At 45.7% G+C, this 135,219-nt stretch overlaps 16 protein-coding genes and 1 long non-coding RNA gene across 30 annotated transcripts in view; 7 read left to right on the top strand and 10 right to left on the bottom strand.

Moving 5' to 3' along the window:
* The first annotated feature begins 14,109 nt into the window (after positions 1–14,109).
* On the top strand, positions 14,110–32,089 carry LOC114865569 (adhesion G protein-coupled receptor B1-like). 2 transcript variants are annotated; one of them, XM_029166802.3, is made up of 32 exons: positions 14,110–14,612; positions 17,234–18,126; positions 18,870–19,019; positions 19,109–19,210; positions 19,285–19,446; positions 19,559–19,723; positions 20,283–20,447; positions 20,541–20,705; positions 20,802–20,903; positions 20,988–21,094; positions 21,179–21,373; positions 21,487–21,555; positions 22,292–22,400; positions 22,758–22,901; positions 22,985–23,054; positions 23,165–23,267; positions 23,583–23,626; positions 24,882–25,008; positions 27,567–27,670; positions 27,771–27,873; positions 27,973–28,123; positions 28,225–28,294; positions 28,384–28,450; positions 28,543–28,628; positions 28,713–28,884; positions 29,002–29,097; positions 29,213–29,252; positions 29,384–30,006; positions 30,093–30,128; positions 30,232–30,336; positions 30,545–30,595; positions 30,831–32,089. In XM_029166802.3, exons 2-32 carry the CDS (start codon positions 17,424–17,426, stop codon positions 31,026–31,028), a joined length of 4,584 nt encoding a protein of 1,527 aa, XP_029022635.1. In that variant the 5' UTR covers positions 14,110–14,612; positions 17,234–17,423; the 3' UTR covers positions 31,029–32,089. The 2 variants fall into 2 exon arrangements, with proteins under 2 accessions (XP_029022635.1, XP_029022636.1); XM_029166803.3 differs by lacking the exon at positions 30,545–30,595.
* On the bottom strand, positions 20,064–20,914 carry LOC129604836 (uncharacterized). Its single transcript, XR_008696119.1, has 2 exons — positions 20,774–20,914; positions 20,064–20,682 (listed from the first exon to the last, which is right to left on the bottom strand). It is a non-coding gene; the product is annotated as an uncharacterized LOC129604836 (long non-coding RNA).
* A 6,581-nt stretch (positions 32,090–38,670) lies between the features above and the next one.
* LOC114865344 (heterogeneous nuclear ribonucleoprotein R) lies at positions 38,671–46,073 on the top strand. Of its 5 annotated transcripts, none has more exons than XR_008696078.1 (15): positions 39,037–39,204; positions 39,846–40,006; positions 40,090–40,208; positions 40,319–40,426; positions 40,502–40,615; positions 40,719–40,895; positions 41,005–41,140; positions 41,489–41,694; positions 41,784–41,933; positions 42,009–42,130; positions 42,208–42,746; positions 44,351–44,411; positions 45,358–45,418; positions 45,638–45,732; positions 45,843–46,073. XR_008696078.1 is itself a non-coding variant. In XM_055512767.1 (12 exons), exons 2-12 carry the CDS (start codon positions 39,850–39,852, stop codon positions 44,383–44,385), a joined length of 1,863 nt encoding a protein of 620 aa, XP_055368742.1. In that variant the 5' UTR covers positions 39,036–39,204; positions 39,846–39,849; the 3' UTR covers positions 44,386–44,727. The 5 variants fall into 5 exon arrangements, 3 of the variants coding, with proteins under 3 accessions (XP_029022247.1, XP_055368742.1, XP_029022246.1); XR_008696077.1 differs by having other exon boundaries at positions 45,840–46,073; XM_055512767.1 differs by lacking the exons at positions 45,358–45,418; positions 45,638–45,732; positions 45,843–46,073 and having other exon boundaries at positions 39,036–39,204; positions 44,351–44,727.
* Positions 46,074–46,376: 303 nt separating this feature from the next.
* Positions 46,377–48,998, top strand: dnajc8 (DnaJ (Hsp40) homolog, subfamily C, member 8). Its single transcript, XM_029166420.3, has 9 exons — positions 46,377–46,531; positions 47,005–47,106; positions 47,326–47,382; positions 47,495–47,561; positions 47,647–47,741; positions 47,852–47,923; positions 48,212–48,303; positions 48,435–48,510; positions 48,603–48,998. Exons 1-9 carry the CDS (start codon positions 46,460–46,462, stop codon positions 48,720–48,722), a joined length of 753 nt encoding a protein of 250 aa, XP_029022253.1. The 5' UTR covers positions 46,377–46,459; the 3' UTR covers positions 48,723–48,998.
* A 95-nt stretch (positions 48,999–49,093) lies between these two features.
* Positions 49,094–51,259, bottom strand: si:ch211-81a5.8 (uncharacterized protein LOC560648 homolog). The gene is made up of 4 exons (XM_041072777.2): positions 50,633–51,259; positions 50,090–50,469; positions 49,723–49,810; positions 49,094–49,638 (listed from the first exon to the last, which is right to left on the bottom strand). The coding sequence occupies exons 2-4, from the start codon at positions 50,311–50,313 to the stop codon at positions 49,483–49,485; spliced, it is 468 nt and encodes a 155-aa protein (XP_040928711.1). The 5' UTR covers positions 50,314–50,469; positions 50,633–51,259; the 3' UTR covers positions 49,094–49,482.
* A 271-nt stretch (positions 51,260–51,530) lies between these two features.
* On the bottom strand, positions 51,531–58,317 carry clk2a (CDC-like kinase 2a). Of its 2 annotated transcripts, none has more exons than XM_029166418.3 (13): positions 58,141–58,317; positions 56,903–57,120; positions 56,531–56,816; positions 55,432–55,522; positions 54,591–54,657; positions 54,349–54,465; positions 53,979–54,145; positions 53,769–53,863; positions 53,526–53,655; positions 53,337–53,419; positions 53,152–53,231; positions 52,962–53,070; positions 51,531–52,847 (listed from the first exon to the last, which is right to left on the bottom strand). In XM_029166418.3, the coding sequence occupies exons 2-13, from the start codon at positions 57,118–57,120 to the stop codon at positions 52,659–52,661; spliced, it is 1,632 nt and encodes a 543-aa protein (XP_029022251.1). In that variant the 5' UTR covers positions 58,141–58,317; the 3' UTR covers positions 51,531–52,658. The 2 variants fall into 2 exon arrangements, with proteins under 2 accessions (XP_029022251.1, XP_029022252.1); XM_029166419.3 differs by having other exon boundaries at positions 52,962–53,052; positions 58,141–58,316.
* A 486-nt stretch (positions 58,318–58,803) lies between these two features.
* setdb1a (SET domain bifurcated histone lysine methyltransferase 1a) lies at positions 58,804–62,961 on the bottom strand. 2 transcript variants are annotated; one of them, XM_029166417.3, is made up of 9 exons: positions 62,801–62,961; positions 62,273–62,447; positions 62,085–62,188; positions 61,083–61,973; positions 60,651–60,815; positions 60,337–60,535; positions 60,159–60,232; positions 59,471–59,661; positions 58,804–59,365 (listed from the first exon to the last, which is right to left on the bottom strand). In XM_029166417.3, the coding sequence occupies exons 2-9, from the start codon at positions 62,440–62,442 to the stop codon at positions 59,267–59,269; spliced, it is 1,893 nt and encodes a 630-aa protein (XP_029022250.1). In that variant the 5' UTR covers positions 62,443–62,447; positions 62,801–62,961; the 3' UTR covers positions 58,804–59,266. The 2 variants fall into 2 exon arrangements, with proteins under 2 accessions (XP_029022250.1, XP_040928710.1); XM_041072776.2 differs by lacking the exon at positions 58,804–59,365 and having other exon boundaries at positions 59,597–59,661; positions 60,329–60,535.
* Positions 62,962–64,810: 1,849 nt separating this feature from the next.
* LOC114865982 (histone-lysine N-methyltransferase SETDB1-B-like) lies at positions 64,811–67,742 on the bottom strand. The gene is made up of 7 exons (XM_029167553.3): positions 67,436–67,742; positions 66,780–67,151; positions 66,524–66,691; positions 66,216–66,417; positions 66,052–66,125; positions 65,650–65,840; positions 64,811–65,550 (listed from the first exon to the last, which is right to left on the bottom strand). The coding sequence occupies exons 1-7, from the start codon at positions 67,446–67,448 to the stop codon at positions 65,419–65,421; spliced, it is 1,152 nt and encodes a 383-aa protein (XP_029023386.1). The 5' UTR covers positions 67,449–67,742; the 3' UTR covers positions 64,811–65,418.
* Positions 67,743–70,091: 2,349 nt separating this feature from the next.
* On the bottom strand, positions 70,092–76,954 carry cers2a (ceramide synthase 2a). The gene is made up of 11 exons (XM_029168078.3): positions 75,914–76,954; positions 73,774–73,947; positions 73,583–73,700; positions 73,376–73,494; positions 73,216–73,273; positions 72,949–72,999; positions 72,779–72,871; positions 72,402–72,530; positions 72,178–72,284; positions 71,656–71,809; positions 70,092–71,572 (listed from the first exon to the last, which is right to left on the bottom strand). Exons 2-11 carry the CDS (start codon positions 73,944–73,946, stop codon positions 71,432–71,434), a joined length of 1,143 nt encoding a protein of 380 aa, XP_029023911.1. The 5' UTR covers position 73,947; positions 75,914–76,954; the 3' UTR covers positions 70,092–71,431.
* Positions 76,955–77,555: 601 nt separating this feature from the next.
* Positions 77,556–98,594, bottom strand: celf3a (cugbp, Elav-like family member 3a). Of its 3 annotated transcripts, XR_003787668.3 has the most exons (15): positions 96,355–98,594; positions 95,492–95,644; positions 94,105–94,187; positions 85,420–85,468; positions 84,196–84,324; positions 83,625–83,704; positions 83,030–83,173; positions 81,862–82,006; positions 81,474–81,623; positions 81,222–81,281; positions 80,965–81,069; positions 80,626–80,769; positions 80,372–80,511; positions 79,831–79,927; positions 77,556–78,323 (listed from the first exon to the last, which is right to left on the bottom strand). XR_003787668.3 is itself a non-coding variant. In XM_029168076.3 (14 exons), exons 2-13 carry the CDS (start codon positions 95,634–95,636, stop codon positions 80,384–80,386), a joined length of 1,362 nt encoding a protein of 453 aa, XP_029023909.1. In that variant the 5' UTR covers positions 95,637–95,644; positions 96,355–98,594; the 3' UTR covers positions 77,556–78,323; positions 80,372–80,383. The 3 variants fall into 3 exon arrangements, 2 of the variants coding, with proteins under 2 accessions (XP_029023909.1, XP_029023910.1); XM_029168076.3 differs by lacking the exon at positions 79,831–79,927; XM_029168077.3 differs by lacking the exon at positions 79,831–79,927 and having other exon boundaries at positions 84,196–84,321.
* Positions 98,595–100,056: 1,462 nt separating this feature from the next.
* On the bottom strand, positions 100,057–108,694 carry rprd2a (regulation of nuclear pre-mRNA domain containing 2a). Its single transcript, XM_029168074.3, has 10 exons — positions 108,217–108,694; positions 105,509–105,638; positions 105,236–105,387; positions 104,984–105,036; positions 104,712–104,838; positions 104,441–104,616; positions 103,481–103,823; positions 103,134–103,331; positions 102,814–102,996; positions 100,057–102,708 (listed from the first exon to the last, which is right to left on the bottom strand). Exons 1-10 carry the CDS (start codon positions 108,389–108,391, stop codon positions 101,009–101,011), a joined length of 3,237 nt encoding a protein of 1,078 aa, XP_029023907.1. The 5' UTR covers positions 108,392–108,694; the 3' UTR covers positions 100,057–101,008.
* Positions 108,695–109,144: 450 nt separating this feature from the next.
* ciarta (circadian associated repressor of transcription a) lies at positions 109,145–113,533 on the bottom strand. 2 transcript variants are annotated; one of them, XM_029168080.2, is made up of 7 exons: positions 113,276–113,533; positions 112,472–112,822; positions 112,297–112,372; positions 112,101–112,179; positions 111,861–112,014; positions 111,543–111,729; positions 109,145–110,819 (listed from the first exon to the last, which is right to left on the bottom strand). In XM_029168080.2, exons 2-7 carry the CDS (start codon positions 112,820–112,822, stop codon positions 110,812–110,814), a joined length of 855 nt encoding a protein of 284 aa, XP_029023913.1. In that variant the 5' UTR covers positions 113,276–113,533; the 3' UTR covers positions 109,145–110,811. The 2 variants fall into 2 exon arrangements, with proteins under 2 accessions (XP_029023913.1, XP_029023912.1); XM_029168079.2 differs by having other exon boundaries at positions 109,145–111,729.
* A 723-nt stretch (positions 113,534–114,256) lies between these two features.
* On the bottom strand, positions 114,257–115,989 carry mrps21 (mitochondrial ribosomal protein S21). The gene is made up of 2 exons (XM_029167634.3): positions 115,831–115,989; positions 114,257–115,320 (listed from the first exon to the last, which is right to left on the bottom strand). Exons 1-2 carry the CDS (start codon positions 115,911–115,913, stop codon positions 115,140–115,142), a joined length of 264 nt encoding a protein of 87 aa, XP_029023467.1. The 5' UTR covers positions 115,914–115,989; the 3' UTR covers positions 114,257–115,139.
* A 1,171-nt stretch (positions 115,990–117,160) lies between these two features.
* Positions 117,161–119,523, top strand: crabp2b (cellular retinoic acid binding protein 2, b). The gene is made up of 4 exons (XM_029167063.3): positions 117,161–117,392; positions 118,431–118,609; positions 118,846–118,962; positions 119,189–119,523. Exons 1-4 carry the CDS (start codon positions 117,311–117,313, stop codon positions 119,237–119,239), a joined length of 429 nt encoding a protein of 142 aa, XP_029022896.1. The 5' UTR covers positions 117,161–117,310; the 3' UTR covers positions 119,240–119,523.
* Positions 119,524–121,729: 2,206 nt separating this feature from the next.
* Positions 121,730–126,031, top strand: scamp3 (secretory carrier membrane protein 3). The gene is made up of 9 exons (XM_029167062.3): positions 121,730–122,152; positions 122,378–122,458; positions 122,759–122,872; positions 123,005–123,125; positions 123,370–123,498; positions 124,309–124,468; positions 124,579–124,680; positions 124,826–124,943; positions 125,279–126,031. Exons 1-9 carry the CDS (start codon positions 122,099–122,101, stop codon positions 125,414–125,416), a joined length of 1,017 nt encoding a protein of 338 aa, XP_029022895.1. The 5' UTR covers positions 121,730–122,098; the 3' UTR covers positions 125,417–126,031.
* A 702-nt stretch (positions 126,032–126,733) lies between these two features.
* rnf115b (ring finger protein 115b) lies at positions 126,734–130,289 on the top strand. Of its 2 annotated transcripts, XM_029167972.3 has the most exons (9): positions 126,734–126,889; positions 127,682–127,740; positions 127,845–127,902; positions 127,984–128,186; positions 128,593–128,661; positions 128,775–128,853; positions 129,035–129,128; positions 129,499–129,614; positions 129,867–130,289. In XM_029167972.3, exons 1-9 carry the CDS (start codon positions 126,812–126,814, stop codon positions 129,987–129,989), a joined length of 879 nt encoding a protein of 292 aa, XP_029023805.1. In that variant the 5' UTR covers positions 126,734–126,811; the 3' UTR covers positions 129,990–130,289. The 2 variants fall into 2 exon arrangements, with proteins under 2 accessions (XP_029023805.1, XP_029023807.1); XM_029167974.3 differs by lacking the exon at positions 128,593–128,661.
* Positions 130,290–131,004: 715 nt separating this feature from the next.
* ash1l (ash1 (absent, small, or homeotic)-like (Drosophila)) overlaps positions 131,005–135,219 on the top strand; it is a 24,918-nt gene continuing 20,703 nt past the window's right edge. The window contains exons 1-3 of one of the 3 annotated variants that reach the window (XM_029166571.3): positions 131,005–131,306; positions 132,253–132,347; positions 135,163–135,219. The exon at positions 135,163–135,219 is cut by the window's right edge and continues 748 nt beyond it. The gene's annotated coding sequence lies outside the window, so the exon portion shown is untranslated. Of the gene's footprint in view, positions 131,402–132,252; positions 132,348–135,162 lie in introns of all 3 variants that reach the window. The other 2 variants (XM_029166570.3, XM_055512762.1) reach the window with 2 other exon arrangements.

Below are 135,219 nucleotides of genomic sequence, written 5' to 3'. Positions count from 1 at the left end.
CCGTTTCCAGACCTTCTGCCTGCACCTCATCATGGCCACAGCCAGCACACCCTCAGTTCTTCCTCTCCCGGATAATAGATCACAAACAGTAAAAGTCTTCCTAGCACATACATGCTAACCGCTGTAGGTTGCGCTTCCTGGGCTTTCATCGTGCCAGCTGACCCCGTTCACCGCCCTCCCTCCTCCACGCCTCCACCCACAAACTCACTTCAACCCCGAGAGCCTCCGCAGCCCTCACGCTGCATAGTAGGGCTCCTATGAAGGGAGCCCACGTGAATGAGGGTATAGTTAGCGCGCGCCTATGACAAATCGCACAACAAACCTGAAGACACCTCATGATAAATGCATGAATGGAGGAGGGTGAGAGGGAGAAAAATAGATGCATCACACTCGAATGGCTAAGAATCTGTGCAGGCCGGATATTCCTTTGTATGGGCCAGGCTCCTACACACATTCTGCTTTTTGAAAGCAGAATGACTCGCATGGGCCTGTGTGGGGAGGGATTCCTCTCCGGCCGCTTTAAGTATTTATACCACATAAATCATCATCTCCCTGACACCAGGTTTGGGGAGAAACTCGAGCTGGGGCCTGTTATGTGAACGACCTGCCGACCTGCGGCGAGCAGCCGGTTCCAGGGCGAAGCAGAGATTTATTTTTTAATTCAAATATTGCTTCTTCTCAAACACGTTCTGCTCATTTAAGTTCTATTTCACAACAATCCCTTTCATTGTGAGTCATTTGCAAATCACACAGGCATCAGACACTGATTTGATTGGCCCCAATGAGTTTCATCTCGTTAAAGGAATGACGCACGTGTTCTCACAGCGCCGCGGCCTGACAGATGGGAGACGTACCTGTCAGGCTGTACGGTGGGCACAGCTCGCCTCGAACCTAGAGAGCCTTTTCCAACACCCACATGTGTGAAAAGCTGGGGAGCGACGTTCCGGGGGAAGCCGTTGTGGAAGAAGGCTCCTGTCTGGAATCACTAGAATCAATGTTATAGAGGCAAAACTTCTCATTTTTAATAATTAAACTCAGACACGTGAATTTCTGTGGAGACAAATTTGTCCTTTTAGTAAAACAGAATGTCACTTTCTGCTGCTGTTGTTTTTTCTGAAGTTGGACTCATCCTCCGACGTCAGACAGCAGAAGCGTGACGCTGTTGTCGCCACATCACCACTGAGCTATTTCTTGCTTTGTGTTGCTCAACTTGGAAAAAAACTTGGATGCATCTGCTTCCCATGGAAAACCGGATCGTGATTCCCTGGTAAATAAACAAGTCCTTGATGAAACCTGTGGGCGGCCGTGACAAAAAGAGCCAAGTCACGAGTTTGTGCGAGTGGGCGCCAAGGTTCGGTCTCATTACGGGTTTAGGGATCAGAACCACGACCTGTAATTCAGGCGCACAAAGGCTAAATCATTACAGGTAATCTGAGGCAGTCGCCTTCGTAATGTACGAAAGAAAGGTAATTATTGGTAATTACTGAGAATCTGAGATCTAAATTCAGATTCAGTCAAGTAAACGAACACAGGTCCGTTCATATTGACTGAAGCAGAATTTCAGCTTTAGCTTTTCCCCATCTGCACTGACTCCGGCGAGCGCCATTGACTATTGTTTAGCGCTAAACTTTGAGAAATCAACTCCCATTGACTTTTGAATGATCTCTGCGAAGACAAAGCGGAGCAGCAGCAGCGCGAGAACAAGGGAGGAACGAGGGGCGACCGGCTGTGGACCGAGTCGAACAGCTTAAACACATCTCGCTGCTACGACGGGTCCAAACGGGTCTGTTCTCAGCAGAAACAGTTGAATGGAAATCTGAGCTCCTGCTTGAGTTTGTGTTGCTTTGTTGTGCGTGGTTGGACGCATCAGTGGGTGTAGGTGAGTGGTAGATGCTGGCGCTGGTCAGATGTAGGTGTGCAGGTGGGTGCGGATGCATCCAGTGGCACCTTCAAATACTGGATGTGGACTATTTTTGACTGATAGATGATTGCAATGGCCTGAACATGAAGTTTATTACAGTGTTTGAAGAAGTTTTGCATCTTACTAAAGGTCCCACAGGTCATAACCTGTTTGCTGCATCATCATCTGACTCGCTCACGCCGATTAGCATCACGCTAATCTGTGGGAAACCCAGTAGGCGGCTCCCGGTGACGTCGCGTCTCCTCAAACGGGCCCAGGCTGCAGCCGCTGTGGGTGGGAAGCCCCGCCGGCGTGAGCCAAACCCAGATCTGGGCACCGGGCCGACCCGTCCGTCAGCAGCCACGTGGACCAGTGACGGGCGCCGCGCTGTGTGTCATGCGAGTGGTTTTCTGGCGGACGGACAGAAGCGGCCGGGCCCGATCGCCGGGCGGCGTGGGAGGAGGTGTGAACGGACTCATCGCTAGCTCCCGCCGCGGCGTTTCATCACCACGCAGCCTCGCGGGGCAGCCGTCTTCGTCACTGGTCGTCGCAACAACACATCCCAGCATGGGCATGTGGCTATTTTGGGCGCCGATAGCGGGCATTCTATTTACATACTGCACAAACAAGAAGCGGCAAAACAAGCGCGAGAACGAGGACAGTGAATGAACCAAGCTGCTCTCACGGCCTGACGTTTTGTTGTTCTTATTCACACAATGTGCAGAAATGTGTTGATTACAAAACACGAAGTGTGTCATGACCCACTACAGCGAGTAAAGAAACAGAAAGAGCAGAAACGCCGGCCCCCCTGCTGAGCCGCGTGTAACTTTTCACAGCCAGCAGTGATTGGATGCATGAAACCCATTCATCCTCCAACGAGGGGAAACGTCCTCCACCTCCTGCAGGTAAAGAGGTGTTGGTGGTGATGCTGCATTAGACTGAGTTACTGAGTTACATCGCTTTCATGCATCTGCCCAGTGAACACACCTAAACAAGCAGCTCCGTGGTCAAAAGGCTCTAACCGGTTCAAAACATTTGCAATATGCAACAAAAGCTCATTCTGCCTTCAAACGACACAACTTACAACCGAGTCCATGAACACGTCCAATCAGTCATAACACAGTGGACTCAAAATACAAAACACCGATTTCTGTGAATCAGTGCCTCATTCATTGTCATTGGAGCTCGTTCATATTCATTGTGTTTGTCGTCTATGTCAAAGTCTATGTCAAACTTTTATGCAAAGAATGGGATCCAGATGCTTTGATTTATTCATTCATTTTTTCAAACTGACTGAAAACTAAATTGTTTATTGTTATTATAATAAATGTAAATATAATGTAAATATTACAGAAAATACACCAAAAAAAACAAAATACAGTGAAACCTATTGGAAAATGTAACAGACGGTTTCTGTTTGTTCACCAAAGCTAAAACAATGGAGTTTAGACTTTTTGAATGAGTGAAACCTAGTTTCTTTAAAACAGGCCACAGCCAATAAAAACTGTAATGTGCCCATGTCGGTTCGTCTGTTAGGCTCCGCTCATGTTCATGCTGATTCCTAATGGACATGAAGGTTTTGAATTCTCCGCGTTTGTTAAAAAAGCAGCACACAACACACAACACACAACACACAATACAAAACACACAACACACAACACGCCGGCCTGATTCTGGTCTCGCTGCCGTGAGTGTTGCCGTGAACTGGATCCCCTCAAAAGCCTCACGCAGGCTCTTTGTGTGTGTGTGTGTGTGTGTGTGTGTGTGTGTGTGTGTGTGTGTGTGTGTGTGTGTGTGTCTCACATCGATCCACGTCCGCTCTCTTGATCAATCCAGTGGCATTTTCATGTTTGAGCCGATGAAAACCTTCTCTTTAAGCCGTGGGTCAGACGCCCGTGACCTTTACAGACTTGCGTGTGTGAGCACCTGCAGCGTGTATCAGCATATGCCGCATGCCTTCGTGTGGAGCGGTGCACAGCGCTGAAGGCCGGAGGAGACGCTCAGCGTGCGACCCGCATCCCATCACAGCCGTGCAGCTGGAGGAGAGCCAGCGCTTCATTTTTAATGTGAACAAACCGCAGCAGCAGGTTTTCAGCCGTTGACGTTTCCCCCAGGTCTCAACAGCTTTTAATGTTTTATACTGTGTTTCCAACCATTTTGTCTCACGCCGTTGTCTTGTCAGTCCATCGTTGTATAAAACCAATGAACGTGAAGAAATGTGTGGAACCTTATTAATTCTTCGAGCAGCTGTTGACCCCTCAAGGCCATTTGAACTGTGGACATCCTCCTTTGTGGCAGTAATGCCTCGATTCCTGAGCATTACTTAAAAAGAGCACTCGTCTTTTCCTGCCTTCAGTCACAGGTAAGTAAATCTGCCCTTGAATGGAAAACGCCGGAGCCTGTGACGCACGTCTCCGACAGGGAGCCGACGGCCCCTTTTACCATCGCAGCGAGCAACATCTGGCTGCTGAGGCAAATGGAGGCGCTGCTGTCGTAACACTTCCGACGCCGTCCGCGGCCGAGGAGTCTTTAACGGCGCTTTCTGTGCGAGGGAATGCGCAGGGGAGCGGCCGGGTGACTCAGGGGAGGAAGTGAGAGACCGATGAGGGCGGCGGCGCTCGGGCGAACGTTAGCGGCCGGTTCATCACCAGAAAATGAGACTCTGCTGCTGTTGTTGAGGCGTCGGAGCGTAAATGAACCTGCTCATATAATCACATCCTCAGCAGGTGCTCCGTGACGGCGTATTTACTGGTAATATACACTTAGGTGACAGCTTGACTTGAAGCTCGCTGATTGAACCCTAATCCCTTTTCCAATTAGCATAATGATCATTCGCTACAGCGAAGCCTTCCTAGCATGAGGCCCAAATATTACACAAGCAACACGTAAATAAATGAACGCGCTGCAGCAAATCAGAGTCTGACGCCTCTGGATTAGACGTTCAGGGCCCAAAAGCAGATGTTTGCCCTGGATGTTGGGTTGCAAATATTTTTGCCCACTTGATCAGATTTCTGCACATGTTGCGCGACCGTGGCTCCTGTTTGAAATGTCCTCCCACTGCTTTTGCCTTTATTCCTTCTCACGGTCCCAATCCAGGCTGTGACTAAACCGAATGCACAAAGTGTCCTAATGCATCCGGACGCGACGCCGCGATGAAAAGCTGCATTGAAATTTACATAACACCGGTCTAATAAACGCAATTATGCTCCTTTTTAACGGATAGGACACACGGCACCCGTCCTTTCAAAGAAACCATGACTGATGTATTATTTTATTAGCCTGACATTTATGAGCGTTTCATTTCTCTGGTTTCCCTGCAGCTCAGCTGTTCTCTCTTGTCTGCCTGTTACACTAGTAATTCTAACGCAGTCAAACTGTGCACCGGAGTCGTTCCTCCTTTGTTGCACAGACAATACCCCGAGGAACAAACACAGATATTTGACAAAACTCCTCAGTTAAAATGCAAAACAGGCCATTTTACACACATCGGCGGCTGAGGCCTCGTTTTCCAACCCGGACCCCCTGCTGTTTGTGTTCCAGCGTGTTTCTCGTCTTGTTTTCCTGCGTCTTTAATGTCCTGACAGCCTTGTTGTTGTCGCCGCGTTGTTCGTCCCTGTTCTGCAAACTCAAATCTCTCGCCTCCACTACCTGTATTTTAAGAAAAATGCCTGGCTCTGAGAAATAAGTGTAGAGAATAATTGAATCGGCGCCGCCAGGGCGGGTGTTTGTGTTTGCGTCTGAAAATAGCCTGGTAAATGAACATTATGGAGGATTGTTGTGGTTCTGGGTGAGTCAAGTGCACTGTGACAACAGTGACCTTAAGTCATGTACTCAGGGGAGAAAACAAGCAAATGGCTCCAACTTGGAACAACATGAATAGTAAAAATGTTTAATAAATCTGCAGAACAGATGAGCAAAAGGTTTAAAAGCGGCCGAACGCAGCTCAGACCTTTATGTTTCATTTTAACGAGGAAGAACACGAGATACAGTGAGTATCCGTAGGTTTTGGTCGATGCTTCGCTTTCAGCTCCTCTCCTTGTTCTCCTTCGCCCACTTCACACCAGTATCTGCGAGTGGGTTTGGAACCTGACCCTGCCAACCAGTGATATTTTTAACCACACAGACGCAATATGATCAGATGACTGCATGTGATCGCTCACAATAAGGCAAGTGAGAAAAAAAAGACAAGTTCTGTGACCACGTTTCAACTTTTTCAATTATTTTTTCACTGCGATACAAGAGGTTTCATCTAACCAGGTGAAGGTTCACAGCTTCAATTTCTTTTATTTATACTATCATGAATTTTAATAAATCTTGCTATCGGTGCCAAGATCCACTCTGCACGTGTCCAAACAGGGCCATGCTAATCCAGAATCAGGCCTTGCCTTTAGGACCCAATCACCAGCTGCCTGGTGACCGGGTGAACGAGGCCCCGTCTAGAATGCACTGACACAAACAGGCACATTATTATCACATTAAGGCCAGATTAGACGCTTCATTTCACCACCAGCGTTTGCAGGAGCACCTGCAGAAAGTCAGAAGCAACACAGACACGAGCTGTGGAACACTCGGCAGAGAAGAAATAGTTCCGCCTCGGGCTGCTAGCGGAACGTAAAGCTACACAATTAGACTAAATCACAGGGATTTAGTGCAGAAACATTATACTGATGCTCAGATGAACACTGGAACTCACCGTACTGTGACCACAGCTCTGTAAACATCACTGCCCTTTAACAGACTGATGATTATAAAAGCTCACGTAGCATTTTTATCATGAACCTGCTATTGTGTCTGATTGTACTGGTATGGATTCCCACAAAGGTTCAACGTCCATTAGTGTCTCTGCCACAGTCAGAAGCAGCTGGTGTTCGATGTTGTTGTCGCAGCAGCAGCAGCAGCTTCTGTCTCGGGGCTGTTTATTATGGGGCTGTTTGAAGGCTCTGAGCTGATGATCTGCAGTCAGCGGGGCAAACCTGCTGAGGCACCATGAAGATGAAAGCATGAAATGAAAGTCTCATTCTGGCAAAATGTCCTTTAAACAAGCAACATAAATATCAGATGAATACTTCTATGTGCAGATACACAGCAGCAGGTGCATGTCTAGTTACTAACTGTGTTCTTCTTTAGGTAGAAGTAACAGAAATATGTTATATTTAATATTTTTCACATTTGCAAAAAACAATTTAAAACATTTAATTCTGGCTTTTCACTCATGCACGCATCATGTGAGCAACGCACTGAGGCACCAACATAAATATGGACAAATATGATGGGGAGTCAAATTAAAGGGCCTTGTTCTGAAAACTTGCACGGAGGAGAGTAAAAAGGAGCTCATCACGTTGTCTCTGCATCGCCTGCTCCTTCTCTACGCTACACAAGCGCAAGGGAAAAAAATAAAAAAATAGCAAGGATTTCCGGGCAGTCCAAATATGGTCAGGCTACATGAGGTGTGCAACAGATGAGTCATCCTCCAGACTCCCACACTGTGTGCAAGATAGAGGGAGAGAGCAAACAGAGTGCAGCGGCAGGAGAATAGAAAGAAGAAATAAAAGAAAAAACACCTGGGTAGAAGTAACCTGCAAACCAAGTAATGGCGCTTACATTGTGACATGCACACGTCTCCTCTGAGGGAATAATGAGGCTGGAGAGCAGCAGTAATGACTCTGCAAGCCTTGTCTGTCTGCACCCGGTGAAACAAGCCCCTCTCCTGTCTGCAGAGCCCCTAGAGCTGCACACACAGAGCAAACATGCATTGAGATGCGGTGCGTGTTGCTGCGCGGGCACATAACTAAATTGCACATGTTATATTAATTCGGTGGTGCACAGAGATGTTGATCTGTATCCCAGCTGCACAGTTTTATTCTACCAGTCAAGGTCTGTTTGCAAAACGCTCACATACTGTATGTGAGAAGTGCAAAAAAGTTATTAGGGCGCAATTATTTCCAGCAAAGTTGCTTTAATGCTGTAACATACGTCTCTTACTTGTAAATCTGCTATAAATGAATCACCTGCCTGATGTTAGCAGATTAGCAATCAAAGGCAAAATGATCCAAAGTCTGAATAATTATGAAACCGATTATGGCGCTTGTCTAAAGAAAGCACAGAGCCACAAACCCGGGATGAGCGGAGACGTTCAGTAATTGTTTTTGGACATCTCAGAACGGCATGATTTAATTCTGCGGCCGCCTCATTGAGCATAGCGTAATATAATCCCGTTTGAGCCAGAACAGCAGGTCTCTGGGCTGCTTGGGCGCCGCGAGACAGGATTTGATATTGTCACCGAAATGTAATCAGGCTGAGGCGTTTGGAACAATACACACATTCAATAACGGCTTGGTTCAAATGTACATGAATTCAATGCGTTCACACGCTTAATGCCGCTCGTTTTTTCACCTTTAGTCTGTCTCTAGAGACGGAAACACAGGCTGCCAGCTTTGAATTAGAGGTGGAGACAGATCACTGATCACACATTCATGTGTCTGCACTGTATTTGGAATCCAACCATTGTATATTTCACATGGTGCAACACTGTGAACGGAACTCTGCAGTTAAAGCATTAACAGGTTTCTTTCATTTCAGCTCCCTCTCTTACTTTGAACGACACCCTGAGCTGTGTCTCTCCGCTTCTATAAAACCTATGTTTCTCTGAGCTAATCGAGAAGTGAGTCAGCGCTTCAAGGCCGGCCGGGCTCCGCTTTGTTTCTGGCTCATGCTGGCGCCGGTGCTCGGGATTCACCGGGCCACTCATCCGCAGGTAGCACCATGTATGTCTTTCCTGTGCCCATTTGGGCTTCCTCTCCTGGAACCTGCTGTGGAGAGGCCTTCCTCTCGCTCAGAGTGGCAGAACTCCAGTGAGTCATGCTGCTCCGTGCCCACATCGCTGCCTCTGTGCTGTTTATTAAATTAACCACCTGCCCCATCGACTCCCAGCAAATCTTTGGACCTTTCGTAGACGTTACGATGAGTAGGAGCACGACAGTGTGTGAGGAACAGCCGGGAAGCCTCCGCTGGAATTAAACGGGCTTTGTGATCCAGGCTTAGCAAACGTGGTCCTAGTTGGAAGCAACACAAAACAGAAGCTAGTGTGAAACAGCAAAGTCTCGCCACACTCAGGGTTTCTCTGCAGAATCCAGTAATATGGGTGGTTGGGGTGGGGGGGGGGGGTGTCAGGAGGGTTCCTCAGGATGCTGCTGTGCAAAAATCCATTTCCCGTCTCGGCTCAAACGGCAGCGTTTCAGGCCCTCTTCCTTCTCTGTGTTCACATCGATCGGCGACCGTACGAGCCGGCGTTCGTTATCACCGGCTGATGAGGCCTGTGGGGCATCGACTGGAGGAGTGAGACCCGTCGCGGCAGGCGTCCCACTGAGCCCGAGCCTCTCAGGCCCCGGGTTTGAGCAGTGAAGCGGAACCTACACGTGTCGATGCAGAGCTGGAGGAATGATGGACAGATTGTTTCTGTGCCTCCAAACTCCTGCCTGCTTAGATTAAAACCATGTGTCCACTTCATTTAGCCTGATTCCATCTACATGTTAGTCACCAGATTAGCGTCCACGTCTTTCTCTCTCTACCAGCATCACAATAAGTCATAAATAGAACATGTTTACAGTGGCGACATATTAGCACAAATTCGCTAAATGCGCTAAGTGCTGAGCTAAACGAGCTGCTGCACGTCTGCCGTGACTCATGACCTGGAGTTACACAGCTGCCAGCGCATTCGGTGAACATCAAGCGAGCGGGATGAAACAGACTACAGCATAAACCCAGAGCAAAGCAGCAGGAAGCCACCGAGCTGCAAAACTAACAACCCGCCGTCGCCGTGAACGCGTCCGCCGACGAGCGGGATTGGACTCAAAGCTCTGTCAGGACACGAGCAACGAAGGAGGCTGTGACTGGCTGCACTGAGATAAGAAGGTGCACAAATTGTAATTTAACTCTGAGGTATTTTTACTTTCTTCCTAATTTCCAGCTTCACTTATTAGCAGGTTTTGATTGTTTTCCACTCAATCTTTTTCATTAACTTTCTAATAACAGTGAATTAAAAACGGACTTTAAGCCAGTTAAAAAAATGAAAGAAGAACCAAAACAAGACAGGACCCTGCATATTAAATGACGATGATAAACCCATTTTCTTCACTGGCCTCGCTAAATTAAAGTGAAAAACACTTTCAATCGTTTCAAAAGTAAGTGATGCTTCAAAAGTATCATTAAAGTAGTTTTAAAAGCAGCTGGGCGACCACTCACAGCTGCAAACACCCACCAGGACTGCTCTGGTCTTTGTTTCAGGCCCCGTGTTGGATGGTTGCTATGACATTTAGGCTACGAGTCAACATTTAACTGCACTTACGCACAAAAACACAGCAAACACAGTATTTCTGCACCTGCTAAAAGATAAAACAGAAACCTCGTCAAGTTCAGACGCTATTTACGAGTCAGAAGGATGAAGTTTAGTTGATGCGGATGAGATTAATGATTGTACGGTTGAATGAGCTCCGTTGTGCGTAAACTGGAGCAGACATCACGCAGGGGGAGACATAACTCCGACTCAGACTTCAGCTCTCGCATTTTCCAGGTGACTCAGGCAGATTGAGACCGAGACCTCATTTCCAGCTTGGAGACTCGTCCCTGCTGGTGGTCTGCAGGCTGGGGTCATGGCGACTGATTACTGCATCCACCGCGTCTGCCCTATTTTTGCCCTGAGGTCTCCATCAACAAACACAAAATACTGTGAAACGGCCACAGACGCCTCTCGTGGGGATGATTTAAATGATTATACGTTCATAACGTGTGTTTAGTTTCACCTGTTGCTTTGCTTTTTATATGCTTTCAGGCACACACACACTATTGTTATGCTTCATCCTGATAGGGATGCGTAGTTTAACCTGTAAATTATGTAAATGCTGCACAGCAGAGTGAACAGATGAGCCTCAGACTCTCTAAATAAGCAGGAGTCAGCAGGTTTATGGTCGCACAATGAGTCTGAACTCCCCGGCCTCCCATTCTCATGGATTTTTAACAATCTGAACATTCTGGCTCCAGTACAGCTGACTAATTACACAAGCAAGGGTGGGATACACTGGATCCTGGGGTGTAACACAAATTAGACAGCAACATGCACAAGGTGATAGTGTGACAGTGTGTGTTGAATGGAAAAGGCGGGGTGTTGCGTCACGTGATGTGTCAAGTCGGCGGCTTCAGCCTCTTCGGGCCTCTTTGTGTGCGTCCCCTTCACTCAGAGGAGCACGGACACACTGGAGGGCTCTTCAACACGTGCCGCCGCCCCGACATGTAACACGTCTGGCCCACATCACGTCACCGGCACGTCGCACCTCACCGCAGGCAGCACACCGGAGGGAAACGTGCCGCGCACACCTCAGTGATTCTGTGGCGTATTTGATTTAATTAGCGTTTATGTGCTGGATCAGTGCTGCTGGGGTAGAACCGCTCTCAGGCTCCACTTACTGCAGCCTCAGCACTTTGGATGTCTAGTGTCTAAAAACAGCACCATCTAGGGCTCGCACGGACTCACAGCCACGAGAAGCGGCCTGTGCTGGTGCAGCCGGGTCGGTATCTGGTTCTGAAATAACTTCTAAAACGGTCCGACGTGTTGCCTGATGCAGCTTTTAGTGGAACTACATCCTGTGATTCAGCTCCCAGCATCTCCCCGGTTCGTCTTTTCTGGGCCAGCGAGCGTTTCATGGTGCCTCCGAAATACCCGTGTAGCGAGAGGGCTGCCCTGGCGCCTGTGGAGAGCAGGGTGCGGGGGCGATACGTGTCCGAGTGCAGCGGTGGTTCCTCAGAAGTTCACTTTTGTTTATGTAATTGTGCCTGCAGCGGCCCACGCCGCCCGTTCACCGCCACCTCCCACCAGCTAGGATGCATTGGAGGTTTAAAATGAACACACCTGATTGTGCTTCATCACTCAGTCCACGTGTTTGTGGACTTTTGCTGAGTTGATGCAGATGGAACGACTCTCTGAGGGGTGAATCAACATGCTTATAGATTTTCTGCTTCACACCGTTTGTCCAAACCAACCAGCTCATTCTCATGATGAGGGTGTCATTATTGCTTCTAATCTGTGTCACACGATGTCACTATTTCTTAAGCAGAGTTTTGGGTCAAACTTGGCCTCGATTTCTCTCACACTGAGCGACTAATCGTTTGCTTGATTACTCAGTCTGCTTCAGGTAAACAAATATGCAACTTTGCTCGTGGCAGGAATCTAAATCAACACGACTATTCAGATTTCGGCCAATATCCAGTGAAGACGTCTACGACTTGGCGTGAGGGCGAATAAGTTATATAAATTATAAAAATTCTAAGTTAGAAAACAAGTTATTTGATTGTGATAGACTCACCAACACACAATCTGTACATTTATGACTAATGTTGAATAAAAGCAGGTTAATAGCTGGAATCAGCTGGAACAGATTGTAATTACTGTTCGAGGTGTATCTTCTGACGATCTACGAGCAGCCTGCATCTGAAATATGCGATAATGGGTTTTAATGGATATAATCCGCAGTGTGAGAGAATAGAAATGTGTGGGATCGTGTCCCGGTGTGTGACAAGCACTCTGCCGTATGTGTGACATGACTAATTGTGACACAATGCACAGGAAGTGGTTTTGTAACGTTGCACAGGGAGGATGTGCACACGTGTGGTGCAGTAACGTTTGTTGGCTCCACTGAGATTTGCCCTGTTGTCGTTTTACGTAATAACAAAATACAACAAACGCAACCGCATAAAACAATAATGTTGACCTCATGTGCACCTAATCAATATGTATAGTCTAGTTAGAGTAAAGACAGCTGTTAAAGTTAGTTTGTGGGAGTCCCGTTGTTGATTGTGACATTTGTCGCTCTCTATTCACAGCCTGATATTGTGGTCTTATAATGCGCTGAAAATAACGGAGGGTGTATTTTTAAAATCACATAGTGTACAGAGGTAATTCAGTCCTGCGGGTCACCTTAACCATTAAGGAGTCAAGTTAACCTCCTTCCTGAATACATCTGCATTAGATGCTACTTAGAACCAGATCAGGAGGGTTTCTTTAACCCTTGCTCTGTAAAGCGTGGATGCGATTTCCTCGACAAGATGTGGGATGACTGATCATTACTCGTTATCAGCTCCTCTGTTTTACACTTCCTGACTCACGTTGTTTGGACAGTTTATTTGTGTGTTCTTCTCTCTCTCTCTCTCTCTCTCTCTCTCTCGCTGATGTGGCCGGGCAAGCGGAGAAACCGAGCCAACATTACACCAACAGGCGGACACCCACGTCAGGTTATCCCTTTCGCACTTCGAGAACTACCCAGATCCGCCCACGTCCCGGGAGAGCGCGAGGGAGAGGGAGCGGGAGCGGCATGGATGCAGGGACGGAGCGGGGACGCCCATTCTCATTCTTCCTGCGCGCGCGCGCGCGCGCGTGTGTGCGTGCGTGTGCGTGTTTATTCTTCGGCGGAGGGACGCGCGGATGCGACAGGCGGGATGGCCCCTCCCGCACCACCGCTGTCCGCACCTCTCCCCTACTTTCAATTGGCTGCGGCGGCGCTGTCACGGTGACGGCCGCCGGAACAGACCGCGCGCGCGCCACGCGTTCTGCACAAGCGTGTATCCGAGTCTCCAGCACAGCCCGCGTGACCATTAAATCCCCTGATTGCGTTTTAATCAACTCTGAAAAGGAAATAGCCCCCCATGCCCCCGGCGAACAAGTGCCACGAATATAACTCACCTTCCATTTATTAATTAACCAATATGTAAGAGTTCATAATTAAAACACCAAACACCACTCGTCAGTACTAAATGTGTGTGAGCATTGTTCGCACACCGTGATCCTCGTGCTTTGTGATCGTTTTCAGCCAAAGACAAATGATTCTGTCATCACTTTCATGCATCCACGCCGATTCCGCTGATCCTCTTTCCGGTACCTTTGGCTCTGCGTTGATATCTGCGTAGTTTGGTGCTCATAATCGTTTGTCTCTGTCTCTCTGCACAAACCCCTCCCCTCCCTGCAGACTCCGGCTCCATCCCTCCGCCCTCCTCTGACACAGTCACTCTCACACTTACACACGCGCAAGCGCACACACGCACACAAACACTTCTCCCACGCACACTCTCCCCGTCTTGCTGCTGTCTCATTCACTTCAGTACGCCATCCACGCACTGACTCCAACTTGAGGCGCGGGGGGGCGGGGTTGCATATATAGCTCCCAGAGCAGGCCACACGCTACACTGAGATTGGACCCACTTGCAGTGCAAACCACAAGCAAGAAGACTCCGAAGCCGGGAGTAGAAGTACCAACATTTATCTTGGAGCTTAGAGAGAAAAGACGAGCGACAGTTTGGTTCTACGGATTGTCCGCTGGAGCTCCGACGCAAGCCAATTTGTCACTTCGCTATACGCCAGTTTCTCTGGATATAGCAGCTAAACAAAGTTGGTAGTAAACTCTTTGGAGTTTGGTTAGAGTCACTTTTTAAATTCTTTGCTTGTGAGAGTGGACTGCACTGAAACTTGGGATCGACCCGCCTCGGGTCGGGCTCGGACCTGGCGCATCCTTTCCGCGGCTTTGAAGTCTGCGAAAGTTTTGGCCAGAACGCAGATCTGAAGACAGCGAGTCGAGTCGAGTCAGACAGCAGCTGCTACCCGAGCCCTTCTCCGAGACACCCGGATAGAGACCGGATAGAGAGCCGCTGACGACGCTTATCGCTTATCGAGGTAAGGACGAGCGACACATCTTGTATTTCGTAGTTGTTTCATGGAGCCCGAGCGAACGAGGCGCAGATATTAAGTGATGCGGACGGAGCGCTGCACGTGTCTGCGAGTGTCTCTGTCCGTGGTGCTGAAACTCTCTGAAGCAGCGGGTTTGTCTGTTTCCTTCGACGTCTCCGTTCCACTCAAAGGCTCTGATGAACTGTCTGATGTAGTTTAGTTCTGTGTGAGACGACGTATCCGCTCGCCGGCAAAAAGTTCGACCCCGCAACAGGTTGCAGGGAAGAACTTTCAGGTGATGCCGCGTTGCTTGGATTGATGGTGGTTGCAAAGATGATACCTGCACGAATATAAAGTGCATGCAAATACGTAATGCTTAAGCTGCAATGATTTTCATGTTACTGTGTTACAGCTGCCTCAACGACAAAGCTGCACAGGGTTCATTTAACAGACTGATTGTTATTCACTTTGCTTGTTTTACCAAAAAACAAGTTTATGTGCAGGACTGAAACCCTTAATCCAAAGACGCAGGGAGCTCCTGTCAGCAGCCGGCGCTTGTTTGTTGCTTTGTTGTCACATGGATTTGCCACAAAGCCTTTCAGTTTCCGTGCACACGTGCTTGCTGCAGGTAAAGAAAAAGCCACAGGCAATTTGTGGCTGAAGGATGGCTTGTAATAGCTGCAAAAAATTGCTTCTCTAAGTTTGCTTCAGCAGCTGAACGGGGTCGGGGGAAACACTGATTGCCCTTGTTTGTGTTCTGCTGCAGTCACAGTCTCATCTTGAACATCACATATTATAGGATTAAACTCCAGCATCTCAGATGCAGCATCAGATGAATCATAAATACATCATCTTCAGTTTTTGCATTTTCACAGTTTACTGGTATATTCATGCTAATTACAACTGCAGCCTGTGAAAATGTCACAGCTAATCAAATGAGTGCACCTTTCTAATTGCTTTACAATATAGTCTCGGCTGCTGTGGTTGTGCACCCGCTATCATCATGCTTTCAGATTGTGATGATTCTGCGGTTCCAGCCTAAACTCAGAGCATGATGCTGCGGTAATTTTCCCAGCTCTTGTTATCACTTGTTTGCAGAAAATATTCCCCGTCACCATAACAACAAACTGCCTCCTCTTTCAGCCGCCTGCTTTGTAAAAAAAACAAAAGAAAAAAACATAATGACGACAGCACATGGACACGCAAGAGAAAGCTACAAAGGGGTCAGGGGAGAAAAGAGAGAGAGAGAGAGCGACAACTACGACAGCTGGACTTTCTTTTCACTGGCTGCTCCTTCAGATGCCGATTCATGGAGCTTCCGGTTGTTGGGAGGGGTGGGGGGGGCGAGAGAGAGAGAGAGAGAGACTCCCACCCTTTGCTGTGTCGCTCACAGAGAGGAGAGGGAGGGCTAGGAGGAGGGAGAGATGTGAAAAGAGATGTGAGCAACGTAATTATGAGATCTCTGCCTGAAAAGTGCAGGTGCTGCTCTGAGTGAATGTCGCTATAGGCATCAATTGTGCTGCTGTGCCGCTGAGCCGGCCGTCCCTTATGATTAACCCCAGGCGACGTACGGCAAATACATGAAATAACACCTTGAGCTTCCTTCCTGCAAACAGCAGCCGATTCCCAATTATACCTGATGGATTTGACTGAGGCGTCCTTGGTTCGTCCCGCTAAGAATCACGAAGGAGCCAATAAGGACGGAAATGCAAATGAGAAAAACACAATTTGTGGAAAAAACGTTGCCGGGCAACAGCGTATCTGGCTCCTGTGTGAGCGCCGCCGAACGAGCCCGGTCCAGTCGAGTACAGAGACTTTCATATGGACTCTGCTCTTTCTCCAACATTAGTCATTCAGTTGCCAAAGTCAGACTTTTTTCACAACAATGTGAATCCCCACATATAGAAAGGAACATAAATAAAAACACTTGTGTGCAGGCTTTATTTTAACACATTTAGCTCCTGTGCAGAGTAGCGTCAAACCCATGCAGTTGAAAACGTGCATGCATGTGTCCTAACACTGATGCACTCATACATGTGCAGGAGCTGCTTCTGTCGCCCTGACTGCACGTTTCATTTACTGCTCTGTTCTGGTATGTCACGCAGCACATTTTCCCTCATCACCGTGTGAGATGCCACAGCAGGGTACGTAATCGCATTTCGCTGTGTCTCTCCTGTTTACCGCGCAATACGAGTACATTGTACAAATAACGGAACTAATAAGCGTCTGCGGTTGCCAGTGGCGATGCTGCCACGGACGTCAGACTGACGCACATGATTCGCAGTTCAGTTCGGTGTGTGGGAGGAAAGAGCAAGAGCTTGGAGATACCAGCCTGCTGTGAAGGACTGTAATTGCAGTGCCGGAGCAATTATGTCCCAAAGAACTGGGCATTTTAGATCAGTGAAGCGGCCCTGAAACCCTGGTATTACAACGATACTGATCTGAGGCGAATCCCTAATGCATAACCAGCACTTCAACAATGGCCCCAATTAAAATGCATCTCATGAATATTGTGAAAAATGCTCATTCCAACTGGAGAACGCCCTGACCCTGTGTGTTGTTTTGGTTTTGTTGCGTTGATGTGGATGCACAGCTCACAGAGTTGTTCTCTCCCTGTTCCTCTGCAGCTCCCTCACTGACACAGACATCAAACATCGTCTGATGCGCGAAAACCTATTGATCCATCGAAGTCTCAGAGAGGTTGTGAAGATAAGTCCGAAGATCTGCAACAAGTGCAGTTAACTTGCAACAAAGAAGTCGAAGAACCCGGTGAAGGTAGAATTCACAGAGCATTCCCCGTCCTCCACGGCCGACCCGATGGCGCGGTCAGCTCTTAGCGGGCCCTGCGTGGCCCTCGCCCTGCTCTTCTTCGGTTTGACCTCCTGCACCCCCTCCGGCCCGGCCTCCGCCACCTGCGCCACCCTGGAGCAGAGCCGCTTCTTCGGCGTCTTCTCCTCCGCGACCACCCTGCCCTCCACGCCGTGCTCCTGGACGCTGCAGAACCCCGACCCCCGCCGCTACACTGTCTACATGAAGATCACCAAGCCCACCGACTCCTGCGTGCCCCGCCAGATCCGCACCTTCCAGTTCGACTCCTTCATCGAGACCTCCCGCACCTACCTGGGCATGGAGAGCTTCGACGAGGTGGTCCGGCTGTGCGACGCTTCCACCAACGTCACCTACCTGGAGTCCACCAAGCAGTTCCTGCAGATGCGCAGGGTGGCGCCCAGAAATGGCCTGGCCGTAGCGGGTGGCGAGAACGACGTCAACGAGTTCAAGGCCGAGTTTCTGGTCGTGGGGAAGAGGAACCCGAGCATGCCCGCCTGCCAGATGCTGTGCCAGTGGTTGGACAAGTGCCTGTCCAGTAGCACCCACGATTACCCCTGCGGCATCATGAACACCCCCTGCCAGTGCTGGGAGGCCCCGAAGAGGAAGCCGGGAAGCTGCTACAGGGGCGGGGTCTACGTCGAGAAGTGCCTTCCTGTGCCCAGGGACAGCGAACGTGACGCTGAGATCATCAGTAAGTTTACAACAGCCTTCGTGTGACTTACATCAAAGGAGGGGAAAAAGTAAAAGAAAAACAAAACAGCTTAGAAAAAGTAAGAAGCAACAGCGAGTTCCCCTGGGCCGTTTTGTAACAAGACCCACCAGGCTAGAGAGGGGCTAGGCTAGGGGGAGGGGGGGGGGGGGTGTCTGCTACCTCGCTAACACTCGATGTTTGTGTCTTTGGACCTGCTGAGGGTAATGATCCATGTCTGTAGAACAGGGGCGCAGGCGGAGGATGTGCACTGCTCGGCTACAGAGTAATGAGAGGTAAATCAGAGGTGTTAAGGACATTTGCTGGCGCATCTTCAGGCTTAAGTGGCAGGACCGCCTGAACCTCACACATCAGCGGCTCCTCATTTTGCCTCCGGCGCGTTAGGACGGACGGCTCTTATGGTGCGGGGCGAGATAGAGGCCATGTTTGTGCATCGGGCGGGCGAGGAGGGCGGAGCAGGAAGGGGCACAAAGACCTTAGTCAGCTGGCAGCGGAACTCGAAGCGCAGCACTTCAGGTCGTCATAGCAACGGCCCCGACGGCCGTAATTTGCACCAAGTGGGTAAAAGCGAACAATCGCCGTTTCGGACGGAACCTCAGCCTCGAGTGTTCGGCTCTGCTCACAAAACAAGCTCGCTTCCTGTTGTAATGCATTAATTCAGTGAAATTTCAGTGAAAGCGAAAATTCTAGTTTGCACATTTTAACATGCCCCCCTCCTCCTGCAGAGGGCTGGTCCGGGTGGGGACGCTGGTCCGTGTGCAGCCAGGAATGCGGCGGTGGAGTCCAGGTGCGCAGCCGGACCTGCCAGCCTGAGGGCAACGTGTGCAACGGCACCGTGGAAGAAGGCCGAGCCTGCAACCCCCAGCCCTGCATCGGTAAGACCGCCTCCCCGGGTGCCAGCCGTCAGCTGCAGGCGGCTCCGGTCCAATGCAGTAATCAATGGTGGCAATTTTCAAACTCGCAGGCAAAGGAGCAGCAGCCAGGAGTCAGGGCCTGCGCGCCATCATCGGCATGAGGCGAGACAGCATCGAAGAGTCCAACCACGGCGTTGTTGCGACCCAAACAGGTGAGGCGGCCTCTCCTCGGCGAGCACTCGCACACATGCAGCAGTGCTGTACTGACTCCTGCTGCGATCCACAGACGCTAGGAGCGACGAGTGGTCCTCCTGGAGCGCCTGCTCCGTCACCTGCGGCGAGGGCTGGCAGAGCCGCACCCGCGTCTGCGCCACCGCCTCCATCAGCACCCAGTGCACCGGACCCCTGCGAGAGAACCGGCCCTGCAACAACACGCTGGTCTGCCCCGGTGAGTTCCTGGCTGATAAAGAGTGTGATCCTTTAACACAGCAACAGCCATTATGCTGAAAGTGGGAAGCAACTTTTAAAATATCAGTCAAAACCCGTTAACCCGTTTGCAGTGGATGGCGCCTGGGACGAGTGGACCCCCTGGAGCCTGTGCTCATCCACCTGCGGCCGTGGCTACCGCGACCGCACCCGCACCTACAAGCAGCCTCAGAACGGAGGAAAGGAGTCTCACGGCCCCACGAGGCAAACCAAGTTCTGCAACATCGCCGTGTGCCCAGGTGAGGAGGTCCGCCGCCCCGCTCAAAACCCCATGACGGGTGACGGAGGCTGCGGTACTTGACCCCGGCTCACTGATTCATGTACGCGGGATAATTAAAGCACTTACTGGCCTCGTCACCACCGCAAACAGCGACCACGGTGGCAGATTGACACTAGATCTGACGCATCCGCAGCATAAAAGCCTCTGTGGGAATTAGTCAGTTGCTGTATAATAGCTGCTGGTGACTCATGCAGCGCTCATGGTCACTCAAAGCGATGGAAGCCTCATTCTGACAACTACTTATGTGGGGAAAAGAATTTGACTCATTTTGAAGTCACTTTATTATGAAGAACGATGCGTTTTATTTTTTTTTGTCTGCACTATATGTGACCCCTGGTTTTACTGGATTACTGTCAGTGTGGTCCTCGTGAGTTGATCACTGTCAGCATAAAAGCAGTTAGAGGTCGGCAGGTTCTTAAAGTCAGCTTAAGTAGGTCATGTGAAGCACTAGTGGCATCAGTGAGCGTTTGTCTCCAGAACCCCCCCCCCATGATGCATGTTCCTCTGCCTCCCTCTAGTGGACGGATCCTGGAACGAGTGGTCCGCCTGGAGCCCCTGCTCCACCACCTGCTCCAACGGCACCATGCAGAGAACGCGGGAGTGCAACGGCCCCTCCTACGGCGGCTCCGAGTGCCACGGCGGCTGGAAGGAGACGGCCAACTGCTTCCTGAAAGATTGTCCCGGTAGGAACCCAACACTGACCTTCAATCCGCGAGGTTCCGACCAATAGACACAGATCGCGCCTGGAAACTCAATGTGGTCTCCCCCCGACGTAGTTGACGGACGCTGGCATTCGTGGAGCGCCTGGGGCGGCTGCAGCAAGACGTGCGGTGGCGGCGTCCAGCAGAGGCAGAGGGCGTGCGAGGGGCCTTTCTTTGGCGGAGACCCCTGCCCCGGTGACAAGGGAGAGCAGAGGCGCTGCAATGAGAAAAGATGTCCTGGTCCGTTGCACTAACAATGAAGGAACAATTCATGGGTAGCATCCCGACAATGAAAAGCGTGTACTCACTCCATCCTTTGCCTTTGGAACCTATCAGAGCCCCATGAGATCTGCCCTGAGCAGAGCACCGGAGACGTGGTGTGGAAGAGGACCCCCGCCGGAGACATGGCCGCCATCGCCTGCCCCGCCGACGCCTCCGGTACGGTGGAGCCGGGCCTCCGTTGACCTGTTCGCTCCTTCCTGTCGAGCCCGACGTTGACGATGCCTTTTCCCTCCCCAACAGGCCTGATCCTGCGCCGCTGCACTCTGGACGCCGTGGGCCTCGCCTCCTGGGAGAGCCCCACGCACGTCAAGTGCGTCTCCAGGAGCTACGAGGCCATTCGCACGCTGGTCAGTGCTGAACACGAGTCCAACGCCTTGTTCTAGCGGCGAGAGCGCGCGAGTTTTAAACCCCCCCTCTCGTCTCGATTGCAGTCGAGGGACTACATCGCCAAGGCGCAGATGGGCCAGAGTGTGGACGGACTCGCCGAGGTGATTTCACGGCTGAGGTTCACGTCAGACGAGGGAGCCAGGTACAGCGGGGACCTTCTGGCCGCCATGGAAACGCTGAAGAACACCACCGAGCTGTTCAAGGGAACCAGGCTGAGACTGAGCAACGCCGACGTGGAGGTAGAACCATGATTTATTCGATTATTATTATGATTATGATTTATGGCACTGACCAGAACACGGTGTCGTTGCACTGGATCTGCTTCGTTCTTACACCTGTGACTCAATTGCAGAACTACGTCCAGACCGTGAGCAACTTACTGAAGGAGGAGCATCGTGACAAATGGGAAGAGGCACAGATGGTGAGTGCTAAGAGGTTGAGACAATCAGCAGGTGCATTTTCAGGGATTTTTCCATTCGCCTGACCGTTTATTGAAAGGCAGTAACAGAATGAACGCCACGTGGTGAGCAACGGCCGCACTTCATTAGCGCTCCGTCAGTTTCTGCTAAAACGAGCGAGGGAACATTTCGTGCGATGACACGCACAATTATAAACACTGTGTTCGCGCGTGTGCTGAAAGGCGCACAGTGAACTAGCGACGATGGCCGAACTTCGCATGGAGTCATTGAATCGGGGAGAATCACAACGCCTACTTGGGCAATCTGTGCGTCCCCGCGCCGTCCCACGCACCCGCGGCCGTTGTGAGGGGACGCGGACAGCGCGCCGCGCACGAGCGCGCACCTCGCGCCCACGTCGCTGCCGATCTGCGTCAGAGACACGCACGTCGCGCGGGGCCCTCCCCTCGGCCGAGCGGGAGGGAGAGGGCGCGAATCAACAGCATGCCCATTTATGGCCGGGAGGAAGTTCTCTGGTTGCATAGCAGCAAGAGGAGCGCTTTTCTGTTTTTTTCTATCCAATTCACCGCTCTTAAAAGTACAAGCTGGACTGATACAATAGGGAACGCGCGCAATCAATAAGCAGCGGCCTCGTCTGAGTGCACAATCAGAACCGTTGCATTAATTGCTCATAATGACGCTAGAAGCCCTTCTTTATCCTCAGGCCTGTGCTCAACCTCTTCCTCGTTTCCTTTCATGCAGATGGGCCCCAGCATCAAGGAGTTCCTTCACCTGGTTGAGGAGTTTGTGAACGTGATCGGGACCCAAATGAGCGGCTTCCAGGACATTTACGAGGTCACCGAGAACTTAGGTGAGCCCCGACTCCTCACTGGCGCTGAACGGGTCGGCCCTGATTTCATACAACATAACTGCAGCACATGCAAACTGGTCCATGTGTCGCACACTGTACGTGTCACTGTAAAGTTCACGTTGTGAGTCACTCGCTGAGGCTTGTGTGACTATTTTGGCTCATTGAAGGTGACACTTCTGACTACTCTCATCACACACACACACACACACACACACACACACACACACACACACATGACGCACGAGACCAACATGTCCGCACTTCGCTCCACTTTAATTCGGTCCCTCGGTGTCGAGAAAAAAAAACTCGTTTTTCTCACTGACAAACCACCTAAGTGTCAAAATGTGTCCTTCTCAGTGCTGAGCATCCACAAGCGCCCGACGACCACCAGCTCCAACTTCACCTTCCCCGTGAAGGGCTGGAGGGGCATGCTGGACTGGGTCCGTACGTCTGAGGAGAAGATCTCGGTGTCTCGCGATGCTCTGGCCCTGGAGCCGTCAGGTAAAGTCAAACCAGCTGACGGTTTCAGAGACTGACTGAGGTTCAGGGCGATGGATTCAAATCTAAACATGTCGTGTTTGCAGATGCCAACGACGCGTTTGTGACCGGCATCGTCCTCTACAGGAACCTTGGCTCCATTCTCTCCCTCCAGAGGTACCATTTCAACGCATGCAATACTCGTTTCAGCCACAAGATGGCGCCACAGCACCTCCGATAGTCTCTAATGTGCGCCTCCAATCACGCTGCTCCGTCTTTGTCCACAGCAACACGTCCCTGCTCAACTCCAAGGTGGTGACAGTGATCGTCAAGCCCACCCCAGCCCTCCTGTCATCGCCCGTTGAGATCGAGTTCCCCCACCTCCACAACGTAAGTCCCCTGATGGAGCCCTGTGAAAAGCACCAGCTCCCCTCTGGGCGTTTGCTCACCGCGGCGCGCAGAGCCTGACATTTGGGTGACATTTGCAGCGACGCGGTGGCTTTAACCACTGGACGCCCGGGCGCCGCTCGCGGCGTGAGCAAACGCTCGGCCGGAGCGGCGGCGGCGGCAGTAATTAAGCTCTGATGAGTAGCTGCTCGTAGTTGGGCGTCTGCACCGCGGGGGGCCGCGGGTCGTTAGCATCTCGCGCGCTCTGCAGCCCGCAGACGTTCCTCACTAACTTCTCCATCTGCCTCCTGCTTGCAGGGCACCATGAACGAGACCTGCCTCTCGTGGGACGAGAGCGAAACGTAAGTGTCCAACACCCATCACACCCATCACTTTGACCATCTCCACTAGTGGACTTTCCACCTAATGAAGGCATTCCTGGTGGTTCTGTGGGCCCCTGGGACACACAGGTGCACCATTAGCATTTAGATCCATTCATACATCTGTGGAGGGCAGATAAATGTAAATCCACCCGCACCTTGCGTGTTTTCACATGAAACAAAGCAACCAGAGTCAAAGCAGGAGCAGAAACACGAAATGTGATTAGCTCCAATCAGCCCTCCTCTGAAATTAGATCTATTTCTGACGGTGGACGTGATTAATGGCCGGACTGAGACAGTGGAGATGGGGGAGCAGGAGGCCGTGGCTGGTGACAGAAGCGGCGTATGTCTGGCTGCAGGAAGTGGTCCATTAGAAGCGAAGATGAGAAGCTACAGATGCTTCGCTGTGCAAGATTTCAGCCGTCGGCACAACGCCGGCGCACATTAAACTGTGCAGCCGAGCCTGCGTCGGTGCCAGAGCGGTTCACTGTCACGGCGATGCTCCCCCGCGACCGTCCACCCGTGACAGTGTGCAGCACCCAGACCTGCTGCGTTCAGTCCCAGCCCGAGGGCGCCTCATATCATCCACGCTCCATCATCATCTGCTGCTCACACACGAGCACAGCCCTCGAATCCGATCAGAAACGAAACACTGCGGACGTGCTCATGTGCCGCAGCTGATCTACCATCACGCAGTTGTTTAAGTGCATCATGGGAAAGTGATCGGACTTCAGGCGATATCAGACGAGATCGTTCTGGGAGCAACAGTCACTTTAATATAGAGCTGTGCAGTGTCGGCTGCCTTGTAGTGGTGAAATAATGAGCATTCAGATGCGTTTTTGAAAGAGGGAACACGCTGTCCTTCATCCCCAGTGTTCTATCAAGCGTGGCCAATAATCTCAAACCTATAGGGGGGAAAACAGATGATACAATATGCTAATGATGGCCTGTCATCATCAGTCCCCTCACATATGATTTATAATCACATGAATGTAACCGAAAAACATCAAAGCTTCCTAGAGATGATAGATAATAATCCTTGTGTTTCCCGTATGGACGCAGAAGTAATATTTCATTAGAACATGTCGCTTTTGCTTATTTAATAATCAGCCCTGATCAGTAGAATGTCCTAAATGTGAATGAGAAGGGAAATGCATTAGGAGCCATTAGCGCGAGGCATGTGCGCGCGCTCTCCTCTCTCCTAACCCGTCGTCCCTTCCTCTCCTTCCTCGTGCAGTTCCTCGCTGCTCGGCTCGTGGTCTGCTCGCAGCTGCAGAGCGGTGCCCGTTCATTCGCACAGGACCAAATGCGTGTGTGACAGCCTCTCCACCTTCGCCATCTTAGCGCGCATCAACTTCGACTCGGTAAGTGCCCTTTTTGGCGTCTTTGCGACCGTTTCGTCTTTGGCGCAGTGTGAACGCGGAGCGCTTGTTGTTTTCGAGCGGGTTTTTTTTTTTTTTTTTTTTGCCGTGGCTCCTCTTTGTGTCTGTGCAGGTGGAGCCGATCGCTCCTTCTTTCATTTAGAGAATAGAATGCGCAACATGCAAAATCTGCATGTGGAAACAGAACCGGACCTTCATGGTTCGGATGTCGGCTCGACGGTTTCGCACCGTTTCGTTTCGTTTATTTGCTGCATATCTGGCAACGAATTTTATCGCAGTGATAGAAAGTAGCTCCTCCTGTAAACTTATTACACATTATTAACGGCCAGAATTATGAAATCTTAATTTTTTTTCATACCGATTCGGTACGATTTTGAAATATGTGTCATAATGTGGCGTTACTCTATAGAGTTTTTGCGGGGGAACTTGTGCGCACCGACACCGTTGCACACGCTTGTTGTATTTTATGCGCAGAGACGATGTGTAAATTCCCCCTATGGACCTTGTTGCCTCTAAAGCTGCTTGCGCTCCAGTTGCCTTGGTAACGGCTTCTGCAGCGCAAACTCGGCCTGTGTGATTTTTCTGATAACTGAGATGATGAGGAGAAAACACACACACACACACACACACACACACACAGACCCCCTCCTCCTCCTCTCTAAAGCCCTTCAGGACAGAAGAAATGCTCTGTCCATCTCTAATGTGCATGTGATGGCTGCTGCACACAGCCATCAACAGATAACCGTTCATTTGAGGGAATGCATATCTTTGATGTGTATTTCGTTAACTTCTCTCCTCATCTGACGTCCAATCAGCGGCTGGATTTGGACTGCATTGTTTTTCTGCTTATGTTTAGTCTCTGTTTCCTCTCCCCGACCTGTTGTTTACATCCTATTGATTTGTCTCGGCGCTGCCCGTCTGAACAACACCTATTTGTTAGCCTGCGGGCGGCACATAAACTCTCCTTTCAACCCCCCCGCTACAATAAGCGAAGCAGCGGCACCAATCATTCCATGTGCCGATATCTCTGAGTTCTCGTTCACACCCCCCCTCGTCCTCGAGCTCTTCCTCCTTCCTCTTCAGCCACAGCAGCGAGCCTAAACATGCCAGAGAGGTGCACCAATGAGAAACAGACGTCTGGTCATGCATTGGCGCTTCCTCCTCTCTCCCGCTACCCGGCTCTCCATCCATCCTTTGATGTGCACCCTGGACATTTTCAATAACATCTTCGTACAAGCTTTATGAGGAACGGCACTGAGAGGCAGCGAGAGAGAGAGAGAGAGTGAAAAGCAGCCAGACACTGCAGTGTGTTAGCTCTCATTTGATATGGTCTGATTCCTGGACTCCTGTAGCATCATGTGCACTGCAAAGATGGGGGTCCAGAGGGAGCAGCCCACATAGTTAGTCGAGCAGATGCCCTTGACCACAGAGAGGGACAATTAATGAAACAGAATGAAATCTACTCTTTCGAGGCCTCCTCCTCCTCCCAGAGTCAGACTTGTTGAAAAAACGAGAACGCGTAATTCAGTCAAGGGCAGAATTTAGGTCAAGCATCAACCCAGTTACAGAGACTGGGATGAGAGCCGTATCGCTGGGGTGTTGTTTCCCCCGACTCCATGCAGGCTGGAGCAGAGAGGCGGCTCACCGCGCGTCTATCTACCATCTGTTTCCCGGCGCTTCTGATGTAGTTGGATAGATTTTGAAACAACTTTGCCACACTAAATTAGACCCTGGCTGCCTCAGGCCGGACTTTAGCAGCTGTGCTTTGATATCACAGCCTATGTGGAGCACATTTTTGAGAAGAGACACTATCAACAATGGCTAACACATTACAAGCCCTGCTTCACATATACAATATTTATGGCCCCGATAAATCAGACGAAGGCCGGAGCCGTGTCTCGTTCTGTCCCCTCTGTCGCTGCTAATTTGATACCCGCAGATTTATTGTGCTCCGGGACATTTTTCTTTCACCTTTCGGGGCCATTTTGTCAACGAGGGCTTCTCCATCCACACTCGCACGCTCTCAGAGGCGTTAGATTGAATTAAAAGCTCGGATTAGGTGTGAGACAGCCCCAGACTAGCCGGGCGGCCGGCGGGGGCCGGCGCTAAACTGCTGTCAGATCAGCTGACGGCAGATTAATGCGCAGGTGCTAATGACCCACCTGTTCGCTGCTGCGGGCGCAGACGAGGCGAAAGCGAGGCCGAAGCTGAGGGGTCGAGGTAGCCTGTCAATTAGCCGCTTGCTAACGACTGCATAGCGACCCCCGAGGGGCCCGTGGGATTCAAGCGACCCCCCCTCTTGTTTAGCGAAGACACATATATTCCTCCGCGCCTCATTGGCTGACTCAAACGCTGCCCATTGACTCGTTCACCTTGGGGTCACCTTGGCTTGTGCCATTCAGCCGCTCGCCCGCGGGGGGCTCTCTGCCTTTCCAGATAGCGCTCGGCCGGGGGCTTCGCCGGCTCGGGCGCCGGCTCCATCATCGTGTGCTCGCACAGCGGATCTAAGGCGCACGTTTGCTCCTGTCTCCTCTCTGCAGATCATGGACAAGGCCCTGCTCCCGTCCGTCACCCTCATCGTTGGCTGCGGGGTCTCCTCTCTCACCCTGCTGCTCCTCATCATCATCTACGTGTCGGTGTGGAAGTAAGTCGCCCCATTCCAGCCTCTGCAGGATGCACAGCCTCCACGCTCCCTTTTCCACCTTCTCATCTCTAAACTCCTATTTCCCATTTCAAATCTCCAGGTACATCCGCTCTGAGCGCTCCGTGATCCTCATCAACTTCTGCCTCTCCATCATCTGCTCCAATGCCCTCATTCTGGTCGGACAAACCCAGGCCCGTAACAAGGTACAGCCCCGACCCCCCCCCCCAAACCCTCCCTGAACCCGCCTGCCTCAGGAGGAAGCAGCGCCGCTCACAGATTTGCCCCCCCCCCTCCCCCCACAGGTGGTGTGCACGCTGGTGGCTGCTTTCCTGCACTTCTTCTTCCTCTCCTCCTTCTGCTGGGTGCTGACAGAAGCTTGGCAGTCCTACATGGCTGTCACTGGTCGTCTGCGCAACCGCATCATCCGCAAGCGTTTCCTGTGCCTGGGTTGGGGTGAGCGCCTTCTCCTTCCCCCCCCCCTTTTCCCCACCTTGCTCAGTTTACCTCCCCTGGAGTGTTTCCTCCTCTCACCTCCGTCGCCTGCTGGCTTTCAGGGCTCCCTGCGCTGGTGGTGGCTGTGTCTGTGGGCTTCACAAAGGCGAAGGGATACGGCACCGTCAACTAGTGAGTGTCTTCGCAGCCGCTCTCTCCTTTCTGCCTCTTGCATCTGTGTTAGAAACACGCACGTTAATGCTCCTGGCTGTGTTTTCCAGCTGCTGGCTCTCTCTTGAGGGTGGACTCCTCTACTCCTTCGTCGGCCCCGCTGCAGCCGTTGTGCTGGTTCGTACTCTTTCGTTGCCATTCTGATCTGCCGTAACGTGTGATTCCCATTGGGTCGTCGTCTCATCCACGTGTTTACTCTTTGCCAACAGGTGAATATGGTCATTGGGATTCTAGTGTTCAACAAGCTGGTATCCAAGGACGGCATCACCGACGTGAAGCTGAAGGAGCGAGCTGGGTAGGTCCCAGTGACTGAATGTGGCTCCTTTAGTGAAACCCTCCATGCGGCTGCCGGGTCTAACGCTGCCTTGCTCCCCCTCAGGGCGTCTCTGTGGAGCTCCTGCGTGGTCCTGCCTCTCCTGGCCCTCACCTGGATGTCTGCTGTCCTGGCCATCACAGACCGCCGCTCGGCCCTGTTCCAGATCCTCTTCGCCGTCTTCGACTCCCTGGAGGGCTTCATCATCGTCATGGTTCACTGCATCCTGCGTAGAGAGGTAACTTTTAGATAAATGAAGTAGGACTCAAATCTGTTCCTTTATTATTTTTTTCCTGTTGTTTTTCTTACATAAACTTGAGTTTAAATGCTTTTTTTTTTCTTCTCCATTCTTTAGGTTCAAGAAGCTGTAAAGTGCAGAGTAGTCGACCGCAAGGACGACGGCAATGGAGACTCTGGCAGTTCTCATCACAACGGCCACACCCAGCATATGGTGAATTTCTTGGCCTATTGCCTTTTTAATGTCTTGAGTGCCTCCTGCATTTTTCTCTTAAATGAATATGTGCATACATTAAGCACTGACAGAACTCGTGTTATTATTTTACCAGCAGTCTGATAATGAAAAGGACGGAGATTCAAGCAGACAAGGTAAACCATTTTACATCCTCCTAATCATTTTTCCATTTGCATTTCAATTTCTTTGAGCCTTGCACTTAAAACATCTGATCATACATAAAAAGACATCAAACTCAAACTCTCTCCTAACGCTTTTCCAAAAGGAATGAAGAGCTCGTCTGAAGAGAAGATGCCTCCTCCTCAGCTGCCGCTCCCCATGGGCTCCAACTTCCACACGCTGCCCTCCAACCCCAACAAAGGCCACATGCAGGCGGTCCCCGAGTATTCCAGCCACACCCTCACCCTGAAGCGAGAGAAGAGCCGCCTGGCCGGAGGAGTGGACCCCACCTGCGGGAAGCCGGTGTACGTGTGCGAGGGGGAGCTTTTCAAGCAGCTGGACGCCGACCTGGCGCGGGTCCAGGCGGAGGGCAGCATGTCTGACGGCAGCGGCTACGTCCTCATGCCCAACACCACCTCCACGCTGAGGTCCAAGCCCAAAGACGACCCCACCAAATACAACATCAGCGTGGAGCAGCTGCCGCAGGCCAGGCTCATGCACCTCGGCGGGCCCTTCGCCGAGCCGCAGGCCGCCTTCGGCATCAAGAGCCTCCCCCCCGACCAGGTCAGCGTCTCGTACTCGGAGAGGGACTCGCCCATCCAGAACATCCACAACATGTCGAGCGAGTCGCACATCACCCACAGCAGCCTGGAGAACACCTTCGAGTCCATGAACTCCATGATGTCCAAGAGCGAGACCATCTCCACGCTGTCCATGAGCTCACTGGAGGTAGGCGACGTGGAGCGGCTCTGCCTTCGCTCCATCACCTTCCATGTATCGGGAGCTAAACATGTTTGTGTCTTTATTCTTTGCAGAGGCAGAAATCCCGTTATGCTGAGTTGGATTTCGAGGTAAATATTGTGTTTGCCCTCGTGACAGTGCATCGCATGCAGAGTTTATGAAATGTTTAAAGCAAGTGCACATGTTGAGAGCCACTTCCTTCTCTCCTTGCAGAAAATAATGCACACCAAGAAACGCCACCAGAACATGTTCCAGGACCTGAACAGGAAGCTACATCACGCTGAGAAGGACCGAGAGTCTCCTGCGTCCGACAGCAAGGTAACGCGTCACCTTAACGCGCTCCGTCCGCTTCCACAGACACACAAACCAGAGAAAGAGCAAACAGAGACACATGACAGAGGCAGGGTCAAAGTAAACATCTAGCTCCCATGACCTTACAGTGCAACCACTGACCTGTGTGTTGTCTGTCATTACTTGGAGGTCATTTGAATGAGGGTTGATTTTCTTCCTTCCTTCCTTCTTACAGTCTGTGAGATGGAGTGTGTCTTCAGGAGGAAGTGACAAAACGAATCACAGCGTGAGTGTTTATCTACAACCTCACAGTCTCAAAATTTACTGCCTGTAGTTGACACACTATCAGATACATGACTTGCCTCACTGAGGGTTAATTTCCCCTGGTGACATGATGACTTATTATTATTATTATTAAATTGTGTCTGATGTGATGACCATTTCATTGTTCATACAATTATGACTTGCTCTGGGCTGATGGGTGGCACCAGGACTAAAGGGGCGCCTCTTTGTTCCAACAGGACAAGCAGCAGCCTCCTATGGAGAGGTCCTGGGAGGGAGTCCGGGGAATCCCGCAGTCGCCCCCTGCATGGGTGCGCAAGGACCTGGAGCCCCTAGCTGCCTCGCCTCTGGAGCTGCACTCTGTGGAATGGGAGAAGACCAGCACCACCATCCCACTGGTGGGACAGGACATTATCGACCTGCAGACAGAGGTCTGAGGGGGAGGAAGGAGGCTGGAGAAGCCACCTGATTTCACCTCGGTCACCGTTTTGGTTTGGGAATGGGATCCTTTACGGATAGAGTAGAGGAATCCAGGAAAGGGAGGAAGTAGGTCCCAGAATCAAAGTCTTCAAACCCTCAGTCAGATCAGGAAGGAGGAGAGGGAGGTGGGAGTGGGAGTGGGGGCGCTGGGATGTTTAATGTAGCTTCTCTGCCTGGACTTTGAGCATCTCGTGTCCGAGTGCTCTGACTGGCGAAGGGTGGGGGGGTGGAGCGCGTGGTTTCCATGGACCGGGACTGGCTGTGGTCCCATTAACGCTCCACCGGGTGTTCCCGAACCCTTCAGCCCGCGTTCAGAAGATGTGGTCGACATGTCCGTGCTTCTTTTTTCCTTCAACTCAGCTGGGGAGAAAAACGAACTGATATTTGAACTCCGCACGCTCCCTGCTTCCCGGGAGGCGCACACGAACTCTTGGCCGCTCCGCTTCGAGCCAAGTTACCTTCCACAAAGAGGCGCAATTTCATGCTTGGAGTCCAACACGCTGCGTTTTGGTAGATGGGCACACAATCATTTTTGTTTTAGTGCCGTGGGTGGTTTTATTTTACTTATCAGCTTGTGTGTTTATTTGTACCGCTTTATAGCCAGAACTGCTTCGACAGAGCTGAATATTAGACTCCTACTGGAGAGCAATCACGCTGATAATGCTTATCACTGCTGGTACATGATTATGATTGCTATTGTCGTTATTTAATTTATAGCCTATACTTTGATTTTTCATTCCCCTCATGAGAGTCAGGCACAAGAATTGTTCATTGTGCTTCGACAGAAAACAATGCAGTGCATCTTTAATGTGTTGTGAGCCCATATGGACTGCATTGGGACAAACACGTTGAGTGGTGATGGAGGTGTTGGTTAGTTGACCAACGTGCCCTGGTTTCTCCAGCTTTCCGCTTCGAAACCAAAACACCAGCGACAGGATGAACAAAGACTCTCACACTGGAAGAGCAGTGCACCCTGGGAAAAAAACAAAAAAAGCAAAGCTGGGTGGACGTAGGGGGACAAAAACAAAAAAAGCAAAGCTGGGTGGACGTAGGGGGACGCGTAGCATCGCACCCCGCCCCGGCCGGCACCAGATGCAGGCTCTTCCATGTCATGTGTGGAATCGGTGGAGACCTCTCATCATCGCCCGTCTGTTTCTCAGCCTTGCAGGACTCGCGGACCGAGCAGAGGCTCCCGGCGCCGGTGTGACTTCCAGTACGGCGTTCGGGTCCTCGAGACTTCAACACATTTGTGTTTTCAGCCATCAGTGTGAAATAGTGCAATATGATGGGCGCTTGATGCTCAAGCAAGACTGATATTATGATTTAGGCGAGTTTTTTCTTACCGATGTTCTAAAACTTTTATACCATCTTCCTCATATTTACAGAGCAAATAGATGCTTTATGAGAATACTGTATAACAGATCTGTATTAGTAATTCAAGGAATTTATATTAAGACTCCATATTTGGAGCTTTCTGTGACAGGTTGATAATTGTACTTCTATAAAGCAAACATTATATAGAATGAATGATAGCATATCAATATGTCTAAACTGTGCTTCAGGATATTTGTCATTACTCTCTGCTGTGTAGCAATGGGTAAATGAACCTCATGTCTTCTGTTACGGTGTGTTTTGATAACCTTGTCAGTAACTCAGACCTATGTACTACCAGCCAACTCTCCCGTCCTGGCCGACCCGTACCTCCAGTGGCTTGTACTGACTATCCATTTGTATCTTGTCACAACTTCGTTTTTTATGTTCTGTCCGACTTCCTGTAAATGTACAGTTTTCACAGCACAAAATGAATGTGACTTATTTCTAATAAAACACATCTATATTACAATAACTATCGTTCTTAGCCGGCGATTGGATTCTTTGTGCATCTCCTCATAACAGAAACAAAATTAAAGCAACTTAAAAGCTGTAAAACAGATGTATTTTCAACTGCTGCTACATTAAAGCCTCTGGCAAACCTCCCCCTCTAAATATAGATGTGATTTGCAGGTACAAAAAAAAACAGCAATCTCACGAAGATGATAAAAGTGCAATTCTCCTCTGTTCTATTTTCATGCCTTGCGGGGAGGCAAATCATTACAGAGAAAAAAGAGAGCTATGAAGTTGAGTAATGAGAAAACAAACAAAATTGACAGGGGCCAGAATATGATTCTGCTCTCCTTTAAAAATAGAAACCGTTGTCAGACGTTTAAATGTAATCAAGTCTGCTTTGTCTGCAGCGCTGCCGCTCTGCTTTCCCCTCGTCCTCGGCCCTTGTTCTTCATACATGTTCATTTTAAACCGACCCGAGTGCTGTAATTCCGCCGCGAGGCATTTGCAAAAGAAGATTTACATCATGCATTTGTTGTGCGCTGCTCATTTTGTGAGGTCAGCCGGAGAGCAGCCTTCTGTGCAGCGCTGCCTTCCTATAGGCAGCGCTTCCGCTGCAGTTCATATCTGTTACCACATCACATTATATCCATCACTGCTGTAGCCTCTGAATATTTTTACGCATGGCGCTAATATATTTTCACACCGCATGTCAACTTTGCAGGGCTGTGCTTTCTAAACACTTCAGTTCAAAGCAGCTGGGGCGTCTGGAAATGGGCACCATGAGTCACTGAGGCCACTTCTGATCCAGTTCTTTTATGTCATGACCTGAAAAATAGCCATCCAAAAAAGTAAATTTGAGAAACATCATTGTGAGATAGGGCTGTATCATAAAACACAACTTCATTAACACAGTTGCACTGCACACAGGAGGGGGTCTGTGTGTGTGTGTGTGTGTGTGTGTGTGTGTGTGTGTGTGTGTGTGTGTGTGTGTGTGTGTGTGTGTGTGTGTGTGTGTGTGTGTGCGTGCGTCCCAGTTCTCATCTCAACCCCCCACCCCTCTCTACGTGAAACCCAGTATCAATTAGCACCTTGCTGACACTAACAGCAAGGACCTGATGTCCCGTAATTGAAGGGAGTTGCCATGGAAACAGCCGATGCTAATCCACAAGAGAGGTGAAAGGGAGATTGAGAAAATGATGTGTGATCAGTCTGGGGAGAGTTTTCAAACTATTTGGCAACGTTCCACGGTGAGAAAAATCACACAGAAGGGGGAAAGATCTGGCAACCTACCAACACCAGCCACGGATAAACAAACAAACATATTAAAGTAGAGGCTATTCAGATCACTGTTTACCGGACGCTGGGATGTGCTGACAACCATCCTCCAGCAAAGCTACAGTACTTCCAACCTGACAATGTGCTTGTGGTGCAGGGTTAAGAACGGGCGGCGTCGTTGTCATGGCGCTCACTGATTGATATGCAAAACCCTGCATCTCACTCCTGAAACCGTCAGTGACTTCGGGACTGAAAAGAACATGTTTCAAGTCAAAGTTATCGGAGGAGCACGCGCCATCATTCTGTGTTCCAGGAGGAAAGCGACGCCTGAAGAAGGGAGGTGGAGGTAAAGAAAGCCTTCGGCTGTTCAGGCGTGAAATACTGAGCAATGTCACCACTGTTGGCATTCGTCAATAGTGTGACAAATAAGAGTAATAGTAATAAACTGTTAAAGGAGGCTGCATGGGAACTAAATCATGCGGCATCCCTGCAGCGAACCTACTTCATGACACCGTGAAAACAGAATGTCTCACCGTGACAAAATACCAACACACAACTCAGACATTAAGATGAGACTTAGTGTTACTGACGCTGAAGTGCACCATCTTCTCTGCATCTAGTTCTTTAGCTGTCAGTCTCATCGTGCTCAGAATCTGATCAGAGACTCCATGGAGGTTTTCATTGAGTATTAGATGTCCACATTTTTCAATGTTTGTAAAACTCAGCTTGTGACATATTTAACCCATAATTTTGCAGCATTTCTGTATTAAATTCGCTTTGAGTAATTCATCATTGGCTCTCAATATTCAAATCAATCATAGTAATAGTAATAAAAAAAGGACTGTGAAGGTTGATATGATGTGATCTCTCATCAATCTGAAATAAGCACCCGAGTTGTGTCTCTATTGGCTTTAGAGACACACCTTTCCTTTACTTTGTGGTGTTGCTGAAGGATTGCTCTGCCCCCCGGTGGCTTCCTCGCCTGACAAAAAGAGTGATGATGAATCACAGCAGTGTTTGCGCATCATAGCAAGATGCCAGCAGCCTCTCGAGAATGATTTCCTGGAGGTTATTTTGTCTCGCTTTCAAAGTGCGCGCTAACCTGGGGGGGTTGACTGGACGGGGGGAGGCTAATCACCTGCTTCACTGGAATCCACAGGGCTTGAATATTGACGATCTGCTGGATTCTGCAGAGTGAGAGAGTGCATCATAAAAGGTTAGATAAGCAGTGGCCATTAAAGTGAAGTAACTGGCATTATAGAGGGCAGCACTTTCTCATCAGTGTGGATGGGAACAACATAACAGCACAGATGTTCGTTGACCCCTGATGATTTTTAGGATTTAATGAGTTATAGATTTCTAACCACTGGATCAGATGCCTTGTTTGGGATGTGATAGGTTAAACCAGCAGGCTCACATTAGTTCATATCCCAGCTCTCTGCATACGCTGTAGAGCCTAAGGCTGCTGCTAGCATCTGGGGAATAAATGGTCCTATAAGGTATATGGCTGATTCTACAAAAGAGTTAATCACCTGTGCAGCAGTCAAAGCCCTACCATTAGAGTGAGATCAATACAAATATTGGCTAAGTTGGTTGCTTTCCCCTTTTCATGCACCTTGGCTGTTTATCAACCTGGAAAATTACACTTGCCAGTGCAAAAGACCAGGTAAGCGCAGAACAAAAAGAATCCGGACCTCTTTATCAGTGCTGATGGTCACCATGGCAACAGAGGCAACATCTAGGCAGCTCACAAGGGTTATTACTGTACCAACACCGACCATCAGTCTGAAGTCAGCGGCCGGTGACATTATGACGTGAACGTGCAAAGAAACTGCAGAAAATTTGATCTACAGTAAAAACAGTCACACAACAGGGACGGAAGGTTCCACATAACACAACGACAACCAGTTCAGCATTCTGATTTCTAGATACACAGGATGTTTTTCACCTCTTGTACTGCACAAAAAGCTTCTATTTTGTACAATGCCACATCATCTTTTGCACAGTTAAAGGCTTTTAGGCGCATCTTCGAGATGCTTCCGTCTGTCGTAGGGATAAAAAATAATGCAATACGGAGAATAAATAAATAAATAAATAGAAAAAAAGAAAGAACATCTGACGTGTTTTAACGTTCATATTAAATGTAAGAGCTTAAAACTTCGGAGTTGGATATTTAAACAAGCCAAGGAAGCAGAAGTCAGGAGGTCAGAATTAATCAGGCTTTATGCTTACACAATATCAGCTTAGACGTTTCTGCGTTGCAATGCTAATGTAACTGAATATGCATTTACTGCATGTTTAATGAGGTTTAATAAATGTGCATAGATTATGTTTTCGAGGAAAAGAACATATTGCAGCGCCTTCGACTAAAGTGACTCCGTGTCAACACTGTACTATCTCAGCAGGATGTGCGGAATCCCGAACAAAAGGTTTGTTAGAGACCCAGAGGTGTATTAACAGCGTGTCCCCCGGGATGTGAATGAATTACTGATGTGCAGTGGCGGAGGGACACATAGTGAAAGCATTATGCATTATATCCACACACGTGGATTCAAAAAAGACTGCGCCCAAAAAGCGGCTGAAAGCATCGGTGCACGTTCGTGGTAAATACTGTAGGCGCTAACAATGCAAAAAGGCTGAGAGAGAAATTATGACGAAGCTGTAATGAATGCCCTCGCGAGCCGAGCTTATAAACCGGAATGCTCATACAAGAGCAGCGTGCCACATCTTGTTGTCTGCGTGACCTTACTTTGTCTTTGCTCGGGTTAGCGCTGTTGCCAGGATACTATTTCCTATGGCAACACTTGAGCCGGCGAGGTGAGCAGCTTTGAAAGGATGCAGGTAACCAGTGCGCTGCGTCCTGTGGACCGGAAGTCCGTACATGGCCAGGAGGAAAGGCGCGCAGACGCGCACGGGCTGCTCGCGACGGAGTTCAGCCTGGGTTCGTTGCAGCGCCGACGTTTTCGACTTCTTTCAGTTATTATGGCTTCTTACCACCGTCACTGTAAAGTTTTTAACAAATAAATAGAAACCCCTGTTCAGTAATTGTTTCTAAGGCGCTAAATTAAATGTCCTGCATAAAAATCCATTCTCATTTAAAACTAAGTAAGAGCAGTGCTCGCTCATCTATTACACGAACAGAGAGATGGTTCATATGCTGTTATCAGAACGATAGCAGATTCTCAGTCCACATTTATTGCCACATATATCAGATGGTCTCCGTCTGTGTAAGATCATACTGCCACCATTTGTTCCAATGCGGTTACTGCCGCTTTATAATCTTAAAAGTCCTAAGGCAGCGTTCAAAACGCCTCTGTGAGTATTTAATTCTAAAGTAATCTCCTTTACTTCAAAGAGAACTGAACTGACTCTGTTCATACACAATCCTCGGTTGTGTATAATCCTCCTTACCTTCATCTTCTGTTTCTGGCTTATTTGTTTACAAGCTAAGAATCACGGTGGCGCAATACGTCTGCATGGATTTCTTTATACAGATACAGATTACTGAGCATCGCAATCACTGAACAGCTCGACGGGCAACAGTACGTCATTATACACACATCTAACAAAACCAAGATGCTGTTTACACACACACACACACACACACACACACACACACACACACACACACACACACACACACACACACACACACACACACACACACTCTGCTGAGATGACTATGGTCTGTCAGAGAGGACTCTTCATCATTGGGACTCCATTGTGACTCATCTGTTCTGAACACCCACCACCTCTCTTTACTGTGCAAACCGTCCCTTTGTGCTGCTGAGTGTGTCTCTTCAGCACTTCACAGATGAGCACGGTGTCTCATCCATTTAAGTAATAGGTCCACAGCACAGGGATTTTGGACTGATGTACAGTCTACAGACAATAAAATATAAATTAGGAGCATCTGAGTAATTAGTCAGCTCGGCTGCTGCAGCTCTTGGGGAGTCATTACTTAATACATTATAAAATGAGTAGGTGGGAAGAAGGCATAACCTTTAACTGTCCGAGTCCTGAGACCGGGCCAGAGTCAAAACATTTCATCCCCTTAAAGATAAACTCCAGTGATTTTAAAGAGGAATCACTGACTTTTAAAGGCAATAGAATTAGGAATTTTTAATCCTAAACGTCTATCTTTGCAATGTCTAAACTAAAGTAAATGCAACTTTACAACCATACCTAGACCTAGATGTGAGAGCTAAAATATAGGAATATATAATATATAGGATTAAACAAACGAACAAGCCATTATTATCTTATTTTTAATACTATAGCTAAAAATGAATATGTGTAAAAATATCGTTTCAGACAATTGATGCGGTGGTGCCACGGGTAGCACTGTCGCCTCACAGCGAGAAGGTCCCCGCATGGGACTAAGCGGTAGAAAATGGATGGATGGATGGATAATTGGTGCATTAGCCCGACCTGACCACGCGGTGGCAGTAACGTCCGCGTGCCAGAGGTTTGCATGATACTACTGAACAGTTATAAGGCAAAGAAGGAGGCGGCAAAGCCTCTGTAGGAGGAGCAGAGGATGCATTTGGAAACAGTGAACTGTGTCTCAGCTTCTGAGCTTCAATGGATATAGAAGAATAAAGCTAATTTTCCTTCAACCTTTGTGTAAGTTTTTGATTATTTATATATTATACACTTACAGTACTGACACAGAAAAATAGCATTATTGACATTAACACCTTGTTATTTTTTTTCCCTGATTTGTTTTTAATTCGAAGCTGCCTTCCTGACGTAGGTGTACAGCTTTTGTCGGGTGTTTGGGAATTGTTGTCCCGACTTGCCTAAACTAACACTCACTCCCGACAGCGAGCGCCGTCCTTCACATCTCGCGATGTTTGAAGCGTATGTGGCGTTGTTCGGGCGAGCCGACGACGAGACTGGAGCTGTCTGGAAATTTGTCTCGTGGGTTGAACTGAAACGCATTCCTCGTATCAGACATTCTTGTACGTCCGTAGAGTTGCTCGTTGCACATTTCAACACACGCCACTGTTAATTTTCGGAATTATACTGGTGAGTTTGGCTAACTGTTGTTTTGCACGTTGTACGGCGCGTGTGTTTGATTTGTGAATGGAGTCTTTCTGCACGGCGAGGCCTTCGTATATGCTCGTTAGCTAGCCAACAAGCTAAATATTATTGTTAGCTCAATACGAGAAATTAGGATAAGCGCGTTGTTTTGAAAGCTGTAAGGTGCATCTAAGTGAGTGGAGAAGTCGCCATCACGTAGTAAATCGTGTGCACATGAGTGGAAATAACAAAACGTGTCCACCTCGCTAGCTAGTAACCTGCATGCGAAGGGGGCGGGACGCTGTCTCTCGGTGGTTTCTCTAAGTGACCGAGCTGAGTTGTTGTTATTGTTGCTGTCCAAGACCTAAATGTGTTCATGTTAGTTTTGTTTATCAAATAACAGTTTTAACAAATGTAATGAATCTGACACTGTATTAGGATTTTTCCAGTTGCACCGTATCGTTGTATATATCTTATTTTATTATTACTTCTGAATTTACTAAATATTAGGCAATAATTATAATTCATTTTGTTTAATAGCTGATTTAATAATGACTTTGATGTCAAAAATACGTTTTCATCACGGTTCATGAAAAATGAATTGATTCATCATCAAGATTTATCAATAATTCGTTGTTAAATTGCAGGAGAATGGCTGCCGCTGAGGTGAACGGTAGTTCAGCCCCGGTAAAGGAGGAAGAAGAGCCCATGGATGTGACCGCAACACACTCAGAAAACTATCAGACACTCATCGATGCTGGACTGCCACAGAAGGTGGCAGAAAGTCTAGATAATATCTTTCAGACAGGTGGGTGATGTTTGCTTTGGCTGTGATGGTCATGACATAAAATAAAATCGTCCATTGAAGGGTATTTTGTCTTGTAATTGCAGGCTTGGTGGCATATGTTGACCTAGATGAAAGAGCTATTGATGCACTACGGGAGTTCAATGAGGAGGGAGCACTTACTGTACTACAGCAATTTAAAGAGAGCGATCTGTCACATGTACAGGTAACCACATGGATGAATTACAGTACTTTTTGCAATGCAGTTGAATTTATTTTGTACCCTGTTACAAATACAATAATTAAATCTCTTTAACCAATTTAATTTTAATGTAGAATAAAAGTGCTTTCCTTTGTGGAGTCATGAAGACGTACAGACAGAGAGAAAAACAAGGAAGCAAAGTACAAGAGTCCACTAAGGGCCCAGATGAGGCAAAAATTAAGGTAACCACAGTTACATGGCTTAACTGTATTTGTTTCTGTCGTCATGCAGCCTTATTGATGTGTGTGTGTTTTCAGGCTCTATTGGAGCGGACGGGATATACTTTGGATGTCACTACAGGGCAGCGAAAATATGGTGGCCCACCACCTGAGGATGTCTTCAAGGGATTGCAACCAGGGATTGGAACTGAGGTAGATACATGACTGATAAAACATAAATTGTTTTATTTTCACCTACCAACAGCTTTATGTGTTGTTTGGCACACTTATCCACTACTTTTTATTTTTTCCTTAGGTGTTTGTCGGAAAAATCCCCAGGGATTTGTATGAGGATGAACTTGTGCCACTTTTCGAGTCTGCTGGTCCAATCTGGGACCTCCGGTTAATGATGGACCCTCTATCTGGTCAGAACAGAGGTTATGCCTTCATCACATACTGCAATAAGGATGATGCACAAAAGGCTGTAAAGCTTGTAAGTACGTTTTTTTTTCAGGGAAAACCACATTAGTCAACATCAAAGTGATGCGCATTTAAAATTTCAGTTTTCATACAGATGTTTTTTTTTTCTGTTTTACTTTCAGTGTGATAACCATGAGATCCGCCCTGGGAAGTATTTGGGAGTTTGTATATCGGTTGCAAATAATCGCTTGTTTGTTGGTTCAATTCCAAAGAACAAGACAAGAGAAAGTATATTGGAAGACTTTGGCAAAGTAACAGGTTAGTGAAATGGCATGTCACTGCACTGACGGAGTGTTTGAAAGGGGTAGAGCAGTCCAATTTCAAAATTTTAGACATTTTAGACTCAAAGCTCTCGCGAGTTGAAAAGGTAGATGTTACTGATGGTAAATGTACTGTACTACTATTGTTCATGATACAAAAAAACATGAAAATAATAATGAATGAACATTGATTCTCAAAAGAAATTGTATAAGATTTTTCCATGACCTTTTCCTTCTCTTTGTGCTTGTTCTTTTTATGTTGATATTCTTTCTTTTTTACAATGGTGATCAGTGATCCACAGAAAAAAAAATAAAGTTTGTTGTGTGATAATTAATAATGTTACAGAGGGTCTCCAAGAGGTGATATTATACCATCAACCAGATGATAAGAAGAAGAACCGTGGCTTCTGTTTCCTGGAGTATGAAGACCACAAGTCTGCAGCTCAGGCTCGCCGGCGCCTAATGAGTGGAAAAATCAAGGTTTGGGGGAACCCAGTAACTGTTGAGTGGGCTGATCCTGTTGCAGAGCCAGATCCAGAGGTCATGGCCAAGGTCAGTAAGTCTCATTCATTTGCTTTAAAGAAGCTGGCAATCATGTTTTACCTCACTGAGTATCAGAATGTTGTTTTCGGCCTTTATAGGTGAAGGTGCTGTTTGTCAGGAAGCTGGCCACAGCTGTGACTGAAGAGCTTCTGGAAAAGACCTTTTCTCAGTTTGGAAAGCTGGAGCGAGTAAAAAAACTGAAGGACTATGCTTTTGTCCATTTTGAAGAAAGAGATGCTGCTGTGAAGGTAATTATTAAATATTTTTTGGTTTAAGCCTTTAAGAAATCATTTTGTGATTGTTTTTATGTATTCATTTTTAAGGCTATGGATGAGATGAATGGGAAGGAGCTTGGAGGAGAGGAAATTGAGATTGTTCTGGCAAAGCCACCAGACAAGAAAAGGAAAGAGCGTCAAGCAGCACGGCAGACCACCAGGAATGCAGGGTGAGTGAGAGACATGGCAGGTCATCGCCACCTCAAGTAAAGAATCAACAAATGTAACCATGACCTCTGCTTGGCAGGTATGACGATTACTACTATTACCCACCTCCGCGCATGCCACCACCTGGCCGCGGTAGGGGTCGTGGTGGTCGAGGGGGCTATGCATATCCACCAGATTACTATGGATATGAAGATTACTATGATGACTACTATGGCTACGACTATCATGACTACCGGGGTGGCTATGAAGACCCTTACTATGGTTACGATGATGTGTACAGCATGAGGGGCCGTGGTAGTCGTCCTAGCAGGGGAGGACCCCCTCCACCTAGGGCCAGGGGAGCCCCACCGGCACGAGGCCGGGGTGGATACGCCCAAAGAGGACCCCCCCTCGGTGGTCCAAGGGGTGGCCGAGGAGGGCGTGGAGCGCCTTTCCAGCCACAGAGGGGCCGTGGCCCTCGCGGAGCCAGGGGCAATCGTGGTGGCAACGTCGGCGGAAAGAGGAAGGCAGATGTGTTTAACCAGCCTGACTCCAAGCGCCGCCAGACCAACAACCAACAGAACTGGGGGTCCCAGCCCATCGCCCAGCAGCCCCTGCAGCAAGGGGCCGACTATTCCGGTAACTATGGTTACAGTAATGACACCATGGAGTTTTCACAGGATTCTTATGGGCAACAGTGGAAGTAGATGCACCAAAAGGTATTTGGTAAAGTGAAAAAAAGAGGAGAAAACAACAATAAAAGAAAAAAAACAGGAGATTGGCCACAATTTTTGATTGACTTTTTATTCTTCATCCTTCATGAAAATAAATCTGTATATGTCTCAAAGTGGACAGACCCCAGAATTGGCTCAAGATGATTGGCTGGAAAGCCTTTTGGCTGAAGAAGTGAACGTAACCGTTGTGGTGAATCATTTCTTACTCCTACGGTTACATTGGGACGTTTGTCTTAAAAAAAAAAAAAACACGCAAAAAACACTTTTACTGTTCTTTTTGTTTTAAAGCCATCAACGAACATTTACAAAAAAAGTGGACATTCATTCTCAAAAGTCTAAGAGGACATTAAATAATATTGCCTTGCAAAAAGTTTTTGTCAATGCCCCTTTCCTCCCCTCTCCCTCTTGTACTCCCTTTATTTGTGGTTTCTCATAGTTGCTTAGGGACGTGCTTGTAAATAAATGCATATTAGAGCTTCATACTTCATTTTTTTGCAATGGTGGAGAAAAGAATCCACAGGAAGGAAGAAAATCAAGTTTTGTAATGTTTAAAGTGTATGCATAGCATTTCTAGAGGTAGATTGTGTTTTTTTTTAAACTGATACCATAACTTCCTATGTTTTCTTTGAATTTGCCCAGTAGTAGTTTGGTTTGGCTTACCTTAAGAGCCATAGCAGTTTGTTCTCTGATGTTCTTTGTATTTATAACTTTTACGTTTTGTTCCGTTTCAATAAAACGCAGCTGAGCATCAGTCAATTGTCAGATACTCAAATTCAATGTTGTCATATAGTATTTGATTTGATTTTACCTCAATTCTCACATTTGGATGAAGATCTTTTTTCAAGTCAAAGGATCACAAATGACTGTAATTGTGTTATCAGACAACATGACAGGAACCTGAGCGTTGTCTAAACAGGATTTTAACAATTTTCAGTGCATGTAACGTTAGACAACAGGCATTTTCTGCCATTTGCATTTATTTATTAAATGTTCCGTCAATATAAAACAATTCTAGAATAACCAGCCTGTAATTTTGACTTCTTGCTATTACCCAACGTTGTGCCTGTCTCGTCCAAATTTGTGTGCACAGGTAAACTGTATGTTTTGGTAAACTTCAGCCTAATGCCATTGAATGTTCTCTGCCATGTGCAAATCTAGACGTAGACATGACTGGTGCAAACCTCCTGAGCTTCACAAATTCAGTGTTAGTTTTCAGACCTTCTGTTTACATAAGTCAATATATTAGGATCGGTTGACATTTGCTAAAACGTACCATGTTCACCTGTTGACACACTCCAGCCAGTCTGGATATTGGTGAGGTGTCAGTTGCCATCAAGGTCATGTAATAATCCAAAGGGTTAAAATTCCTAATATGTTCCTCTATCATAGGAACTGATAACAGGATTTGTCCCAATATGTTTATCCTAGACAAATGTTTGTAGCATCTGCCTTTTGGTACCATGGTGTATTTTGTTTCATGTTTTTGTCCTCTTATTCCAACCTGCCTAGGTGGAGAAGCATTGAGAGCGGCACCACTAGCATGAGGAACTCACCTGAACGGTACTCCAGGGTGAGCTAGCCTTGCACAGAGTACTGTCTCCTCTCCTCTGGCTAATTGTAATCACTGGTGAAACGCTAGCCATAATCATTCTCTGTCCTTTTTACTCTTTCTTTCTCTTTGTAATGTACTTAATTGTGAAACAACCTTGATTTGGTAGGGGTGTGGTGCTATTCTGGCTATAAAAGACTGCAAGTCACTATGGTTGACTGAAGAATCATTGGAAATATTAAAATAAATGAGAGTTATCTGCAGATTAGTGGGTTTTAGAGTGCACAAAAACTGCTTATTTTCTTGATACACAAGTAAAATTGGAAATTGAAGTATATTTTATGAGCCAAGTGGCTGTTTTCTTTAGACTCAATTTAATAGCCAGAAGGCAGTCAAGGATTTGGTAAGTGCTATACACCCCAAAACACCAGCTGAGTGTCTTGGCTTACTGCACCAAAATCATCTCAGCTGTCTGTACACACACACACACTGTTTGAATGGGTGGGGGAGGGACAGAGGGTGTTGAACATTTTCTGTCCAACGCCGCTAGAGGAAGCAGTTCTACACCAAAACAGTTAGAGGTCCGTTGTTCCTTCATTAGACGCTGCATTTATTGCGTATTTTCATGTCTGCAAATGGTTAATTATTAAGAAAATATTAGGGAGTAGCTGTCATTTAAATGTAGTCAGAAAGCAGTGGGGATTCTTTGTTTAATATTTGTAAAAAATGTCTGATTTAGGAACAATGCGTGTTTTTTATAACTAATGTATTTACCCTTAATACCACAAGATGGCAGTGAAAGCTATGTTTCTATATTACACAGGTAAGATTGGAATGAAGGGCTCTTATTAGCTAATTATCCCCGTTAACACACAGCTTAATTAGCACTTAAGTTCCTTCATGCTGGGGTGTTTTTCAACAGCTTCTCTCATCAGAACTGTCTTTATATGTCGCTTTTTGTCACCAGGCAGTAAAGGAGCTGCCACCATCCATGTGAATGAATTCACACAAATGGAGGGGACCGTTTGGTAAGGTTGTTCATTATCTCAACTAATGCTCAGTACCACAGTACCCCACATGTTTTAAAATTAAAAACAGTGTATATTGCGCTTGTGTAGAATAAAGATAATATATATTTTTTAAAGTTTTATCAGCTTGTTATATATGAACTGTAAAAGAACACGATGTGTCATTCTGATAATTCTGTTGGCTGTGATGCTTAGATATTTCTCTGGCTCTTTTTCTAGGACACTTCCAAGGAGGTGCTGGACCCATTGCACAGTTTACAGAGTGAAGACTAAATATGTGGTTCTGTACTCAGCTTCCACCTAACAGCAGAAAAGTTAGTACTTGCATTGCTCCAAACATAATTTCTACAAATGTGAACATTCAGTATATGTTTAAAATGTATATGAAGTTTTCTAAAGTTTGATTTCTAATTCACTCCAGTAGCATGAGGATCCAGCTAATGGACACTTATCCAGGCTCCATCCAGCAGACTGCTGCTTCCTTCCATCCTAAAGAACTCACTGTAAATTACCTGCTTCTCATGATAATTCAGTACATTTGTTTACCTGAACGTTTGTGTTTATATATTAACAGTTTATAGGAAGCTATGAATTTGTAATTTGAAATATGACAATTGAACTTCTACCAAATACAATTTGTTATTAACATCTTTTGTATTTAGATCTTGAATGTCCTTTATAAACATGTTAGGAAGGACTTTATAGATTACTTTAAATTGATTTATAACGTGGTGTTTATGATGCTGAGGAAATTTTTTTTTATAATAAACGTTTGCTTTCACAATTTCTCCAAAAAAAGCAGAGGTTTTCCTTTCAGATTAATTACTTTTTTTAAATAAACATTTTATTTGTCCACCATTTGCGTCTTTAGTACATAAAGCTATTTATTGTATTTTATTAGCTAACTTCATCATTTGATTTATTTTTCAAAATCTATTGTGTAATGTTCAAATTTATTCAGGCGATATTTATCGACGAACCACCTGCGTCGAGTTTCATGATCACGTGGTGTTTGTACGTCACACGTAAACCCGAAGGAAAATGGCGGCCGCCGGAGGAGAGCCTTCATGTCAGAGTGTCTCCGATGAATTATTTCAAAATTTCTACACCGAGGTACCGTGATATTTTGCGAGTGTTTGCGTTCTTAGTGCTTCGCTTAGCGCACATGTGTTGAAGTCTGTTACTAAACGCGTTTCTGGGTTATCACCTGCTCAGAGCGTCAGCTAACGGATGCTAACGTTTAGCCACTGGGTTGTTGTGTGATCGTTTTAGTACTTCATGTTTTTCTGGGTGCCTGTAGTTGTGCGTAGTTTGCTTTTTATCGCAATGAAACGCGTTAACTTCAAGACCACTATTGAATAATTACGATACACCTTGATATCTATAATATGCGTTGTCTACTTTCTGCCTAAGCACCATCAGCTGCTGCGTTCGCCTTGGTCGGAATCTGTTCAGCCACCCAGTTTAGCTGTGTATCAAATCAGTGAATTAATAATAAAGGCACCATGATCGATCACACAGTTACGTTGCATCTGCAGGTTGACCAGTCGTAATTAAAATGTGTCCTCGGTCTTTTGTTCTTTTAGGTGAAGCAGATCGAGAAGAGAGACTCTGTGTTAACATCAAAGCAACAGATAGACAGACTGTTAAGGCCTGGCGCGTCATACTTCAATCTCAACCCCTTTGAGGTAAATACACGTATTTTTGTGTCCAACAAGTGTAAAGACGTGAATTGGATAAGAGATGTTCTCTCTCAGTAAAAGAAAACCCCAGTAAACTAAGCCTTGGGTTCTTTAAATTGTATTTTTGTATTTACAACTCCATCTCACAAGGCTTTCGCCATTACTGACAAAAAATTATATTTACTTTGAAAATGATTACACTCTGGTGCTTCACCTTATATTCAGGTTCTTCAAATTGATCCAGAGGCAACAGATGATGAACTGAAGAAGAGATTTCGGGCAGTAAGGAAATAACTATTCAAAACAATAACTGCTTCAGTCTGTGGGCTTTGCTGTGGTTAATATTTATTTGTTTTTCAATATTGTCATCTTAATTTATAATCTTTTTTTGAAGCTGTCCATCTTAGTCCATCCAGACAAAAATCAGGATGATCCTGAAAGAGCACAGAAGGCTTTCGAAGGCAAGTTCCATACATCCCACATTACCTATAGTATAATGAATTTACAAAAGTACATAAATAACACTTATTATTTACTAATTTCTAGCCGTTGACAAGGCATACAAACTCCTTTTGGAGCCTGAACAGAAGAAGAGAGCAATGGATGTGATTCATGCAGGAAAGGAGTATGTGGAACATATGGTGTGTGTTAGCCATTTCATTTATTGTGAGGAACTGTAGGCAATATACCTGAACTTTATTCAGTTCTACTAATCTGGGTTTGTTATTTTCTTTCACTGTGTTGTCTACAGGTAAAGGAGAAAAAGAAACAGCTCAAGAAAGATGGGAAGCTAGTGGATGTGGAAGAGGATGACCCTGAAATGGTAAGTCAAGCCATACATAATGTCCCTACATTACAAGGATGTTGTAAACAAAAGATTCTATACTAAGGATAGTATATTTAGGTTAATTAAAAACACAAGCTGAGATATTTGTATGTATTGTCTTTTTTTGCTGCAACTGTTTTCCTGATGTAAGGTTTTAATAAAAAAAATTCTTTAGGTAAAACGGTTTTCAGTATGATGAACTTATTAGCCACACAACAATTATAATATTGCCACCTGTATTTATGGTCATGTGTGCTCTACCTGACCTAATGTGATATATTCCAGTTCAAGCAAGCAGTGTACAAACAGACCATGAAGCTGTTTGCTGAGCTGGAAATCAAGAGGAAGGAAAGGGAAGCAAAGGATATGCATGAAAGGTAGGTGACAAAATATTTATTATATGCTTTCACGCTAAACTGGTTTGACTATGTCGTGTTAAAACTGTGTCCTAATATCTAAAATGTCAATATTATGTCATGGATTTTTTCTTTTTCTCCAAATTTACCAGGAAAAGGGCAAGAGAGGAAGAAATAGAGGCAGCAGAAAAAGCAAAGCGAGATAGAGAATGGCAGAAAAACTTTGAGGTGTGTTTCCCATACCCGTGGTTGCTAATGCATTTCATTTAGTGTATTTATAGATATGTAGAATTGAAGAATTAAATGTTTTTGGATTTCAGGAAACCAGGGATGGGCGTGTTGACAGTTGGAGGAATTTCCAGGCTAAAGGCAAAAGCAAGGAGAAGAAGAACAGGTCATTCCTCAAGCCTCCGAAAGTCAAGATGGAACAGAGAGAATGATGCTAGAAACTGGACAGAATAAAACTCACTGTTGTAAAATCCTCATTTCTGTGTCTCCCCACCTTGTCGTCTACTGTGTAGCCATCCTCACAGCCATCGGGATACATGTACAACGCCCTCATCCTGACAAACAATTCTTCTATGTACATATTTTGATCTAGATCCACAGATCATACCTGCCTCATGTAAGAGAGAAATGATGCATACTCCATGTCTGTAGTGGATGAGAAAATGTGGTTTGTTTTTTTAACTAAATAAAGCTTGGTGTTAACAGGCGTTTCACACTGTACTTTGCTGTTGTCCACAAGCTGAGTCAGGAAGTATACTGTACTGCTTTTCAAATTCTAGCAAACCAAGACACAAAACCTGCACATCTTCATCAGAACTATGTTTATCTGGCCACAAGTTTGCAGATATATTTAACATTAGGTCTGCATGTTTAAAATTAATCGCTGAAATACAGTCAAAACACAAAATCTCATATGCAATAAAGACAGTTTTCATTTCTGGCTTGGGTTTTAAACACTTTCACAATGCAATGTGAAGCTCAGGACTAAACACAATGAATAAAGCTGTAACAAACTCTGTGCTTCAGTTCATAACCTTAATTTCATAAAAAAAATGGTCTTAAACTGATACACAGTACCATCTGGAAAACTGTTGAGAACCATCAAAATGTAAAGGTATGATCCTTTTCTTCCATGAGTCCTTTCAAGTTTCTGGAGCACCACTTAAACAGTCTGATTGAAATTAATCAATCTCACATGACTTTGCATGGATCTCCACCTGCAGCAGAAGGTGGAACAGCAGGAGTTCCATTAGTGCCTCCAACCAGTCCGTCCAGGCTGAGGCCCTGGAAGGCTCCGAAGAAGGAATCGTCCTTTACAGGGGCTGGTTTTCTAGCGGGGGTGGTGTGCTGTGGAAGAAAAGGGTGTAAGACTTTGGATTTGGATCTTGGTGAGATTAAAAAAAAATAACCTTGAGTTTAGTATTAACCTACCCTTGGGAGGCAGTGGTGGCTCCTGAAGTAGGTCGTTCTGACAGCCCTCTCGGCATTTTTCTTGGCCAGTATCGCTTGCTGTCGTTTCCTTTTGGCAGAGAGTGAGAGAAGAACATGAGGCAAGGCACATGTGCAAGCAGCTTATTCATGTGAGGAACAGCGTTATCCGCCTTAAGCCAAGTTTGTCTGGCCAAGGCTTTCAGCTGGATAAGATGGGAACTCCTGAATGAGTTCATCCCATTCACTCCACAAGTACAGCAACAGTTCTACAGTTCTGATCCGCAGAGAAACAAAAACCTTTGCACACTACATTTAAAAAATGATTGTAATTTATACCAAAGCACGAGAAAACCCAAATGAGCCGTACCGTTCTCTCTTCAGCTCATCCTGATACACCCGCAGCCAGGAGTCGGGGACCTTCTGGTTGTTGCAGGGGAGGCTTCTCCTCCTACCAACGCTCTTCCTGCGACTGAAGCTGCTCCTGCGGACAGACTGGCTCCTCTTGGCCCCTCGCTTATTGGAGGTGCTCTTCCCAGACACACAGCTGGTGAACTGCTTGAAGGAATCGCTCAGTGACGTGAAGGAATCCATTGTAAAGTGCTGATGGCTGCTGGTTTATTAGGTGGTATTTCCCAGGCTTTGTGGCTGTATCACCATATAGATTGTACTATAGATGTAGTAGGAAATTCCAGAACAAACACCAGCGCTGTTACTTCTCTTTTCATCTATGTCAGGCAAGTCTTTTATCTGCAGATGGAACAAATTTTTAATAGTTTTAAAAAGTATATTTCTCCAGAAACACAAATAACCTGACCTTTATTTGCTTCACTTTACATTGAATTAATATTAAATCTGATTCTGCTGCTTTTAGAAGTCACATTAAATACATTAAACAATAAGACATACTTACAAGTGCTATCTGCAGTAGAGGAGGATCGCCGATCTGAACAGTGTAGAGTCCGGTCCTTGAATAGCTTCCATGACTTCAGCTCGTGTCCCTTTCGTCAGCGTCTGCTTTTATTGGGATTTGACTGATGACCTCACGGCCCCTGAAACAAGATTAGCTCAAGACGCAAAAGTCGCTTATCGAATTAACAGCAGAGTCATTTGAAACAAACCTGGACAGGAAAAGAGCTGCTTGTTTAGTTTTGTCAAACGTAACATTGCATTTAAACAGGTTAACAGTTTAATTGTGAGTATTAGAAGAAACCGCTTTGTAGTTCATGGTGCATGGTTCACTTGGTGCTGGTGTCTTGAGCAACCAGGCAGATGGAGGCTGGACAGACAGCAGTGATGCCTTTATGACGCAGACCAAATGTCTTCCTTTCCCACAAAGAGTAACAGGCTTCATTGACTGGACATTAAGCTTCTCAGACAAAGCTGAATGGATCATTTCATTCACTTAGGAAGTCGTGTTGCTTAATCGGGTCATTGTTGCTTTTCTGCTTGTGTAATGGGGACAGTGCGTGGGGTAGACGGGTATGATACCAGCAGATGGGATGCTTAGATGACGAAGCATCAACACACCTGCTGCACCGGATCTTCCGTCTTCAACAAATTAAGGAAATGTAGCTGTTCTAAAAACAAAACCTGTGCATAAGGCTCTTTACTTTAATTCTGATTAACTCTAGTCTGTTTATATATAGCAGTATCCAGTGCTGGTGTAAAGAATAAATTCTGACACAATGCTGATATTTAAAGACAGATTGCCTCCTTTTAGCTACCACAGGCCGGAACCGATACTGAAAGCACTATAAGGCTTTGGTAAGGAGGATTTAACTTTAATTCTACACAATCGTACATATATATACACAACTTTATACGTTTTATTCTCATACAAAACAAACAAAAAAAAAACGAGAGTCATATACAGATGAGGAGTGGAGTCTATGACCTACCAATATTGAAAATAAATACAAGAGTTGTGTGTGGCTCACCAGTCCCCACCAGCAGCTGTGCTTGAGCTCAGAGACGTACAACCAAACCACACAGAAGGCCGTTCGTTTTGTCTGTTGATGGAAAAATGCAACGCTTTTCCAAGAATAATGCAGAACCATTAAGAAGTCACAGAGCAAAACATGAACATAAAAGCTCCCCATCCTCACATTTACACGTGCACACACACACATACACTCACACACACTCACAAGTAAAGCATTGCATAACAGAAACACATCTATCAATAAGACAGGCCACACAGACCTGTGTGGAGCATCAACCATCCCTGGCAAAAGTAACAGGCCTCATGACCTGAGAATAATGGCAAGGCTCCACATATCAAAAGAGAAATATGCAATGCAAGTGCACGCTTAACAGAAATGTAAACAAAATCTTGAAGATCCTAGCACTCTCAAAGAAAATGTGCAATTACATTTTCCTGACTTGATGTGTTTTCATATGTTGTTGTATTTTTGAAAGGGGATTTGCACTGCAGTTACAATTTTCTCTCATATCACCTTTTTCTTAGACTTGACCACATTTCTTTAATTTCTTCTAAGCGATTTTATGTAATGTAGTGCTTATATCATTAGAAGGTGAGTGACTTTCATCACATGCAGATGAAAATAAAACGAACAGATGTTTGATAGGAAGGTGATTTGAGATTCAAAAGGAAGACAGAGCTGCATAGAGGGCTACTTTAGTTACAGACACTTTTCTATTTAAGATTTTTGTCCTCTATTGGCGCCGTGATCACCAGAAAGAGACTTGGTTGAGCTTTGAGTCAGTTTTGAGTTATTTTGGTCTCTCTGCTGCGATAACCATGCCTTCTGTGGCTGCAGAGTCGAGGTCAGGGACAGGGTGAAGGAGCAGGAAGTTAAGGTTTCCATGCTTTGATGCAAAACGACGAAACACCTGAAGTCCGAGTGAATTCAACAGTTCACTTGCTCCACGTATAAAATTTATCCTCTGTTACTCAGTCTTTGCCGGTTTGTGGGTCACCGACTAATGTCACGGTTGCCTTCCCAGTTCTTGCTGCTTGCTGCCTCACCAATACCTCCGCTGTCGAAGTAAGGGTGTTTAAGGGAGTCGGCCAGCACCAGCCTCTTAGTGGGTTCGTACTCCAACATGCTTTCTATGAGGTCAAACAACTGGTGGTGCTCCTCCGCCTCCGACAGCAGGTACCGCTGTGCATGTAGAAGGCAAATAAAATTATTAGTAACTGAATATGAATAATTTAATAAAAATGATATTAATTTGTTTTATTTTTAAATAACGTGCTTTTCAGAAACTCTTCTTACCCGTAAAGGTTTGCAGTTTTCTCTGACATATTTCCCTGCAGAGGAGCTCTCATCCCAATCCAGACGGCCACGATAGAAATATTTCTGCTTCCTGGGAGGACACAGGCGACTTGCATTTCAGTATGTAAATATTGTTTTCAATTAAAAAAAAAAAAAGATGGATCACTTTGGCGTCTTTGCTCTCTCTCACCTCGTTTTTCGTATCATCCTAGAGGGTACTGGTCCCAGGATTCTCTCCATCATGGCCAAATGCTCCCTGTTGTCATGAGTCTATGAGCAGTTACAGAAGCATAAAACAAGGAAAAGATTGATTCAGATTCATTCTCTTCCACTGTAACAGTGTCAGTGTAAGAAAATAAGGACGTGCTGCTGTACCTGAAACAAGGTGAAGCCCAGGTAGTACTCAAAGAGGATACAGCCAATGCTCCACACGTCACATGGATGGCTCCATCCCAGCTCTAAACAAGACATATAATAATATATCTCCAAAACAGACTCGTAGGTTTTCTTTAATTAAAACAGCCTTAAAATGCCAATGAATAAACAAAACCCTAGAAGCCGCACCTAAGATGACCTCAGGGGCACGATAATGCCGCGTTGATACAATGGTGCTGTGGTGCTCATGGTCAAAAGTGGCACTGCCGAAGTCCACTACACGGATTGCTGTGCTTTTTACCATCCGCTCTTCTTGTTTCTGCAAAATAAAATTAAGATTTCTCAGAAGCTGAGCCTCGCTTGTAGAAATGAATACTTTGCAATTGTTCATGGGTCTGTTTTTCTTTTTATTTCTCTTCCACTGCCTCTTACCTTGTCCACATTGTAGGACATTGTAAAGTCTGAGTTGACAAACAAGATGTTCTCTGGCTTTAAATCTGTGTGTGTCAGTTTATTGTCATGGAGAACTAGAGAGAGAACAGACAATTACCAGATATTAGATATTAGAATTACGAAACTTTACAAATTAATAACTAACTAGTTAGTTAGTAAAAACAACATTTGAGAAAAAAAAAATCTTACATTTCACAGCAAGGCAGATTTGGTAGGCCATGTGTCTGACCTGACCAATTGAGTACGGGAGGTAACTATTTTCCTTGAGGAAGTCAAATGTGCTAAGAGATAGCAGCTCAAAGGACAGACACATGTGACCGTGGTAGTCGAACCAGTCGTACATCTGTACACAGAGGCTGCGAGGTAAAAAAGAAAGAAAGCATTTTAAAAACTACTGACGTAGCACAGTATGTGTTGTCATTTTGCAACATTCACATGCATCATTAGTGATGGTAAGTGCATGCAGGGAGATTTAATGACGTAAATCCTGTACTTCATGCAGTATTACTTATTTGTATGCTTTTGAACTGTAGTGCAGAGGAAATCAATCAAAACTTACAATTTGTTATCAGGGTCCTTCTCATTAATCTTCTCCAACACATTGATCTCAAGGCGAGCTGCTTCCTTGTACTTCTCCACATTCTTAATGATTTTTAGGGCAACGTGTGTTCCTCCCCTGTAAAGTGATAAAACATACATCTACATGTAAAGAGTACAGATATACGTTCCAGAATAGTACATATGTTGTATTGAATTTTAGAAAACAGAGTGACAAACTATTCAATTTCGACTGGCACCCACCTGCGATGGTCAATGCACTGCATCACCCTGCCGAAGGTGCCTTCCCCCAACGTGCTGACAATCTCATCTGCAACACAACACAAAGAAAAGAGAAGAGAGGAGGGAACCGGGAAAGAAACGGGAGCATTAGACACACAGGCTTAAGCAGGAACACAAAGAACAACTGTAGACGGGCGTATCGAGGCTAGCGGCCATCCCATTTTCAAATGGCTGCCTATTTGAACTGGCAGGTTAGAAACATTTTCAGGTAATCTATTGCACTATGATTAGGAAGCAAAAGTAAAGTGCACCCTTTCTTTAATGACCAATTTGAAGTCATCAAAACAAGGGCTGATCCTTATAAAACGTGTCTGTGTCAGCCCAAAAGGACACGAAATGTAGTGTAGAAGGAGAACAATGATTAACATGACATTTAAAACACTGGGTTTAAATATGGCCACATCTTGTACTAGATCACTAAATAATTGCATGTGCATGTTAGGATCCCAGAAAAAAACATCTGCGATCTTCACAGTGGAAAATTACTAGCTTAGGTTACAGATTTAGATCTGCAACGGTGTTAATCTAAAGCACAACAGACCCAAACAGCTTCAAACGGAATTCTACAGTTAGAAAAGTCAAGTAATCTGTGAAAATGTTCCACAGTTTAAAATCCTAGAACGAAAAAGGAAAAAGATATCTAAAGTTCCTCCTAAAACCTTCCAATCCACCCTGCTATTTGAGCTAGAGCGAAGAGCACTCTAGCAAGGCATCATCATCAGGCACTCCCATGTCATGTAAATGCTCTATGCTTTAATACTCATATGGAGAAGGGTTACGATAGAGTAGTGGCAGTGAGTACATCTCTCTTGCAGGACGTCCCCACTCCGACAGATCAGGTGCCCTTCCTCGTCGTCCCTCACACTCAGTGCCCGCGTCCGGCTGTCGCTCCGCTGTTTTCACACCCAAACCGCCATCAGCAGGTCACGACACGACCAAAAGGAACAGGGAGTTTTCAGGGGCGGCAGCAGCCATGGCGTCAGGCGGCACAGGTAGATGGGTAGGGAGGAGGAGGGTGGTGTTGGTTGTAGTTGATGTAGTTGTGGTTGTAGGTAGGTTTGGTGGTCATGGGGAGATTCACGCATAACACCACGTGAAGGAAATATATAACGATAGGGATATAGTGCAAGGGAACAAGTCAAAGATCACATGATGTCCATTGCTCTTCACCCCCCTCTACCTTTAAACCACAGCTGCTAACAAAAGGAAGCAACCGGTATTTCCCTATAGCACGCAAAAAAAAAAATCTATTGACAGTACCATACTAATTCAGAACTTATCTGTCTGCCTTTTTGAGAATAACAAGGTGAAGAATAAAATGAGAGGAATGTACACAATCAAGCAAGAAAACATAAAAAAACCCAGAAGCTATATTACATCAGATTCAATAATTGGCCACTTAAATTTGTAGAACTTAGACAGGTGTCCATTTAAATGCCTTTAAAAATCTAGCAAACGCCTACAAATACTTTAAAAATTCTGTTTCATGTTTGACAGAACATTTTCCCTTTAAGCTGTTCTGCACTTAAGTTCAAAAGAACCCCAGAGACAGACCATCAAAGGAAGTAGCCTTTCAAGAAAGATGATAAAAATGTGTTGCATGTACATCAGCAGCAGGAATTGGTGACTAATAATTAATAATTCACTAAAAAAGGGTTTGCATAAAAATGAAAATGCTCTGCCAAAAAGAAACGCCAAATTATTTCCAATTTAAATAAAAAAAAAAAAAAAAAAAAAAGCAAAAAGAAAATCATAAAGATTGTACTACTTACCAACTCCAGGGGCTGTGAAAGACAAATGGTTAGAGAAAGACAGAGACAGGAGCAGCGGAGTGAAAGAGACAGACTGAAAGAGAGAGGATGAGGAGAAGGAAACGCATTGTCCGCTCTTGCTGTACTCACCGAGGTGGATGGGCTATAGGACCTGGTTCTACGCCGCCTTCGTTTGTGCTTACGCCTGCTGCCTTTTTGCCTGTACGACTCGTCCCGTTCGCGCTCCCTGTCGCGGCCACGGCGGTAGTCGTACATGTTCGGGGTGAAGTCGCGTGGATAGTAACTTTCAGCCGCTCCATGTGGCTCCCTTTCTCTGTCGCGGTCTCGCTCCCGGCTCTGATCCAAGCGTCTGTAGCCTTCGCAGTATCTTCGTTCAAATGGCCGGTGTTCTGCTGAGCGATTGTCATAACTACGACTGAAATAGAGGACAGAGGGAAGCATTGAAGTCTACAGAGTGACCAGTCACACTGCTGTTCCTTAAACGTGGATACACACACATACCTCCGCGAACGTGCAAAGCTTCCCTCCTGTCTGTGTCCCCGTCCTCTTCTGTCCCGCTCGCTGCTGGAGGAGTAAGTGGGTGATCTTCTGTGCCGGTGTCTTCGCCCTCTGTCTCGATCTCTATCTCGGTCTCGATCTCTATCTCGGTCTCTGTAACGGTCTTGGAAGCTGTTCCGACTGTCTCTGTCCGAAGACGAGTACCGCCTGTTGTGAGGCATCTATTAACAGAATGACACAAGCCATTACCAATTACATATGGAATGCAACCATGGAGCAAAATACTAGTCAACGATCAGCTGTAGGAAACATTTGCACTCAATTCTAGGGAACCAAATTTCCCAGTTACTCCGGGTGAGGGTTACTTTTCACACTAGTGGAGCAGCTGTCCTCTGGCTCAGTCTTGGATGATCTGTGTGAGGCAGGTGAATGACACGTTCAGCTGCCTTCGCTGTGTCCACAAAGAGTCAGAAACGTTTTTTACAGCCTCGCAGCCCTTGAAGACAGATGCAGTTGCTCCGGACTGACAAGTTGGCCCAACTGGCCAGGAGGCCTGTCCAACATTTCAATAAAGCCAACTACACAAGCAGAACATAAACGTTGCACCTATTCAGGCACCAGATCAAGTAGATCTATCAGTATTGGCATCAAGGCAGCCCTCAACTGCGTCTTAATAACCCTGTTGCACGGTTAAGTTGAACAAGTAGCCTTCCTTTCTCTGATCGGGGTGAACACAGGAGTGTCCAGACAGCAGTGGACAAAAATAACGACTCAAACTGCAATAAATGCAACTACATCAAGTCACCTGCTAAGCTTGAAATAAACATGCTAAATTTGCACATAACGTTAACACCACATTGGCTACAGGTGCAGAAAACACCTTTAAAATCGCTGCTAATGTTTTGTTTTTTTCATACCGTGTAAAACGAAGTCCAAGCGCTAATGAATCTGTAGTTCATTTACAGCAGGAGCTCTGCCATTAAGCGTTACATGTCACATTGTGTCATTTTCAGTCATCAACGTATAACAAGCCAAGGTAAACTCTGAACAGCCAACGTAATAGCGGTTAGCATGCGCTGCTAGCACCATAAGCTAGCTAATGTAAATAATTTGACCGCCATCTTAGCTTAGCTACGTCCATCAGCTAGGAGGCTACCGCTACTTAGGCTAACCGCGCTGCTCAGCGTGAAGCCGTTGTGTTGTTTAATCGACACCAGGAGACGACTGTGTGTAATATTTACCGTTTTAGCGGCGAGGCCTGTACGTTTATCCCACAAGAAATCCGTGGTGGCGTTCCAAGTCTGTCTTTTACCCTCTAGCTAGCCCGATGTTCGAAGCTCGATGCTAACAAGCAGCCAGCTTATTTCCGTCCGCTCAGTAACGCTGCTAGTTCTGGTTCAGACTAGCGGCGCTAACGCGTCGCTGCAGCGAAAATAGCACCAGGGCTGTAACGTTACAAACGGCTGACAGCTCTCAGCTATAAATAACTTGGAGTGTTTAATACAAATTTAAAAGAAAATGCTGCCTGCCTATGTAAGCCTCGTATTAATCTGCATTTCTTTAAAACACAGGTTTTATAATTCCCATGCAGAACCCAACCGGTGCTCTGCAGCTAATTGATCTGATAAATCGACACATTATTTGGCAACATTCTGATTTACAAACTCGATTTTCTGGGCATAACCTGCTGTGATGTGACGATAGCACCGTGCTGCACGTTCTCTTTGTGTTAATTACTTGTCCAAGTTTATATTAGGGATAATAATAAAAGCCATATTGCATTACATTCAAGAGCTTTCAACTTTTTAAAACATCGTCCACCTCAAAGCTGAGAATCGAAGGATAAATATGTTTAATGCTTGTAATGTTGAATAGTTAGAGAAATACAATGAGATCCCAGTAAATGTTGCAGATGAATAAAAAAACAAAGCTTTATTACAGGCCACAAGTTACTTTAGAATCATGTTCCATATTCAGCAGCCTCCTCAAATATATTTTCCTCAAAAATACATGTTATTTTGTTGCCTTCTAGTAATTCAACTTCCAGGGAACAGAACAGGACTTTCAATTACAGTCAGTACGTTTTAATACCAGTGATTTCAGGTTTGTTTTCACTTTTGTCTTTTAGTCACAGGTATTTTGGTAAAATAAGCTTAAAGAAAATGTATTTTTATTGACAATTGACAAAATAATACTATGAACAAATTGTATTGGTAATTAGTGTTCTGCCATTCCAGCAAAATAGAGTGATACAATCACATTCTATGATCTAAGACCACACAACACTGTTTTGAGCCACAGTCAACATTGCAGATGATGTGATGCTGCCATCTGGGTCGACACAGACTCGAGCAACTTTCCTGTGCATTATTTTTTAGTAGATGTCAAGTTCAACGCCTTCTTCATATTAATCATGTGTTCCAGGCGCATGGAGCCTCGGTAGATCCATTCTTTGTCTTGCGTTTTCTGAACACAAAACAAAAACTACAGTAAGTGACACAATCGAATAACGTGAAAAACCTTAATGGACGCGTTAGATATACATTAGAATGAATGTCTGAAGGTACTAACCTGAAATATGACTTGTATTAAGCTGCTGTCAACCACCAGTACCTCACACTTGTGTAGGGTTCCATTTAATTCTGCATTGACCACCTGTCCAACCCTGTAGTGGGTCAGAGGTGGGTAAGGCCACCTCGCCAAATAGTCCTTAAGAAATTCCCTATGATCGTCATTTATAATATCATCCAAAGGGTCTGGCACTGTCACAAAAACAGAGGAAATTTGCTTATTAGCAGCGTGGATTTACAACTGCAGGCAAAGAAGTATACAGACAACTAAAACAAACCCCAAATGTCCTTAACAAATCAAATTTATATAATTGTATATGCTGGTTAGAAGATGTCATTGAGTGCTGTTAGGTGCCATTTTAAAGTCAATAAATACTTTAATTTACTTCAATGAGTGGTTTCAAAAGGTCAGAATCACATAAAGCCCTGAATTCCAACAAGTTACATTTACTGATGAAACCCATATACAATTTTAAAACTAAATAAGTACAATAAGTAGCACTTTGTCTAAATATGAAACTTTTTATGGTTTTGGTAAAACAATACCACAAAGTAGAAAAAATATTTGCAAAGCAACTCAAACCCAAGCAGTAGGTGTTTATGCTTAAATGTATTTATACTAGGGTCTATAGCATCTAACAAATAGTTTTATATTTTTAACTGCTGTTAGTCATACCACCCCAGCTTACATGGTTTGTACACCAGGTGTAGTGCACGTAAGCCGACATAGAATGGCTTCTGATCATCAGTAAAAACCAGGAACCTAAAACATAAAAGAACATTTCCTATTGTTTATTACTTTTTATACAGGGAGGTGATTTTAATTTGAATAAATTAAAAAAATAAAAAACACACATACACACACACCTCATGCGATTTTTTCTGCTGGGAACTTCTGCCAGGATGCCGGGGCAGCACTCTTGGTCATCCGGACGCTCAATCACAACACGAGCGCCCACAACCAAATTGTCCACTTTAGGCAAGCAGTCAAGGGCGATGTGGTGACCAGATACTAGGCTTTTGCCTTTGTTTTCAAAAAAAACTTTGTATTTCACCCTTCCATCTTCTGCAAAGGAAATTAAATATTTCAAGTATGTCCGATGTTGATTTAGCATGAACATGTGATGAAACTAGAGCTCCAGAACTCCACAGATACTCTCCATTGATATTCATTCTCTTACCCTTTATTTGTATTTCCTTAATTTGCCCTTTCTGCCAGGTCATTTCCCTCCTCCTGGCCACGACAAACATGTCCACGACAATTTCAGTTTGTGGAGTACTCGGTGGGGGTTTCGTGGCAGTGCCACCTGCTAGGCGCGGAGTCGTCGTACGCACTGCACATGCAGCTGAGAGAAAACATGTCAATGTACGTGTCATGTCAAATGATCATGGTCATGGTCATGCCACAAACAAAACTGTAACTATATACAGCCAGCTGATACTGGAATATAATGAGGTACATCCTGAACAGAACACCATGTATCGTAGATCCCAGCTGATACCAAATATGTTTACTCTAAAGACTGTGTTTTCTTTGTGTTAATTCTGACTGCCCATAGCACTACAAAGAGTCTGACAGCTGTTTCTGTTGATGTGTTGTGTTTGGTGCTTACCATTGGTGGTTTTACTTGTGGCGTTATCACTTGTTTTGGCTCCATGCGTTGATGTTTTGGATCCATTGTTGTCTATGTTGCTGTTCGTTTTGGCTGTGGGTGGTGATGTACCGTCTTTGGGATCACTGGTTGAGTTATCCTGGGATGTTCTGGTTTTTGCTGCATTGCTTTTAGTTTCAGCATTAGAGTTTGCTTTAGGCGTTGCACCACTCTTAGAGGTTTTATTATTCCCATCACCAAATTTTCTCTTATTTTTTGACACGGACCTGACTCTTGAGATGGAATAATCGGGATCGCTTGAGTTGTCTTCTCCACTGGAGTTTGTAGGTGTGGCATTAACATTTATTTTCAATCCACGCGTTAATGTTTTGGATCCATTGTTTACATTGCTGTCTGTTTTGGCCGTGGGTGGTGAAGCGTTTGTACTGTCATTGGCATCACTGGTTGAGTTATCCTGGGATGTTCTGGCTTTCGTTGCATCAATCTTAGTTTCCGTATTAAAGATTGCCTTAGGTGTTGCACCACCCTCAGAGGTTTTATTTTTCTCATCATGAAGATTTCTCTTATTATTGGAGTCTGTCTCAGAACTTGGGATGGAATGATCCGAATAACTTGAGTCTTCATCTGGTTTCCAGACCTCTTCAGAATCCAAACTGCTAGAGGACAGCTGGTCTTGACTGCATTGTTTCTTAGGTGTTGGTGGTTGTACAGCACTGATCTGAAACCTGGGCAGTCTGGTCAAGACCACTACTGGTTTTCTTTTTAATACAAGAGAACAGATTTTTTCATAATTGCTATTCAGATGCTCATTATGCTGCAGTTTATTAGCTGAAGAACGCTTGTCTTGAGTGTCAGCCTGAACAGAGCCACATGCAGATTGAGGTGAAGGTCCTAAAGGGTAAAAAGGCACAGGTTAATTTAGTCTCTAAACACAACAGTAAATAAAATAAGTCATTCTGCATTGTTAAAATGCCGACAGACACAAGAGTACATTCATGTTACCACAGTTGGGGATTTTGTCGTCATCCTCAGAATGTGTGTCTGTGTAGTCCCACCCAAGCAAAGAGTACTGTTTCTGTACAATTGCTTCACATGCTGACACAGACCTGCCAAAACAAGCAGATGTTGGCAGAAATTAAAACACAACACAAAACAGAATCGTTAGTGTTTTTCAAAAAACCAACACTCACTCGCAAAGCTTCAGGAGGTGCGCGGCCCGTTTCTCCCTCCTTTCCAAATAAGACTGCAGCACCTTGCATTTCTCCAACACATCTGGGGAAACAAGTTTACACTTGCGGACCTCTTCTTTAATCCACTCCTGAAGCTCCTCTTCGCTCATCTCAATTTCATCTCCCTCCATGATCACTGCAACACACAACGTTGCAAATAAGAAAAAGAAAGATCTGCGTCTGGGAGTCTTTCGCAGCATTGCGGCACAGCAAAGTCAACAGAAAGAATCAACCAATTAAAACATCTATTTGGAGAAGGGGCACTATAGAGTACCATACTGCACTAGTCGTAATATTTCTCAAAATTATTTTAAATTACAACAAAATTTGTTATTCGTTCCTTTGGTTCAACTGTTCAACAAAATCATCACAAGTTGAGCGTAAGTGCTAAATTAGCTAGCTAACGGTACCGTTTAACATAAGGAGCGCTGCACGGTTTATTAGAAGACACGATCAAACACTGCACGACTCATGTGTGAAACGCCTTACCTGATCCACGGCAAGAAACAGCCTCCAGCCACCGTAAGATTAAAAAGTACACGTTAACATTCGCGAAGTTCCCGCTACCTTCCGATAGTGTGTTTGGAGCGCGGCGTCTTCTTCGCGCGTCACGCTGCTGGAATGAGCTGGCGTCGGCTCACTACCGCCCCCCCAGGTAAGAGAAGGTATAACTTTATTAATCCCACGATTCTGTTTTCAGCAGCAATGAAACACTGAATAAAAACACAGGAGAGAATAAACAACAGTATTAACTGAGCAAGAAAAAAACAAAACTGTAACTTTAAAATTAGAAACATAATGTGCATATTTACAGCATTTTTGGGTGGCAGATGGATGGTTGATGGGGAATTGCACATCTTAAGGCGCACAAAGTGTAAAATGAAATCCGTCCTGCACTGTGGGTGTAACAGTCTGGTGCTGAAGGAGCTGCTCAGAGTCTCTACAGTGTGGTGCAGGGGGTGGGAAGGGTTACTGTGATGGAAAAATAGTTTCTTACCCTAAGTTGTTCACACAGTTCATTTGACCTTTCTTCAGACTTCTCTGTGGTTTATGGTTGTTTCTCTCCGGCTCCCCGGGAATTGTTCCCTATGTGACTCGCCAGATAAAGGTCAAGTTACCATCTCCATCTTCGTCCTTTGACTTTTATCTCCTTGGTTCCTCTCTGATAACGAGCCTCTAGCTGAACAGATGGTATTAGAATAACACCCAATATTATGATTTCTATTCTGGGTGAGAGTATGCGATTTGACTGGAGGAAAGGGACATTCCACCCTGTCAGAAAAAAAGGGAGAAAAAACACAGATTGTGTTATCTGTGCATTTTACCTTTGTGGTGTATGTTTTGATCTCCCCAGCTGGCTTCTGATTTGCTTTTCCCATTATCTTTTATTTTTCTCTGTATCACAAGGAATTGCACAAAACACAACTCTCTCATTAGCATCTTTATTAGAAAATTTCCACGACATATTCATAATGGACCTTCGTTTAGACAACATCCTTCTGTCTGCCACCTCCTTGATGGACCAGCGTGTGGGCTTTGTTACAGTCAGGGGAAGGGCTGAGTGAACTGCTGAGGTGTGAGCAGCTGCAGCTGTGAGGAGACGAGTGGACTGGAGAGGTGTGAAGAGGGGGCCCTGTGGTTGGAGACTGGGGGCCGGGCAGAGTCAAATCTATTGAAGAACAGCTTTAGGTTATTTTCCCGGCGTTAGGGAAATTGTGAATTCCCTTTTTACTTCTTGATTAAGAGAGACACAGTCAGTTGAGTCCTTCTTCAGGATTTTACTTGCCAGTACAGAGCAGTTTACAGCAAGGCAACTTCCTCTCACTGAAGAAAATAGTAGAGCCCGTAACATAGTTAGTTTCCACCCTAGGAGGTCCCTGTTTGCAGAGCTCACAAGAAAATACCTTCTGCACAGATCACACGCCATCACAAAGGAAAACGCTACATTCAGGTGCCTTGTTCTGAACAGAAGGGAGAGGGACGTTGTTCCACTCCAGCTTCCTGTAGCTGTCTGTCACCTCCTGATTTTTCATTCTAAGTCCCTCTGTACTCTGCAGCTCCTCCTTGTCCCCTGAGAAAGACCCTATTCTCCTCATGTAGAAGGACCTTCAGCTCAGGGGTCACTCAGGGCTTATTGTTAAAAAAACACCACACTCTCAGTTGACACCGTGTTTCCACTGCACCACGGTCTACGGTGTACATGTATATAGGTCATTGACATTGGCCTATAGGAACTCCAGAGTTTTATTATTGGGGAGGCTGGCATTCATTAACAGCATCATGCAGTGTGCAATTAAGATCAGCGTTTATAGCACATTTCTAAAGTCTAACAAATGCTACTGATTGTGCCCCCGAGAGCCACTGCACAGCCATGCTTAGGCTTTCCAGGGATGTGTGCTTTGGAAATTAATTATTAAATTATACTAATTCATGGTGAGGTATTAGTTTGCAGAAATGAGGCTGATGACATTTGCAAGTCACAAGATAATAATGTAAAACTCATTTTAAATGTTTATTGTTCACAATATAAAACAAAATGTTTAAACAAAAGTTTGAAAGGTGGATAAATTGGCAAAAATCAAGAAAAATGTCTGGCCCACTGTCAAATAAACAGCAAAACAGATAATGCAAAGGATGTTAAACAGCATAGAAACATTTACAGTGATGGTTGTGTCTGTGTGTCTAAATTGGGTATTTAGTGCCTTCTCTAACTTTACTAACTACTTTGGTTGTAATATTTTATTTGAAAGACAGAAAGAAAATATGTTAATGTACCCTTACCAGAATGCTTTAGGCCAAAAATTTAATCTGTAATGGGGGTTATATACTTGGTTTAATTTCCTTAGAAAAGCAAATAAAAGAAAACAAGCTAGAATTCTAAGGAACATGCAGCTTTATTTCAACAAAGTTCCAATATGGTCCTCAAAAATGTATTTTAATGACAAATTGTCCAGTATATTTTAAGATAGTGACCTTACATGACACACCAAAGTAGAAAAATGAAGCAATAATGCAAACTCACCCCCCTTAACACATCTTTTATACCGAGCAGAAGATGTATCTCTTGAAGAAGATAGTATTGAAATTTGACTCTTTTCCATTCAGAGCTATATCGTCACTTGTATCTGTGGTTGAGCTTTCTCTTTTTTCTTATTCCCAAGTTCTTTCAGTTCCAAAAACCTTGTCATGTGTTCCAGTCGAATAGAGCCTCGGTGTATCCACTCCTTTTGTTGATTAGCCTAAAAGGAGCATTAAAGGTTCATGTTAAAATAAGGCAAGCAAAAATGCTAAAAAATTATTATTATTATTATAAACATATTAAATTTGATGATACTGACCTGGAAAACAACCTGTATCAAGCTAGAGTCCACAACCTGCACCTCACACTTCTGCAGCACTCCGTTTAGTTCCGCATTAAACGTTTGTCCAGGTTTGTACTGGGTTAAATGTGGGTAAGGCCAGTCTTTCAAGTACTGTTTGAGAAAATCTCTGTGAGGACCATCAGGTACATCCTCCAAGTTGTCTTCCACTGTTGAAGAAAACAAAGTGTCTGACTGTCTGTCACTTATCTTACAATTTTTTTGAATAACTTTTTACTGTTTGCAATGTAGGGAAAATACAATTGGAACTTTGTCTTTATGTGGTTTGCCATTTTCGCTAGATGGTGGAACAAATGCTGTGAACTGAATTTAAAAAATTCACATTGACAGATGGCTTCAGGTGTGGATAAAGACACTTACATGGTCTGCACACAAGGTGAAGTGAAGGTAAACCAACATATACTGGCGTGTGGTCATCCACGAAGACCAGGAACCTGGAAAATTAAAATGTTTTACAAAGTAAGCTTCACTACACTACCTGGATTTCCCATTGATGGTTCATCAGCCACTACATTCAAACCCACCGTAATCGGTTCTTTCTGCTGGGGAGCTCGGCCAAGATCCCTGGAGAGAATTTGAATTTGTTTTCTTGACACCGGACGACCACACGAGCACCAACATACAGCTGCTCTAGCTTTGGTGTGTGGTCAAAGGCGATGTGGTGTCCAGAAACTAGGCTCCGGCCCTTTTCTTCAAAATTTACTTTGTATTTCAACCGTCCATCTTCTGCACATGAAAAGAACATGAATAGTGATTACTACTGTTACATACAACATATAAAAACACATTAGTCATTTATATACAAAACTATATTTATCAAGTATTTTATTACCCTTTGTAAGCAACTCAGTTATTTTTCCCCGTTGCCACTTCATGTGCTTCTTTCGTGCCAGCACCATCATGTCCACTTTGACCTCTTCCTCAGGCAAGTTGGGACGGACATTTGTGGTTTCACGGGAGGTATGAGCAAAAGCTGATGATATTATTACAGGGGTCGTTTCTGTCAAAGTTGAGAGGACCTCGAAATGTTAAAGAATATATAGTATAGCACAGTGTGAACAACTGTATGGTGTTGTTTGAAGCTTTACCGAGCCTGGGGACGGTGTTAGTTTTGCTTGTTGCTGGTGGAGGGGAAGGGGCAGTCACTGAACTTTCTGTGGCTGCCTTGGCAGCTTTCTGATTCATGGCCGAGGTGAAAAAGTCCGAATCGCTAGAATGACCTTGTGGCTCCCACTGCATATCGGAATCCGAGCTGCTCAGCGACTCGTCCTCGCTGTAGAACTGCTGAGGCGTCGGTGGTCGCAGGGCACTGATCTTATATTCAGGCAGTCTGGTCAAAACTACAACTGCGTATTTGGTTATACCGTGAGAGTAACAACACAATGTGTCCAGTGTGGGCTTTTTGTCAAGACTTTCATCCACCGAGTAAACCGACTCATAAGGCGCTTCGGCCATGTTTTCTACAAAGCAAAACAAAAATACACGAACATTAATAAAACAGTGACGCATAACAAAAAAATACACGAACATTAATAAAACAGTGACACAGAACACACCCCCATGTGGCGCGTGGGTTGTTTTTGATTGCTGACTTGCTACTGAAGTTCTCTTAAGATAGCGTGTTTGTAAGGTTTCTTAAAGCTAACTGGCTAGTGCTAACGTCTTTAGGCCAGTTGAACTCACTCCATCATGTGAATGTAGCAAAACGAGCTTGTTACTACAACAAACCGATAGTGCAGCTTACCTGTTTTGATCATCCTGACAAACGCCAGGTCACACCACACTAAAAGGAATTATTATTTTATACTGGGATTTAAGTTAGGAAGTAGCAAAAGCTAACCATCAAGCTAGCGCTACGGCCCTTAAGTTACGCTAATTAGCTTTAACTAACAAGATATAACTAACAAGCAAATTAAGGACAAAAATCATTAATATGCGCAGCGCGATATTATAAGGTCAATTAAATTATGCCGTGCTTTGCTTTACAAGAAAAGCATATCCGCCTCCATTTTAGACTTGTTTTTTCTTCGTCTGCTTCCTGACGTTTCACAGGCGAACTACCGCCACCTAGTGGACAGCGGCCTCCTAGTGGTTTGACTGTAAATGACCACAACGCATATCTCCGATAGGCTCCAACACAAGCTAAATGTTTGTTTTATAAAACAATACAACCGCTAGACTAGCAGCGTAGAATCTATCTGGTGTTGTGTCTGTATATTAAAAATAATGTATTCTTTACATTCAATTACACCTCATGGACAATATATAGTGTTAACACAAATTTCATTGGAATTGAAATCACACAGATTAATGTAACCTGATGCGTATTTTGTGAAGTCCAGCCAGGAGAATAGTCATCATTAAAATGAGTTCTTTATTGCATGTCACCCTCTTCACATCCAATTAAAACTGCAGTGAAACACATGGAGCACGCATGATGTAAAGTCCCCGGAGTGCTGCGGAATCCTCTCACCGGCCGACCCCCCAAACCCAGCTCTCAGGTGATCTGCTCCTCCTGGTAGGTGGAGGTGGAGATGGAGCCGTAGGGATCCACCACCGTCTGGGCGCATCGCACTATTGTCACCAGCAGAAAGAAACACAGCAGGAAGAGGAAGAAGAGTGCGAAGCCCAGGTCCACGTCCACTTCAAACTGCGCAGGTGGGTGAGACGCCGGGTCCATGTGGCCGTGCGGTAACGCTCAACCTGTCGCTCGGGTCGCTCTCCGCTCCAGCTCACTGCCGCCGGCAGACGCGAGGTCCTGAGATGAAGCTGTTGAGTTGGTGCTGGTGATATGAATCAGACAGACTGAGATCGTTTGAGTCGGGAATCTGAGTGGATGCAATGTGTCATTCTTCAGAAGAAGCAGGTTTTGCTAATAGCTCTGCATGTTTAAAGCGTCACTAGGATCGATGGCGGTCGCATCTCTAATGAGAAACCGCAAAGTCACTCACCATCCTACACGTTTTGCCATCAGTGACCCAGCTGTTGGTGCAGCTGAGTCCTTCCTGCGCCCGTCCGGCCGTCCATCTCGGTCCCCTTTGAGGTACTTGAGTTACCAGGCACCAAAAAAGATCCCTACTGTCCCTCTCCTCTCGAGATCATCACGGGAAAAATGAGCACCTCAAATGCCCCCCCCCCCCCCCCCCCCCCACACACACATATACATACTCATGAATACACATGCAAGACACACTTGCACCTTGCGACCTCCCCCTGGCGTGTAAAGCCTTTATTAATAGTTAAGCAGGAATTGAATAACAGCCTACACAGTTCACAAGTGAATCAAACACCCCACAGTATTGTGCGCCTGTCACGAAGATCTTCATCGCTGTCAGCAATTAGACTTCACAACACCACAACGCAGGCACCTCAGGCGCCACCGAGCTTATTCATTACACAGGGCTGAAAAGGCAGCGGGGGAATGAGGGCAAACACAATCTGAACAGGAAGGCATAGATTTAAGGAGACGGCGTGAGACGGCACTCGGGTGGAGGAGCGCGGAAAGGAGAGGCCGCGCGTCGGAGGAGGAGGAGGAGAAACAGGAGCCGCGCGGCAAATTACAGCGCGGAGCGAGACGCCAGCGCGGGATGGAAAACGACCCCGCTGCTTTAACATGGAGATTGCTACAGTGAGGCTGGCAGTGGCGAGCGCGGCGCCCGAGGCCGCGGCGGTAAAACGATCCCGCTCGGTTTGCAATTAGCGAGAAGGCCCTTGTAGGCTGCAGCGAGGAGGAGGAGGACGGGATGAGGAGGAAACGGAAAACTGCCTCCTGCGCTCGCATGCACCACGCATTCTCTTACAGGAAACGCCGCGGCAGTAACACAGGCGCTGGCAGCGCTGTGCAGCCGCTCTGTGTCCGCGCTGCACCGGGCCATCTGATATTGTAACAGTGCCACCGTGCCCTCGGCCTGCTCTGCACCAGCACAACCACTGACTGACGGCTTGAGCGCCTGCCAGACCTCATGTACAGCGTTTCCAGCTATGCTGCATGAATCTAATGGATTCTCACTGCACTGTGTGGTCGTGGACAGGTGGGTGGAATAAAGTGAAGCGGATGCAGACGTTCATGGGGCTCAGTTCGGAGGAGAACAAGGCCGAAATAATTGGGCAGCAACTTTTAGCAGTTAAACCTGTTTCTTCTGATGAAAGAGGCAAAAAGCTTTTAATTTTTCAGTGCAGCGTCGTCATAGATCCCAACTAAAGGTACAGACGTATAAGACGGTGACTGTTTCTAGTAATATTGATGTAATAAAATAATTATAAGCTTGTAATCATTCAGGATTTCCTAATTAAATTTTTTTCCTTCTGGTTTCATTCAGTCCTTCGCTGTCGATATATCTGAAACAACATTTTCATATTTAGGTCGGACTCAAACTAAAAGGAGAAACAGGAAAACATGCTCGTTATCCACAATCATCTTTATCTCCATCAATATCATTAGGCTTTTACATCTCAGCAGAATGAGAACGCTGTTATTGTGCTGAAGCAGAGCTGCAGGTGATTGGTCGTTGAGCTGAGGCACAGAGCAGAGTCACAGGCCCTGAGTGTTAGAGTCTTAAGGAATATCATTAATTATCAATATTTACAATTGAAATGCTAAAGGCACTTGTGAATGAAATGGTCAAACAAAATGTAAACTATACTTTGGTATTGAATTTCTTTAAATTGTTTTTGTTACACTAAACTAAACTAAACAGCATATCCTGGGTAGATCAGAATAAATAAAACACCCGACCTAAAGTCGAAACTAAGTGGATTCAATTTAAGTCTAGCAAAGCAGCCCGAGATCGTTTACTAGATACATTTGATCTAGAGTAGAAACCATAAAGTGCATTTTTAGATGGCTGGGAAAAAACAACACTGACAGGAAAACTACTTCTAGCCCATAATAACTCAAACAGTTACCGACTGCTTAATTTAAAAGGAAACATAAAAACACAGAAAAGTAAAATCAAACGACCACGACCATTAAAGAGTGACGTGCGTCCTGCTCCACGTGGAGCAAAGAGCACTTGGAGACAAGTTCTGGCAAATCTTACATTTTTTGTGGCAGCTTTCTGAAAAAAAAAGTGTCACTGATCCTCAATCGTTTTCTCAAACGACGTTGTGGGAAAAATAGAATAAAGCAAACACCAACTCAAAGTCATGGGCAAGATTCAAACTAACAACGGCAGCTGTGCAGATTATTAAGAAATGATGTCTCACAATGTCTTTGACCTCAGAGTCGTTTTAGGGCAGTAATACTCGTTAGAGCATTAATAGACGATGCCTGTCCTCAACACAGCACCAAAAAAACTAAGAGCAGGCAGCGTCTGCAACTTGGTCAACAGCACAAAGTCTTGGCAAAAAAAAGCAAAGGACGCTGCAGGAGGGAGAAAAGAGGAGGAGGTCACTCTGCTGCTCCGGTTCTAAGCAGATCATCAGAGTCTTCCGCTGTTTAGCATAATCCACAGGGGTGTGTGTGTGTGTGTGTGTGTATCTGTCTGTGTGTGTATCTGTCTGTGTGTGTGAGTGTGTGTGTGTGTGAGAGTGAGTGTCTGTATATCTGTCTGTGTATCTGTGTATCTGTGTGTGTGTGTATCCGTCTGTGTGTCTGTGTGTGTGTGTATCCGTCTGTGTGTCTGTGTGTGTGGGGGCCGCCTGCTGCCACTTTCAACACGCCGCGCTCCCGATCTTTGGTTGGACTTGCGGCCTCGCTCGAGGGCCCGTCCTCTTCACCGCGGCCCCGTCTCCGCCCGGCTCACTCGCTCTTCCGGTGCCTCCCGTTGAGGGATGCGTGGCCGTTCTGCACGTGGCCGTTCTTGGACTTCTCCCTCCGCTCCTCGTCCTCATCCTCCGACTCGGTCTCCTCTTTGTCGCTCCGCTCATCCTCAACGATGTCCTGTCAGGTTCAGAGGGCAGGAGTTTAAGGCGACGCCACAGGCCAACATTCAAACAGTGAAAGTGAGGGAGGAGAGTTTTTACATTTCCTGGGAGGAATTTGATGACCATGCGCAGAATAAGCGCAGCCCAGAAGATGTGCAGGACCTGCAGGACCAACAGCAGCCCGTTGAAGAAGTAGAAGCCGAAGAAGGCCGGGTACAGGGTCAGGGGGTACACCCATGTGGTATGTATGATCCTGGACAAGACAAAAGCAGAACAGAGAGTCCAGTCAGAGCCACCTACAGGCGCCATCAAAAGCCCATTGAGAGCAGCCAGGAGGCGAAACAATGCTTTAGTTGTGTTTGCAGCGAGATGCTGTAAAAGTTTTAACTGTACGACATTTCTCCAAACTAACAAAGCTGCAGATCCTGCTACTGTAACAGCAGGATGTGACTCCCAGTGTGCTACAATGACTCAAAGAGCATGTATGGGTTTCATGAAAATCAAAAAAAGATGGGGAACTCTTTATTCTCTTTGGTGAAATGCTAACTTTCCTACTGGAGCTAAAGCTCAAAATAAACCTTTTGTATTTCAAACGTGTGACAACTTGATCTCGTTTTTTACCAGAAGGGAAGGATGACGAGGCGGGTGACGATGAAGACTGCTGCAAACACGGTGAAGATGAAGTTGCAGGTTCTCCTCCAGCCGGCGTAGTTGAACATTTTAGCAGACTGAAAGAAAAGAGAGGGCGTAAACCTGGCTTCTGTTCCCCTCTAGAGGGCAGACAGCGGACGGTCAGCTGTGCTGTGGAGCAGCTCGGGTTTCCTGTGTCCTTCACGCAGCCGTACCTCCATCAGATAGTCGGAGGCATCGTGGACCAACATGATCAGCGTCCCTGCCCGGATGTAGTTGACCAGCCAGGAGAAGCCGATGAGCGCTATGGTGGCCACGTGGTGAACGATCTGCTCTTTGAAATCCTGGGGAGTTGAGACACGGAGACAGAAGCTGATGATGAGGAAACCACAGCCGTTTGGTCACTTATTGATGAAGCAGTAAAAATTGGTCACTGATGGAAAAGAAATCATGTGTCTGATTTGTACTGGGTTCACAAATGATTAACAATCTGCACAATCGGTCCGGCGCCGTCCACACTTTAACTCACGGAGCGGCCTCCAAAGTGGACCTGACGCCGGGCCGCAGATGGAGGCGGCACCGAGTCGCTCACCTTACGTTTGACGTCCGACGCGACGCTGAGGAGCAGCGAGACGTAGAAGCCCAACTCAGTCATGTAGTACCAGTACTGCGAAGGCAACAGTGGCTGGAAGAGAAGAGCTACTGGGTCAGTGGACCGCACAGGACAAACAGGGAGAGACCAGATGCTGCAGGGCCGAGTACCATTTTGGGGAAACCGTCCCACATCTGCTTCATATCATAGAACCACGGTTTCTGGAAAGAGATTCAGTCTAAGTCAGTAACGCTGTAACAAGTGCTTTCAGGCACAAACAAGAACCAGGAACACGGTGTTTGCACGGACATGTGCCGAACGAGCGGCTCGAGTCGAACAGAAGAAACAAAGGCTGTCGGTAAACAAACAACACGAGTGGAGTTTACGGTCACATGCTGCCAAACACCCAGACGCCCGGACCCCGGCAGAGTACTCACGTCGACGAGGACTGCAAGGCCAGCAAAGAAAGCAAGAAGGTAAAAGGTAAATCTCCAGCTGTAAGAGAACGTACAGGGTGTTGATCATGTGTCACACGGAGCACAAACTGCACCCCGATCGCACAGTAATAAGGAGGGGGGGGGGGGGGTGCTCCGCTACCTGGCTTCACTGAACTTCTTGAGCTTGCTGGGCCGGTCCTGGTTCCTGCGCCTCCGGAACCACCGCTGGACCTGTCGCACGGAACATCCCGTCTGCTTGCTCAGACTCTCCAGGGAGCCCTAGGCACAGATGGAGAACAGGTAGACGCGAGTCAGCGTCGTCTTTAGGGTTTAGACTCACACCGTGTTCTTGTTACAGGATTATTACCTGTGTGGGATGCTTTGATGTGCTGCAGAAAAAGGACTCGAGGGCGGGATTTGGAGCCGCACGCACGCGCCGCCCGTCGCTCACCCCTAGCAGAGAGGCCAGTGGACTGGCGACGGTCCTGGAAGCGGGAAACGGCACGGGATGAGCTGCAAGGAATGGGAACTAGCCAGGCAGAAAGGCGGCGGTCTTACCGTTCAAAGACCTGTCGGACCACCAGGAAGCAGAGAGCGATGGGGAGGACGGCCCACAGATCCTGGGTTTGAGGAAAGACTTTGCCATCGTGGGCGTTCAGATCGGACCAGCCGTGGCCTGGAGGGAACCAGATCCAGTCGGCCCATATCAGCTCACCCAGCTGGGACAACATGCTGGATTTGCAACAAAGCAAAAAAAAAAAAAGAAAACACGATTTAAGGGTTTCCTGTATCTGAAACAGAGATATTTGAGAGATACGCAGTGAAAAGATGGCTTTGTCTGTCGGGTGATCCTGACTCGTTCAACTGCGACGATCCCCTTCGAGGAAGGAGAGACGACAGAGAGGCCTAAGACGAGCATTGATCAATATCGCTGGACATCAGGCACTTCCTGTTCCACACGAAGGAGAAGAAGAAGAACGAAGGGAGGGTCTTGTTAAGGAAATAACGCAGGTGCAGTCCAGAGCGTTGCACAAAACTAGACTTTGGGAAATATTAACTATTTCTGCAGCTGAACGACACCTTTACTGACTCTGGGTTTAAACATTTGACCCTTTCAGGAAGCGAATTCAGTTACTGTAATAAAATCTTATAACATCTGAATTTGGAAAAGGAAATTACACAATTAACTCTGATAAGATCTTGAGCAAAGACGACTCGTGATGTTCGTTAGAAGCCACTGAGTGTTAGTCATTTCCCACTGTGATTGTTGGGAAACAGCAGTTCGCTCTGTCAGACCTGTGAAAAATGTGAAGAAGAACGGACTGAAACGCAACAAATGAGTCAACGCGCCAAACGGAGTCACCTCAGACGAACCCGCGGCTCCGCTTTAACAGCCGGTCTAATCACTCAAATGTGAGTCCAGTCACTATTACTGCTGCACCTTTGTACCTGGAGCCGAACCACAAATGGGAAAAGAACAACCAGGTGTGCGCTGCTGTGAAAACACAACCAGATCGTCCAACCACAAATCACGGAGTCAGTTTAAACAGACAAACTGGCCCAGTCTTGATCTCAGACTCGCAGTGAGTCGGGATTTAGGTGAAATCTGTTTTTTTCCTGCCCAACAAAAGGAAAGTGGAAACCAGCGTTGGGGGTTTAAAAGTCCCTGAGGTGCAGGATGACATCAGCACCGGCATTGTTGAGGAAAAAAGGGCTTTTACTGCTCCTGCTGGTGTTTGGTTTCTTGGGAGTTTACTGGAGGAGGAGATCAACAGACAGAGTTTCAAATAGAACACATTACTTCAAATAAAATGGGCCGATTTACCAAACACTAAAAACGTGTTGTTATATTGTGTGTTGACACCTGATGGTTTTTTGTTTTGCTTTTCAACTTTGCGCATCACAGCTCCTCCTGCATCCTGCACGTACGGAGAAACCTGAAGCCGAACCTGGGTTCGGGTCGAACCGGAGCGCGGAGTTCGAGCAGGTACCGCGTTCAGGAACGGCACGAACCTCGAGCCGGTGCCGGGTTCGTGCGGCGCGCTGAACGCCGGGCTTCCTGCAAACTTTCCGCACTCCTGCGTCCGTTGCGGGCGCCTACGCCGTTTGCGTAGAGCCGAGCAGGGAGTGGCGCGTGGCGCAAGCGGGGAGTCTCCCGGACGTAGCGGAGCAGAAGCAGCCTCGCAAGTCCCACCAACACGGAACCAAGTCTCCCTAAAAAGTCACTGAACGGGGCTGGAGATGCTGCGGGGTTCGAACCCCGCAAGGAAAAGTAACAGACACTTTCCGGCGACATCCCCAGCTTCGGTTACGTTCGAAAAGTTAATGGTGGATAAATTGCACCGTGAGCGCTGATAAATGTCGGTTTATCTCTGGGAAATGACTCGTGCGTCGCCCCCTGAGTTGCGGTTGCGTGTTTGCGCACAGCGTGACCTTTGCTTATCGCGGTGTTCCTAAACAAACATCCCTGATCGGGGCCTGCTCGCTAGGCTAAACCTGCGCGACGCCTCGGTGGGCGAGAGCGCCCCTCTTTATCCCCGCGGGGGGCTGGCGCTCCCACTCCGCCCAAAAATAGACGCCCGAGGCGCGTGCGTGTGCGTGTACGCGCCCCGGGGGGTCGACGCTGGGACCCGAGCCTTTTCCAACTCGCTGACCCCGGGACCGCGCATCGCGTAACGGTAACGGCGCGCTCCCTCACCTCTCTCCGCCGTGCGCAGCCAGGTGGTGTCTCGAAACGCGTGTCCGCTGCTCGTGCGCTCTTCCTGCGGTGCCGCCGGGGACCTCACGAGCCGCTCGCCATTAAAACGCACCGCCGCCTGTTGATCGCTGCTCCTCGCGCCTCGGGCTCAGGCACAGCTGTCTGGGGGAGGACGCCGCGTCGCGCTTTCTCCCCGCCGCCCTCCCATGTGGTCGCGAGCTCAGGTCGGGTTCGAGGCAGAACTATTATTTTCCACGGGCTCGATCAAAGGACGGGCCTCAGCTTGCAGCCGCTGTGCCGGGTGACTGCTTCATTTGGTGGATACAGAGGATCCCGGAGCGTGTCAGGAGCGGACCGGGGCGGGGAGCGGCTATTTAACGTGACGTAAGCCTCCGCTGGGTATGGGGGCTAGTTAGTGCCACGAGCGCCTCGGTTGAAGCACGCACGTGACATTTTATCCACGTCCATTATACACAGATGTCTCTGAAGCCATTATTGCTGTCCTCCAACGGGCTTTTTGGCACTGATGAGCTCTAGGTTCGGTCTTGCGGGCTGCAAACGCACGGGATCTGCTTTCAGCGCTTCGCTGAGAGTGGGTGGATGCAAAAGTGTGCCGTCGTCAGGTCCCGGAAGAGAAGTGCGTTGTTCCGCTTCTGCTAAATCACCGGCGGCAACAGAGGGAAGGAGGCAGAAGTGAGCAAACGGATTCACGCGTTGACTTCACCCTCAGTCGCACGTGTAGCGTGAAAGGGTTGAAATGGATCATACTCATCAGGAGGATGTGCAGGAGCTGAAGGATTGTGTGTCACCTACTAGAAATGTGTGGTTATGTCCAGTTTAGCAGTTCAAATACATCTGCAAGATGAGAGCACCAAAGAATCCTCAGACCGTCCACTGCCATGACTCACCAGCGTTTGACTCTGCATGCTTTGACTCTGGACGCACATTTCTTAACTGCATTGCACATTAAACTATGCTTTACTATAATTGCACCGGCTGAACTGATTCGCCTAAAGCTCCACGTTCAACTGGTGGTTTTCTTACGACCGTCGTGTGTCTGTGGCAGTGAACGCCCCTCGTACGTGGACGCATGCCAGAGGCGTGTGTGGACTCATCAGCCCGAACCCAAAACCCTGTGGGAGACGCTGCACGGCCCAGCTGTGGTTACACACCTCAGCCTCTTCCATCCTCCACATACTTGAAGCTGCATATTTCTGCACTCGCAGCCATTAGACCGCCTTGTTTTGGAAGCGTGAGCATCGCTGACCCCACATAGCAATTCCACACACGGCCTTGTAAATCAGACAGTGAACTAAGAGTATTTCATTCACTGTGTTTTATTAGTGGTTCATGGTGTAAAAAGCAGTGTCTACTTCCCTTAATTCTTCCTAGAGCCTATAGAGAGCAGCAAATCCCCTGGACATCCTCGGTTCTCAGGCCATTTCCTGTCTATTCTGTCATAAACAAAAGAAAAGAAATCAAACTGGTATTTTTTCTAAATTGTACTTTATTTTCTTTTAAAGACATATGTTTTAAAACAGCGATTGTAGAGAATAAATAAAGAAACATTATGTTTTTTTAAACTTCCATAGTTACATTTATGCAATTAAAAACTCTATAATAAGTGTGTTCATTGTCTTGAAGACTGCAGGAATCTTTTTTTTTTTTCATAAATAAAAAAAAAATCACATCTTCCCCCTAACCAAATTTATTACCAAATAAATTAAACGTAAAAAATCAAGATAGAAAAATTCCCAGCCCTTCCTTTCGCTTAGTTAATTTGAAAAGTAGTGGCAGCGGAGAATCTTAACTGGTGAAGCCTTTAAGTCCTTTTAACCCCGTTTCAACCAATGTATGTACAGTGACAGGAAACCCATTTCTCTTCCAGCTTCATCGCCCCGTGTTTTTTTTTAATTTACGCATCATAAATAATAAAACTAATTCTACAGAACAATGTTACCAATGATAATCATACAGAATATTATTTTCTTTTGCCTCCGACTGTTTAGACTGGCCTTCTCTTCACGCCACAAGTCACACTATACAGTAGAACCCTGTTCAGTAGAATAACATCAGTGATATGCTTTTTCTTAACATGTACATCTTGTTGCCATCAATAGAGTATGTACATAATATACTGTTAATGGATCCATCTGTGGAATGATACAGTAGGAAACCCGGAGCACTTCATGATGTCGCGGATGCAGATTCGGTAGATGTGTGTGTCGCTGATATTACTGCTGCTGCTGTCGTTTCTTTTTTGTTTTGTTTTTTTGTTGTTTTTTTGTAAGCGCATACATGTGATACTGCTTTGTGTGAAGTGTTGCTCCTGTGCTATACGGTTGGTCAAACAACCAGAAAAGGCTGGGACATCCCAAGTGGTTTTTCTTGATTGAACTCTTAGGTTTTCCTGCAGATACGAAAGGAGAGAAGGGAGAGAGAGAGAGCATAGGGTTTTAAAATGACACACACCAAGCACAGCTTCAACACAGTGGACGTGGAGGGGTGTGTGCAGCACACACTTCTTGCACTGACGCCTCAGGGGGAGTCTCAGTAATCAACTAGTGCCCATGCAACTCAAACAGTGACAGTCACACTGCTGTGTGCAAGTGTACGCACGCGCCTAGGAAACAGTTTCTCGTCTCTTTTGGCAGGCAAATTAATTCAGAACATGCACAGTAGGAATTCTGGTGGGGGATGAACGTGCCAGATTTAGGAAACAGTTGGCGTCGGAGATTATGTTGCATTTATTCTGATAATGTTCAGAACGACGCTGTTGGCCAAACTGGAGTTTCTGAGGAACGTCAGGGCTCAGATGGTCCTGATAATGATTGGAGGTGCAGGGTGCTACAGACAGAGCATCTGCAGGGACCGGGACTAGTTACCTGAGTTTTAGCTGCCTATTGAGTTTCGGAGCAGCATTAAACCCCTTAACATTACTCTCCAACCTTCAAACCCACCTTTTATGTTTTCTGGGTTTTAAACTCCTTATTCTTATTCTCGTTTCCTTTTTTAGGCACAATGATCCTGCAGATACCCTGTGCATAAGACACGTCATGCATTTGTGATTGCGTTTAATGTGAAGTGGACATTTATTATTTATGTTTTATTTGACTATTCCTTTCTTTTGCTGTCGGTGTCCCAGAATTCCTACAGAGGAATGCAGTTCCTCAGCCAGCAGCACGTGTCACAGGAACCAAAGAGCTTTATCCAAAACCTTCTAGAGGAACGTTAGTGTCTCATTTGCCACAACACACAGTCACTTACACGTGTTTTTGGTTTTTGTACATCTACGCGACACACAGCACTCGCATGGACAGACACGCACACGGCCTCTCGTTCTGCCTCGCACGCAGTCACTCAATCACGAAGACTACGTTGTCGACCATCGACTGTACGGTACAGGAGCACCCCCCAGTCTCACAGAGAAACTTAAAGTTCAGGCACAAAGTCACATGGAGTCGAGTTACAACCAAACAAAAACCCCACCGCAAACTACCAACCACACCAACCGACTAAACAGAGGGAATGTGTAAGAATGATAATCATGACAGACAAAAAAGGAAACCAAAAAAGTCTAAGGGACAATATCTAATATCCATGTTTGATGGACAACAGGCTCATTTAGCACTGATGCTTTTTGAGGGGACTTAAAAGAAAAAGCATGTCATGATAATCAGTTACTTACAGACGCTGAGGTAAAGTGACAGTTATCGATCAGTGTTTGCAAGGATTAAAACCAGGACAAAATAATAAGAGGAAACTCACAACGCACCAAACACAGTTCATGGTCGCCACAGTAACCCGCCATGCAGTCAGCATGGTGAATCAAGGCAACGGCCCAAAATAAAAATTTGCTAATGGCAACCATCACAGGCAATATCGCCACAGCAACCAACAAAGGCCAATTAACTTACAACGCAGAGAGAAGGAAGGGGGGAGGTTTTAGCGGTTGCTAGGCAACCGTAGCCATAGCGAAGCACGTCTCCACGATATATGTATGGACAGGACAGTCTTGAGAGTGGTGTGATGTTTTTTTCAGGAAAAATGGCATATGGCACAGCACAAAAACAATAAATGAAAAGTTAAACAAAAAAATTTATGACGGACAGCAGTTGGCATTCATCCCTGCGACAGAACACTGGTTAGACAGAACATCTGAGCCGAGTAACAGTCTGAATATAGCTGTCCCTCTGTACTGAGCTACTTTTACACACTGTAGGTATCTTCTGACCCTTGTAATGCATTTCAAATTGATGGTATTTTTAGAGTGCCGCCACCTCATTAAAGTTAATCTAGTGTAGAGTTATTGACTTCTTCAGTTCCAGATGAAAGACGGCCATTTAAGCACTGAGCTCCCAATTACATCCAATCTGTCTCTTTAACTCCCAGACACATTTCCAGCTGTCTATCCATCCCTAAGCGTCTCATGCTACACGTCGATGTACACTAACTCACCTCCTCACTCCCTCAGTAAGGCCTGTTAGCATCCTTGGGCCTCTTCAGCTGCACTTTCAGTCTCTTCATGCCGATCTGGAAGCCGTTCATGGCCTGGATGGCAGTCTGGGCGCTGGACGGGTTGTCAAAGCTCACAAAGCCTGAGGAGAATGCCATGGAAGGACGTATCTGATGCAGTTATTTCATGTAAACAAATACTTTCAACGCGGCATCAAAGCGTTTCCTGTATTGAGACATCTCCTCCTCTGACTCACCGAAGCATTTGCTCTGGTTGGTGGCGCGGTCCACGAAGACCTTTGCGGAGATCACGTTACCGAAGGGAAGGAACATCTGCAATATCTCGGAGTCGGTGAACTCCTGCGGCAGGTGGTAGATGAAGATGTTACAGCCCTCGGGACCTGAGCACGAGGACGGGAGACACATGGACAGGAGGTTTTTCCAGTCAACATTCACTCCCGGCTGCTCCGTAAAAGCATTAAGCAGAGCATCATTTGGACTGACTGAGTTTTTCTTGATTGCTAGATGCACAGAGCATTTTTTAAACGCGTATTTGGATGTGAGTGCTCCACGTGTGAGCGCAGCGCGGACCTCACCTTCCCGTTGCTGCAGCTGCTGCGGCTGCTGCGGCTGCTGAGCCACCAGCGTGGGCTGGTGGGGGAACGGCTGTCCCACCAGGCCGTAGGCAGCAGGGTAGGTGGCTGACAGACAGGAGGAACAGGTGAGCCAAGCGAAATGTCCCATTTACAGCCTTGTTAAAACTGCATTCAGCCTGAGATGCAGCCTGCTATATTATATACTACAGTTTACCCTGACGGAAAGGTTCAGTCCAGGAATTAAAACAAAGTCTCACCTGTGTAGTGCTGCATGCCTGTGTAAGCTTGCTGCAGGGGGTCCAGGACTGGGCTCTGAGCTGTGACACAGTGAACGCATCGTCACCAACTGCTTCGCGCACACACACACAAACCCTACCAGCTATTTGGAGCACGTCAGCGCGCTCCAAATAACCACCAGGTGCTTTTTCGGTTCACTTCCTCCTAATTAGACTCTGGCTGTTGCACACGGAAGCGGGAATGTGTGCACCGGTGCCCGGCCGCAGCTTTACCTTGATAGGTGTGGACCCCGTTGGTGTACAGGGTCTCGGTGGCCGACTGGCCGTTGGGCGGAGCGGCCACGGACGGGTAGCTGTTGACTGCGAGCGGTGGAGGCAGAGCGGGGACGGGCGTGGCTGCGATGGACGGTGGACTGCTGGTACCTGCACACGTTAGCATATGACACAATACTGGAATTAGCTTCATAATGCAGCTGTAGGGCACTGTGCACCCTAACTCCATTACCGGCTCAGTGTTTTATAGGAACAGCTAACAGGACAGAAACTAGATGTTTGTTGCTTTGTTCTCTCAGGTCAACTTCTCCTTGTGTATCCGTCCTCGGATTTCAAGCAGCAATCTAATAAAGTCGGGCCGGGGCCGGACGTCTCAGCCTCCCGTTACCTGAGGAGGGGGTGATGGATGCGATCGGCGTGGCAATGATGCTGCTGGGATTGAGGGCGGCGAGCTGCTGCATCTGAACCGCTGCCACCGTGGCAACAGGGGAGAGGTAGGCCGACTGCGCCACCAGGGCCTGCTGCTGCATCAGCTGGAGGAGGAGGGGACAGTGTTCAGAGTCTGGGCATCGCGAGCGTGGATGTGATGATCCAAATGTGTGTGTGAAGTAGGCGACAAAATGCTCAGCGTCGGTCCTTTAGTAGCCGCACGCGGCCCATTGTCAACTATCTCCCCTGTGTCGTGTAAATGCAGCGGCTCCGCTCGGAGCGCTTGAAGGCCACGTCTCAGCACGCTGCAACGCAGAGCAGCTCCATGGCAACCTGCTCGGCTCTGACCTGCAGACGCTCCGTGGTCTGTTTAATCCGTCATTAGAGCCGATCAAGGCCATAATCTGCCTTCAGGCCGTGCGGCGGGTTGCGCTTCTAACCCGCGAAGGCCGTCATTGACTGCAACACATTCAGCCACTGCCTTTGTGCAGTTCTCCCTCCATCGCTTCCTTTAACCTCATGCACTTGAGGTTTTGGAACAAGGTTTTAATGATGTGTACCACTTTGTGATCACATTCATCGCGGAATAAAAATGATGTCAGGCCTCCTTAAGCATCACAAATTGAACAGCTGTAAATGAGCCAAATCTGAAACCATTTGCACTAAACGGTCAATTAACAAAGAGGAGAACAGTAATGTGACTTCCCTCACTGTAAATTGTCATAATTCCTGTTAAAATAATCGCGTATAGCGTTAAATCTTCCCATTAGAACCACATGGAACACAACACATCGACTAGGGTTCGATTTTCCGAAGCGCTGTGTGTGGTTCCATTCTGCCACAGTAGCTTTTAGTTCCACGTATGGAGCCTTTTCTGGCGGGTTTCATGTTGACAGTTTGTTTGTGCACCCATTGTGTTATTGTTCTTTGCTCCAATGCATCGATCCCTGTGTTGCCCCCTATGGCTGAAGGGTCAAACGCGCTTGTGCCGAAGCATTAATCATACATGAGGTCAGGCATTTCATCTGATCGGTCTCTCACTATAGATTTTTACACAGACCCGTGCATTGTTACTGCATGTGGAGTTTCTTTCCAAAGTAACGTGTAAGTATACGCGTATTACTCACAGCCTGTGTGTAGGCATTGTACGCCCCGAGGTGCAGGGTCATTGGACTGATGACGCCCAGCTGAGAGGCCACCTGCTGCATCCGCCGGAGCCCTCGCTCCTTCTCCGTATCAGCGAACTTCACCACGAGGCTGGAGGAGGCGCCCTGAGGACAAAGACGCAGAGGCGACGGTGTGTCCGATGCGTTTCAGAGGGAAACAGTCGCTGCTCATTAGGTTTTAAACGGGCAGTTAATGCAGTAATGACTGCTAACATCCTGGTTACACACTAGAACCTGTGTGTCACCAGCGCTACTGCAAATAGTTACACACGCAGCTGTATTTTTATTCCTCTGAGGTAAAATGGAAATGTACAGATTCCAAAAAAAAATCCCCAAAACTGAGGTAAGTCGTGTATTATGGTGTGTGCGTGTGTGTACTTGAGTAGGAGGAGGACAGAAATGAGAAGTGGTGACTATTAGCTGAGTCACTATGTTGAGTGTCTAAATGACTGGATTTGGAGCATCTGAGTGTGTGTGTGTGTGTGTGTGTGTGTGTGTGTGTGTGTGTGTGTGTGTGTGTGTGTGTGTGTGTGCGCGTGCGTGCTGGGGGACTCACAGGTAAAGTACGACTCCCATGCAGAGCACTGATGGCGGCTTGAGCCTCTGCGTTGCTTTGGAACTTTACAAACGCGCAGCCTGCATGAAACGATAACGCCATTAAACACGGCCTCACACACACACACACACGCAACATAAAAAAAAAACTTCTCTTTAAAAACACATTAGCAGCCGTCTTACATCTAGTGTTTCATCAGTTACCAAGGCATCATTAAACATGGTCCACAAAACATTCATTGCTTCATCAATCACAGCCCGTAAACCACCAAATGCATCATTAGCCCTGACCCATAAAACCTATTCCACCATTAGTCACGCCTCATGCGGCACACGCAGAAAAATCTGGCATCTGTGTTTGAACTGTCGCTGGACTTTGATTCAAATGGCAAATATCATTAGCACAGTTGTTAGTGACAGTCGTAACTCAGATCCGCGTGTCGATAACGTTGGATAAAAGCGCCTGTGACCAGGTGTCCTGGAAGCTGCACGGCGGGTGACCTCAGAGGTCAGGGAGCTTCCAGGTTGCTGCTGCTTGGGCTTTTACGCCCCCCGGCGCCTCGTTCGTTTACCTTTGCTGGTGCCGTCGGGCCCGCGGAGCACGGTGCACTCCTCTATGCTGCCGAAGGGCTCGAACATCTTCCTCACATCGGCGTCTGTCTGCTGCTTTCCCAGCATGCCCACAAACAGCTTCCTGTCTTCTAAGGGGAAGGAGATCGCCAAGATGGGAGGAGGGGAGGGGGGGAGGACAAGAGGGTGTGTGGATAATGTGAGATTAAAGATGGAAAAAGCGGGGGTGGATGTTTTATGAGCGAGGTGAGACTCGCCGTGATGCGATCCCACCGTACATGCACGAATAACGGAGAGCTGCTGTGTGATAAACTGGGTGGAATCTGCCCGCGGTACCGCGCGGCGCCACCAGGGGGCGGAAACGTGCACATTCACAGGAACACAAACAGCATCTGGTGGTGACTCAAATGTTTGTCACCCTCTGTGTTGTCAGAGAAGCTGCTCCGTCTGTCCCCGTCTGCGAGGGATCAGACTGGCGTTTCTGCATGTTTTAGCCTCTTCACTACAAATCGCATCCGCGGCACAACGCCGCAGACTCTGCTCCAAAGCACGTGGCGCATTTTTCCATTTGTCACCTCTGTTTGTTCTATTTCCCAGGCCGCCGTTCGTCTTCGAGCCGCCTGAGATGCGGCGTCAGTGCGCGACTCTGTCATTGTCCTCATTGTTTTACTATGTTTATGTTGACGTGGTGCAATGAGAAACATCTGTCTGCGTCAGCGTGCGGTGGATTCGAATGGCTCACGTTTAAAGGTTTTCACGCGGAGAGAAGAGCCCAATCTGACATTTCCTGTCTGGGAGGCTGCGGCCTGGCAGTTAACGTGTCAGAGCGTCAGAGCTCCTCCAGCAGCACGACGCGCTGCCACGACTTGGGCAATCAGCCCGTGACAACACCGGCTCTCAGCTGCGTTTCGACAGAACGTAAAACCCACCTTCACGCTGAATGGGATCAATTAGAGCTCGAAATGCGTGGTTGATCGCAATCAGAGGCAAGATCTTGGTTCTAAAAATGCCGAATAAATGAAAGGACGGCCAAGCTGTAAAACGTAACTGCTTCAGTGGATGACTGATAACAGGCGCTTCTTCAGGGGGATCTGTAAAAAGGCCCCTCGTTGTGTGTTGAAGTGGACACAACTGGACCAGTGAACTGGTTTAGGGCCTGTTGCTTTGTGTGCACTGAGGCCGCTGTTTGAACAGGTGCGCTCTGGGAGGAGACAGGTGCTTCTTACCTCCTCTGCTCTCGCTGTCGGCCGGCTTCACTTGGATGGGACGGTTCATCTGCGAAGACAGAGGAAACACGACAAGGTCACGTTAAATATGATGGTTGATGATTCCTAACAAGCTGCTGCTGAACAAGCTGACATTTATAAGCACAGCCTTCATGTTGCTGAGTAATGCATGTGTTTCAGTCTCCTACATTTCCTGAATGATTCCTTTCCTGTTTGTTTCTTTCCCAACTCCACTCCAGGACACCATGGCCGACAGTGATACGTGTGATATGACATTCACAGTCTCTCTCTCTCTCTCTCTCTCTCTCTCTCTCTCTCTCTCTCTCTCCCGAGTCTCTCTCAGAATCTGCTCTAATGCCGCTGTCTATCGTTCCTTCTCCCCCTATCACACAAAACCAGGAAAAGCACACACCCACGCAGGATTGGGGAAGTGATAAGATTAAGAACGCTCGCCAGCTAATCTGGATTACGGGAGCACGCAGCGTCGGAACAGTGAGAGATCCTGAGCCTGATGGAGAGGCAGAGGCGGAGGCGGCCGGGGCGACGCAGGGTTACGGAGGAAATAATATTAAAATATTAAAAACAACAGCAACAAAGAAAAAGAAAGCACACACAGCAGAGGAGGATTAAGTGACCTTTTCATAATTCATCAAAAGACAAGCTGTGAAATTCCAATTGTTATTTCGCCAGTCTGCCCCCCCTCCCTTTAACAAAACCCCCATATGGAAATATGCACACATCAATGCTTCAGCGCCGTGTCTTTCAAACGTATAGAGCACAAAGCGGTGAAAGGATGTTTTGAATTGAATAAAGAATGGAGCGAAGATAGGGTGGCGAGGAGACGGGGAGGACTGGGAGGAAGGAAGGGAGCATATGGAGGAGAGGATGGAGGAGGGGAGGCTTGTGTGCGTGTGCGGGTGTGAGGAGGAGGAGGCGGAGGAGACGTCGGCTAAAAGACGAGGCGCGAGCAACAGTGTGACACTGTTAACTGTGGCTTAATGAAGGTCTTAATTATGGAGCTGGTGACATTTCAGCCTGCCACTGATCCCGTGCCACTGATTGATCCGGTGTGATCGGTCATCAGGAGACGCTATTGATCGCTGACTCGGTCGTGCTCCTCCACCGGCGTTCCCACGTGCTGCGAAAATACCACTGACACCTGCTGCTGGGAGCAGCCAATTATTTCCACCAATTAATAGCATGATCGAGTTGAGCCTCAGAACTAGATTCCAGTCAGTCAAGTGATGGAGGACTGGTCCTGCAGCCAGTGAAGAGGAAGTTTGCTTTGTAAACTTTTGTATTAAATTCAACATCACGTCACCCAGACTTGGATAAAACCAGTCAACCAGCATCATTCATGCTAATATCAAAGGCTTCGTCCAAGCTTCCTACACAATACTACCAGTACTAATAAGAGTACTGAAGTCACACTGAACACTGGTTTATGTTTAAGTTTATATTCATTGAATAATCCCATTAGACATGTTGGATGAAAGTACTTTGAAAAGCTTTGGAGTAAAAGTGTATAAACTAATAAAGTTTCAAAACCTGCTTATTGTTTCGCAGACACAGTTTTCATATTTTTGTGTATCCTTACGACAGCACCCGTCCATGCATGTTTCATATAGAGAACACAAGACGCGTTTAGTGAAGCTGCAGTGGGTGAGACTTTGAAAGGGAACGTCGAGGACGCGACCTTGGTCTACGGTCCGTGTTTTGTCTGAGCAGAATACAGAAAGAGCCAGACCGGAGTTTGTTGTTTTCAATCCAGAGCTAGAAGCTAATTCATGGTGAAATAACTAAGTGTTGGGTTAACTGTCACCTTCTGGTAGTAGCTTAAATTGGCAGGTGTGATTGATCACCTGTTTGAATGATCCCACGGCCATAAAAGCAGCGAAGGCCGCTGCGGCGGCGATAAGGAGCAGAGCGGCAGATGGTTCAGGAGATTGGAATTACAATATACAAGTAGGAAAACAGTGATAAGTGGCGGCCATCAAGGCTGCGCCCCTCCAGATCGGCACGGCAACCGGGCCCCGCCGCGCTGACGGAGAGCGCGCTCGCATGGCCGTCGCCATGACAACACCGCCGATGAGAGCCCCACCATCAGGTAAACAAGGTTGCCCTGAATGACGCGCGGGAGAGAGACGGGCGAAAACAAATGAGGAGGACAAAGGGTGCTTCTAGGTCGAGAGATAGCAGGATTAGATGCGTGCGGGAGGAGGGAGGGAGGGGGGGGGGGGGGGGGGGGGGGTGGGGGGCAAGAAAGGGGAAGGAAAAATGAAAGACATCGAACAAAAGGAAAAAAAATGGATGACTGGATGAGCGTTGGTGCCTGTTGAATGTTGGCGCTGCCTCGAGAGCAGATGCAGATGCAGCGAGAGGAATATCTTGCTCTAAGCTCTAAACCACTGACACACACTTTACAGTAATTTGCTCCCCCCCCTCCCCTCCTCCTCCTGTTGCTCCCCTCCCTGTTCTCTCTTTGGCTTGTTTACAAAAACAGTCCCGTACTGTGCACGGGCGACGCACGGGCAGAACCGGCCCGATCAACGCTCCATTTTAGCAGCGCGGCTCCGCTGACGGGTTCTTCTCCCCCTCAGCTCTGCAAACACGCAGCACACCCATTATATACAATCATCCTCCGATTAAACACACACACACACACACACACACACACGCTCTCTGCTCCCGCCGGTCACAGCAACATGAGCACACATCTCCACATACTTAATCTTTTCACTCTGCAATGCTGCGGGGGATTTCGTTTAGGATTATGAGATATTAAATCCATAGATTATCCAATCAAATCACAGCTCGACCCCTTCGCCACAACGCGTGACCCCCCCCCAACACGCCATCACAGGTCCCCACACGCAGAGGAGCTCCGTCCAGTAGACGCCTTTTTTACCCACAGTAAACGTAGTCTCTACAGAGGCTCGTTCACATGTGGAGGAAGTGAAGCGTATTCATGGCGACGTTTCCCTGTTGAGGATAATATCGGCGCTCTCAGCTCAAACAGCCTCCGTTGTTAAGTCTATTTAGCAGGCAGGTGCCGTGTGAAAGTGACACATTTCTGTCGTCGCCTGTTTTCTCTCCAATTTCCCTCCATTCTGCTTCTCTGTTCTGAAAAGCAGCCACTCTGAATGGTAAATATATCAGCAGAGACCATCTCCCTGCTCTTTCAGGAACATTTACAGCGGGGAGGCAGAGTTGGGGGTGGGGGAGGGGGGCGGTAGGGGGAGGTGGGGGCAGCGTAGGGTGGGGCGGTGGGGGGTTGGGGGGGCACAAAGACAATTTTCCATCTTCGCCTCCCCTCCGCTCCATCACACAGCGCTGGTCATTGCATCGTGCCGGTCGCCTAGCAACCTGGCATCCCTTGTCCCCGCCGTTTCCAGGCAACGAGACCTGCGACCGTAATCAACCTGCCACCTCCCGCCTCCCGCTCCCCTCCCCTCCCGCTCCTCCCCGTTCTGTTCTCCTCTCGTCTCTGCTGCCTTCGCTCCCCCTCGCCTCTCCATCCGCCGCGTCGCCGCAAATGCACTTACGCCCGGGACGCACTTGTGAATTCACCCGGGGGAACGGAGGAGCACAGGTGTAAATTGGTACATTCACAAGCAAATAGAAAAAGAAACACAGCAGCAACGCCAGTGGAGAAAGTCACGAAAAAAAAGGGGGGGTTAACAGACACAGATGATTGTGAACCAGCACAAAGAAACAGGGGAGGGAGGAAAAAAAGCAGAGATGCACGAGTACAGTCTGTTAATGTTTCCACACAGGAGCGCACACACAGATGCGCACACACACGGCCATGGATGGGCAGACGCACAAAGCCCAGAGAAACCCCGTCTATTCCTGGACTGAGCCAAGCACCAAGTCAATCAAACTCAGACCGACAGCACAACACGTGTACGGTGCAGGTATTAAAGCACTGATCCGGTGTCACAGCGTCAGAGCCACTTCCCAGGTTTGTCTCCGGCTCCTGAGGCTTCACTGATCTGTCCGGCATTGAGACGTCGCCGACACTCAGCCCCTCCTGTCAGACGGCCAACAGAAATCCTTCAAAGCGGGGAAGCCGAAGAACAAAGAGTAAATTTCTAACAACACTCCGGTTGACTCTCAATTGTTTTGTCTCCTCTGACTGTTAAATATTCATGTCAAGTGTTGTTTGACTCAACTCAGTGGAGCAGACGGGGAAAAGAACCGAATCAGGGACAGAGCGTGTGTGTGTGTGTGTGTGTGTGTGTGTGTGTGTGTGTGTGTGTGTGTGTGTGTGCGTGTGTGTGTGTGTGTGCAGTGAAGATCGGGTCCATGTCCTACTTTTCTTTTTTAATTCGGGCATCGTTTACACACTTTAACTCTGTCGTGTACAGTGTACATGCTCATTAGAAACCCGGCCTGACGCTGGAGTTCAAAGAGCCTAATGAGTTTTGTGACAAGAGCCCTTCTTCCACTTGTGTGTTCACCCTCCACACACACACACACACACACACACACACACACACACACACACACACACACACACACACACACACACACACACCCAACCCCCCAAAACAAACTACTTCTCAGTAACAGATGTCTGTATTTAAGCTGATAAACACACTGCCTCAATGCACCTCCAGCCCCCCTCCCCCACCTCTACTGCCACCCACTGTTCATTATGTCAAACTTTAATTCATTTCTTCCTCCCCTGTTCCCCTGCACACCCCTCCCCCCTCCTCCATTTATCCAATTTCTCTCAAATTCACACCCATTTACCACTTTTGTGCAAATCCAATCTGCATTTATCATTACAGTTGGCCCAGAGTGACATACACAACCCCCCTCCCCTCGTTTTTTGTTGTTGTTGTCAGTCTGCACTGCATCGTACCCTTTGCATTGATATGCATGTATATGTAAATGAACCGACGCATGAATGCACTCTTCCATCCAGATAGCTTCATCAAGTGAACGCATTTGCTCTGTTAATTATCGCCATCATCCCGTTAAACCGGTCCAAATCGCGCTATGGGCTACATATGGAGGCCCGGCGTTATCTGCTAATAGTCAGATACATAAAAAAACGAGCTGGCAGGTCACGCGCGCGTGTTCACAGATCAGACCAGCACGCGTTCAGGCACCAGTGAACCACATAAGCTCCATGTTTTTGTCATTTTTAGCACCTTGTTACACATTAACTATAGAAATGGGAGACGTAGCCGTTCACCTCGCAGCCCTGAAACCTCTTCAGCCAGAACGTTTGCTCAGACATTAAGGCATAAATTAAAACACTCTGGCACTACAACTTCCGTTCTCATATCCTGTGTAAAAAGCCTGGGTTATATTTAGCATATGCATTTATTTCAGACTATTGATAAAACCCCTCTGTCTGCTCCGTCTGAGTCCTTATGGCTGAGTAAATGTCAGGCTTAGTCAGATGTTCCACTCAAAGAGGGCTCTCTCCTCTCGTATGGGCAGCTTAAACACAGAAAGCGTCGCAGCAGCACAGATTTTACTCGCACACAAACTGCACAGCGAATGAAGGAACCTGCTAATAAACCCTCCAACTTCCAGTCCACATCTTCCAATGGGTGCTCTTCATGGACACCCGTGTGCACAAGAGCAAACAGACAGTTAGAAACACACACACACACACACACACACACACACACACACACACACACACACACACACACACACACACTTTATTAAACTGTGTTAGTGCGAACACCTGCCCTCCTGTCGCCTGCTCCACAAACACACACAGATTTCTCACTTGGGCACAGTCACACATGAAATAGTTATTGCATTTAAAATGAACTGTGAGGCATTGTTGCAAATATTAATTCTAGTAAGTGAGTGTTGACGAGGGCCATTATGTTGTGTGTCTACATGAGCAGATACACTTGGGCCCGGAACCAACGACTGCTCTCGTTATTGATTGAAGTTAAAGTTTGACACTTTGGGAAATTCGGTTATTTCCGTTCCAGCCAGGAGAAAGATGGGATGATGGAAGCTGCTGTCACAGTCGCTCCTTTGATGTGGAGCTACAGCGAGAGGCCGTTAGCTTAGCATTGTGTTAACTAGTGGACCTGCTGATGGTGAATTATCTTACCACTAAAGGTTAGTCGCTGTCTTTGTGCTAAGCTAAGCTAAGCTACGCTAACAGATACATGTCTCATAAGGAATATTTTCCTCCTGAGACATATTTTTATATTTTCCCATTTTTTTCAACAACACAATGACATGAAATGTTTGTTACATATTTATCTTACTTAAAAGTTTTGCAAATCTTTTTTGAAGAAGTAACTGAATACTTAATTGGTTTTGTGTTAATTCTGTCACATTAGCAGCTCTAATAAGCTCTAATAACCCATCACTCAGCTGATTCAACGCTTGATTAAAGCCGTTGAAATATGCACCGCATGTGAAATGCGCTTTTTTAAACGCGGCTCCAGCAGCTGAGGACGCCGGACGAACTGGGCCGAGACAGCGTGGAGATAAAGTGAAGCGGCCGCGCCGTCGTCTCGCTCCGGACGCTCTCCCTCTCCCCGTCGCTGAGAGACGGCCTCTTTCACCTGAAACTCAACACAGGGCCAGGTGCTGCTCCTGCTCAACCATCTGTCACCCCTGCCTGACTTCCTTCTCCTCCTTTCTTTTTTACCCTGTCCCATTGTTACCAGGAAGAAAAAAATATATTTAAATAGCAAAGGGAGGAAAAGACCGTCTCCTACTTTTCAGAGAGCGCTAAGTGTGAATGACATCTTTCAGCTCTCTCTACTTTCAGGTGAGCTTTCATTTGAGCCTCTTCTCAGTTCTATAATTGCTTTCATGTTATTTCTTTTGTATTGCACCAGCCATGAGATGCCAAAGTTAATTATTCTTTGGCAGTGCAGGTGCAATTAGATGACAATTACACCACAGCTGGTAGCAGGGGTGGGAAGCAGCTCTTGTTCGCGTGGGTGTGTATGAAGCTAATAAGATGGTTTTCGCCTTTTTTTTTTCTTTCTTTGGCAAGAGAGGAGGGGGCAGGGAGGGATTGAAAGAGCACAGGAGGGTTTAGCTTGTTCCACATGGCTTAGAGGTAAGAGGTTATGAGGAGAAGAGCCGCTGGGGTAGAAACGCAGGGGGAGAGAGCTTTAGCCATGCAGCAACGGGGCCCTGCTGATCCCCTACGAGAGGTCAGGAAGGTCACGCTACTGTCACGCTAACAATGGGATTTCTTTTGTCGCCACCCTAATACCAGCCTGCTCCTTTAAACAGTCCCTACATGCCCCACTAACCCCCCCGCCTGCCATTACAAGACTATTCCAGTTGGGAAATGATATGTTGATTATCAAGAAATAAAAAATGATTTGCTCCCCAAGTGTGAGAGGGATGCTGTTTGTTTTGAAAGCCGGCTAATGATTATCCCCTTTAATGATTAATCAATAAACAATTATTTTTGATTATTCAATCAATCTTCAAAATGTGCGAGAAGATCGACTCCCAGTACCCCCAGGGTTCCACCAACGGAACAGAATGATATTTAGCTATTCTGACAGATAAGACAAATAAAAGCAGGAAAGCCTCAGAGCTGGAAACAGACTGTTTTACATTGATTGCCTGAAAAATTGAAAATTGACTCAAGCTCTTATTAGACACTTTACATCCATTGACTATTAGTTGACACAACTAATCTTTATATTTTTTAAGCAAAAATGAAATATATATATATATATATATATATATATATATATATATATATATATAGAGAGAGAGAGAGAGAGAGAGAGAGAGAGAGAGAGAGAGAGAGAGAGAGAGAGAGAGAGAGAGAGAGAGAGAGAGAGAGAGAGAGCGAGAGAGAGAGAGAAAATATTGGATTCAGGACTGTTGCTCAGACCAAATAATTGTTAAACAAGTCAATGAATCAATTATTCAATAAAACAGATCTACACTTTAATGGACCCTGTAAGACAATAGGGATCTTGGCTGTGCTGTGTGTTCTCACTCATCTCACACAAACTATGGCCATGAGCTGCCATTCAGGAGAGGAAGAGAAAACGGAGTGAGTGATGTAGATTTCAACAAAAATAACAAAAAAGGGAACAGGAGTAAAGCCTTGTTAGTAAAAGAGGAAGCCGCGGTAAGTCTGGGAGCGCACTCTGTCTCAGTAATTCCTTGCCTTGTCGCCTTGTCTCTCATAGAGTCGGTTATTATAGAGACGTGGCTGTCATGTCATATTTAGCTCTGGAAATGTCATTTGGCAGCACACCTGCTGCCTGGCTATGCTAATAAAGCTAGGTTTAACTTTGATTAGAATTCAGAGGGAGAGATGGATGGAAAGAGGGGAGAGGGAGGGGAGGGGGGAGGGGAGGATGGGACACACACACACACACACGCACGCGCATACACACGCACAAAGGGAAACATCAGAGAGAATAAGAAGAGGCTAAGTCACACCAGCATAGCTGTCTGTTTTGACCTAAGACATGTAGCATGATGATTCATGCCTCAACTGGATGGATATGTCTGGATGCATCACATATGAAACATAAGAGGGAGAGCAGCCCCTGACCTTTATTGGAACATATCAGCTAAAAGGGGAAGTTGAGCCTCCGTGTCAAACCCGGTTAATTTCCGCGTGTCCCTGCGCGTGCGCGCGTGCGTGGCGCGTGCACGTGAGCCCACGTTATCCCGCTCCTTCCCATACGCTGTCACACTCACCCCTGGTAGCGTCTTCTGCTCGTGCAGTGCATTCTGGGCTTTGAGGGCTGACTCACGCGCACAATATGTCAGGAAGGCGCAACCTGGGGACGAAGACAAATGGCAGAAGATAAGCGAACCATGAGCCCATGTAATTTTAATGTCTGATTCATATGCACGGCAGCGGGATGTTACTGTAACTTAATCTTCAGTGGCCCTTTCATCTAATCGCTTATAGGCAGAAATTTTATTGTGCTTTGGTTTCATTTTACAGCAGCTGCAGGTCAGCATGCCTTTAGATTATCAAAAAATGCTCCCCTACTTTAATCAAGTCAAAGTTATTAATCTACATTTAAAGCTGCAGGAAATAAAAGCTCAAATAAACATAACAAACAACTGTGACTTTGTTAGATATTCTCCTGACAGCTGCAGAGATGTATAGGATTAATAAATTATATTACCTGGAGACTGCTCAGACACAAGCAGTGGATGAGTTTTAATATCACGCTGTTCAAGTAAAATGTATGCAGTCCCTCATAATAGACAAAGGCCTTCATTAACCTTTTAGGTCTCCCACAAATCATGAATATGTAAATGTATGCAGAAGAGGTGTTATAGATGTTAGAGGACTGATACCACCTGGCCTATACGTCTCCCAAATGACTGATGCTTGATGTGGATTCATAAAAAGTCTTTGTTTTCTTTGCTGAGATTTGCATTAGAAATGACTAGAATCCGTGTTTGGAGGAGATCACTTTTCTGGCTCACGTCCATCTGTCAGACAGATTTCCTTCCAAAACATCATCGTGCTCATCATGTCACACACACTTACAGGGATAGATGGCACTTGCTCTTTTAGCTGACTGAAATCACTATATAAAACTATGGACTGACAAAATGCCTGCTACTCAAATATGTTTATGATAATACTGAGTGACTCCATAATGATAACCTTATGATAAGGACAAGTATATTTTTACACTGTTTATATGTCATTGGGGTTTTCCTTTTTATTGTAGGGATGCTCCCAGCATGACTCAGGTGCTCCCCACATAGAGTTGGGCTCAGGAGTGTGCTGATGGTTAATTTAGGAAGAGGTGGAAGAAGCTGATTCGTCTCCTCGTAAACAATCAGGTCATTAAACTCGACCGTCGTTGATGAGCAGGCCACAGCTCTCATATTGTCTCGTCACATCCAGGGAGATAAATTGAACTATGTTGACTCAATTACTCACTGTCAGCTGTTACAGCTGATGGAATTGAGTCCGGACTATTTTTAGTGCAACCCTGCAACAGGCGACGTGACCATATTTGGAAACACAAACAACAAAAAGTGGACGTTATATTTTTTAAATAGTTGGTTTCAGAGCTACAGCTGAAGGAGGACTGGTCTATGAGTGTGTGTTTACCTTTGTGCATCCCTGTGTATTTGTCCTTTATCACCGTCAACTCATAGATCTTGCCAAACTGCTCAAAGATGGGCTTGAGGTCCTTCTCCTCCAGATTTCGGGGTATCTGCCCGATGAAGAGCTTGATTGCGTCAGGCTCCTTCATTGAGAAGTCTGGGGAGGAATAATAACACGCGCGCTGAGTGGAGGCAGTCAGGAGGAGCAGACAGGAGCCTGCAGGCTTAAATTCACACTGCACAGGAGGTGCGAACGCGAGGCCGGGCATGGAGGTGCAGATGGGAGCATTTGGGGAGGGTGCAATAATAGTTTCTTTATCCTCTGAGAGATGGAGGTGCTAATTCTCTATAGAAGCACCAAAGACACCACAGTTACACACAATGACGCTATAATTACTATAAAATAATGTATGGACATAATAACGGATGAAACGCTTAATAGTAACTACAAATTCTCTGTGGACCATCACACATGGACTGTAGGAGATAGACTTGTTTTTTTGTTTATGTACATTAACAATTACACATATTTCTTAATGCCTGATTTTCTAAAAGCAAAATGCAATCAAATTACTTACAAAAAATAAAATTACAATCGTCTAACTTTTATACTTTTAGCGTTACATAACGATTCCGCATGTACAAATCTAACGGGCAATTCAATAAAACAGTAATCAGTCTTTCCTCGCACTGATTTCGGTGCGAGCTGCTGAAATTCAAGCCCACACAGAAACATGACAGCGCGTCTGTCAACACAGTTGGGGACCTGTGCTCTTTGTCAAGACGTGGGTGACAACAATGACCTGATTTCACACGTTTGACCGAAAACACCGAACAACAAAGAGTTGGGTTTTTTTTAAATCCTACCTGTGGTGCTGGTCGTGGCGAAGAATCGGCGGAATCGGAGCAAGCCTTTTTCTCCCCGCTCGCTGGCGTTCGGTAATTAAATCTCAATTATTCAGTTCATGTGTCTCTGAAGCGCCTTTGAATCCTGTAACAAGTTAGGCCTGTTCCCCCCCTAAATCAACACAACTCACATCCAGCGACGGTCCTTTATTCTGCATGAGCGTGTTTTACCTAGATCTGCTTGTTGTTCTCCCTCCCGCTCTTTACTGACAGATACTCCCTTGTTTATTTTTTTTTTTTCTAAAATAAATCTGACATAAAAATAATCAAATCTCTCACTGGCTTGGTTAAACGGAGAGTGTTGGATCAGGTGAATGTTTAGCCTTCCTGCTGTAGAGATCCGCCAGTCTGCTTGCTTGTCCTCTCCTCTCCTTCTCTGTGTATATGTGTGTCTGTACTCCTTTGACGTCGTAAGCCGGTGTCTCCCTCCCCGTCCATCTCAGCTCCATCCCTCCTCTGGGCTGTACGAGCCGTGATGTCTACCGCCAGGGACCGTCAATAAACTACTACCGCTGTGACAAACGCAGACTAGTCGAAGGGCAGAGGGAAATGAAATTGCCTACACATAAAAGACAATTATTTTCTCTAATGAGAAATTTAACCAATAATAAAATATAAGCACACCAGATTGTGTGTTCTAATCTTTAGAGTAGGAAAAATAAAGATATGAGTAAGCCAAACATCTTCATCAGCGTCTGATTTGTGTAAATTTACTATTCAACTGCTGCTGGGGTTTAATTTACTCATCTAAGAAAACACTCACTCACATTTATTAAATCATAGTAAAAGACATGTTGGCTGGTTGGTGCTATATAGAGAATTGCAAACAATCAGATGTAACAGGAGCTTGTCTCATCTACAGCAGAGACGAGCTGTAATTGAAACTGGAGGGGCTCTGAGCCACGGTTCATCTTTTTCGTTTTTCATGTAGGCGAGTGAGACGCACACGCTCCCTGACATCAAGCCACGCAAATCCGCCTTTTGTTCTCGCCGTGGCGCTGGCCGTGGTTCTGAAATGGGTCCGCTCGGCTCGCCGCACCCCGTCACCGCTCCAGTTCGAGCTCTCTGTGCGGGAACGAAAACCCTTCCACGCGCGTGTTCGTTCACGCAGCGACGGTGTTTTCTTGTTTTTGTTTTTTTCACGGGAGAGACGCGCACACGCCCTCCGTGAAATCTCAACAGCATGTAAACAATAAGCCCACATGACACCAGGCTGCACACACCCGACATGCGCACACGGCCACACTTCAAAGGAGTCACGATCTGGACCCGTTTGGCTTAAAGCAACGACAGCAACATCATAGTGTTTATTCAAAAACGCACGCAGCAACTCTTTTTTTCCACGAACAAACACAGCTGCGCGTTGAGTGGGAAGGACACGATCACCTTCCCGTAACGTCGAGAGCGGATCCACAGGCAGCATATAAATACTATCCGCCTCCCGCGTTTCACCCATGACACGTAGCTGTAGATCACGCGCACTGTGGCAAAGCTTTGGCCGAGGGTGAATGAGCGGTGGGCTGCTCTCCGGAAACGTGATTCGTGTCATTTTCACAATGGATGGCAATTTTATTTTGGAGGGTAAACAACGACGACATCTGGCGACGAGACGGGGCGCCATTCGTGGCGTTGATCCTGTTGCTGTGCTTTGCATAGACAATAACGTTGAAAATATCCCACAACGACGCATGCATGACGTTGTCGCTACCACTGCGCTGCATGGGGTTATTTGTTGTGTGTAACTAGAGGAGAGACCCGTTCCTTTTGATTAAGGGTGAGTTGAAATACAGTACACAACGTTTAGAGTACATAAAAAACCAACACGTAAACAAACAGACGACACCGTTTTATTATATGAGCAGTGGAGGTTTATTTCTGAAAACGTGAATGGAACGTGTTAAACACTGTGAGGCAACTGTGCCCAACAGAGAGAAAATAGATTGTTTATAGAGTATTTAATAATCCTGTTGTACTTACTCACAGGGGCCTCTGTCCACTCAAACACGCGACTGAACAAACAAACGGAACTATTTCAACATTTCATTCTCTCCCAGCCTCTGTTGACTGTTTTGGTGCCGTGCTGCTGGTGTATTAAAGTGCAGGCTTACCCATCTGCTGCTGCCTTCATGTCAGACTTAAGAAGCCATCACTGGAAGCGACGCAGGATTCAAAGGGGGGAGCCAGCGCAGCCTCACCCCCCCCCCCCCCCCCCCCTCCTCCACTCCCACCAGTTAACATATTGAAAGGGTTGCCATCACATCACACACATCAAGGTGCGGCTCCGGGTCCCTGAGGATGAAAGCATGAGGAGGAGTGAAGGGATGAAACAAGAAACACGTTAGAATTCAAGAAAGTGAGAAAACAACATTTTTAACCAAGCCAACCTGAAACGAAAAATATCTTTTTTTGTCAATTCGACATATTTTACTTCATTGCCAACATCGACATGCGAATGTAAAGCAAACCGCGTGAAAGCAAACAAATCTTCAGTTTTTGCGGCCTGATAAAGAGAAAGTGCGCGCGGACGTCCGGCAGCCGCACGCTTTCACCCCTTAACGTTTGTCTGCGTGCGCCTAAAAATCTGGATTGTTCCGGTAAACGTCGTTTTCTTTCTGCTTTGGCCGCATTTCATAAGCACCGAACCTTAAACTGGTCCCCCAAAACGGAGGTTGAACCCATTTGAATTAGGACCTAATTTAATACGAAATTGAGGTTTAAAATGTGAATCTACAAAGCATCAGCCTTGACTAATACGATTCTGTGTTTATTGTTTCACTAGAAAATAAAAGTCTGGAGACACTTTGTCCATCGGCATCTGACAAGGAGTCTAATCAACTACATCTGCACAATAATTAAACAAGTAGTAACTTTTCTGGTAGTTAATAAATCTCACGTATTGGGTTCAAGTTTACAAAACACTATCTAAAAGCTAAAAACTATTAAAAGAGCGAGTAATATTTGTGGAGTCTCTCCTATTTTTAAACAAATAGTGATGAGGAGGAATTTTAGTCAAACTCAACAAGGTCCAAAGGTTAAATCGACTCAAGTAACTTGTTTACCGTGTTATCAGTCGATAACAAATTAAGAAATATTGGACTCAGACTTGTTCTCAGGTCAATTTGTAATCTAGAGGAGAAACATGGAAGTGGTAACGCTGCTGTACAAGACTCCTCGGTCGCATTAAACAAAACGAACCACTGATAAACGAATGTCCACACAGGCTGAAGCAGCCTCAGTCGAGACATTTCTGTTCTATCTCACCTGACTGTGTGTCATTCATTTGCAGTGCTCAGCTGTGCTTTTTAAGATTTAAAATCTGATTACTCCTAAAATATATTAAGAAAACCACAACAGTGAGTCTCTAAATGGCTGATGAAACATTAACTGGTTACTTGTACATTTAAGTTTTAGGCCTATTCGCTTTATTGTTTTACTTAAATTACAATATTTTAAAAAATAAGACTAATCCTAATCCTTTTTTAATAACTTCACAGTATTAAATAACTAAGAGCTAATTCTGAAACAAGAATTAAGACGCTGGAAAGCAGATTCATCCAGTAAACACCACAATTCTCACAAACGCAAATGTGATGTTTAGATGGAGACTTGTCCTTTATGGCCGTGGAGCAACAGGGTCATGAGTAAGAAAAGCAACAACACAGGTTTTCAAACTCAGATTTTTATTAGTCAGTACAATTAAAAGGAAACTGAGGACGAAAATCGCCATTCCCTCCAAAGATGCACTTCATCTGTGTCGGCGTTGGAGGCTGAAAAAACAATAACTGCCACCTCTCCCTTCCTGACTAGATTTGTGCAGGTCTCCCAAGGAACTTAACGAGACGAAAAAATTGTCGCCGAAGAGATCCTACGCATTTGTAGAGAATTCAATGCTCCAGGAATATATTATTCGAAGTTCAAATAAGAAAAAATAAATTCCCCAAATCTCCTAATTGTAAAGGGGGCAAAAATTCTTCAACACATTCTGTTCGGTTTCAGTCTCGCAGTTTAATAGATGTTATAGCAAAAGCTACTGGGATACTGCTCATATGGAAGAGAAGAAGTCATCACTGCTCACTAAAAAACTAATTAACAGCAGAAACATTGCACCAGCTACATTCTTGTCTTAGACGTTTCACAAATAACTATTTTTAGGTTGAACTTGTAAAAAAAACAGGAACGGCCTGGGACTAGTCGACTTCAACTTATCTGCATGCACACACTCATACCATGCACACGCTCTGGCCTATCACAAAGTGATATTATGTATTCAATGTTTCATACTGGGGCAAAATAACACAAAAAGTGAATTATATATATCCACCTCTTATCTCCTTTAGTCTTCTGTCTTCACTCTTCAGCTCAGCAGCCCTCTCAGAGCCTCCTTTTTCTTTCAGATATCTTGGACCTGTCTCTTGTTCTGCTATTCGGCGCCGTTTGCCCTTTTTCCTTGTAGATGCTGAATGAATTCTTCTTCAGTGTAACTGTTTGATGCCCATCTCAGTATCTGCTCGTGTTCCACCCATTATAGACTCCCACGTGCGTCTCCTGGCAGGTGATTATCTCCAATTAGTTATGTCTCTGCCATTATGGCATTCACAGTGATCTTCTTAGCCGGTCAGTACCGCGGGGGTAGAAAGGGTCTTTTTGGGGGAAACATTGGATAAACATTACCCCCTCCCCTCGGGGGACCGGGACGTTTGCCTCTTAACCTTGGGTCGGGGCCATACATACGTGGAAAGGGTGCACGCGGGGGTCCTCTGGGATGTGGAAGGTGGGATGGGTGGGGAGGTCGATGTGGAGGACGCAGGCCGGGCGGACGCATCTCCATATGAGGTGGTGGTGGTCTTCTTGGAGCATAGTGAGGATGAGGAGGGGGGCTGTACTGATTATGAGCGTGGGAGAAGTAAGGGTCCTCTGAGGGTGACAGTGGGGGAGTGAGACGTCCTCGACCTCTGGGGTAAAGGTGTGGAGGGCTGCCTGGCCTGTGATACAGCTCGTCTGGGTGATGGTAGGGGTTGTCTTGAAAGAATGGGGCCTCATGATGGTGGAGCTCATTGTGGTACTGCTCCCGCTCCTGTAGGTAGCTGAAGTCTTCTGGGTGAGGGTGTAGACTCTCAGGGTGACGAGGTCTCGTTCGCTCAAACTGAAACAGTTCATCGTCTTGATGGAAAACGGACTTGTGTTGATGGTCGTGCACCACCATCCCACTGATGACACTGTCGACTCTGGAGCCAGTCGCCTCCGCTGCGTTTGCACAAGGCATCGGCGGCTGCTCTGGGGGCATCATTGTACTGCTACTCACAGGTGGGGCTTCAAAGCCGCGAGGAGGGGGAGGTAAGTTTGGGACAGGAGGGAGGTTATTTCTGAAGAAAGCAGACGATGGGGCTGTGACCTGCTGGGAGCTTAACCCTTGAGATTCCTGAGTTTGTTCTGTTTGGTATGGATAAGGTCCTACTGCTGCATTTTTCCCAGCTCCCCCAGGTGCTGTCACAGCGTAGCCTGGAGGTTGCTGAGAGCTGCTTTCTGGGTAAATGTCACTATACCAACCCCTTTCACTCATGGCACCGCCTGGGGCCCTTTCTCCAGGCACTGGCCCACCCATTTGTGAAGATATCTGCCGGTAATGTGCAACAGGTGCAGTAATTCCGTGCTCTGGCATCTCCTGTATGCCATAAGGGTGCGACTGATAGACCTGCCCGTTCTGAGCCACACCTGGCTGCAGATGAGCCTGCTGTGGAGGATTGCTGGGGTTCTGCAGAGTACTGCTCTGTTGTGTAAAAGAAGCCGTTTGACCACTTTCTCCAAGTGATAGTTGCTTTGTGCTGGAAGTCAATGGGACAAGTGCAGGTTTGTCCATAATTTCATCTTGAGTTGGTGTGCCTCCCCCCTCATCTCGCACCGGTGTGCCATCCTGGTTGTCTGTTCCAGTAGCTGGACTAAAGTTATCCCCAACAAGCACTGGGTTTGAAGGGAAACCCAGATCAAATGTATTGAAAGCAGGGTTCCCATGAAGGAAGCTGTGGATTTTAGACTCTAAAGATATGGATGGTTCTGGCTCGGTTGTTAAATCCATGTCTCTGTGTAGAGCCTGGACCAAGGCAGAGGCTGGGTTGGATTTTTGAAGGGGAGCTTGTGCACTTGAGCCCTGCCTTAAAGCTGGGCTGTATGAAGAAGGCATAGGTGCAGAGGATCCAGAAGAGCTCTGAGAGGGTCCTGCTGAGACAGTTGTGGATGAGGAAGATGAAGGAATCTTGCCTGTTGTGGAGGAGTCTGATGAAACAACAGCAGTCGAGCTGTTTAGAAAAGAAGTGATGCCTAAGCGAGAAAAAGAAAAACATATAAACCATGATATAAAAAAAACCCAAAAGTTCAAGTGCGCATGCTTCTTAGGAGTTAGAACAAAACAGCCCTCATTCTCACCCTCAAAGCTGCTTTGGTTCTGGACCTTAGACAGAGCACCCAGTAGCTCTGCTGGACTCATGTCCACCGTGGAAAGGAGGTTTGCCAGTGAGCCAGTGTCCTGAGAGGCTACAGAGGCAGCTGGTTTCGTTTTCACTGAGGAGCCAGTAGGGGCTGCTGCAGGAGGACTCTCCACTTCTGCACCTGCAGGAGGGATGGGGATTCTCAAATTGCAATTTAAAGTGACTCTAATAAGACGGTAAATGTGCAAAAAGCAACAGAGGTGACATTAAAACAAACAATAAAATCATAACAGAGCAGTTGTCGCTATCAGGACTTACCTGCATTCTTCATGGCTGAACTTAAATTGTTGAGGATGGAACCAATTCTATTGAGGTCAACACTTGGCACAGCTGCTGCCGTAGCGGCTACAGGGGCCGTGACCTGTTTAAGGGACTGTGTCGCTGCTACTGACTCCTTAGCTGTAGGAACTTGAGCAGACTCCTCTTGGCGGGTGGCACTTTTATTCTGTGCCTCAACTAAGGAGAAGAATGAGGTATAATAAGTTATTTTCTCTTATTTTGCAACTTGGTTCCCATGAATTTCATCTTGAGGTATAGACCTAAATTTTATTTATTTAACCGTCCTTTTAATGCAACATTATAAAGATCTCACGGTCACTCCTCACCTATAATTCCGCAATTGTCAGCTTCTTCCTCGGAGAGCTCCATGTCTTCCACCTCACGATTGTCATTGTCACCCACAGTCTCTGCAGGTCTAGGGGATCCCCCCACTGAGGACAAAGGGCTTGGAGCTGGTGGCTCTGCCTCGTCATCTATTGCATAGCCGTCAAGGTCTAGATTGGGGTGGGTCAAATCCAGACCGCGAAAAGGGGATTCAGAGCCTGTAGGAGATGGAGCGTCTGCAGAGGGTGAGGGGATGGGTGACTCGTCCAGGTCTGGCAACGTGGCCTTCAGGCTGTCCAGCTTACGCTTCAGGTGTGACACCCGATTAGCAAAGGTTTGGTAGGCCTTGGGGGAAGATGTAGAGGGATATTAAAACACGATTCCTCAACAGGAAGCTGCTTGCAATTTAAGCCACGTGCTTAAAATGATCAAGTGCAGCTCAGCAGTTCACCAGCAGTACGTAAAAATTGGCATTTTGTCCAACAATGTGCTCACAATCAATAACAACAAACAACACAATCAATAACAGGAAGCCAAAGCAGCATTCAAGGAACTCTCCTTAGACAGTAAATTGACATGGCATGTTAACGGTATAAAATCATGTTCTAAGCAGTGCACTGGCCTAAAGAAAATTAAAAGAAAGAAGTGTAGAAAAAGCAGGACATTTCCTAGAATTTTCCTTCAGATCAAATGGATTATATGACAAGTTTTATGCAGCTGTCAGCTATTGATAACTCTTCCTTTAGGCTGAGGACTGTCTGTTCTTGGATATCCGGTGTTGGCATCATCATGCTGCAAGCAGCAGCTCATCAGTAGAGACAGTTCAAAATTGAAAGGGAGACAAAATAACACCTTGGAAAGTGACTTGAGATGAGATTGTAGCAATAGTTCATGTTGCAGCAAAGTAATAACACACATTGCATAAACAATACAGCAAATATCTAAATGCATTTCTCACTTACATTAGCAACAATCTTGACCTCCTTGTACTGCATTTCATAGAAGATATCTGCATTTGTGAGGGCCTGCAGGGCAGCAGGACCTACTTTGCTTTGCTTTTCAAGAAATTTCACAAACTCCTGCAGCTGTGCACTTCCTTCCTCAAAGTCCCTGGAAAACTTCTTCCCCCCAGCCTTATCTGTAAGAATCAATGGCAAAGAGACACATACATCAATATGCTGCCTGACTTACTGGTGTGTATTAGGTTTTACAGTCAATGACTCATTTAGGCACCTTTCAGTTTCTTGAGGGCCTCAGAACTGCAGATGTCAACCCTCATAGCTGTCAACTGTTTCTCTCTGAATTCCACCTCCTCCACAGATTTCATGTACTTGGACAGTTGGTCTATTAGTGCCTGAGGCTAACACAGAGGGAGCAGTCAGTCACAATGTCAGACCAACACAACATAAACAGAACAGAGTAAAACAGAAAAAGCACAACTATATTTTGATAACTTATTGCTAAAAATAAGATTTTAATAAAATACTTGAATCTGTTTTTCTTACCACAAACTCAGCAACAATCTTAGACCGTAGATCTGCTTTAGATTCAACTGGAGCTTTAAGAAAATTAGAAATAATACATTTAAAATGTTAACAACAAAGCACTAATAACCCTAGCTAATAATATGTAGTGAGAAAAACAAGTAGAGCATTTGTTATAAGGCATTTTATGGTAAAGTACGAAAAACATGTCTTCTCATTGGCACTAGAGGAAGAAACAGATCATAACATGAAAGTATACATATAGACACTTACTTTTTTGCTCCACGGGTGTCTCAGGCGGGGACTCCTCTTTAGCTAAGGTAGTCCTAAGATTAGAAATGAGCGTCCCTGAATACACCCCCCGTTCCTCCCAGATGGACAGGATCCTTTCCAAAGACGTAATCACCTTGCGGTCCCCATCATGGCTACAGAGAAAAAAATGAAAGGCATAAAAACAAAAGGCAATAAAGGCTTGACCTATAGAGTAGATCCATTACTCACATTCACTCATCAACCTAAGTGGACTTCTCTATACAAAAAACTTACTTGACCAGCAAGAATGCGTCTGGAAGCACTTCAGCGAATGCCGTACGATAGACGATGGCATTTTTCCTTTTGCAGTTCTGAATGACATCGTTGGCCAGGTAAAACAGGTTGAGTCTGTGTGAAGCATTGGCTGTTAGGGAACAGACAGAGAACAATGTTGAGATGCTCCGCTAAGTAAGGGGTTGAGGTCAAATAACCTGATAGGGGCTTGGTCCAACTTTAGATTAGATTTAAGACCAGTAACCATCCAACAGCAGCTTTTAGACTCAGTGTCTGTACACATCAGCAGAGAAGCTGGAGAAAAGAAAAGAAAATACATCTTCAACAAAATCTAAATCTTAAAAGGTTTTCATAAAAAATGATAATAACATTACTTAAAACTGACACACTCAGATTCAGTCAGTGGCAGATTAATGATGATTATAAGTATGGATGGTTTATTAAAACTTCCCATGTCAGATGCTTCATTGAGGACCCAAAGGGAGAAGGAAAGTCAAGAGATGATAATTCTATGCGATAGACACAACTAAATTTCACTTGAACTCTTCAATACTCAATGTCTTAATGGATATTAAATGACTACCTTCACTTTTCTGAGTTCACCATTCCTGGTAAAATCTTGTGTTTTCATGCAGAAGTAGCTAAATTCTCAACTGCATGATGCAAATATCTCATCATGGTGTAAGAGTGCAAATTAGACAATAATCTCTGTGCCAAATGTCACAGCTGGTTGCATCATTTGCTCAAGAACAAATAAGCAGACATAGAAATGCACAAATAATTTCATTAGTAGATCCACTTTAGTCAAATTAGCTCCGCAATTCATGATATTTAGGAAAAGGGTTTACAGGAAACTAAACTGTTTAAATCATTTGTTCATCGTGCAAACATTTTTAAATGTTATTACCTCAGAAACTGGACTTAAATCTCAGCCACACATTCAAACAAAAGCAAATGATGGCAAACAACGTTTCAATAGAATTATGTTAATAACTGAAGCAAGATGTTCAAAAACATCCTCATGAACAGGATTATATTAAAAAGGTAAAGTCAAATATCAAACACCAGTGTTTGACAATTTTAATCTACTAAAAGGAACAAAAATAATATTTAATCCATGAAGACATGCTTTTTCTATTTTCAGTCAAAAGGAAACCCCAGGTACAGCTCTACGACAAGCACAACCATTTAAACCAACGCCTACCAGCAAACTCTGGAATAAACAGAGGCTGTAAACAGTAAGGACTTCTAGTACAATACAAACATGACAAATGTACTTTAACTGTCACTGCACAGCTAGAGACAAAAATTAAATTCATTTAAGGCAAAAAGAGTCAGATCTTATGTAAAACTACTTAGCATTTTCATTTTTTAAATACATAATCAACACAGTGGAATGCAGTTTGCAATGGTTTTCATTTAATTTATAAAATACTTACTCCCCATATTTATTTTCATCAGTTGTTGCTTTCCTCCCTTGTCTTTTAAAAAACATTTGAGAGAATTCCCTAACTGTTTCTCCAGCACCCGGCTTTTTATACCTAGAGCAATGGTCCTGATCACACATATGACTAAATTATAAGACACTTATTAACAGACCTCACACTAATGGCTCATTCAGTAACTGTTGGCAACAACAACTACAAACGACAGCATTGTACAGAATGACCATCCTGCAAACCTGGCTTAAACAAACCGTTTAACAAAATAGGTCTCTGGCTCTCTACTCACACTCCATACAATCCATAAGAGCAAAGTCTACAAACAGACAGAAAACCACAAAACCAAGAGCAATAACTAGTAAGATGCTGTACAAGCATCAGTGTGATGACTGAACAGTGCTCGTTGTCAATACTGTTTATTTAGGAGCATGTACAAAACCATAGTTAAAAAAGCAGCTTTGACATGTGTAACAGCATACTGTAAACTGAAGTCGTAAGATTGTTTAGGGCAGGTCTAAATAATACATGCAACAATGCAGCAAAATATTCACATAATCAAAGCAATAAATAGCTGCCAACACACCTGGTTCTCTAAAGGTAGCGTCCATGGAACTTTACCCTGCTTTTAGTCCAGCTTTGAACTGCTACAGTAATAAAACAATGTGCCCATGGAAGCAAAATGCTGGATATATTTGTCTCTAAATAAACTAAACCTAATGTATGTTTATAAAAATACCATGAACTTTTCCATCTAGAGCAAAACCGTTTACAATGTTCCACAAGCCTCATATAAAGCTTTAGTTGTGTCTCCTAGACACATGGTCATTATTCTCAACAAAAGACGTTTGCATTGATTTGCATCTTCAACTTTGTATTGATTATTTTATTCATAAACTCGCAAACCTAAAACCATATTAAATGGAATAAAGTTCATAATCAAACTATAAAAAAATACTGAAGCTGTAATATTTGGATCAGGTTTAAGAAGCATTAAAGTGGCTGGATGAATAAGTAAATACAGAATGTAAACGTATTCCAGTATTTAGTTGAGTTCGTGGTTTTCAGACTCACTCGAAAGCAGCAGAGGTTTCGAACCAAGCTCAAGCTAATCACTCTTAAACCCACTTTGTAGCTGAAGCTAGTTGTCGCGGCTGCAGTGACAGTATTTTGCAGGAGCGTCAATGACATATCCCGGTTAGCAGGCCAAAAACAAAACATCCCATAGTTACTTGGACCGCTGGTATAGTTCATAGTAAACCTACTCACATTTCTTCAAACACTTCATCCAGTGTCGTACAATCAAGCTGTGGTACTTCTTGTTGTCGATGCACCACACAGATAGTCCCTGAATTGAATCCATCGTGTTTGTGACATTTTGAAACTTCCTTTCCAGGGTGGCCTCCAGAGAACCGCCAGACGCGGCGCGTGTCCCAGCTGCCATGTCCGGAGAGGCTCGCTCCTTCTCCGTTAGCCTGGACTAGCACTTAGCTTAGCATGCTAGTCTAACACCGCAGACATGCTAGCACATTTAGCAGCCACACCGCTGCCATTATGAAAGCTTTGAATGTGCGCTATGATGCTTCCAATCACGGTCTACGTCAATAAATTATCCACAACGCCCCTATCTACTGCGGCAAATAGTTTTGACATTTGCAATTTAAAGCTAGGATTTAGCGCCTTACGACATCCTGGACGTCTGTTTACTCGCCGCTGGTAAAGCGGTAAAGGTCACTTCCGCAAACATGGAGCCGTAACGGCGCCATCTAGCGTTGCGGAAGATAACGATTGTTAGCGCCACCTACTGGTAATAAACAGGCAGTGACGCAGGGGTTATTCACGTGAAGGCTGCTCTCCACTGAAAACCATACTGAATGTGTCACAATGCTGAAAATACTGGAAACTGCGTGAAACATATTTTTGCATTTAAAGCAGTGACTTCAGATTCATGGTCTTGCTTATTATAATATATAATACTATAAATGTATTTGCATATTTAGATTGTACTCAACTAACGAGCTTTGCACAATTATGCATCAGTCATTTAGAAGTAATTGAATTTTTCTGAACAGAAGTTTAAACTATGCTACAATCAGAAGGGTAGTGGACACATCTGCACTGCTGTTATGTGATGACTATAGACAAGAAATGTCAGCTTCCAAGAAAGCTTTAAATACAATTAGAACACAACTACATCTGACTGTCAGTGTATTTTATTCTACACATTAACAATCACACTGCATGTTTCTTCATGAACCACATAATTTAATATAGAAAAATATGTGCATTTATCAATTCATTATAGTAATGACAATAAAAAAAACAAACAAAAAACAAAGCTGTAACAAAAAAACATCTACTTTACTTTCAGTGTTGTTCTATTTCACAAATGTTTCACATAACTGTAACCTGGCACAGCAAAGCACATACTATGCCACCTTTAATCAACAAAACAACACTACACTGCTGCTCTCCTTTGTCCACACTCAGACTAATGAAATATAATAATAGTGAAGCCCAAGGAAAATCTGCACATTTGCTTTGCACTGACACAGGTGGTTAAATGATAGATTTACCTTCATGTTTAAGTATGTATGTCATATACAGTAAGTAAGGCTGACTGGTGACAAACTACCAGAGATGCAATGCCATTCAACATGAATGATATCCCATTTCCAAACATGCTAATGCAATGGGTTCAGCAATGGAAATAGTTTTATCACATCTTAATGACATTATTTCTTCTCACATGATCCTGAGTAAAGCACTTGGAGTGATACAAATGACACAACAGCATGTCAGTAAAACAAATCAGTTTTAAAATAGGACATAGGCAGCACAGTGGTTGTCTCCACGGGTCTGCAGGAAATAAAATACTAGCCATCTTAAAAGAAGCTCTCACATTAATTCTAATTTAAATAGGTTCAAAAATAATGTGTTTGACATATTACATTTTTAAGTTTTTCTAACCAAACGCCCGCTCAGTGGCTCCTAAAGCAAAAACAGAGTAGCCTCCAATCAAGCATCTACAATTTCTTGACCCAAGTGGAAAAAGCATTGTTGCTTTAGGTTGTGGTAATGTTTTACCACACATGCAACGTCATGTGTTCCTATTTACATAGAAGCAAAGGTGTTGTGTGTGTAATAGTGAGTTTAAAGCAGATAATTATACAGAAGAGTTTTGTATTTGGCACATTTTAACCACTTTTTGTGTTGTGCCTTTGCCATGCAATCAATAAAGCAGCTTCGAACAACTTTCTAGATGTTTTGTAAAGACTGGAGCTGCTTATTTTCACTACAAATTAAGATGCAGGTCATTTTCTTAATTCAGAATATAAATGTTTGATGCAGGTATATAAAATAGAAACTGTGCAAAATGTTCATAATAAGGTCGGAGCATGTGGTGACACCAACACACATTTTTATACGTTTAAATTAAAAGCAAAATAACATCAAATGCAGGAACCTGGAAGCAGCTAATGAAGTTGTTTTGTGTAAAATCTTGAAGACATATGACACGTACTTGTTTTAGTTGAAACTATGCTCGTACTGCGTTTCCTTTTTTCATGTAAGTGATATCTGTTTTTGGTTTGAAACCCAACACTGACAAACTGCATTCCATTTAAAAAATTCACAACAGACCTAAATTTGAACTTTGTCAAAGTGAATATATACAAACGTTACCAGTAATATAGTGCAATACCTGCGGTGTAATCAGGATCAGTTTTCTGGATGCTTCTCATTGGCAAATGATGTGAGGAATTAGGAACCAAGGAAACGTGCTTTTAGTGAAACCAGACATCCTCTCCTCCAAAGCACGAGGCTCGGCCGTCACGCTGCAGATCTTAGGAGCTTAGTAATCCTTCAAGTTTCTATTTGCAAAGATAACATTAAAAAAAACACAGTGGTGATGTGATGTTCAATACCAACGTGATAAAAACAAAGGGTCAAAGGGAATATATTTCCCTTTAAATAACCTAAACCTCAGCCGTTTGCTACAAACCTGTTTTGTATCTACTTGTCATTTTCATATCCATCAATGCAGTTTGTAAAGGTGCTCAGACACCAGTCAACTGTGTGGTTTTCTGTTCATGTGTTATGTTTTAGGGAAAATGAAAATCAGTTGTACATCTCATCGAATGACAATTATTAGATCAGCTCTAAGAGCTTAAGTGTTTAGTGATTCAGTCCGGTTCTTTTAAGACATTGACATGTGCTTCATAATGCTTGGCCATAAGAGGAGCAGTTGAATGAAGGTAACGCGACGGACGCTGGATCTCTCCTCCTCCGGCTCTACGTGCCTCGCAGCCATCACGCACTGTAACTGCACCTAACTTTGTGCTTATGTAATGAAGCACGCCCTCTGTCTTTGGCTGGCATGCTGCAGCACCTCCGTGTGGTGGCAAGGTCGTCTAAGGCCAGCTATGGTGAGTCATCGGTAGTAGCGGAGTCACTTGAGGACACGGCGCTGTCCTGCGTAGCCTGGCTGCCAGAAGGGGAGGTCCGAGGAATCTGGGAGTGGTTTTCGCTCTCGCGCTTTCTCTTGCCGTGAAAGCATGGTCTGCTCGCAGCCCCGGGGCTGTCTGTAAACTCACGTCTGGCTGTACAGCTGTTCCCAGACGCTTGGGTTTCTTCCTCGGGAGATCTCCGTCTCTTGGCCGACCCAGGTGAACATGTGCAAACGGCGTGGAGTGACGCCGCCGCCTGACAGCTGCCGTGTTTGTCGTGTTGATGGTGCCTGTGCTTGGCTGGCGCGGGGTCAGACCAGCTCAGCTTTCTCTTCTGGAAAGGAAAAAAAAAAAAGTATAAATAACAAGCACAACAACACGAGTACTTGAAGGGAGATCTTCAGTTCATTGAAGTTTGAGCTGAGCTATGAACTAAAACGCATGTTTTCTTGTAAACATGATCACCTTAACGGGCATGTGGAGCTGATTTTGGTGCCAGTGTTGGAGAAGCATGGGGGTGGTGGTTTGCTTTGGTGTGTCTGTGCACTGAAAAGCCACATGTGGGAACCATACTTTCAGCATCATCTCGATCTGCAGCAGATTTTGGAGATACCTCTCCCTGTGAAACAAACAAGTCAAAGAACAAGCATTAATGATGATAATTTTTTACTACTATTATAATATCAGGTTTGGGGCTTGTCTTACCCCATATTAGGTTTCTGTAGAATCCCAAGAATCCTCTGTAACCTGTCTATGGCAACACTCTGTTGGAAACTGCTTAAACCTGCCAAAAAGTAATTTTACAATTAAGCCAATGCAAATAATCAGTTTCATTACAGGGTGGAAAGGACTAAAACACTGAAACTCACAAAATGTGCGTTAATATAGTTCAGCCACAAACCTTTGTCAAATCGCCCTGTCTTCAGGCCGTGTAGAAGCTCAAGCAAAGGGCGGACGAACCTGTGCAGATCTGCACACTGAGAAAACAGTGAGAAGCAGAAGCAGTTGTTAACACGACAGCTCACAGAAACACAAGAAGCACAGCTACAGCTACACGGCAGGTTAAAGGCGCTCACCTTCTGAGCAAAGGCCAGGTCTCCAGGTGAGGCAGCGGATGCCCCCAAGGTGGCGGCTCCAGGAAACGGGGCTGAATTAGGAGGATTTGTTTCACCTGCGCAGCGTTTCAACGGGTCACACTTGGACCTGGAGTGCGTGTCGCGCGTCTGACCTGGGAAATCAAGATAGTTTCCAGGGATTGCGATTCCTTTATCAACAGAGAGGGAACTGGCTCCTCCGCTGTAGCCCTCTCCCTCCGAGAAGACATCCGCCTCATCCTCAGTCTGGTCGCTCTCGCTGAGGAGGACGCTGGAGGCGGAGGGTAAGGAGTCGTAAGATGACCATTTGGACGAGCTGCCCAAAGAATTCATCTATGAAGGAGGAAGAGGGGAAACAGTGAAACAAACTCAGCTGAAAATTCTGTAGAAAAGCAAACAGAACCGTGGCGAATTCAACTCCAGGGGTTGATGATTAAATTAAAAGGAGATGCATATAAAATCATTTATTACAGTGTTCAAATTCCATCACCAATGTGAAATTCTTTCATCAAGTTTTATGCCACATTGGCTCAATAAAAATGTGTTTATCTAAATACCTGTCTAAATGGTTGTCGATCTTATCAGTATTGTTGTATATAAACTGTGATGCCACTATTTTTAAAGTGAGCCTCATCTTTTAGGACTTTATTATAATGATGACGACTTGTTCTCACACTCACACGAATCTACCAACATAGTGAACACATAGAGTTAAACGAGAACGCAGCTGTTTCGAATCTTATGAATACACATTAAAGCAGAAGTGCCAGAGAACAGGACTCTTACCTTTCAGATGGAGCAGAACCGAATCCGAAAAAAAACACTAAAATCAGCGAAGAGGCTTTGGGAGGCACGTTACGGCTTTTTAAGTAAGTGGAGCAATTCGGAGTCTTGCGGCGAAGCAATCGGTGGTGTTTGTAAGCGCTGATGTGCTGATTAATCCTGCTGCTGTCCCGCCTCACAGTCACTCCCTGTCTTCTCTCACTGCTCGTGTTTCGTTTACTTTGTCAGACCTCCAACCTGCACACAACGTACTCAACGGGCGCAACGGACCCTACACGTGCGGGATAGGTGCCTGCCCGCGATTGGCTGCGCCGACGCTCGGTCGCTTCCCATTGGCTCAGGGGTTGGACCAATCGGCAGCGCCCTCGGAGCTGATTGGCCGCTAAAAGCGTGGCTCCCACAGTGCATTCAGCAGCCGCACGTGTGGGTGGTGTGGCTGGATAACGGGGAGGAAGAGCACGCGGCCGCCAGCATCTGTTTAAAATGTTCGTGCGAAAATTAGGTAACGTTTGGCCTGGTTAAACAGAGCTGCTGCAGCAACACATGTGAGACAAACAACGACGTAACTTAATACCCAGGTGCACGCCTTTGTTTCTCACCTTAGGATTTTTGTTTTTAGTTTTATTTAATCGCCTCGTGTTTCTTTACTAAGACTAATGCAGCCTGAATGATTAAGCCCCATAACATATACAACAGGAAGACGCTCATAGCGGTGTGTAATGGCTGAATCGTTTGGTTGAATTAGTGTTTGGACAAGCAAGAAACACAGCAGAGGCAAGCAGCCAATGCAGTGCAAAACACGAGTGCACTGAACGTGTTGCCCTTATATTTACACACTGGATCTACATTACCGTCGTTACTTCAATGGTCCCCACCGAAAACCTGCTGAGGAATTCAAAGCTGACACACCCACTGGCATAAAAGCGTGTTAGAATTCTAATAGTCACAGTCAGCCATTCAAAGACTAAGGACAGGAGCAACATGTACAGTATAATCCAGTTTTAATAATGTAGATGTAACATACCATGACTATTACTGATGATCGGTTGCACAGGCAAGTATGTTGTTTCACTTCTTGAATAATGATTTGTTAAGTGGCCTTGTTGCTGGGACAAATTGTTCTCAATGCAGGATCATTGTGTCCACAGCATGATTTGCTGATTAATTGTTTACTCAATTGGCAGAAAAGTAATGAGCAACAAGTTAGATAATAGATCTTTAAAAAAATCTTGAATTTATAAGTGAATGTGGTCACTAATGATGAAATATAATATAAAAGAACAGTCAGTCAGTTGCACTTTTCCATCGTCCATGAATTAGACATTTGTGTATGTGCTCTTGCTTCAGTGTTAATATTCATGCTAACGTGAATATGATGAATGAATTCAGGCAGAGATTGTGACATTTAGAATCATAGTCTATGGCACTGTTAGTGCTATAGAGACACGAAACCAAGAAGGCAGTTTTACATAGTTACATAATAAGATGCAAGCTGCAGGACTTAACCTTGAATGAGTTCATTTATAACAAGCTTTTAGCATTTTTTGAAAATTCCAACTTTACAGTGAACCTCATACATTTATTATGATTTTCATTGCTTGGGAAGATATAGAAATAATGATCTCAAAATATTCATTGACCTGCTTGTTGCAACAAGGTTTTACTTTCAAATTATGAACAGGTAAGTCAACATTTCTGGACAGATGGAGAGACAATGCTCAGTGTCTTTCACACTTACACAATGTGACAACATTAAAGTCACTATTTTCAGGTTCTCGGGATATGACAGTAACACTGAGCTGATCTTTGTCGTCTATGTCCTCAAGCAGTTCATTGATAATGTCCTGTTTCATCTTGCTGAGTCTTCCTAGCAGCCGAGCCAAGGATCCTCTCTATTGGTCCTGGAGATGAAGGCAATTTTTCTGGCCATTTCTGTGTTGTAGATCCACCTACACTTCTCAAAGTTCTTCCGCTGTCGCTCTCTGCAGGGCTTCTCATAGTAGCGCTTGCGCTTTACATCTTCAATAATGCCATCGTGACTGAGGACCCTGGAGTGTGTGGAGAAAAGGGGTGAATCAAAACTAACGGCTTAACCGGACATAATATTACCCTACTGAACCATTTTCAAGTATTTCCAATAACATTCCAATTGAAAAAAATCAGCATGATTTAAAACATACTTCAAATCATCAATAACAACATGCGTTGCATCATGTGCACGTTACAGTTTTACGTAAGCATAGAAAAGCTCTTCCTGCTGATGTTAGTGCTCTGTACGTTTGGGACACGTTAACATAGCTTTGATTAAGCCACATTACCATAGTTCATATATTCAAATGTAATATGCGTATTCGTATTTACCCAAACATCTATATTTAACAAAAAGCCCCAAACGGCCCATCTGACTATTTCGCCGTAACATGCAACAGCACTGCGCAGGCGCAGCTCTGTGACATTGAACGGAAGACTAACGTTAGCTTAGTTAGCTTTAGCTAGTGACTTGCTGAATAAGAACAGTTTTATCATAGACCTATCCTTTCTTAAAATATGAGTTTTACCTGTTTAAATTCCTGTATGCCTCGTCAACGTTGCCCCCCTCAACCATCACTGTCCGGGCAATGAAGCGAATGTGCCTCGCCATGATTAACCCAGTGTTCACTTAATTACTGACTGTCTAGAAACCGCCAAACACTAAAGGTTCCGGGTAAAAAATCCCGTGTCTGAATTCACTAACGCTGGGTGTCGCTTTATCCAACCTTTTTATTTAATGACCGCTGTCAGATGTGTTGCCTTTTGAAAAGCCTTTTTCAAACTTCATGCTAGTACAAGAAGACTCACCATATGTAAATTAGTATGGCGAGACACAAATTATTACTTTATTGCCAACTGCAATAATTCTCTATACCTATCACATTTGTGCACATTTTTTCAGGTACTTGGGAAGTAGGTTCTGCCAATCAACTTGAAGAATTTGTTTAATTTATTCAGGTGCCTCTTTCTGTTCCTAGAATCCCAGTTGAGCTAATGGTAAGATATACTGGCTGTGGGGGCCATATAAATAAATGTAGAGTGGGGGACTCTACATTTTCTGGTTGTCAGCTGTCTCTCAAACGATTTTGAATGTTATATTACAATCAAAAGAGATATTGCTTTGAATGTATTTTGTATGAATTTGTACTCTGTATGAATTTGTATGTTCTTTGTCAGCATAAAACATTATTCCCATGTTGTTGTGGGCTACTAAATCTGCATGGTGGCGCAGGAAGGAATTCTGAGATAACCCACCCAGATGACACCATGAATGCTTTTGTTGGATGAATGCGTTGCATCATGTTTCCAGGGACATGGCATCTAATCCAGACCTGCTGAAATATTCTTGGCAGTGTGTGAGTGCGAGAGTATGAACAGAGTTTTACCTAGAGATAATCAGTCACACAGAGAAACGTTTGAATCTAGTTGTAAATACATGTCATACTATTAAATATCAGACAGCTCCATCTTTTTATGCCTTCCTTGATTGCTTTTAAATAAATATTAAGAATGCAGCCTGGGTGCTTCTTTAAATTAAAACTGATGGTAAAATGCTTAAACTGTACAGTTCTTTACTTCTGTCTATTTAAAACCTCTTTGCTGGCCTATTATTATATTCTATACACTTTGTCGAGCATGGCACCAACCTAGAAAAGCAATTAACACGTTCCCTTATATTCGTAGTGACTGCTCGTAAACATGAAAGGTCTTAGTGAAAGTGCGTTTTCCAGCTCGTATCCAAATCTTTCACCACACTGCCAGAGGTGGAGGGTTCGTCTGGAAACGGGCCTTGAGGAGGGGGAGCCTCCTCCCCGCCACCAGCGTCTGCATTGGACCAGCTACGCGTCCAGGGGACCTGTGAGCCAATGAATGGAGGCGCAGACGCAGGCAGCGCACACGGCTTTGCGCACCGGTCACCGGAGGGGCGCACAGACGCTGCGCAAAGTCTAAGGTCACATTACAATCCAAATTTGCAGAAAATACGTTTGTGCACCCGGCCGCATCGAGATGGAGAATAAAGTGACAGATTTCTCGGGCAGATGGAAAATGAAGTCTTCGGAAAATTTCGAGGAACTTTTAAGAGCGCTGGGTGAGTAGTTGTTTTTGCAGCATTTGGCGTGATGCTTTCTGAAAAACAAGAAACTTTTCTTCTGTGCTAAAACATATAACACAGGATATGTCGAGATTTTCCTAATTAACTCTCCCACATTGAAATGCCTTTGCAGAGATATACAGAGGAGTGCATATTGTGTCTTGGCTTAGCTCTTTAAAATGTAACAACCAAGATGTAATAACGTTAATGCACCTTCCCTCCAAAGACCTAGCAATTATTTAGTGTCATTATTTCTTAGAAATCCCCCAAAGTGATGGATGTTGGAGGTTTGAATAGTTTCCTTCTGCCCTGTTATGACTTATAGATTCAGGAAGTGTTGGACTGTAGGTTCCCCTTTGGTGAGAACAGAGAGAAAGGTCAGGTGAGGGCACATCATAGGCATCCATTTAAAATCTTAGGACAAATAGCCTGGGGAGGAATGTTAGATCAGGCTCATCTGAAGCAGGGTCCTCCTCATGCGGTTGTAATTAGAGTCAATGTAAACGGAACTAAGCCTTGACATGGGCCCCAGCAGCCGGCCGGCTGGGAGACTTTCCTTCTCTGCCCCGGGCCTCTTTGATCCCGTGTAGAGCTAAGTGTGTGAGTGTGTTGTCTCCATTAGCGCCAGTCCACGAGCTAAATGAGTCCAGTTTTCTAGGCATGTTTCTGGACTAGACCAGTCCAGTCGTGTGGCACAGAGACACTGTCAGCAGGTTTTAAAAAGGTTGAGACATAAATAAAGTGAAAAACCTGAGCGAGATGCAAACCGACTTTTCTCCTTTAACTGTGGTTTAAATGATGCCACAGATTTTGCATTGTTTCAAACAATTAGGAACAATTAACATATGGTTCAGGTTACTGGCAACCATTGACAGAAGTACAAAAATAGGACCTCTCAGAGATCAGATTCCATTTTATAATTAAACACAAATGACACACAAACACCACAAAGAAATGGAAAACATTCAAAAACAACAAATTGAAACTCTTCCGTAAATACATTGAACTTCACATGTCTAATCTTTGTGTGGTCAGGAGTGAATGTGTTCCTCAGGAAGATTGCTGTGACTGCAGCATCCAGCCCTGCAGTGGAAATAGCCCAACAGGGGGAGAGTCTGTCCATCAAGACGTCCACCAGCGTCCGCACCACACACGTGTCGTTCACCGTGGGTCAGTCCTTCAGTGAGGCCACGGTGGACGGACGCCCCTGCACGGTAACGCAATCAAACTATCCTGAATCAATGTCAGTGAATGCACACCAGTGTCTGACCAGAGACAGCACAACTAGTTCACCAGAGACACACATGGAAATCATTGTAGTGCAGCTCCAGAGCCCTGGTGATAATACGCTACATGGACCTGTTCTTCATTTTAAGACCGGCATAGATCACACTTCAAAGTGTGTAAGCGAGGTCACTAAATAAAACGCATCTCGAATGAATCTCTGCAGAGTTTTCCAAAGTGGGAGACGGATCGAAAGATCAGCTGTGAACAGACCTTACAGAAAGGCGAGGGGCCGAAGACGGCGTGGACCCGAGAGCTGACCAACGACGGAGAGCTGATTCTGGTCATTTGCTTTTTACAGCTTTCATTTTCCTTTTTAAAATAGTGCAGCTCTTGCTGCAGTACAGTAGCATCAGTGATGAGCATATAAAAATGTAAAATAAAGACTTACAAATTTTTAGTGAGTGCGTCATTTTATGATATAAGTTCAATGTACAGTACAAGCTTTACATCATATGCATCAGCAGTGTCAGAATGTTAACTTGTGCTTTCTTCTTGTTGTCTTTCAGACAATGACGGCCGGAGATGTTGTCTGCACCAGGGTTTATGAAAGGGAATGAGGAATTAATTTCATGACTGTCACACAATCCCTCTGTGTTGTGCCTCATGTATGGTTTACATTTACTGGCCCTGTTTTCTTCTTTGTCCTTTCCTCCCAGTCGGTCAGATGTTGGTCAGATCTTACTCAAACACTTGTATAGTTGGCCTTTAAAAAAGCAAAGTCTCTCTATGTATCATATATAAATGTAAACATTTTGCAACATTTTTCAATGCTTTATTGCAAAAACGCTTTTAAACGTGTCCAAAAACATTTTTATATAAACTCATTGTTTGATGTTCCTTATTCTGCCTCCTCCCTCTAGCTCCCACTCCCTTGTACATCTGCATATCACTTTACATCACTGTCTGCCATTCATACTCTCCTCATCATTCCTCCACCCATCACGTCTTCATCCTTCCATGTGCAATCCAATACTTTGTCCTCTGTGTGCTCTCTGTCATCGCAGCTCACAACAATATGAAGTTAATTAGTTCAAACAAAAAATCCTAAAGACAATTCATGTTTTATAACCTCGGCTTTGAGAGAGAATTGGCCCAGGGAAGGGGGGAAGGGAGTGGAGAGGAAAACGAGTGAAGGCAGCCATGAGAAATTAGTTCATAGCATCAAGAGAAGGTTGAACTTCCCACACTCCTCTTTCCAGATGTACCTACTTACAGAATGAGCTCAGTAAAAATCCCCCACCCTTATTCTCTGGCCTTGCACCCAGGTATAGAGAGTAAAGGCTTTGGATTTTCACTTCCACAAAAAATAATTTTGACATGATCTATGTAAACTAAAATAAACGGACCAAAACTCCACACGATGCTTCCGTCTGAGACAGACTTCGCATTGAGGTAAACGGACCTTCAGGGTTTTCAGGCACTTCCTGAGGCGAGCGCCGCTACGGTTCACAAGCTGTGATGGTTATTCCAGGTTTACATGCGGCGTGCAGACAAGCACACCTCTGAAGTGCTTCCCAGTTTATGCACGGAGTGCTGAGCAAGCAGCAGGGGGGACTGGGCCCCCTTCAGAATGGTCTCAATAACCTCGGCGGGTACATCTGCGGTGGAGGAAATATGCAGATCCTTTCCGGGAGTGAAATGTTGTCTCCATGAAAGGAGGAGAGCGAAAAGGTCGTGTGTGGCCAAGTATGCGTGACTTACACAACTTCACACATTTAGTACATGCTTTTGTGTACCACCGACTAAAAGTATGGTTTCAGTGGCTTCAGTGATTGTGTAAGCGCTTGTCATAACCGCAGCTCTTTAACTGTCCTCTGGGGTGCTTGCAAAGTTTGTCGCTCTTCGCACAATAATAAGAAAATCGGCATTGCGCACTCGAGTCAAAGCGACCCCCTCGACTAATGGTTCCTGAGCAGCCCGACCCGCCCAGTCCCTCCTTGTTAGCCGGGTCACTTTCCACACACGGTTGTGCCAGATCATTCCATAGACAGTGATGTCATGGAGCGCTGCGATGCTCGATTGGTCGAGGAATGCTGCGGTTTTAGGAAGTCCAGCATTTGAATCATGGCCATCGGGGCCCAACAAGGCAGGGCCCATTAGAGGAAAAAATGAGTCACACTCATCAGCTGACAAACACAGATGCTGCTAAGACATATGTAAATATACCAGCATGCATACAGTACATGCAAATCCTCTACATACAGTATGTGTACATCAACAGGTCTGTGTATTTTGTACATGTGTGAGAGACAGTTCATTGTTTATAATGAAATCATATGACTGCTGTCACACATGTGACCCCATGTGACTTGTAGGAGACTGGAATAAAAAGGACCAGACTGGTTGTACAGGGTCATTAGGCCATAAGTGTGCAGGTGTAATCCTGTCTGCTGATGTTTGACCGGTGACTGTGAGGTCACATGTGAGAAGTACAAAGGCCAAGCTTCAGAGTGCTACTCAGGGTTCCCAGCATGTGTTTATATGTATGAACTAACTAGCTGTCATGTGTAAAACAATAAAGTTACAAATACAAATACAATTTATGGAGGGCATTTTTGAACACATAACATAAGTTCAATATGTCAGAAACTACTCATCTTTGTTTTATTCTTTTTTGCATTACCTGATTTTCTCATCTGAACAATTGCCTGACGTTTCAAGAGAATATAAGAAAAAGGATTTCTTAAAGGGACGAGAGAGACATCTACTGGACAAAGAGAAAACTGTTTTAAATCCAGCATATAATAAAACAAAATAAAATGGCAGATAGCTACAGTTTAAGTTTGTAGAAAAAATATTGGTAATAATACTTATAATGAAATATTAAATAGTTAATAAAATAACAGTAGATAGTTAATAATGTGTGCCCTCTACTGTTTAATGATTTATTAAATAAAATATTTTTTATTGCTATTAAGTGCAAGTGCTAACATTAATTTATATTAATCTAAGTTCTACAATGACAATTACCTAAAAAAATATTTAATTTTATTTCACAATCAAAATAAAATAAAACGTAGTCGAAGCCACGCAAACGTTGTTGCTCACGTGCTCCTCACATGACCGTGTCGACTTGTCCTTACTTCCTGTAGCACCATTGATTTTCCTGCGGAGAAAAACAACCGTTCTGCTTTGCTGCTCCTCTTGCGCCGTTAAAACAGCTCCAGACCGGATCCCGACCGTCCGGACCGAGGCAGAAGAAGCGCCAGCCCGTTGTAATGTGAAGTAGGCGTTTAAATGCAGCCGAACCTGCGGAGACATGACAACGGGAGAAGGGGCGGGTAGTCGAGAGGCTCAGTGACAGAATAAAGCCAAACCCAGGCTGCACCTTTCGTTTCTCACGAGACGCCAACGCCGCATTTCCTCTAGCATTAGCAGCGGGCGCGGGTCACGTGACGCCGCCGTCCACTGTCAAAATGTCAAAATACACGAGCTTCCCGGAGCCCATGGACGACAGCAACCCGTTCCAGGTGGGTGTTCGGCGCCGCCGCGGCCTGTCAGGGTGTGTTTGATGGAGTCGCACTCGGGAGCGTTGTTCCTCGTGATAGTTGCTGCGTGATCTTTGCCGACTTGTAGCTCCTGTTAACAAAGAGGACATTAAGGGAAGTCCCTAAGGACAGACGCTGCGGAAAATCAAGGCAAACAACCCACTGAGCAGATTGAATAACCCCATTATTGGTTTGTTTTTAATGTAGGACCCGGCTGTGACTCAACACAGCAGCAGCGCTGGATACGCCACACTGGACCTGTACAACCCATTTGATAACACATCTAAGGTGAGCATTGTTTCTTCTACTGTATGTATTATTAATGGAAGCAATATAACAATGGCTGCAATTACAAAAATGCGGGAAACTTCCTCATAGTCCAAGTAGATGTATTGGTCACTTTATTCGAGAAACAGGAAGGAACTAGGGGCCATGAACAAAAGGCCCCCCTCGATTTGGAAAGGCTGTTATGAAGTTGGTGACGTATGATGAAACACAACATTAGTGCAGTGTGAGCTAAAACTGACATGATAAAAGTGAAACCACAAGGTGATGTGTGATTAATTTTTTGTTTTTTTAACGTTTCAGCCTCCTCCGCCGTATGAAGCCACCTCTCCTTCTGCTCCAGCTTTACCTGCACAGACGCCACCCAGCAGGACGACTCCCACTGAGCCTCGCAACTATGGCTCCTACAACACACAGGTACTTGTAAATGTAAACTTTGAAGCACATAATTTTTTTTATTGCTTTTCGTTATTTTTAAAAGGAATACATCACTCTTCAACACGTGACATGCGTGTTTGAGGTTTCATTTTCGCTGTCTTACCGCGTCAGGCGGCAGTGAACGCCACCACAGCGGAGCTGCAGAAGAAGCAGCAGGAGCTGGAGAAGAAAGCCGAGGAGCTGGAGAGGAGAGAGAGGGAGCTGGAGTCGCACAGCCTGGGAAGTGGCGCCTGTAAGAGCGGCTGAATTCAGGCTTTTCATATTTTTCCACCAGGATCTGATGGATAAATATTCTCGCACATTACTACATTACTTTTGCACTGAATTAGAAGAGTTTTTTACACTCGCATGGTTACGGTCACGTCAACCAAGCAAACACAAGATGTGGTAATTACTGTAAGTGTACTGTGCTTTGAACTTCTGTAATTCCAGTGTTTTCACTTCCTTTGCTTTTATTTCCCTGTTCTTCGCTTCAGCCCGTCAGAATAACTGGCCTCCACTGCCTTCGTTCTGCCCGGTGGGCCCCTGTTTCTACCAGGACATCAACGTGGAGATCAGCCAGCGTTTCCAGCGCACCGTCACCACCATGTACTACTTCTGGATGTGTGGGTTCTTATTGTTACTATTACTTATTATCACTCATTTGGGGTGCGACTGAAATCAAACTACACTGACTCTTTAGCAGTGAACTAATTTGGACTCGTCAGTGAAAAGCAGCACAAGCAAAGGAAATATTTTAGGACACCAAGCCAACCGCTGACTCACGCGTTTTCTGTGTGACCTTTTCTGTGGCGTTTGGAGAAAGCCCTTGACTGTTTGCACAGAGATTCTTCAAACTTCACTGCTAGATGGAGGCTGGAGCCAGCCGAAATCAGCGTCCGACAAAGGTGCAGCTGTCTTCGTCTGGGGCCCAAAGAGGGGCTGGAAATTAATCTGTTCTGGTTGTGCGTGTATGTTCACGTGCAAGTTTTGGCTTTGATGTGAATTAATTAGAAAAAAAAATATTCGAAGGGCTTCATTTTTTTTTTTTTTTTTTTTACATTTGTAGGCATAAGGGTGGAACTTTGGCGTCTGTCACATCAGCAGTGTCAGGAATTAAATATCAAAGGCTCGACATCACAGTTACAGCAGAAAGGAAAGACATTTGAAACTAGTGGGATTATGTGATTATCTGGTACCCGCAGTGTCAGCTCTTTTAGTATTGGTTTAACAAAAATGTTTCTATGCAGTGAGGTTGGAGATCATATCTATATATATATGAATATCAAACTTTTAGTGGTAATAAACAAAGATCCCAGACAGAGACCAGTGAGATGCAGCTGACACATAAAAACACGTAGGATGGAAGAGCTGCTCCTGAAACTCACTTTTGTTGACTGACCCATTTTCCTCTTCTTCCTTCTGTCTGTGTCTAGTTGGTGCTTGCACGCTGCTCTATAATCTGGTCTCCTCCGTGGCCATGTTCTGCGTGGACACCACTGGTGGTGTCGGCCTGGGCCTTGCCATCCTCTGGGCCCTGCTCTTCACCCCCTGCTCCTTTGTCTGCTGGTACCGTCCTATGTATAAAGCATTCAGGTGTGTACTATGGGGAAAAACATTCCCATCCTTCATCCTTCATCTGTTACAAAGATGATAACAATCCTAAACTGTGTCTAGTTTGGATTTCTTCTGCTTCTGCCCTTTAGGAGTGACAGCTCCTTCAACTTCTTCGTGTTCTTCTTCATATTCTTTGCCCAAGTGGTCGTCTACATCATCATGACCATTGGTATTCCTGGATGGGGTTTCAGGTAAAAAAAAAACACCCCAATGTGGACAAAAAGTTTGAAAGTGGGTAAATTACAAAGAGAAGATGGTCAAAACGAAGTGGAGATATTTGAATTTGCTGACTCCCCTCACTGTCTAATTCTCTCTCTCTCTCTGTCGGTCCCTTAGTGGATGGATCGTGAGCCTTGCTGCTTTTAAAGCCCATAAAGCTGTTGGTGTGATCATGATGATAAATGCCGTCCTCTTTACTTCCCAAGCTGCCATGGGAGTTATCATGCTGAAGAAAGTGAGTAGATTTGGTATTTAGTTTGGATTTAGAAACTGGATGTGAAATATATACTTGAAAGTCTTATAACACTAGTATATACAGTGCTACATATCAATAAGAGACAATAGGCAACTGTGTAATATAAGTGGAAGCTAGACGGTCCGGCTTTAGTTTAGCTTTCCACCTGCTTTGTCCACATAATCTCAACAGGTGGTCTACCTAGCGTGAAGCAGTCAGTAGAACAGCCGCCGTATCCGGTTACTGTATCGTTTTCACCCTCACCGTTTACACGATGTGATGGCGAGCTGCTGCTCGTTTCAGGTGTCAGCCTTTTCTGCTCCTTCCTGTTCCAGATTCACAGCTTGTACAGGCAGACGGATGCCAGCTTCCAGAAGGCCCAGGCGGAGTTCGCCACCGGTGTCATGTCCAATCAGAGCGTTCGCCAGGCTGCAGCCAATGCCGCCCAGGGGGCCTTTAATGCACCACGATAGACGACAACGACGGGGCCTGGGAGTGTGGGTAGTGGATGAAAAGGAGGGCTAAGAGGATCTTTGGTATTTATCCCCACCGAATCTGATGGATGGCAGCAGAGCAGTTCATAAAATTAACCCTGGTTAAGCTAAAATTCAGGGCATTGTGCATAAAACAAGAGGTGGGGTCGTCTTAAACTTAAAATGAATACAGGAAAAGTCAGCTAAATTGCCAAACTAGAAGTCATGCATATACTTTGTGTTGCTTCGTGAAACTGAAGGATGCTGCCAGATGTACATACTATAAGATTCTAAAGCTGCCAGTAAACACAGGGAGAATGTTTTTGAAAAAGAAAAAGCAGATTTGAAGATTTAGCATTTTTGATGAAGTCGTATGTGCATTGTCTTTTGAAGGTGCCACACTGAGGCAATGTTGCCATTCTAACTGCTGTTTCTTAACTAACACTAACAAGTTGTTTAGGTCGTAATACAAATGAGAATGTCTCTATAAAACCTCTTGCACTGTAGATTGTGTTGTTTTGGTTTTATGTGCCACTGTTATGTTAGTGCAGCTTGTGGTTGTCAGAATTATTGCAGGTCAATGTCTTGATTTTATTAAAATACTGGATGCTCACACATTCGACTGCCGTTTCAGATTTTTCCAACTATTATCGTCTGCAAGTAGTTGTATTACCATGGTTTCACAAAACCATTCATGAAGCAGGAGGTCATGACCTAACTGCCATGGAAACCGAAAGAAATTTCTATAAGGAAATAGTTCGAAATTAGCTGTTAACTGAGTCATTTTTTTTCTCTGTAATTAACTCTGAGTATATTCAGCCGTAGACCAGTAATACGTTGTTAGGAACGGCTCTGGTGTAAAACTAAACTTCACTGTCTCCTACAGACCCTTATTATGTTTCATTTAATCTAAATTGTAAAACACTATGGTCAGTTTTTAAGGGCTATTATAAATAAAGCTGACTTTTACTTTTACTTTGACCCTTCGCTGCAGTGTTTAATGTTATTTCTAAAGACCGACGTCGTCCTTGAACATTTTTATGATCTGGCGACACCCAACACACTTCAAGGAAACTACATCCACTGTGTCATTTTGACAAATTGTATCTGTTTTTAACTTTGGAGTTTATTTTTACAACTTGGACGAAACAAATTTGATACCCGAACCACAAACGAGTCCTTAATCACGAGGCATCTTTTTAACATACAATGTTTATCTAAGTAAAGTTAAAAATAACGGTATTTTGTGCCTGGTTTTTAACTAGCAACATCCGTGGGACACTTTTCGGAACTTCCTGGACACAAGGCACCAGCACCAGCACCGCGACCCGTCGGACGCGCAGAGACTTTTATGGGCTGCCACGGTGACGTCACGCCGCAGACTTCACCGCGAAGATGGCGGAGGCCGCGGACGCGCCACAACACCGGTTTTTCTGTCACTGCTGTAAATGTGAAACGAGCCCTAAACTCCCGGTGAGTCACTTCGGAGCGTGCTCCGTTCCACGTGTACTGGTCTGGGGACCCACATGCACGGAGGGAGTAGAGCGCACAGCTTTCCTTTTTTTTTGAAACGTGCAAAGATTAATTTGAACTCTTCGGGCCAATTTTGATTTTCCTTTACCAGCCAAGTCGACCGCACGGTCACCGGTAAATGACTGTTTACGTGCGTCAGTGCGTGCTGCTAGATTTCACATTCAGCAGACGCAGTGAAATCCGGCGAGTCACGTTGCCATATTTAGAAGCACCGTCGCTGACGAGCTCGTGCACAGTTGTCCGCTGTCATCTGCGTGTACGCGAAGTGAAGGGGAGTGTCCCCACATGGTCACACAGACGCAAATACGGGTTGTGCTTGTTGTTTAATCCGCTCTTTTAATTCGTTTAAAGCACGCGGCCGTTATCTTCCAGGGGACGTGCGCACTTTGCTGCTGCTGGAGCGCGTGCCCTGCGTCATTGACGTTTTCCTTGGCACCGTTACGCACCGTTATTGTTATATTCCAATAGCGATTGTGTGTAAGTGAGACAGGCTTGGTTACACGGTTTCACGTGTCCAAAAGTGAGCGCACGTCACTCATTGCGTAATTAAAACAAATTAATATATTGTTAATAGGTAATATTCAGTATTGTACTTGATTCCAAATGCCTTTCTATAGGATTATTGGTGGGTGCAGCACCAGATTTATGTTGATGGTTTCAGATGCACATGTAATTATTTATGTAACGTTTCACTGTTCTTTTGATACAATGGTGGATATTTTTCTCTTTAAGGATTTTGTTTGTCCCACATGTGATTCTGGCTTCATTGAGGAGGTGTCGGAAGACTCCAGGTATATCAGTCCATGTTGTTATCTCCTTGTTTGGAAACGTTGCTTATTCATTGTATACAGGCTTTTTACACCATTAAAACTTAATTAATATTGATTTCTTCTAGTCTCCTGACAGAAAGCACATCATTGGCCGCTCAAGATTCAAACCTGTTGTTATCCGAAGTATGTTGTTGCAACCGTCATTTTAATAAAAACACTTTTCTTCCTCTGCTTGATGCGTGACTTCTCCGGTCTCTCTCCAAGTTATGGCAGCTGCTGTTTATGGAGCGCTCCGCTCTGCTGTCACATCCACCCTCCTCCGAGTCCGACCCAGTTGACGGCGAGCATGTAGCTGCAGATCAGAGCCACGCTACAGTGTCACCAGGTACTTCGGAGGCAAGAGAAGAGTCTCCAGAGTCTGAACAAGAGAGGCTGTCCAGACTTAACGAAACGCCTGGAGTGGAAGGGTGTGTGGACATGGTACACAGACGCTTTAGCTGTGTTTATAAGTGCCTGCTTAAGCTGCATGTTAATAAATGTATAGATTTCTTTTCTCAGCCCCCTCATATTTTCTTACTTTGTTATTGCACATATTTCTTTATGAAACTTTTATTGCCAAAATGTTTTGTGCGCTTGTTGTGTTGATGTTGCATGCAAATTTCAGCTTAGTATTGACAGTATACAGTAGACGCAGTACAGTACCCCTAATCTGCTTGCACTGATTTGAAAAATGGAGAGCAGCTGCCTGCATCAGTGGCTTCACTTGTTCCAAATGAAACCATAAAAGCATGGCATGAAATGAAACGACGGACTCCGTCTTTTGAAAGCAGACCGAAGCAGCAGACTTTCGCTCTCTGTTTGTGTCCCTTCAAGGATTGTGCAGCAGTTCTTGGCTGGCCTGTTTTCCAGCAATGCAAATCCTGGTGCTGCACCAGCTGCACTGTAAACACCTTCAAATTTTTGATTCACATAATTTACTTTAGATATTATCTGAACTTGTGTGACAGCCCGGCTCTCTGTCTTCCCTGCTCTTTTTTATTTACCGTATCTCTCAGATCCAGCATGCTACACTTGCACTCAAACCCCGGAGACTATGCTTGGGGTCAGGGAGGTCTGGATGCTGTCATCACTGAGGTTAGTGGTGTCTAGGAAGAGACTTTTAAGACCATATTCATTTATATTCCATCGCAGGCTTCATCTATTCACATCTATTATCTCACAAGGTCATAAACGTAGTTCTTTCCTTATTCCCAGACTCTTTATGTATGTCTTTCTACATACAAACTATGAACTGCTTCTCCCTCTCACCCACTAGTTGTTAGGACAGTTGGAGAGCACAGGTCCACCTCCTGCAGAAAAAGACACGATCTCATCCCTCCCAACAGTGTGCATCTCCCAGGAACAGACAGGTGGCGTACTCGGCACTGTGTCATGTATATTATGGTATTTAACGTTGAGATTTGTTATTGATATCTTCCTACTTGGCTGTAGTGTATATTTTTTTGGTCCTTCCGCCTTTTGTGTCTTTGTGTTTCCTGCTCTTATCTTCTGTTTCTTTCTTCACAGCCTTCTTATCCTCATCCTTAGTTCTTACTGCCTTTTATCTGTCTTTGTGTTTTCCTGTCTAAAGACCTGATACAACATATTTCAAATGAAGCAAGATGTTAATTAAAAACCTTTTTGAAAACTAATACTATACGGTCAACCTGATAGTTTTCTTCTTAACACAATTTAATTAGAGTCTTCTGCATCTCTTTGTCTGTCTTTTCTCTCCCCCAGACTGCAGAATGGAGTGTCCAGTTTGTAGGGAGGAGTACTCATTAGGGGAATCTGTCAGGAAGCTTCCCTGCCTCCATTACTTTCACAGTGAATGTATAGTGCCTTGGCTGGAGCTGGTAAGGATGTAGAGTACCCGTGGTTAGTGGGCTAAGGTGTTTGAAGGTCTCTTAGATTTGTCATTGCAATTTAAACAGTGTGACACACATCCTCGCTGGAAGGCCGTGAACACAGAAACGTTTTTGTTTCTGAACGTTGTACTAGAATTGTGATAATGCTTCTTTGGTTTCTAGTGCCATGCTAAAAATGCCATCCTGTGACTAATTGCATTGTTGTACAGATGATTCAATGTTTTTTATTAAATCTCTCAGCACGATACATGCCCTGTCTGCCGTAAAAGCCTGGATGGTGTCGACAACAGCCTCCCGCCCACATCAGCACCCCCGGAAGCTCGATCCATCAGGACAGAGCAACAGGAGAGGCACATCCTCTGAGACCCTGGACGACAAACTACCTCCTTCACTGTTTTCGACTCAGACGTTGTTTTCCGCTGCACCGACTGCTTATTGAAGAGTTTATTTTTATTTTCGGAATGAGTGACTCTGATGTCATGAACTAATTACCACTGAGCTGCCAGTGGCTGTCAAAATGATGGGAATCCACAGTTTTGAAATTATGATGATTAAGGCTTTTGGTACGACAGTTTCTTAATTCAGACCTTTTCCACCATACGTCATTTAACCTTTGTTTGACCTTTATGAGTCTGTTATTAAAGCCTTGACTTGTGTCCTCTACATCTTATTCTGTCCCCTACATAATCACAAGGTTTGCAAACAGATACTGTATATTTATAGCCATACCGCAGACCTTTTATTCGACAAACTAGTTTTATGCTAACTCGGGTGCTTTATTTCCCTGAGCTGCGTATGTATTCGGTGCTTTTGCATTTTTTCTGGACAACACAGCAGAATATTGTAGAAACTAATTAAATTAATCAGATAGAGTTCAGTCGGAAAGTAAGTTTTTAAAAGTATTTTAAGAGCGAGTAAAGTGTCACACGAAAATCTATGCGGATTAAATGACCTTAATTATAAGATAATGACTATTTGTTTATAGAGGATATGCTCGATGCTTGTCTGTCTGTCCACCTACACACTAGTTTTGCACAAAACAAGGATGTTTTGCGGCTTTTGTTCCTTACTCGTCCACTGAGAGGCTCGTGAAAGAATCACGCGAGCACCTGGCAGGTGTTCTACGGCGCACGGAAAACTGCGAAACCTCCCTTTAAAGATCAATGAGCCCGGCTGTGTGTTTTATGTGAATCGCGGCAGAACGGGCGCTTTGAAGGCTGCGCGGCTCCCGCCGCCTCCTCCTCGCGCGCTGTTTATAGACTCCGAGCCCGTGTTGACACTCTCCCTGGCCGGGCACCGCCGGCGTGACAGCGGCCGCTGCACGCCAGCAAACACGCCCTGGTCCCGGCGAAAACGCAGCTCCCCGCGGCAACGCGCAGAAATAGTCAAACACGGGTGTTTTTCTCAATGAGCTGCGACTGCGGGAGCCGCATTCAGCCGACATTTGCGCCGCTCTCCTTTCCTTCCCTCCTTTCCTCCCCTCTCCTTCCTCCCCCTCTCCCTCCCTCCTCTCGGGGACTGAGAATGCCCGTGTTGTACTGACACAGTAGCGATACGGGCTGAGCAGACATGGAGGCCCGATTAACGAGAGAGGCCCGTTCTGACACATCCAGGCCCAGCTAACGGCGTGTCGGAGTGGATTCGGGAGCATCTCGGCAGATATTACGGATACCAGTTGCTGTAAGGAAACGGGACTTTAGCAGCGAGGAAGAAGAAATAGAGGGCGATCCATTTCGGGTCTCTGTTGATTCAACGCAGCCGCCATTTTGTTGACAGTTAGTGTTTTTTTAATAACCTACACGGCGCAGCGTTTGTTGTTTCGAACCGCTGGAGTGTATTTTGCCACAATTTGCGTATTTGTTGCAATCTATTCATTGGTGCCGATATCTCCGGGGCAGCGCCGGGGGATTTCGGCGGTTTAACGCTAGCTGACTCGGTAGTGCATCGTTAGCCGTCGTAGCTGAGATGTAGTAACACGAGTGCCTGCGAGAATGTGACGGAGATGGAAGCTCGCGTACATCACTTGCCCCGTGTTGTTTCACGTCCACTCGCTTTGCGCAAATTGCACGAAAGCTGCAGGTTTGCAGTCGGTACACGCCACCGGCGAACGCGGTGCCGGGCGAAATGTGGCTCAATCGCCCTCGAACAGGCTGCTGGTAGATGCTAGTTAGCCGCTGCCAGTGCCATTGATATGGAATGTAGCAGGCTGTCTATTATTGGAGGCACGATAGCTGCTAGCTGCCTGTAAAATAAACACAAACCCCTCACGGTACACGAGGTACAGGGATTGATAAGTGGCCGTGCCATTGTCAGCACTCTGCTGCGTTGCCTGATAGTACTTTAAGTAGCACCGGGGCACGTTTAATGGGTCCAGCGTTGCGTGCTGACACCGGGTTTAGAGCATCGCAACTTTGGTTTCGGCGGTGACAAGGTGACCAGTCCGGTCCAGTAGACGGTCAAGAGCGTTTGCCCGGATTTTGAACGTGTCAGACCGCTCGTAATAGCCCGTTTGTCACACGTGAATAGGATTCTAGTTGCGCTGTTGCCGTTTTGCTCGTAGTGCGCGGAGAAGCGAGGATGTAGTAAACAATCTGACATTGTTCATGTTTTGGTTTTGGCAAATCAGCACTCGGGAGATAAAATATGCGGCCACCGCGTTGACGCTCAGAAGGAGGACGCAGAGCCGAATAATGTGAACGCCGTTTCCGGACAATCACAGAGGTAAGTGGGTAATGTTATGACTCCGTGTTGACAAAACGGCGTGAAATCTGTGAAATCGCATCTGCTACTTTGTTGGCTCGGTTTTCCCCCGTTCATCTTTAGCAAATCCGCGAATGTTTAGGCAGACGTCTGTGCGATGCGCGCAGCGTCAACTGGGAACTGTGGAGCGCGTCTCTGAGCCCGGATCTCTCCTCGATTGACAGTGATTATTACTATGACTAAACGGGGATGTATTTGCTGAGTTCATATGAGTACTCGCAGTGAATATAGAGGGTGATTAGTAAGTTCGCAGACTCATGAGTTATTCCCTTGAGGGCCAGTGTTGACTGAACAGGAAACCGAAAGCAGATAACGTTATTTGGTTTGTTCAGCCCTTCGCAGGTTAACCACGTCTTTGCATAAAATATGGGGCAACACTATTAAATAGAAATGTAAAACTAACTGCATGCGTCACGGTTTAGGCGTTTATTAACACCGAATGAAGTTTTCCGCGCGTGAGCGACGTGAGGATGCTCGGATGATGTCGGCGTGACGGACACCTGTCACTCCGGTCCCGATTTATCGCAGCTTCTCCTGCGTTTATCTCCGTCGAATCACGACCGCCTCCTCTTCCGTTTAGGGGAACGCTCTGATGCACGTGTGCGCGTGCACCCGAGCCGTTTGATAGTAGCGTTAAACGGATTCGGCTTCGTTCTCCGGTCCTGCGCGGTAATAGCGATGGAGTAGAAGCCCTGAAATGACGCGGAGCTCCGGGGGCAGACGCCAGCCCTCATGTGAATGAGCTGGAGTGGGTGGGTTGGATACTACTGCTGTGGCCAAAGGGAAATCAGCAGTTATGAACAACGTGTGCAAAAGTGAGGAAGGAGGGAGGGAGGGAGGAAGGGAGAGGAAAGAAAGACATGGGAGGGGGCTCGGGAAGTTGTTTACTACGTTCCTGTCTGCTATGCCATTTGTTAGGTTCTTCGCCTGATATTGATTATTGATTCTCTGGTTTTCATATGGTTTTTTTCTTTTTCGGTGGCTCGTGTTTTTTATGCCTTACTTTTGACTCTTGTTGCAGATTTTTGCTCTGAAAGTCAAACAAGCATGCAGATGACAGCCAGCCGTGACTAATGTCTGTATTTAACACCAGTAAAGTTGTGTTTGCGTTCTTTTCTGTATGACTGTAAAACCAAATAGCAGTTATGAAAATAGGTGTAGTCTTAACTGCTTTATGAAAACAAGAAGTGCCTTTGTGGTGGACTTAATATTGTGTTTTGCTACTGTTTAGGCTTATAAGATATTAAGCAGAAAGTATTTCTGTGTCTATCTGGTCATTTACAGGAGAATAATTGCCCGTAAACGGCTTGGCTTAGCTTGTTAGAGGTGAGAGGAATGTTTTGACTCTCCAGGAGGCTTTTCTCTAGACTTGTGTCAGAAGCCACTCAGATTTAAGTACTACAGTGGCTTATTTTTGGCATAGCTGCTGTCAGGCAGCAGGAGCAGCTAGTTTCACTGTGAGCGTTTAGGATAAAGGAATGAGCAGAACATTTGTCACTCCGCGTCAGAAGGACACAAGGAACAGGGTGGGATGGTGGGCGAAATGTGTTTTCGATTAAAGTGGAAACACAGCAACCTTAGTTTGTGTGCTGTTACCGTTGCGTTCCAAGTTTGCAAAATAAAAGAGAAAGAGGACGGAAAAGCGTAAAGGAAACAGCAAAAGAACACAGAGATTGATGGAGTGTTAAAGAAAAGAGGGAGGTGTGATTTGAGTGTGGTATGTGTAGCAAGGGGGAGCCTGCAGTTTTGAGGCGAAATGGAGTGAGTAATTGGAGTGAACACAGAAAGAGGGCGTGGGGGAACTACAGGCCAGATTCCAAAAATTGGGCTGAACTGTGTGGTTAAAAAACCTCTACTACTGTTTTCCACAGTTTCAATCCAAAACAAACCTGGTCTAAACTCTGAGTAGGCCAGAATCCCGTTTACTCTTTGCTGTGATGCTTTGCTGATGTTATGACTTGTATGACTTTCCTGAGGCTCCATTAAGTGGCTCCTTTAGTGCTCTGCACTAATGTAGGGCGCAAAGAAACCGCCGGCAAGTTGACGCTCTATCACTCACCCTCAGTTGCTGCTAGCGAAGGCTGGGAAAGGCAGCTTGATCCTCTCAGTAGCCCCAGAGGGCCCAATGTGCTGAGGTCACAGTTCTGAATTGCCTCCAAATGACTTCACCCAGAGAAAGCACCTGCTTGGGGGCGAATCCACATTAAATCACTCAGTGACCATGGGGAGCTGTAGACAACTTCATTGAATTGGGCTGTCCTCTGAGGGGCACAATTAAGAATCATGCTGCCCTCCTCTGTAACAAATGCTCAGGTTACTACTATGGCGGGCGCCTGTTTTCATTGCAACTTATGTGGGAACTTATGCTGTAAAATCTCAATGATGTGGTGGCACTGGGATTAACGATTGACTGTGGACATTGCAGCTTTTGTAGTTTTCAAATAAACCTTTCAGAGCCCTTGAGGCCAAGGATGCCTTTCTCAGGTAGATCTGTGGCTGAGTAAATAGGTCACACATCGTCATGAGCTGTGAGGACAGACGCACCATAAAAAGTCACCCAGACGGCATGAAGGACGTCCTCTAACCAAATAGATGATAAAAATTGTTGCACTGTCTGCTCACATCCATATTTAATCATGGGACACTAATTCTCAGTTGTGGGGCATTGTTTAGAGCTGTCAGTTTTTGCCTGATCCTGACTGGTTGATGCGGCAGTGACTAATATCTGCTCCTCCTTCTTTCTCTCTCCCTGCTATATCCATCTTTACTCTTGCAGTTGAAGGACGGAGAAAGAGGGCTGGACAGCTAAGGAAGAGAGAGAAGCCAAATCCAA

Source organism: Betta splendens, chromosome 11 (assembly GCF_900634795.4).
Source record: "Betta splendens chromosome 11, fBetSpl5.4, whole genome shotgun sequence".
In the NCBI taxonomy this organism is placed as follows: Eukaryota; Metazoa; Chordata; class Actinopteri; order Anabantiformes; family Osphronemidae; genus Betta; species Betta splendens.
Note: the sequence above shows the minus strand (reverse complement) of the source record. Positions and strands in the feature narration are given on the sequence as shown.

Coding starts and splice junctions, on each gene's coding strand:
- setdb1a (XM_029166417.3), bottom strand. CDS start 62,442: ATGGAGGGAGATGAAATTGAGATGAGCGAAGAGGAGCTTCAGGAGTGG. Junction 60,816..61,082: donor CACAAGTAAAACCACCAATG/GTAAGCACCAAA, acceptor GTTTTCTCTCAG/CTGCATGTGCAGTGCGTACG. Junction 60,233..60,336: donor AGCAGAAAAAATCGCATGAG/GTGTGTGTGTAT, acceptor TTTATGTTTTAG/GTTCCTGGTTTTTACTGATG.
- dnajc8 (XM_029166420.3), top strand. CDS start 46,460: ATGGCGGCCGCCGGAGGAGAGCCTTCATGTCAGAGTGTCTCCGATGAA. Junction 46,532..47,004: donor TTCAAAATTTCTACACCGAG/GTACCGTGATAT, acceptor TTGTTCTTTTAG/GTGAAGCAGATCGAGAAGAG. Junction 48,304..48,434: donor GCAAAGGATATGCATGAAAG/GTAGGTGACAAA, acceptor CAAATTTACCAG/GAAAAGGGCAAGAGAGGAAG.
- mrps21 (XM_029167634.3), bottom strand. CDS start 115,913: ATGGCGAGGCACATTCGCTTCATTGCCCGGACAGTGATGGTTGAGGGG. Junction 115,321..115,830: donor GCATACAGGAATTTAAACAG/GTAAAACTCATA, acceptor CACACACTCCAG/GGTCCTCAGTCACGATGGCA.
- rnf115b (XM_029167972.3), top strand. CDS start 126,812: ATGGCGGAGGCCGCGGACGCGCCACAACACCGGTTTTTCTGTCACTGC. Junction 127,903..127,983: donor CAAACCTGTTGTTATCCGAA/GTATGTTGTTGC, acceptor TCTCTCTCCAAG/TTATGGCAGCTGCTGTTTAT. Junction 129,615..129,866: donor TAGTGCCTTGGCTGGAGCTG/GTAAGGATGTAG, acceptor TAAATCTCTCAG/CACGATACATGCCCTGTCTG.
- clk2a (XM_029166418.3), bottom strand. CDS start 57,120: ATGCCTCACAACAGGCGGTACTCGTCTTCGGACAGAGACAGTCGGAAC. Junction 54,466..54,590: donor CAGTGCATTGACCATCGCAG/GTGGGTGCCAGT, acceptor ATCACTTTACAG/GGGAGGAACACACGTTGCCC. Junction 54,146..54,348: donor AAGGACCCTGATAACAAATT/GTAAGTTTTGAT, acceptor TTTACCTCGCAG/CCTCTGTGTACAGATGTACG.
- ciarta (XM_029168079.2), bottom strand. CDS start 112,822: ATGAATTCTTTGGGCAGCTCGTCCAAATGGTCATCTTACGACTCCTTA. Junction 112,373..112,471: donor ACCTGGCCTTTGCTCAGAAG/GTGAGCGCCTTT, acceptor CTGTTTTCTCAG/TGTGCAGATCTGCACAGGTT. Junction 112,015..112,100: donor CTACAGAAACCTAATATGGG/GTAAGACAAGCC, acceptor TTTGTTTCACAG/GGAGAGGTATCTCCAAAATC.
- scamp3 (XM_029167062.3), top strand. CDS start 122,099: ATGTCAAAATACACGAGCTTCCCGGAGCCCATGGACGACAGCAACCCG. Junction 122,459..122,758: donor CATTTGATAACACATCTAAG/GTGAGCATTGTT, acceptor TTAACGTTTCAG/CCTCCTCCGCCGTATGAAGC. Junction 124,681..124,825: donor ATTCCTGGATGGGGTTTCAG/GTAAAAAAAAAA, acceptor TCGGTCCCTTAG/TGGATGGATCGTGAGCCTTG.
- LOC114865344 (XM_029166414.3), top strand. CDS start 39,850: ATGGCTGCCGCTGAGGTGAACGGTAGTTCAGCCCCGGTAAAGGAGGAA. Junction 40,209..40,318: donor GCGATCTGTCACATGTACAG/GTAACCACATGG, acceptor ATTTTAATGTAG/AATAAAAGTGCTTTCCTTTG. Junction 41,141..41,488: donor AGACTTTGGCAAAGTAACAG/GTTAGTGAAATG, acceptor ATAATGTTACAG/AGGGTCTCCAAGAGGTGATA.
- LOC114865982 (XM_029167553.3), bottom strand. Junction 66,418..66,523: donor AACTGAGTTGCTTACAAAGG/GTAATAAAATAC, acceptor TTTCATGTGCAG/AAGATGGACGGTTGAAATAC. Junction 65,551..65,649: donor TGATACAGGTTGTTTTCCAG/GTCAGTATCATC, acceptor TGCTCCTTTTAG/GCTAATCAACAAAAGGAGTG.
- celf3a (XM_029168076.3), bottom strand. CDS start 95,636: ATGAAGGAGCCTGACGCAATCAAGCTCTTCATCGGGCAGATACCCCGA. Junction 85,469..94,104: donor AGCAGAAGACGCTACCAGGG/GTGAGTGTGACA, acceptor CTGTCTTCGCAG/ATGAACCGTCCCATCCAAGT. Junction 83,174..83,624: donor ATGGGAGTCGTACTTTACCT/GTGAGTCCCCCA, acceptor CTTTGTCCTCAG/GGCGCCTCCTCCAGCCTCGT.
- cers2a (XM_029168078.3), bottom strand. CDS start 73,946: ATGTTGTCCCAGCTGGGTGAGCTGATATGGGCCGACTGGATCTGGTTC. Junction 71,810..72,177: donor CTCGTCATCCTTCCCTTCTG/GTAAAAAACGAG, acceptor TGTCTTGTCCAG/GATCATACATACCACATGGG. Junction 71,573..71,655: donor TCAAATTCCTCCCAGGAAAT/GTAAAAACTCTC, acceptor TGAACCTGACAG/GACATCGTTGAGGATGAGCG.
- LOC114865569 (XM_029166802.3), top strand. CDS start 17,424: ATGGCGCGGTCAGCTCTTAGCGGGCCCTGCGTGGCCCTCGCCCTGCTC. Junction 19,447..19,558: donor CAACACGCTGGTCTGCCCCG/GTGAGTTCCTGG, acceptor ACCCGTTTGCAG/TGGATGGCGCCTGGGACGAG. Junction 28,885..29,001: donor ACTGCATCCTGCGTAGAGAG/GTAACTTTTAGA, acceptor TCCATTCTTTAG/GTTCAAGAAGCTGTAAAGTG.
- rprd2a (XM_029168074.3), bottom strand. CDS start 108,391: ATGGCAGCTGGGACACGCGCCGCGTCTGGCGGTTCTCTGGAGGCCACC. Junction 105,639..108,216: donor GATGAAGTGTTTGAAGAAAT/GTGAGTAGGTTT, acceptor GTTCCCTAACAG/CCAATGCTTCACACAGACTC. Junction 105,388..105,508: donor GACGCATTCTTGCTGGTCAA/GTAAGTTTTTTG, acceptor TTTTCTCTGTAG/CCATGATGGGGACCGCAAGG.
- si:ch211-81a5.8 (XM_041072777.2), bottom strand. CDS start 50,313: ATGGATTCCTTCACGTCACTGAGCGATTCCTTCAAGCAGTTCACCAGC. Junction 49,811..50,089: donor GATGAGCTGAAGAGAGAACG/GTACGGCTCATT, acceptor CTCTGCCAAAAG/GAAACGACAGCAAGCGATAC. Junction 49,639..49,722: donor GCCACCACTGCCTCCCAAGG/GTAGGTTAATAC, acceptor TTTCTTCCACAG/CACACCACCCCCGCTAGAAA.
- crabp2b (XM_029167063.3), top strand. CDS start 117,311: ATGGAGAATAAAGTGACAGATTTCTCGGGCAGATGGAAAATGAAGTCT. Junction 118,610..118,845: donor TGGACGGACGCCCCTGCACG/GTAACGCAATCA, acceptor GAATCTCTGCAG/AGTTTTCCAAAGTGGGAGAC. Junction 118,963..119,188: donor ACGACGGAGAGCTGATTCTG/GTCATTTGCTTT, acceptor GTTGTCTTTCAG/ACAATGACGGCCGGAGATGT.